Raw genomic sequence first — 131,516 nt, 5'->3', positions numbered from 1 at the left:
TGGTGGAGGTGATATAGGTTTCCCGTTTCCCTCGCCGCATTTTGCCACGGAGAGGCGCCGCGAGAACCGTTACATTTGGATTTAGCTGCTATCCTCTGGTATGCTCGAGCCCTATTTTCGCTCGCTGTGCGGCGTGCAGCGTTTGTATTTACGAATTAGTGAGAGGATTGACAGGAAGTCGTCCGCTGGGGAATCCAACATTACGGAATGTGCTACGTGACGCGCTTCACCAAGGCATGGCTTACAGTTCCGTGAAATTTAGCAAACCCTCAACGCACCTGAATTCAAATGAAACGCCCAAACGCATAACGCACCAGAAAACTTGAGCGTGGCATCGTAGTTGAAAGCTGTATAGAATGTTCTATTCAAACTGCAACATAAGCTGAAATAATATATTCGTGGCCTTCCTCCGGCCTTTGCGGGGCTATCCCCGGGAAGATTTTGTCTAAAATCCTCCGGCCGGCAGGTTAGAGTTGGAGTGCTTGTAAAGGGGCCTACAGGTTCCCCACTTCATGAAAATACACGCTCCGGTCATCAGTGATGGCCAGTAGTTAACTACATGTAGTTCAACTACTAGTTAAACTACCAGACTGTAGTTAAAAAGTAGTTATCAACTACTTGCAGAAATGTAGTGGCAACTACTAGTTAAACTACTATTTAAAGTAGTTAGCCACAGTAGTTAGGTTACTGAAGGCGCAAACTACTTCCGATTTTGCCGCAAGCTTTACGGCACGATTGTGGTTCCGATACCTTGAGCTACTTGTTTGATGAGAACGGAGGTGCAGAGCAATTGTGTCGTGCATGTGTACTAAATCTTCACTTTTAATGCTTGTCCAGCAGTGTTCAATCCGATTTAACGATTTAAATCAAATCCATGTTTTTCGGAACACTGCGAATCAAATCCAAATCAAGTCCGGATTTAAACTTGAGGCGACAAATCAAATCATTTTAAATCCGGATTGGTTTTGGTGTGATAAATCAAGTCCAGTTTTAAATCAGGATTCATCAAATCCGTCAACGAATCCGGGGGCTAAAGTTCCCGAAATAACTCTAGCATGCAGCTACAAGGTCGTACAATAACTGCATGCATTCGCTGGATAGGACCCGTGACATGGTATAAACACCTATAAATCTCACCTGGAGCGAAGAGTATGAACAGCCAACATAGCGATGCGAAGGTTGACACTGACATTTTATTTTCACGTGGATATCGGAGCAACATATTTGTCAAATACGCTTACTCGGCACATATGATAAAGCCAACTGCCGGGAATTATGTTGTGTTAAATGTGATGGCTGCGTGCTGCACACCGCAGTTGTGTTATAACAAACTCAATAGTACATCCGCCCAACACGCGTGAGCAGTCTTATTCTCTTAGGTTCTTGTTTAGAAAGACCAGCTGCTCCAATGTAGCTGGCTGCAGCTTGTTTCTTTTCGCGGTCTTCATCAGGCTGGCTGCAGAGGGCACTCGTTCAACTGCTCCAGAACTTGCAGGTACTGCAAATACATGTTTCGCTACTTCCGAAAGCAGCGGGTAGCGGGCGACTGCGGACATCCAATAGCAGAGAGGGGAAACAACATCATCCTTTACTGTACACTCGCTTAAATAGAGGACTATTCGTGTCGTTCGTTCTTGCGGTACGAGTTCTGCGGTGGCACCAAGTTGACCATAAGCAAGCCACTATGAAAAAGGGCAACCAACATTCCTGTTCCTGGACACAATGACCTCATACGACTGGTTCTCATGTGGACATTTCGGGACTTATTTTTGCAATCTCTGGGACACCAGAACGCGACATCAGTCGCAGTTCAGAACCAATAAAACAGACAAGATACGTGTATGGTAGTCCTTTTCTCGAACGTACATTGCCTGCGCCCAGTGCACCAGTGGTGTGCTTTCTCCAATGCATTCCATTTCTAAGAAATTATAGAAAGCTGTGATACCGTTGTGAATTAGACATCGAACTACCCATGTGATTATGTGTGAGAGTATTGCATGACGTACCTTTAGTGCTCGGAAGGAAAGATGGCTATAGGCCTTAGCTCTTAAACTTGAAGCAGTCTACAAACAGTGTCAGTAGACTGCTTCACGCAATCAAAAAATCGTGGGATTTCTTTTTAAACGAAACAGAACTTTTGGCGGGACATTGGGAACCGAGATGGCGGGATGCAAGGCAAGCCATCTCAAATCCAAACATTTTTTATACCTTCTCCTCATTAAAGGTACTGTAAAGCAGTAGACAAGCAGGATATGCTGGCGACGTGGCTTGAGACTTTCTTGCTTGTAAACCCCATATGCGGAACCATACGACCGACAATGCTCTCTAAATATTTTTAATTGATCATGAAAAATCCGGCGTAGTGCAGCGGCGCGACGCCTGGTGTCGAACAACCCCCTGTGCAGCGGGCAATACTGTCGAATATGTATTATGCATGCAGCACTATTTTGTCGCGTTTTGCTCTTTTGGTGGCTATATTATTTCGTATCATATTTCCATAGGAGTGCAGAGACCCCTGCTTAGCGTTTTTTTCTTTTTTTGTGAAATCAAATCAAAAAGCACACAGCGCTGTTCGGCTGTCGGGCCCAGTGTGATACGCATGCAACATGGTCGCCGCCGTGCGCGGCTGAGAGTACGGATCCCTTCCGAATACTAATACAGTGTTGCCCGTAATCTTTAATTTTAATTTTCTAATTAACTGTACCACCGATTGGAATTAAATTTCCGCCTTTTTTATACTGATGGCTTGGACTATCGAATAGCCACGCTAAATGAAATTCGGCCTCTGCTGCTTTACAGTACCTTTAAGAGTTGCATTGCATCACGTGTAAACATGTGTGAAATGCAATTCAGCCAAATGTATTGTAAAAACGTAATTACACAGACGACCTCAGATACGACTGACAAAGAATCTGCCCGCCCGTCAACGTCAAATTTCGCAGCAGTCAAAATCCAACCATTTTCCTTCAGGAGCTTGACCAAATACACATCCAATTCCGTTGGAAAAAACGTGATTCAATCCAAATCCAAATCATCTGCCAAAATTGTGATTCAATCCAAATCTAAATCATCTGTCAAAAATGGGATTCAATCCAAATCCAAATCGTCGCCATATTTTCCCCGTAAACCAAATCCCAAATCAAATCCACGAGCCCTTTGATGGATTTAAATCAAATCGCCAGATTTAAATCCGCAACACTGTTGTCCAGTGAAGCCTCATTTGCTGTGAAATAATTATGCAACTTAGTTTATCGCGTTTGCACAGAAAGAATCCCGCCGCAAGCGTTGTATTTGACGATCGTAGCAGTGGCTTGGGCCAAAGTTTATCATTGCTTGCGATTCATATTTAGGTGTACAAGAACACTACAAGGGATTGGTGTTGATGGACAACGTTATGTAGTTATAGGTGTAGTTAAACTACATTGCAGTAGTTAAAGAAGTAGTTTTAACTACTCCCCTGAAAAGTAGTTGAACTACTAGTTAAACTACTCCATCACAAAGTAGTTAGTAGTTGTAGTTAAACTACTGTAGAAGTAGTTAGTGGCCATCACTGCCGGTCATAGGTAATTCACTTAAAGCAAAACGGGAGACGTTGAACAAACAGGCTAGAAGAAAATATTCACGAAGGTAGGGTGCCCTCATTGAATTTCTTACGGTGCCACCTGTTACCGCATTGCTTACAGCAGTTCAATCCTGACCCCAGAATTGACCGCTTCCACTTTCGGTCAGTATCGAAAAGTTCAAAGAATGGTCATAATTTGAGGATGTCTTTACTAGCGATGCTCCTTGTCTTTCCAAAGGAATAACATGCACGTCCACCACAGCAGCACTGGGCACGGGGTTTGCCCGCAAAGGAGTCACCCGTCTTGAGCTTCTCGAGGTACACCCATTAACGTACACTCTTAACTCGGTACCCTTTATTGTAACTTTTAGCGGCGTGTAACCTCTATATAGACGTAGATTTCAAAATATCGTAGAGGTTACACACCAGATACCTCTATTTAGAGGTTAAAAACGACTTGTAACCTGACATTGTAGGTGCAATAGAAGTTAGTCCTGAGTTCAACCCAAATCCAATCGTCGTAACCTATAAATGTACCCTTTATAGGGAAGTTTGTAACTTCTGAACGAATTCCGCGTTTGTATTTCCTTCGTTTGTTTGTTTGCAAGGTAACCGCAGTACCTTCATAAAGGTACTGCTCAGAAGTTACTGTCTTCTCGTTCTAGCCGCACATTCAATACGAGAGTTTCGGATCAGTGTGCGTTTCGTTATTGTGTCTGTTTCTGTATGAACTGCGGATCGTGTTCAGAATTCTGAAGAAAGCTCAAGACTGAAGTATTGGAACTTTATCAGGGTATTTGTACCGTATGTTCACTACAAAGTTTCCGTAGTTACATTTTTGCTGGACAGTCTAGCAACACTGATCGCAGCGTCTCTCTGGGCGTTTATGTTTATTCGCTCAGAGGCGCTCGGACTCAGCGAACACACGGCTCGGAGCGCCTTCAAGCGAAAAAAAAAACAAAAACGCCCTCTGTCTCTTGAACGCGGTTCAACACAATGGGCGCGTTAAGTGGCTGCTCCGGAGCGGGAGTGTACTACGAGTTTCGTACGCGAGCGCGCTCTTCACGCCCCGGCTTTTGGAGGGTGCACGAAAAAGGGGTATCGTGCTCCGTCACGTGACCTATAACCTCCTCTCCACGAAAGCGAAGAAAGAGAACGCAGGACGTAGGGCGGCAGCAGAGCAGAGAGTAGGAAAAAGAGAAAGGAAAGAAAGGGAGAAACGGCAGCACTGCGAGCGTTTTCAAGCGTCCAAGTGCCGTTTAATAGATGCTCCAGGTGCACGAAACTCGGAGCGCCCGAGAAGGAGAAAAAGAGCAGCTACTTAACGCGCCCAGTGTGTTACGTGTGTTTGTTGCGTCCCTTGCTTAAGCAATTGTCATCCTTGAGTTCTTCATGTGCCTCAGATTTACCAGTGCACCACAGCTGCAGTGAAAGATGAAAGTCACTGAAAAGGTTATCCAGCTGTAGGACTCGAACCCACATTTTCTGGATTACCGGTCCAGGACTCTACCAATTGAGCTAAGCTAACACGCCTTCTCAGCGACTTCCAGGGTGCGTAATCTGAAGGGACAAACCAGTCACTCTCTCTCACTCATCCTTCTTTCACTCTTACATTTTTGCACACTCATACACACATTCATACGACAGGGATCGACGCAAGCGGCAAATGTTGAACATGAGAGAACTGATGTTCTGAGGCTGGAACAACATAGAAGGGACAATCACATGTGTTGTTCCAGCCTCAGAACATCAGTCCTCTCATGTTCAACATTTGCCACTTGCGTCGATCCCTGTCGTATGAACATGTGTATGAGTGTGCAAAAATGTAAGAGTGAAAGGAGGATGAGTGAGAGAGAGTGACTGGTTTGTCCCTTCAGATGACGCACCCTGGAAGTCGCTGAGAAGGCGTGTTAGCTTAGCTCAATTGGTAGAGCCCTGGACCGGTAATCCAGAAGATGTGGGTTCGAGTCCTACAGCTGGCTAACCTTTTCAGTGACTTTCATCTTTCATCGTTAATTTCTAAGGCAACTTGAGGCCTTGTATGCGATTGTCCCTTCTATGTTGTTCCAGCCTCAGAACATCAGTTCTCTCATGTACAGCTGCAGTGTTTGTATTGTGATGCCCTCGTGCTCCTGCCGCTGCTGTAGTGCCAGGCTTGCCAATTAAATAATGAATATTTTCCTGTTGCAATTACTTCTTCCTTTTATTTGTTGAGCATGTGAATCTGTGCATGTAGTGATCACTCGTTTTTCGCCAAGCACGAGATGCCACTTGATGGATTACGTATGTATGCTAAGCTATATGTTGCAAAAGACAGTTTGTGTTCTGCACTGATGAGAGCTCATTTTCAGTACCATTTGTTATGTAGCGCCTGTGAAGAGGCAGGCGTCTTAGAGGCAGGCGTCTTAGAGGCAGCCATGCCTGGCCAAGCTGCAACTTTTATGTCTGCGTGGCGGGTAGGAGAAAGTAACTTCTATTTATAGGTGATCTGTGTAACGTTTATAGAGGGTATTGTCCATAGGTTACAGGGTAACTTCTGAAATAGAGGGTAAAAATTTTGAATTTTTTTACCCTTTACTAGACGGTATTATAGTCAGTGACAACATAAGTCATACACTTGACACCGCCCCCACACAAGAATTGCGCCGCGCGCGCGAAGTGCGGCGCCGCCAAGTGGGGACTGGGGGAGAGAGAGCGCCGGCACTACATCGCGAAGCGGGGGCGTCGTGCAAAGGCTGGTAGCCAATCGTAGGAGCCTTCCACGGATGAGTGTTAAACGAGTGTTAACGGATGTTAACTTAAAGGTTATCCGACTGGTTCAGCCTTTGCGCTCTGAGGGCCGGCTATTTGAAATGTACATTTTGTACATTTAAGTTGTGCAATGATTTCTTCGTGGGAGCTTTTTGAACCGAGCGCACAAGATGCACTGTGCCCTGTGCCGCGCCCTTCTTGCCAGAGGAAGGAGACGCGTTCGGGACGTTTGGATGACGTCTAGAATAACAACTTTCAGTAACAAGTCGCAGTGTGCTTCTGCACTAACTTTTACTGAACATATCAATTTGGTTAGACTATATCCAATGTCAGGAAGCGCTTACCTCGAATTCTCATTACTCTGTACTACAAGCCCGGTATCGACCCCTAGCAATATCACTTTGCATAAATGTTAGCCACGCTGGTTCAATAATCTAAAAGTATACATTGGATTGTTGGCGAGTATACATTGTTGTTGCTGTTGTTTATACAGCGGAATTTAACGTCATTTGTGTGTTTCTCTAGAAGATAGTGATATTCGTATAGAAAAATGGAAATAACTGCGACTGTGACAGACGCACCAGGAAGGTGCGGAGTAGTCGCTCAAGTTTGGGGACTGCCCAAGCAGAAAACCTAGCAGTGTACCGCACAAACTCCACAGGATCGTTGCTACAGCCTTCCGCCATATTTGGATCTCACTCGGGACACTCAAGGGCTGCTGTAGTGTGCTCCGGCGTGTCCTTGAGTGGAGGGAGCAGTATATGGCACGGCGCTGTTGTCGAGTGCGCATCAAGAATGAAAGGGAGGGTCCCTTGAAGCACAGTGGGCTCTAGGGATCCCTGAGGGTGGAACTAGAATACTGCGGTACCGCTTCTGAGGGCCAACTATATGGGAAATCTCCCCCCCCCCCCCAAATTGTCTCAAAATCAGCTATATCAGTTTTCTCCATAAATCACTAAAGTTACTTAGTTAATTGGTCATCTAGCAGTTGCACGATGTCGCACGAAAAGTCGTGGTCGTGGTAGGACCCACTTGCGAAAGCGCACCTGTGTAGCTTTCATATCCTGTTTATAAAAAAAATCTTAAAATTATAAAAATGAACACCCGGTATGTATTCTTTCTTGTGCGAAAATCATTTCTTCCTGGTTGGTAACTCTGCTGGAAATGGTCAAATACCGCTCCAAGTACTAAGAGTGCGCTGTGGAGAGAAAGTGGAGTGGGACGCATCTGGGTGTATGTAAGGAAGTGACTGGAGTACGAAGAATCACTATTCCTTTTCGCAGTTTCAATTCTGCCAGTGTTCTGGATGCGTAGCTTGGCGATGAGACTGCTTCCAATGATATAAACATTGTTTTGAGGACGTTGCGTTTGCGAGCAATTCTCCGTTTTGTGGTGGATAGGGTGCGCACGTTGGAGAGACATAGGTTGTTCCATGGGAGGAAGGGAAACACGACCAAGGTTCGCTGAAGAAGTTGTTTCATTGTTTTGTGTCAGGGCACGGCTGTTCGTCAGCTTGGATAGTGGCATGCTGGATTAGTAAATATGCATTTTACGTGCAGCCGTTGAACTTCTGCTTATTTTTTTTTTCTGTATATGCACATGTAAAATATTCCACTGCTCAACCAAACACCAAGGAACCCAAGAAAAAGAAACAAGAGAAAGGGTGCAGGCTAGCTGGTATAGATCCATGAAGAAGGCCGAGAGACACGGACACAGAAGACGACACACGTAGGTTCTCAGCCTGAGAACCTACGTGTGTCGTCTTCTGTGTCCGTGTCTCTCGGTCTTCTTCATGAACCCAAGAAACACAGTAAGATTTCGATGAAGACGGACTGCTGGTCATTTTACGCACAGTGGAGTGATGCACAATTCAGAGCGGTAGCACAGACAGTGAAATGTGAATTTTACAGCTCCCTTACAATCGTCTACACAATTTCCAAAGTTCTGAACAGGAATAAAAGGCCAACTATGCGTCCCTATATGGACTTAAGAAGCACGCCGAAATCTATATATTTCCAGCTCTGTAGCGCTATCGGTTTTCTGCCAGAGCCCCTTGCGGTAAAACGTCAATGCGGCTGCTTGAGGGACGGGGCAGAAAAACAATAGAAAGGGCTGTGGCAAATCGACAGGAGCCTTGTTGAGACGAGCGCGCAATCTGCTGCCGATCTGGGAGGAAGGGCAAGCTAGAGTGCCAGCCAACCATTCTCGCGTAGTGGCGTCGATACGACCATTAAGAAAGCTGAGAGGAACTATTTTCCTGGAGCTGCTGTCTCTCTCTGCAATGACAGCCATGCTGAAGGGTACACAAAACAATGGCAAAGTACATATCGCTTGCACAATGTGCTTCAACTTAAATATCTGACATTATCTACTTTATCGTTAACGACATGGAAGTATGCAAATTAATTAAGAACGATACGGTCAGGGCAACGTATCGCAGAATGATCATCGCATAGCAAACTTTTTTTTTTCTGTACCGCCCCACGGTGGTGTGAACAGAGGATTCCGTATAACAATATCCAATAAAGTGCGTGAAAGATGAAAAACAAAAATGACTTACTTGGAATCGGTTCATAGATACTAAACACTACCTAACAATATTCCTGTTTCACATGCCAGTTCTTGGTCCATCTGCCTCTTTGCACGAAGTGTAGGTCCTTCACCAAAATGTCTCAAGTGCACTGGGAGTGCACATGAACACTTCGCCGGGGCAATCATCACGAAGTCAGCAATGGCCACACTGCAAGATAAGATGTCGAAGCTCTCCGAGTTAGATTTCACTGTGAGCTCCCCCATATTGATCGTCTCCTGTTGAAGTTGTTACTGTGCATGTGATGGCACCCGATCGAGTCTATACTGAGCACACAAGAAGCGATCCAAGAGACAAAAACAAAAAGTAACAATGAAAGTGGGAGGGAGCTACAGCGCGTTTCTCGAGCTACACACACACACACACACACATACATGCACACACACACACACACACACACACAGGCATGCATGTATAAACCGTAAAATTGTTTTCGCCAGCCTGCAACACCATGTTTTAAGTGCATTGCCTGCAGTCTACGTTAAGAGAACCGATCAATTCCAACCTCTGTAAGCGAATGAAGCTGCTCCAGTGGGGACGTACCGCCTCAAATGGAACCCCCTCAGTCTCCCCCTTCTGCGACAACGCCATAACCTCTTAGAACCAGCTGATGCCTTCGGAATTAGCCCACTCCCCAGTTTAGAAGTTTTTCTTTGCGACACAACCATTCATCTTGCTACACTGCTTCCCCCATCTCTCCACTGTGTACCACTATACCGCAGGGAACGTGAGCATATATAAATATATACTGTAATATATTGGTGCCTATTGGCATGGCATATTGTTAGTCTTCCACACGAAAAGAGGTGATATTGACTTTCTGTCTTTCCAGAGATGGGGTCGTTGCTAATGTGCACTACTTAATCCTCACTTGCCCCGAACACAAAATTCAATGTGACGACGCTTCTCGTTGCAGGGCATCTGATATTGTTTTAAGTGAAAGCTATGTTTCCATCGTTTTCTTGGGACGCAACGCACTCCTTAGTGCTTAAGAAAACGGCCTTGCACGCCAAGAGTGGATGGTGATACGGGTTCGAATCCCGGCCCCGGCTGCGCTCTCTGTGTGTTTCTTCAGACGCTCTAAGGCAGACATCGGCACAGTTCCCTACGATGTCAGCCCAGAACGCACGATCCCCTCCGTGCAACATGCACCCATATCGACAATAAAACGCCACACCCAACCAAAGAAGTAAAAAAAAAAAAAATCACTGACGTGAAAATGCACCTACAGCTGCGCTATGATGGCATAAGCGCTGCGATTTGGGGTAGTTGGTACATGTACTCGTTAGAAATGCAGCCTAAGGCAACAAATACGAAGAATGCACAGGTACAACGGGACACAAGCCGTTGTACCTGTGTATTCTTCGTGTTTGTTGCCTTAGGCTGCATTTCTAACGATGGTATAAGATTCTGCGTCACGCATGTGGACAGATTGCTCAGTAATAACACGCCACCAACCAATCAACCAACTAAACAAACAGAAATGCCCTTCATTCAAAGAGGGATAGAACTATGGGCTAAGATAGTGGTTCTCAACTGGGGTTCTGCGGGACGCAGGGGGTTTCTCAAGAACTCCAGCTCCCACGAGTGAAACTTCAGTGTTGTACCAAGGCTGGCCGCATGCGAACCCTGGTACACACAGAACTCCGACCGTGCCTGTGCATTCCGACTCTGCCCGACATCTCACTGTTGGCATCGGGACAGGTACGAGATTGCCGGACGCTCACGCTCGTCGTAGAGAGTGGTGCCAGCAGCTATCGTCATCACCGGCTGGCTCCAACCGACAGTCCAACCTGAAAATCAAAAATCAAATAATAATATTATAATAAACAAATCGAAATCAAAAAGTCTGTACTTATATACGACATCTAGCTCGCCTCACCCACTTCTACATAGTTGCCATTGTACAGTAGAAGGTTCCCCGAAGTCTTACTGGCGCCATCGCGATTTCCCTGGAATAACAAAAGTTGGGAATCACTGCGCTAAGACACGAGTGTAACGTTGTAGTGGACGAGGCGGATAAACATAGAGGGAAAAACACAACACAAGCCTCACAGCGCCCAGTTGCATATACTTCAATTGAATGATGGCAGCTGAAGCAAAGGCACCAGCAGTGGGATTCGAACCCACACCCTCTGATTGTCGGTCCGAGATTATACCAAACGTTGAAGAGAGGGTAGCTAGCATGGTGTAATTGGTAGCATCTCTGACTGGCAATCAGAGTGTGTGGGTTCGAATCCCACCGTTGGTGCCTTTCCTTCAACTGCATGTCGTCATTCAACACAAGTGTAATTGCATGTCATATGTCACTTACACAGACAATGCGAACAAGTATATGTGTTATTTCTTGTCCCATTTCGTTTTGCCCTACAATAATTTTTTAAAATCGTTACAATTGGAACATGTTTTCGGAGTAGCAAATTGCGTATATCAGGACGACAGTACGAGAGTTCTCATAGGTTACGAATTGCCCTGAACTAAAACTGGATTTTTATGCAAAGTAGTGTTTCTTCCTGAAGGCACGTCATCATCGTCACCCACACAGTGGGGACCAGGGACCCATCAAGGGACCAAAACAAGAATGCATGACCATTGTGGCAACCTGCTTGCAATCTCCAGAATCCAGCCATCGTATAGTTAATATGCTAGGCCTAGCCTAAAAGAAATTTACCCTCACCGTTGTTGTCAGACAATGCGGGCAGAATCCTATGCAGTTTGCATCAGGAGCATATGTGTTTTTACTTATACGGACGTATCATTAAAAAAGATTCCACTTGTCCAGCTGTGACGTAAGACAGCAATCTCTAGCTGACAAGACCGCTTTTCCACCAACCCTGTCCCCTGCAGTCTATCCATACGCAATACTTTTGACAACTGGATATACCATATCGAGACCAGTGACAGTACCATGGGCTATATGCATTAACACCAAGTCAGGCCTTATGACACACCGCTCGGTTATTGCGATTGGTGTTTTTGCAGACTCTATGCAAGACACCGTCAACGCATACTCCTTTGGGTTACTTGTTGCGGCATCCAGAGCGCATTATGTCATTGCAGGACCGCCTACTGGAATGTAGACATGGGAATGATGACAACGATGTTCTAAGATGAAAAGATATGCGCCCTAATGTGTTAGTTCGGCGTGTGCATCAGAAAGAACTACAAAATAAAAGGTTACTGCGACTAGCGACCGAAACTTTCCCTACCTCACCCAGGCCGACACACAAGCGCCACGCCAAGCACCAGACACCTTCCAACCGTATCCACACGAACCTCACAGACATTCCAGCATGGTCACCAGCCTCAATTTCTACTGCTGCCAACCACATCGCCTTGTCGAGCGTCCTCCAACACCATCTTCCACCACAGTTTTCACCAGCTGTGCTACACTGTCGGCTGAAGTTGGCCACTTTCTACAAGAACAATCTACGTATATTACGCGCGTCTCGAAGTCCCACAGCTGTTCGCTCCCCACGAGGCTGCAGTCCTCGCCGCAGTTAACATCGATGCCAACGCCGGCGTTACCCTGCCTGTTGGTTACGCGCACGCTTTTACCCAGCAGCTACACGTGGTGAGCTACACGATACAGGTCTCAGGGAAACGGACAAACCGACAAAACGGCAAGTGAAGACGGCTAACCTTACCGGTCGTGAACCATTGCAGCGCTCTTCTGTGTCACGGATACTTCTGCAGTTTCTGCAGCTACCCGCTTTCTTACTGATACAGAAGCCTAGGTAGGCTGTATCCCACCCAAATCTTGAACATAAACGGCAAAAAGAACCTCCCAGTCACGTGATGCTAGTAACTGAACAATTCGTAATTTTTGAGATTCATGAACAACGATACATAACTATTTACTCCCAATCTTGACATCCATTTCACGTTTGTCGTTGGGTTTTCGCTATCGCGGATGTCAGACATCGTCGTCGGCATCGACGTTCTTAGCCATATAGGCGTTTGCACCATGACGGTTCGTAACTACCGGCCTACCACTCCAAGCACAGAGGATGCTACTATACCACTTCTTTGTGGGAGTAGCACCCTCTGTGCTCGAAGTTGAGTGCATTGACCACCCTGTGACCGTCAACTCGATACCACCTGCAGCATCAACTTACGAAGCTGTAATGGGTGCATGGATGAAATTCCTATATCCTGTACTAGCAGACTATTCACAGCATCTACGTGCTCTGTTCACCCGGCTAGAAGCTTTTGACATGGCCATTAACGCCGCAGAATAAGAGTTCCTGGGTTGGAACTCGCATGGGTTGGAATGAGTTGGGTTGGGTTATAATCTCTGGGTCAGGAACAAGCCCTTCCCTCCGAAGGTTTCAGCCATACCGAATTTTCCCACGGCAACCTCAGAATGGATGCTGTGCAAGAGTTTTCAGAGCTTTCAGAGCTGGCGAATTTCTTCCGCAGGTTCACTACTTACTGTGCCCAAGCTCCTTCGTCCTCTGATCGGAGTGCTCCGCTGAATACCCAAGTGTTTGGATTTTTCTTCAGATTTGCAGATGAAGCGTTCATCTCGTTATTAAAGAAGCATTAGTTCCTTTATACCCTAGTCAGACGGCAAACCTAAGGCCGTTAGCGGAACGGCGGTCACCTGTTGTCCAACCATAATTTCGAATGACATCGTTCTGCCCTGATTTGTTGAAAACAGGAGGCGTACGCCTTTTTTGTGGCAATTATGAACTGCATAATTACCACAAAAAAAATGTGTACGCCTCCCATTTCCAACAAACCATGGCAGAGAACGATGTCATTCGAAATTATGGTTGGATTCCAAGTTAAGTAACCGCCGCTCCGCTAACGGCCTTAGGTTTGCCGTCTGATTAGGGTATTAGCCTACTACCATAAGCAACACACTCCTACCAACCTGATGGTGAACGCCTCGGATGTCCCCCATAGAGCAACAATATATCGGTGACGACTAGAAATAACTAGCGTCGTCTTTTTTTTTTTTTTTTTTCACAAAAGCCATTCACAGTCCGTAGCGAAACGTAGCGCTTTTGAGCTCGAGCTCTGTGCTACAATCCGCACTCTAAACTTCACCGCATAGCACGCTCTGCGCCAACCATTGCCGCGAATGATAGGGTTATTGCTTCTGATTTGAAGAGAGGGGCGGGCGTACGCCTTTTTGTGTCAATTAACACATATCCAAATTGACACAAAAAGGCGTACGCCACCCTCTGTCCTCGAACCAGAAGCGACAACCGTATCATTCGCGGCAATGGTTGGCGCAGAGCGTGTTATGCGGTGAAGTTCTCTCTTTTTTTTTTTTTTTTGGCTATAGTCGTGACGACGCCCACTTCTGTGTGGCCAACAACGGCGAGCCTATCCTGCCATCACCCCCCCCCCCCCCTCTGTTTTTAGAGTGCGGGGTTTGCCACTTCCGTTACCTCCTGGAAGGTCGCCTGTTCCATATACTAACGCGGCACTTTGGACTTGCGTTCTTCACAGCAATAATTTTGACACAGATTTTGTACGTCATTTTGCATTTCTTAGCCAATTCACAACCGATATTAGGCTTGTAAATGGGGTTGATAATCTTGCAGCCGGATATGGTATATCAGCCGCATTCAAGTTCCCTGCAGCTTTTTCTATATCAAGTTGGCAACATCACACCATCTAGACCCAGAGTTAGTGAATACAGTCAAAGGCATAAGATCTTACGCTTTCAAGGCATCCCCATATCCGGTCGAACAACCACCATGTGAGGTGTCGGCGGGCTCTCCTCGCCCTTTTGTACCCACTTCATTTCTTTCAAAGGTTGTCAACATCATTCACTCTATTGCCCTACTTGGGGTCCGCGCTTCCAGAAAACTCATAACAGTCAGTTTTTCCGGCCTACCATGAAGGGGAACTTTGCTCAATGAATGTGATATTACCCGGTATGTCAAGTTGTCAAGAGTCATAACCACACGGCGACTCCAATAATGCTCTTCAAGCCACTAGCCGTCAGGTTCAGTCACGTCCACATCGCTCTGGGTCCCCACATTTGTCCCGTGGATAGAGGCACATCCTTCCCGTGACCATCAGCCTTTCACACATTGGTCAAAAGCGATTCCCATCCGGAATATGGAAGACTCCGTGGCTAGAGCATTCGTCGCAATATAGGTCGCCCCGTTTGAGTAGGCATTCTTTAATAAACTCCTGCCATTACTAGAAGCAAACAGTGCGCGTACCATTGGGTACCATCTCCAATCGAAAGTAATGGGGGAGCGTTTACACACCTACTGCAAATCTGCATTGTCCTCCATACGAAACTCTAAGTACTATAGGTCAATAGCCTGCTTTTGGCGCAACTGGGGACGCGGTCCACCGTATGGTTTGTATGGTATGGTTTGCACATGTTTGTAAAGACAGCCTCCGCAAGCCTCAACGGCCACGCTAACGAGGGCTCATATAGTGTCCTGAAACGTGACGCTAAGCACCATACCATGCTAAGAAACGCAGTGGAAATTGTCGCATCTCCACGGATCGGTTACAACCTGTACGCATAAAGCCCTGGGGCATCGTGGACCTCCGCTCCCTCAGCCTCAGCGACCTATCATTGAAGTATCCATTACGACGTAAAGCTCTCAGCATTATTCCACACACACTTTTGAGCGACACTCAGCAACTCTTTTCTCTGGGCCGTTTTTCTTTTGTTATTTAGTGGCTACCATAGTCGCTAATAGCTAATGCCAAATATTCTGGAAATGGTGTGTTGCAGCGTCGCAAGCTAGAATGGAGACGGCGATGACGAAGAGATGCCAGACATGAGCCCTGAGGCGTGTGTACGGCATCAGAAAGAAGTGGACAACAGACATTTTTCTACATCACATAACAGTAGATGCGTCGGATACCCGGCACTGAACCTGTGGATGGGCGTCCATTTGGGCGCGCAGCACAGCGCCGTACGTTAAGATGTTGGTATACGTGGTATAGAGAGGGTCAGAACGTTCCTTGAGCTTGGTACACGTGCCTAAGGTTATGGTTAGCTATAGCTGAAGAGACAGCCTTTGATTCTTCAGTGGTGGAGGGTTGATATGCTTCCGCTGCCTTGACTGTCGTCTTGCCTGTGCTCACGAGTCTTGTCGAGGGTTGGAAGTACGTGCTAAGTTGTCCAAGCACTGCTCGGCAGCCTCAGTGGGTGCCAGTGATTAAACCAGCGCGTCGCAATGAGGCCACTAACTTTTCAAAGCACCTTCGCAGATGATACCTAGCCTAGGAGAAACGGTACAAATTGCCTTCGCTTACGACAGCGTTATTTGATCTACAGTTTCTTGATAGTCGACAAGTGTTCAGAAATAATGGTGCAAAACGAAGATTTTTCGAATCAATGCCCGGCGCAAAAGATAGAAACGCGCCAAAGATCCTACGTCTCCAGGCATAAAAACGACAAAGTTTAGACCCTTTTCCCGATGACACACCTCGGCGTTAAAAGTGGAGATTGATGTTCTTCACTTCCCTGGCTGACGTGTGCAGAGCTGTTGCTGATGCGTTGCTCTCCATTGGCAGGGTAATGAAGTTTTTACGACCGCATCAAACCTTTAGGACACAGGCTTAAAGAAATTAGCATAGCTTGAAAAAGCCGGCACTACTTAATTTAGCCAAGGAGAGGCATTAGGATCTTGAACAGCGTCACGAATTTTGTTTGAAGTCTGCCGAGGGCTAGCTTTTCGGAGAGTGCAGGTCTACCAACAACTGACCACGTGGGTCGCCTTCACGACCGCCCAAAGTCGTAAAACCAAGTAACCGCCAAGATCCGCTTTCGTGAGCGGCACTATAGTGTCTTAGAGAAACTCGAGCGGCTCAAAGCCGAAATGGCGGTAGTAGCGATATTCTATCAGCACATCGATACTACTTTCAGGTCGGCACATAGAGCAAGAAAATGAGCGACACGTTAAAAATATCGGATCTGAGAGGAGCTGCTATGAGGTGGAGAAGCGGCATGTATGCAATGTTACACGGAGGTCTCAAGAATATATATATACTACGAGGAAACCTGACTACTGAGGCGATCACACACTGGATTCCCACTGGACATTCGATCGGTGTTGCCGACGTTTTCGAACTGACGATCATTTCGATTGTCGAAACCTGCAATATCAGCCATGGCTCGTACTGTGTGGTCGATCAGTGATCCCGTACTTGACCGCCGATGGGAAAGTGCCCCCATCCGAACCCTTGTGCGCCTTCGCCCCTTTCCGCCTTTCAATCCAGTTCTCTTTTCTTTTGTTTTTTCGCAGTCATTTCGAACACACTACCAAAGTCGCAACAACCAAATTGTAGTAGAAACGCCGTGAAAATCTCTCCCTGTTTCATGACACTCTTTAAGACCTGTGTTATCTACTCGTGTTCGTGGGAGGCACTCTTAATAAAATTAGGCCCTCAACCATGAAAGAAAAGCACATCCAACGTATGCCTTTGAACGAGTATGTTGAGCACTCCCAGTTTACAAGTTTACGGTACAAGCGTTTCTAATTTTCCGCCTACAATAAAAGATCTGAATCTAAGCTAACTGAGTCCACATCCCAGACTTTCTACTCGTGTGTAACATGCAATGAAAAGTTCATATGAACGGCCCAGGGCTAATAATGTTTCAAGCGCACAACTTGCTGGATGGAAACTTTGCGAAACATCCGAAACTATTCAAAACACGAATATTGTTGAACAGCGGCAAGAACTTTCAACGATTGATTGCAATAACAGCATGCCAAATCAGCACAGGAATAAATGTCTGCAAAACACGAGCACCAACATCGCTCGGTACCTCAGGCTTGTGGCAGAGGTTGAATCAATGCTGTAGACTTGTTATTCACCGCGTAGGATGTGTCACCTGTCAGAATCTAGGATTTTTAATTTGAAAGCAGCGATGCATGTGCACAACGCACAGGAAGGCAGATTAGCGTGTGTCGATGAGATTATTGCGTACTGCTCACGTCGCCCTAAGCTTAGCGCTAATCCCCTCATTAGGAAAAGACAGCCGCACGTCACTTTGTACTTCCCACCCGCGTTATGAATGTTAGGCCAGAAATATGATGCGCACTGTTTTACGCATGCAGCTTCCTCACTTGTTCCCAATGTGGCACTGCATCGAGGATTATATAGTCAGTGTGCCAGACTATATTTCAATATGTGATGCACAATAAATTATGCCCCAATGTACATGACGTACAAGGCGCGCTATGGCTCATCGCAATGTCGACCCAGTGAAAAAAAAAAAAAAAAAAAGGAAAAATAAATGCATTTGTAAAACGTGCCGGGGCTGACATCCCAATGGCATGACAAGGAAAAGCGACCAGATCAGAAGCTTATGGCGACAAGTTATTTTTTATGAAGTTGGTTGACCGTTGTAAGTGCACATAATGAATAACTTGGTGCGTCGTGTTGCGTCCATTTATTTTTGCGTACAACGAAATAAACGGGCATACTTTTGTATTGCGGCAATAGACGCACAGACAAATGCTCGCAGTGTGGAGCCTAAACTACACCTCTGTTGCGCAGCGCGGTTGCTATTACGTTCCATTCGATAGAAGCAGAAAAGAAACAGTCGGGTCTTTGAGGACAAAAGCGGAATTTCGCTCCATAAGCAGTTTCCCGAGAAGTCTCGATAGAGCCCGGCAGAAACGACATGACACAGCGAGGCGCCACGAAGCGCGTAATTTGTTTAGAATGCGCGCCCTCTGAGAAAACTCCGCAAAATAGATCGCACGGACAATTCATCCTGCGACAAGAGAACCGAGAGTAGGAAAATCGTGGAACGGTCTCGCTTCACGTACGGCATGGCCCAGACCGTATGCAAAGCAGTCATTCGGTAGGCGCACGCCTATTTGTTTAACATCCACAAAACTACGAATCCAATCCCGTTCGACGATCCGTGAAATTTCAATATTACTAAATCGGGAGTCGCACACTTTTCCAAAACTTTTGTTTGCGCAGGATACAGACAGCGACCATTTCCCGATAATAAAAAAAAAAGGCAAAGAACAGTGAGATGCGCCCCAAAGCAGGAGCGGAACAGGAAAAGAAGCGCTTCTGTGTGGAACAGCGGGTTTCCGCGTAACATTGCTTTTTATCTGCGTGATGGTCTTTTTGGAGAAATGCGTTTAGCACTCAGGAGCGTGATGCATTCTATAACAGACGCCACATGCGTTTGATACGGTCCACTTTGTTTGACAAGCTTCACCCCAAAAGGTCAGGAAACCATTAGAAAGGCGAACCAGGGTAGGTTACAACAAGGAAAAAATTTGCATGATATAAATAACCCTTTTTAAACCAAATTTGAAAGCTACTACAGGGTTTCTTCTTTGTCGTGGGCCTGTAGCGTACAGCACTACAGGGTGTAGTAACGGTGAAGTTTTGTAATACCAATCGAACCAATAACCTGAAAACTGCCTTTAGTATCGAATAATAAGAGTCTACACCAAATCAATAAACAAAGTTACGCATATAATAAGACCGCACAAAAGTCACCTTCACTACTACGAGAGATCACAACTGATCAACCAACGAAACTCGCTAGATCGCGAGTGTTTGTGGCCGCCGCTGTCGGTCTTTTTCGACGACTGCCACATTTCTACTTGTCATAAACAAACTTTCCTCCGTGTCGATCACATGCGCTAAGTTCATTTTCCCCTTGTTTTAAACTTAGGTGCCTGAGAAGAAAGTTTAAATATACGCTACGCAAAGTGCTACAGTAGTTCTAAGACTTTAGTACCTCCCCTTTTATAAAAAAGCGCAGCAACGTTGGTCTTAAGAAGCGATAGAAAGTTAAAGATCTCTAAGTGATACAAGCGGCCGTGATATTCGTATTGAGCAAATACTATTCTAGAAATATATCGCTGGCCATTTTGTGACTCCTCGTACAAATGCTTCATGAACTTTTACTTAAACATGGACTTGCAGTCCAGTTAAAGTGCAAGCATGTAACATGTGTGCTCGAACGGCTAGTATACTAGTGGAACGATAATTACACAGTGGCGCCCTCCACCGGTTGCAACAAGTGCTAACAGCTTTGTTTAGGCGATGAATGCCCGAGTACCTGCGCTTCATGCATCCTAGATTATTCAACGAAAGTTACAGCATGAACTCAAGTAGAACTCAATTTGAGAGAAGGGCTTGCGAACGCCGAAGAGATGGGCAGAAAGCAAATGTAAAAAGAGGAGCAAAAGCACTTGTTCCGCTAGGTGCGCTCTTGCGTAGCCGCATAAACCCCCGCGGCCTAACCTCCAGGGGCTCCCGCATTGAGCCTTCGACACGGAACCGACTCCATTATATGATCATCCCCTAACCCTCATAGAGGAGAACCGGGGCTTGAAATGGACACGGCTCATGGGTACGGCACATGGCCTTTATTGAGTGGGCCGCCGTTTTTACTGTAGCTTCCCTAAGAAGGGGGCGACACAGCGTTGAGCTGACGAGGGATCAGGTCATCTAGGATTGGAGGCTCTAGTGGCCCGGTTAATCTATCGTAAAAATCCCGTTCGCTGGCAGACTTTGGTACCGACCTCGAGCACACTAATCCCGCCTTGTTCAATGTGGCGTGTGTGACTGCTACATGTGTGCGTCTTTGCCCGACGACGGACGACACAGAGACGCGCCCCACGATAATATGGCCGTTTGGGCGCAATGCTGTCTGGGATACTGGGTTCACTTCGGGACTCTGCTCTTCCCTTACGTCATACCGTTGGATCGACGAACATAACGACGCATCGTTGTCAAGTAGATTTATTTTTTCTTCAATGTACCATACGTCACTATTAATGTTCTGCTATAACTAAGCGGCGAAGATATTCGTGTAGCGTAGTCTTGGTAGCCTCACGGTGTTGCCCTTTCTTTTTCCCTTCCCGCACTCGTGTATGTGTCATATTGCCAATGGTATTGCGTAATGCGATACTTCACCTTCAGCCATAAGCAAGGGCTGCCATCCGATCTGAACAAACTTCGAATATTTCCTTGGCAGCTTTGGTTTGGTTGAAAAAGAAAAAGAGAACTGCAGGATTATCGCTCTTGTCCGAGAAAGCTGTCAAAGTACACCCAGCTATATATGGCCATGCTGATACAGAAAGCACTTTTTTTAAATGTTAAGGCAAGAAGCTTTTACGGTCACCCCTGTCGCATGCGATATAATAAGCGATGCGATAGAAACATGAACCGCAGGAGGCGTCAGAATACGCAGCACTCAAGCCATGCTGCACTACTCCCATGCTATTCTCAACCTCAACAACAACCCGAGCACTCCCATTTTCCACAGCCGGCAATGTTATTGGTGAAAATACCCCAGCTGTAAAGAAGGTCGGAATAACTCACCACGCCATCTCATTCCATGAGTTACCGAGCAAAGAATAAAGTTACTAAAACAACTGCAGGACGTGCTATTTAAGCTGCGTTGACACAGACAATGGTCCCTTTTGACTAAATAATAACGCGAGTGAAACGTTGCCATCCCTGTCTGGTTTATGACCAAGCGCACGCCCTATTGCGAAAGCCTCATTGAATCTGCTGCAGAGAGGTCTGTGCACCGTCGCTGGTACAGCAATTCACAACTCTGCGCGTACGTGATCATGACACGCGGGACCTGGCGATGACCTCCATCGCGTTGGGGCCCATGGCGTCGTACGCTCTTTCCTACTCCTGTTTTGTTTGGCACGAACAGCAATTAGCGTTATTAGGTAGTGCGACCAGGCTCAATAGACTCAGCAACACAAGCGTGAACACAGCCTCGTGTCTGCGCGAACGGCTGAAGGATAGCATTCCCTGCCTAGAATGAAAGGGATTGTAAAAGTATTCACTGTACACCATTTGTTGCTGGCTGTCAATGAACACTATAGGACGTGAAATTAATCAATTTCTGCAGTGTGCAGTGAAAGTTTTAGCTCTTAGCTCAGTCGCAGCGTGTCATTGCTTTTCAAATAAACGGGACTTTGTTGTGTGTACTTTTGATTGTTCAATGGATCGGGAATAATTAACGTGTCTGTAAGTGGCACACAAAAAGTGTTGTTTGTAGACACAGAGGAAGAATATACACCTGCACTCAACTTTATGCCTTGCAACACCCTTTCATCTGTAATGGAACAGGCAACGCTGTAATGGATGAGGCAGACAAACACTATACACAAGCCTCACAACGCACAGTTCCATGGAACAGGTGTCAGGTGTTCACGAAAGTAATTCAGCTTAATCACTCATCCCTTCATGAGGTGTACCTTCCTGATGCGTATACAGGCTTGAGACACACAGGACGTCTACGAGTACTTCTAATTATTGCTAGCCTACATCTAGCGCCACACGGCGCTCCCTAGCACGACATAACTTTGAATCACTCTTCTTAACGACACATAAGCAAAGGCAGGCGCGGAACAATTCATAAAAGAGAATGCTATAGGAGTGCGGCAGCTGAATTTTACTTTTTACAACCGCGGGGACATTCCGCCAAAGAGCCTGCTCCTGGCAGCGAAACCTGCAGACAGTTTCGCTTATCTCGGACGTCCCTCACAAAACTACGATCAGACCACCGTGGGTGCGAACCCCAGACAACGAAAAAAACGAAAAAAGAAAGAAAAAAGTAGACTGCAATCTACGTTGGGCATTTTGTTCGTATACAAGCATTGCAAGTATCGTATAGCGCAGGCAAGCCGTATGTCTGAGAAAAAATAATTACATTTCCCCGTCCAAAACACTGGCCAACGCGGCCGAGGGAAGCGAAAGTGTTCGAAGGCCGATAAACATCTCACGTCAACTTCCGCTTGGCTCGTTCGCCAGGAACACGGGAACATAAACGGGCAGAGGGCGCAGCAATAAATGAACAAGAGGGCATGGCTTGTAAATGCTTCTCGCAGGTCATTTAATTTGATTACACGGCGGCGGTGGTGGCAGTGGCCGTACTCTGGAGTCGAGATTAAAAAAACGCTTGATCATTATCTCCTGCTTGAGCATGCAGGGCGCGTTGTTTCGGCCGATGGGGGACAAAAGCCGCTTCGGGGCTGTCATTTCTCAGAACTGGACGCGGTTCGCTAAAAGTTGCAATTATCATTACAATAAAGGGCATAATCATTCACCGGGTTTCAACACGTCTTACTTGTGTTCGTTGATGACGCAGACGTTTGAAGAACGGTGTGACGATCATAATACGCGTATTCGCTGCTTCCAGGTCGCCCCACGACCTGGAATGTGTAGAAGGGTTATGATGACCAGAAAGAGAGTGTCCGAATGCTCAGCATTCTGCAGTTCGTGACCTTCTATTACTGCGAGAAAAAGATAGCAATATAGAAGCAATAGCACTGTAGAGAGAGAGAGAGAGAGAGATACATGATGACGATGATATGGGGATGACTTCCGCTCATCCAACACTATAGAAGTTCCGCTTGTGAAATCGATATCTGTAATACTGATTCTAAAAGATCAGCGGCGCTCCAGTAAAGGCCTATACGCGTCATCCTTAAATCCTTGCAATCTACGATAGACAAGGAACTCATTTTCAGCGCTTTAATTGCCATTGCAAATTATTAGAATCATTAATATCCAGGGCGTTTTTTTTATCATCTACAGAATTTTTATAATGAAGCTCCGAGAGCTACCTATAGATGCGTTTTTCAGATGTGGGTTATGCGGCCAAGGTGGACATCCTCTGGAAGAGAGTATGTAACTAGAAGATGACTAATTACCTAAAATTGATTAATTAACTTATTATTTAGATATTTTCGAGGACATGCGAGATGGCAGAATTAGAGCTATCCATTATTTAAATCCCTCCTCTTTTCTTTTAAATATCCTGAAACGAGCACGTACTTTGAGCTATAAATCGCCGAATTTTGCTACGAAAATGCTCCGAAACTGAAACCACGCACTTCTCGAGCGCAAAAAGAGGGAAAGAGCGTTCGCGTCGGAGGCCCACGTGTTTTGTAGTGATTGAGCTAATTGGAATAAACGCTGATCTGTTGGCCAGACAGACCGCTTTCCTGCCCAGATAAGCCGATGCGATGTCATTTCTGCGCTCGAGAAGTGCGTAGTTCTGGTTTCGGCCCATTTTGTACCAAAGTTTGGCGATTTATAGCTCAAAGTACGTGCTCGTTTCAGGATTTTTGAGAAAGAGGGTGAATTCAAACTCATTCAAGTCGCATTTTCTCGAAAACATCTAATTAAAAAGTTTCGGGGCTTTACGTCGAGAGACAACTGTGATCATGAGCGACGCCACAGTGGTCGGGTGTGTGGATTCATTTTGCCCACCTGAGGGTCCTTTAACGTGCGACGAAAACTCGACCTACAAATACCCCCATAGCGTAACGTAAGGGTTGCGCGCCAGCAGATATCTCAAACACGTGTCCCGAAGACCGTTGACCACAAAGCAGACACAGAGCTGATACCCGCTGTGTTTTCAGCGGGTATCACGCTTAAAACAGAACTCCATCACATAGCACGGTGAAGGCCAACCATTGCACAAAATGATACCGTTATCACACCAGGTGTGTGGGAAGCACGGGGCGTACGCGTTTTTGTGACAATTAACAAAACTGCATAAGTGTCACGCAACGGCAAACGCCTCCCGTTTCTAACCAGTCAGGAGGCAGAACGATGTCAGTCGGGATGGTGGTTCGCTAAGAGCGTGCTATGTGGTGATGTTCTCTTTTAACAGTGATTATTTATTAAGTTATTTATTTATTCATACTGTTAACCATTTGCAGGGTTGTTACAGGAGAGGAAACAATGCAGCACATACCACAAAAATCACAATTTGAAGCAACACGTTGAGCTGCTTAACAGAGTAGCGTAAGAAAGAAGAAAAAAAGAAAACGTATAGATATCAATTCTCATGAGTTAAATCAACTCGCATAGCAAGCTGTAAAACTCACTGGCAGAAGAGTAGTTTACCAGTGTTTATGGGAGACGGTTCCATTCCTCCAGGGTTTGGACAAAGGATGAAAATTTGAAAGTACCAATTTTGCAGGGGAATGGAACTGTGTGCGATGTGTTGCGCGTAGATTCCGGCCTGTCGGGATGTGTTCTCATGTAAGGCGTAGCATCTATTTGACAGTGACCATTATACAACATGTAATATGTGTATAGTCTATTTTTCTGCGGTTTTGTAGTGTTTTTATATTTGCATTTTGTAACAGTTGTGTTAATGTAATTCATGTGGTTAATGGTTGTCATTTCTACTCTGTGTGGCCCTCCACGACGTAGTTCAATGTAAAACCGGCCCGCCCGCGACTCGATTTCAGCTTGAGGCCGCGGTGCACTACAGGAACATCCAGAGTATCCTACCTGAAATAACGTTCCTAGATTTTTGTCCTCCCTATATTTTTCTTACTACACCTTACCTTACGTTCCTGAAAACAGGCGTAGTAATGTAGCTTTAAAGGGATTATCGCATCCGGGAACGTATGTATGAGACGATACGGTAATGTTCGTCGTCGCGCGCTTCACCAGTCAACTTGGCAAAGTTTCTCTTCCGAAAAGAGCTTACATATTCAATAAACGAGTTTTAAAGATTCGCACTCCCTCTGCAACTAACACCGTGATGACGTAAGCCAGGCACACGAATGGGAGCGCAGCGCAGGCGATTGTCTCCGAGGTCGTCTGCTTGGAGTTGACATCGCAATACACTAAGTGAAAAGTCCTCGGTAAGTGCGCCGACTATCGCTTAACAGCGTGAGTTTTGAAGTGACCATGTTGCGTGGAACACGGTGTTACGCTCCTGGCTGTACGAACACGTCCGACGCTAACCAGAAACAACATTCCGCAAAGCTCCCGTGGCGTAGTGGTTAAGATGATCGCTTTCCACGCCGAGACTGGGAGGTGACACGGGTTCGAATCCTGTTACCGGCTGTGCTGTCGGAGGTTTTCCCTGGGTTTTTCGAAGACTTTCCAGACGAATGTCGGCACAGTTCCCCTTAAAGTCGGCCCAGGACGCACACTAACCCCACTGTTTCCTGCTGTCCTCTCTCCATCTGTCCACATCTGTACGCCGCTCATAGCCACAGTTGCTTCGCAGCGCTAACACGGAATAAAAAAAAAGCCGATCACAGAGCAGACGACACGGACGCCGTTCCCGAGCATCCCGGCTCGCCAACACGCCAGTCGGTCGGTCGATCGGTCGCCAAGGCTACCAAGGTCCCCCCAGCCGCTCCCTGAGTGGTCTCGTCAGCGCGCTCAGTGATTGGTCTTGTCCGGGTGACGTTTACAGAGGGGGAATCCTGGAATACTCTCAATGCGTCGTCTGCTCTTGTCATGTGCTACATCAATAACGCAGCAGGAATAACGCCACCAATTCGCGTCCGATTTTCCGCGTTATCATCAGTGATGAAGGCAGAGTAAAACGGCACTATACTGTCAGAATCCACCGCGACGGATGCGATGTTCCCTTTAATATTATTGGTTCAAACCTACTACACATTAGCCGTTCACCTGAGCTGCTCTGGATGCTTGCTTTTGTGCACTGGTGAACGCTACAGCGGGGAAGTGGTCCCCGTTACAGCTTCCGCGACGAAGCAAAATCCCGGAGAAACCTATACGCTTTATGCTATCTCCAGATGCCTATAGGGTACACCTCTACAGGCTCCTGTTCCAACTGCGGCATAGTGTCCTCATCATTCAGCATGTCCTCATCGACTGCTACCTATACAATTCGGAGACAGCAATACTGCAGCCCCAACTGACTCGCACCAATAGCAAGCCGCTCAGCCTTGTGCCGCAATCTTAGGCCCTCGCTCTAACCATGCGCAGCACCGTCAGTGTCTGCAATCGTTTCACCAGTTCTTGGAACTCGCACGCACACCTAATAAATCAATACTGGACATATAACTAAACGAAACCGTGATGTTGCTCAACGGTGCTATACAATTAATACCATGGAAGAAGTTGATAATAAGAATTGATGTCTTTACGTCCCAGGACAACGATGATCATGAGCGACACCGCAGTAGTGTGAGTTATGCCCCCCCCCCCCCACTCCGAGAAGAGTTCCCAAAATCTCAGCACACGGCGCGTCTAAGCATCTTGCACCAGGCCACCAAGTTGCTGGCACTCTCGGCTATAGGTCTGAACTTGCAGCCGTGGGTTCATTGGACGGGTACGTTACCGAATGATCCACCGAGGCTGGTCTTGTTAGAAGACTCCTACATTGTTTGCAAGTCCAGCTAAACCGCAGTGAAGCCTGCAGTAAACAACATGGTAGCGCGCAAAACAGTACACGAGGAACAGGAACGACGCTTGTCCCCTTCTCGTCGTTCCTGTTGCTCCTCGAGCGGGATGGAGCTTAACCGCAAGGGAGATTGGCCAGGACTAATGAGGTGCGGTCATCAGGATGGTAAAAACGAGTTAGAACCCGCTAGAGCTGGAGGTGAATGAGATGATACTATGGAGAATAGCGCGTTCCCTAATGCCGTTATGGGAGGCTCCAAGGGATAGCAGAGATGTCATGGAGAGCGGAGCACCGATGGAGAGAAGAGGGACGTTTGGCGCGCTACCATGTTGATGTTGATGAAAAAAAAAATAATAGGGGGAGATTGAGTTCGTCACACGACAAATTCGGCTACTCCCATAAACAGACCCCCCCCCCCAAAGGGGAAAAAAATAGAAAAGAGAAACCCCCGCTTTCGCGATAACTATCGGCCAAAGGCCAAACCACCGGTTAACGTAGAGCACAATGAATCACACGGTCCTAATACACTGACTCCAACGCACACCTTTGAATAAATGTCACAAACGCTGACAAGGCAGCATCCCTCTTGTCAGGTGGCCAAGGACCCAGCACTTTTACGAGGTCAAAGTTGCGGTTGTCCAGTCGGTCGAGAGCAGATTTCATGGTAGCCCTTTGAGGTGCGTATAGAGAACAGTGCGCGAGAACGTGCTCAGTGTCCTCCACGGTTGCACAAAGTCTACAGTTCGCTGAATCAGCCTTCCCAATTTTATGGAGGAATTGGCGCCCGTATGGCACGTTGAGACGGGACCTGTGCAAGAGCGTCTGGATAGACCGAGGTAATAGACCTGCGGACCTGCATAGACAATAGACGACAGACCTGCAGGGATGATGGCTGGGATGACCCCATACTTCCATGGATTCCTGGACACGCAGGCATACGGGGGAATGAAGCGGCCCATGAAGTAGCGGATCTAGCACATCTGTCCTCATCAAAACATCTATAGTGCCGTACGCCAAAGTCGATGTGCAAGACATATTGAGGTCTCTTACACAGACTATAAGTAGATAGCAATGGCTACAAGGCGACCCGAACTCCTCGTTGGTCCATCTAGTTGACCCGGATCTGAAATTTAGAGTTCCGTCTACGTTGCCTCAGTCTCTCCAGACGTTCTTGCACAGGTTCCGTCTGAACGTGAGTAGTAATAGGTCTTGTCCATTTGACGACATTGCCGCCAGGGCAGCGCCACCGTCGCGTCTGGGCCGACTTCACTCGCGTATTTTTCCCCGTGCGGCGCGTTTGCGGAGGGTTGTCCGCGCGCTTATCGGCGAGGGGAGGGCTGCGTGCGCGTTTACCCTCTCACATTTTTCAGCCTGGGCCAACTTCTTTCGTCATTTTTCAATCTGCGCCGACTTTTTTCGCGACTTTTTCCCGTGCGCGGCAGGCGGCGCTCGGGTGGAGGGCTGCTGCGGTGGGTGGAGCGTGGCCGGAGGGTTGCGTGCGCGCTTACCCGTTCAGCCTGGGCCGACTTCTTTCATCATTTTTCAATCTGCGCCGACTTCAATCGCAATTTTTTTCCCGCTACAGCAGGTGTGCAGTAGGCGATTTACATGCAAAGGATAGCCATACACAAAAGTACGAGTGAAAATATATTTATTAAAGTCATTAGTGTCAGGAATTATGTTATGACTCTGTGTGAAGGAGAAAAACTCAGTCAAAAAATCTGATGCAATAGCATTGAAGGAGTATTTTATTAGTGATAATCACGAAAGTTTTCAATTAAGCAGAAGGAGTAGCACATTTTTAATAAAAGAAGATATTTTTAATCAATACGATTACTATCAAATTAAAAGTTTTATTATAAAAAGTCTAACATGACAACCATAGCGGAGTTTTAATTACATAGTTCTAATATGTAACTTCATGCGCAACAGCTAATATTCCATTATGATACATTTAATTAAAGAATATATTTTTAATCAATATAATTACAATCAAAATTAAAAGTTTTATTATAAAAAGTCTAATATTCCTATACGTGAGAACCATCAGTGCAATAGCGGGAAGTTCTGACAGATGTATGTGAACAGCAGAGAACCTGGAAGACCATGAGACACGAACACAAGAGGAAATAAAATCTATACCAGTACAAAGAAGATATTCCACTTCACCACATAGCACACTACTAGCCAACAAACAGAATAAAGAATGACAAGAACACAAGAGGAAATAAAATCTATACCACTACAAAGAAGATATTCCACTTCACCACATAGCACGCTCCTTGCCAACAACCAGATCTAATGATATCTACCCTGATTTGTTGAAGACGGGTGCCGATAGATGTATGGAAGGCCGCGGAATACGAACGACAAGAACACAGGAGGAAATAAAATCTACACCACTACAAAGAAGTTATTCTTAATCAAAACAACATAGTAATCTATCATTAAAAAATCAGAAGAAAAAATCAAACTCATCAGAAAATTAATATTCCTATATGTGAGAACCATCAGTGCAATAGCGGGAAGTTCTGACAGATGTATGTGAACAGCAGAGAACCTGGAAGACCATGGGACACGAACACAAGAGGAAATAAAATCTATAACAATACATTGGTTAATCAAAACAACAGAGGAGGAGACTATCATTTTAAATATCATAAAATCATCCTCGTGACTTCCCCATACAATTTTCATTCTAAGAGACACTACAAACCTTACTTTGTTTTATGAATTCAACACAGAAAATATATTAAAAAATGAACTTCACTGCCTAGCACGCTCCTAGCCAACAATCAGCTCTAATAATATCTGCACTGATTTGTTGAAGACGGGAGGCGTACACCTGACAATTATGAACATTTTCGAGCGCAATAGGGAAGATTATTCCAACATTACACAATTAATCAATTTCTTATTAAGTAAACAGCATAGACATACGGAAATAATGAGAAAAACGATAAACAGCTAATAAAGAACCAAAACACATCACATAAACAACAGACACATGCAGGAAAATACATGAAAAATAATCTATCAAAACAATCAACATGCACGGATGAATGGCAGAGAAACACTTTGAACGGCACATGATGAATAATTTAATACAGCACAGAGCTAACGCTGAATAGCAGAGAAACAATCTAAACGGCACATCTGCCAACGTGTAAACAACAGACAGGAAAATATTACTGAAACAGATAATAGAGAGCCAAAATCCAACACGTAAACAAGAGGTACACAAAGGATAAATAGTTGAAGAACAATCTAACAAAACAAGAAACATGCACGGATGAATAGCAGAGAAACACTCTAAACGGTGCATCTACCAACGGTAAACAACAGACACATGCAGGAAAATAATTGAAAAAGAATCAATCAAAACGATAAACATGCACGAATGAATAGCAGAGAAAGGCTTTGAACGATGCATCTGCCAACATGTAAACAACAACACAGGAAAATAATAGCAAACATTACAATTTGAAATAATATATCTTTTGAACTATCATAAAATCAACCTTGCGAGCTAACAATATCCTACTCAGGCACTTACCTTGACAGAGGTATCCAAACAAGCACCACAGCTTTACAATAATTACAACCAGACTCGAGACATGGTGGGGTCACTCTCTCCATCTATACAGCCCAAAAAGCGGGGAGCCTGTTGTCAATCTGCGAGGTGGGGAAATCCTCTCTCTTTTTCAAATTCTTTCCTCCAAAAAGGAAATATTCTTAGGACCGGTGTACAGAGGCGAAATTTTTCATTGATTGCAAATAGACATTGGAATTATTCGATTCTAAAGAACACAATAAGAATTCTATCAAAAAAAAATCTAAGAATAGACTTTCTAAACAAATGAGGAATATTATCGACGCAAACAATACCAAATGAGAAACGATGAATTTTATTGTATTTCAGATCAGACAAAACTATTAGGCATACATTATTCTCAACTCACAAATATCATTCGATTGAATATCTGAAGCAAAGAGAGAAAGTCAAATTTATTCAATCATAGAAACAATACTCGTTCGAAAACGAGAATCAAATTTAATTACATCGTTTTATGTTAACTTTGCAATACACGCAGAAGTCGCAAACAACTCATCTGAAATGCAAATTATTGTGTTTGCTATAGCGGAAATCAACGCACACAACTTAAAAATACATTCCCAACTAGTAGAATATTTTTATTAATATCAATAGAGTGATCATCTGAAACAAAGTCAAAAGCAGTAATTAATTTAGGCAAACATTTTTTCATAATCACACAGCGCAAATATACATCACAGAAACATGTCTTTTTTCATTCAGGACCCACTAGTGGAAACGAAGTGAGAGAGTTCCCGTACACATTCGTTAAGGTTACGCCCGCAGGGAGTAGGGGAATCCAAACAATGGTCTAGGTATTCAAAGCCATAAAATCGCTCCTACAAGTCAAGTTAGGGAAGGAGGGTCTCTTGCGCTGTCTTGTACATAGAATCACTGAAAGCAAACGTTTTTCCTTTACACATCACATCTTTTTTGTAAATTGACTTTCATAATTCTAACGCCAGGTGGAAGATCATGAACCTGATAATAAAATTTTAATAAATAAAATTAGCACCAATATGATTTAATTAAATGTCGAGGCGCACTACAAAACAGAAGAGACAATTGCTATACATTGAAGAGATGGACGGATTTTGTACTCGTTACCATACGTCATGGGAGGACCTGATAAAAAGCTGCTTCGAAAAGGAGGAGCCGCGAAACGATTCATTTATCGCTGCATTTCAATACGTCCTAGACATGGTCGTATTCGGAGATATGGCACAAATTATGGAATTCAAGATGCGAGAACTTGTATGCCGAATCTACAATAGTTATAAAAATATTTGCACGTCATCATCGGAAGGACCACTTGGGTTGATGGTGGAGTTTTTGAGGTTTGCTAACGAAGAATTGAAATACACTAGACCAAATGTAATTGTAATCATTGCAATGGGTATTGCATTAATCAAGAAAGCAATCAGATCAAATTATCATATACAAGCAGTCTATATCGCACGATTCATTACGGATTTGTTGAAATTACACCTAACGGTTGAAATGGAAAGTACATAAAGAATCTTATCACGTGATATATTCCACTAGAGCCTCTACACATTTATTTTATTCTACCAGTCAAGGATGTCGAATGAACAGAAGTTCAATATTGTCGTGCAAGGTCTGATGTATCATCACTTATTGAAACTCAACAAACATATCAATTGTGGTGGGCCACCGGACGATTTTCATCTAATACTCTCTTGTACGCCATTCAAGAATCTTCATACAAAGAAAGGAAGCATCAATAAGAGACTGTGCAAATTCGTCGCAACAAAGTGCAAGTTGTTGAAGCAATACAAACACGGCGACAACATATCACCCGTGTTAATCAACGCTGGATTCAAGCGCCCAATAATCAGAGTAAATTACTTGATGTCTTCGGAATTCTTCAATCAAGACAACAAACGAAAACTTCGGAGTTTGGAATAGAATTGTAATTTATCGAAATAAACAAGTGTATAATTGAAATAATAATTGTATTCTTTGTCATAATTCTAATGTATTCTACACAGCGCAACGAAAACAGCTTATGACTAGATTGAAGATTGCTAAGGAGACACTACATACAAGGATCTTCGCATGGAATCAGCGCTGGCAATCAAAGATTTTTTTACACGACCACACTCTATACAACACCGACACCCGAAGGAAAGAATTGTAGAAGAATCGATAATAGAAATTTAGAGGCATGTTACATCAATCTTTGTTTACAAAGAGGATCAATAATATTTTGCGAAAGCTTATTTTACGAATTAAATTGCACAGTGTATGTATTTTCTCAGACTATTGGGCAGTTGACAATACTATATTGAAAGGAATCTATTATCAAATGACGCGAAGGTGGAGTCTACAATTCTAATCATCATGACATGCGGCACACAATTCCAATAATATTTTGGGAGAATCGAATCACGCAACTGTCATCAGAAATGTTTAACTAATGAAGATGAGCACTATGCATAAGATATGTAATTATAATAAGTAAATATTCCTTTTGCAAACATATCCAAAGCAGCACACATAAACGTAGCTTCAATTCACAGAATGTACCCGAGGTTTTTAATTAGCCATACTGAAAAACTATGACTCTATTCGATATGTCACGGCATATGAGGCACTACAAATGGAAGGACATACATTAATTTGAGAAGATTTTAGCTCATAATGAATCAAAACGCAATCTCCAACACCAAAGGTTCGTGTTTAAATTTTCAAAGTCAAAACTGTACACTCTTTCTTACAATTTTTTTTAAGATGTAGATTAAAAAGCTGTCTATATAGTCACACACTGTATACAAGATATTTGTTTGTACATTAATTGATAAAATTTATCAGATCACATTCCGGAGCAGTGGAGACTATCAGTAAGTGTTTAATTAAAACTGCTGCCGCAATTTACGAACTGAGTTGTAGAAAGCGTAATTTCACAGCTTTAGCTGGCTCGCTTTGATACGCGAAGGTTTTAAGAACTCTTTTGCGATGACAAAGAATTTAATCGAGTGTATTGATGTTTTCTATATACTCTATAACGTAATGTGAATTCTCCACGACGTGGATAGTAAAAGTTACGAATATTTTTCGAACAAAATTTACTCAAAAATCGGAGAAAGGGTCACCCGCGTCGACGAACCCGTTTCCGGAAGAAAGCAACACGCTCGCGTGGGATGCCGCGTTAACGCGTTGGGCGCCGAATCGCGTTCGGTTTCGGAAGGGTGTCCGGGAAACGCTGCCCGGCGTGTTGCCGAAACGCATTCGACGACGCGAGTGACCCTTTCTCCGAGTTTTAAGTAAATTTTGTTCGAAAAATATTCGTAACTTTTACTATCCACGTCGTGGAGAATTCACATTACGTTATAGAGTATATAGAAAACATCAATACACTCGATTAAATTCTTTGTCATCGCAAAAGAGTTCTTAAAACCTTCGCGTATCAAAGCGAGCCAGCTAAAGCTGTGAAATTACGCTTTCTACAACTCAGTTCGTAAATTGCGGCAGCAGTTTTAATTAAACACTTACTGATAGTCTCCACTGCTCCGGAATGTGATCTGATAAATTTTATCAATTAATGTACAAACAAATATCTTGTATACAGTGTGTGACTATATAGACAGCTTTTTAATCTACATCTTAAAAAAAATTGTAAGAAAGAGTGTACAGTTTTGACTTTGAAAATTTAAACACGAACCTTTGGTGTTGGAGATTGCGTTTTGATTCATTATGAGCTAAAATCTTCTCAAATTAATGTATGTCCTTCCATTTGTAGTGCCTCATATGCCGTGACATATCGAATAGAGTCATAGTTTTTCAGTATGGCTAATTAAAAACCTCGGGTACATTCTGTGAATTGAAGCTACGTTTATGTGTGCTGCTTTGGATATGTTTGCAAAAGGAATATTTACTTATTATAATTACATATCTTATGCATAGTGCTCATCTTCATTAGTTAAACATTTCTGATGACAGTTGCGTGATTCGATTCTCCCAAAATATTATTGGAATTGTGTGCCGCATGTCATGATGATTAGAATTGTAGACTCCACCTTCGCGTCATTTGATAATAGATTCCTTTCAATATAGTATTGTCAACTGCCCAATAGTCTGAGAAAATACATACACTGTGCAATTTAATTCGTAAAATAAGCTTTCGCAAAATATTATTGATCCTCTTTGTAAACAAAGATTGATGTAACATGCCTCTAAATTTCTATTATCGATTCTTCTACAATTCTTTCCTTCGGGTGTCGGTGTTGTATAGAGTGTGGTCGTGTAAAAAAATCTTTGATTGCCAGCGCTGATTCCATGCGAAGATCCTTGTATGTAGTGTCTCCTTAGCAATCTTCAATCTAGTCATAAGCTGTTTTCGTTGCGCTGTGTAGAATACATTAGAATTATGACAAAGAATACAATTATTATTTCAATTATACACTTGTTTATTTCGATAAATTACAATTCTATTCCAAACTCCGAAGTTTTCGTTTGTTGTCTTGATTGAAGAATTCCGAAGACATCAAGTAATTTACTCTGATTATTGGGCGCTTGAATCCAGCGTTGATTAACACGGGTGATATGTTGTCGCCGTGTTTGTATTGCTTCAACAACTTGCACTTTGTTGCGACGAATTTGCACAGTCTCTTATTGATGCTTCCTTTCTTTGTATGAAGATTCTTGAATGGCGTACAAGAGAGTATTAGATGAAAATCGTCCGGTGGCCCACCACAATTGATATGTTTGTTGAGTTTCAATAAGTGATGATACATCAGACCTTGCACGACAATATTGAACTTCTGTTCATTCGACATCCTTGACTGGTAGAATAAAATAAATGTGTAGAGGCTCTAGTGGAATATATCACGTGATAAGATTCTTTATGTACTTTCCATTTCAACCGTTAGGTGTAATTTCAACAAATCCGTAATGAATCGTGCGATATAGACTGCTTGTATATGATAATTTGATCTGATTGCTTTCTTGATTAATGCAATACCCATTGCAATGATTACAATTACATTTGGTCTAGTGTATTTCAATTCTTCGTTAGCAAACCTCAAAAACTCCACCATCAACCCAAGTGGTCCTTCCGATGATGACGTGCAAATATTTTTATAACTATTGTAGATTCGGCATACAAGTTCTCGCATCTTGAATTCCATAATTTGTGCCATATCTCCGAATACGACCATGTCTAGGACGTATTGAAATGCAGCGATAAATGAATCGTTTCGCGGCTCCTCCTTTTCGAAGCAGCTTTTTATCAGGTCCTCCCATGACGTATGGTAACGAGTACAAAATCCGTCCATCTCTTCAATGTATAGCAATTGTCTCTTCTGTTTTGTAGTGCGCCTCGACATTTAATTAAATCATATTGGTGCTAATTTTATTTATTAAAATTTTATTATCAGGTTCATGATCTTCCACCTGGCGTTAGAATTATGAAAGTCAATTTACAAAAAAGATGTGATGTGTAAAGGAAAAACGTTTGCTTTCAGTGATTCTATGTACAAGACAGCGCAAGAGACCCTCCTTCCCTAACTTGACTTGTAGGAGCGATTTTATGGCTTTGAATACCTAGACCATTGTTTGGATTCCCCTACTCCCTGCGGGCGTAACCTTAACGAATGTGTACGGGAACTCTCTCACTTCGTTTCCACTAGTGGGTCCTGAATGAAAAAAGACATGTTTCTGTGATGTATATTTGCGCTGTGTGATTATGAAAAAATGTTTGCCTAAATTAATTACTGCTTTTGACTTTGTTTCAGATGATCACTCTATTGATATTAATAAAAATATTCTACTAGTTGGGAATGTATTTTTAAGTTGTGTGCGTTGATTTCCGCTATAGCAAACACAATAATTTGCATTTCAGATGAGTTGTTTGCGACTTCTGCGTGTATTGCAAAGTTAACATAAAACGATGTAATTAAATTTGATTCTCGTTTTCGAACGAGTATTGTTTCTATGATTGAATAAATTTGACTTTCTCTCTTTGCTTCAGATATTCAATCGAATGATATTTGTGAGTTGAGAATAATGTATGCCTAATAGTTTTGTCTGATCTGAAATACAATAAAATTCATCGTTTCTCATTTGGTATTGTTTGCGTCGATAATATTCCTCATTTGTTTAGAAAGTCTATTCTTAGATTTTTTTTGATAGAATTCTTATTGTGTTCTTTAGAATCGAATAATTCCAATGTCTATTTGCAATCAATGAAAAATTTCGCCTCTGTACACCGGTCCTAAGAATATTTCCTTTTTGGAGGAAAGAATTTGAAAAAGAGAGAGGATTTCCCCACCTCGCAGATTGACAACAGGCTCCCCGCTTTTTGGGCTGTATAGATGGAGAGAGTGACCCCACCATGTCTCGAGTCTGGTTGTAATTATTGTAAAGCTGTGGTGCTTGTTTGGATACCTCTGTCAAGGTAAGTGCCTGAGTAGGATATTGTTAGCTCGCAAGGTTGATTTTATGATAGTTCAAAAGATATATTATTTCAAATTGTAATGTTTGCTATTATTTTCCTGTGTTGTTGTTTACATGTTGGCAGATGCATCGTTCAAAGCCTTTCTCTGCTATTCATTCGTGCATGTTTATCGTTTTGATTGATTCTTTTTCAATTATTTTCCTGCATGTGTCTGTTGTTTACCGTTGGTAGATGCACCGTTTAGAGTGTTTCTCTGCTATTCATCCGTGCATGTTTCTTGTTTTGTTAGATTGTTCTTCAACTATTTATCCTTTGTGTACCTCTTGTTTACGTGTTGGATTTTGGCTCTCTATTATCTGTTTCAGTAATATTTTCCTGTCTGTTGTTTACACGTTGGCAGATGTGCCGTTTAGATTGTTTCTCTGCTATTCAGCGTTAGCTCTGTGCTGTATTAAATTATTCATCATGTGCCGTTCAAAGTGTTTCTCTGCCATTCATCCGTGCATGTTGATTGTTTTGATAGATTATTTTTCATGTATTTTCCTGCATGTGTCTGTTGTTTATGTGATGTGTTTTGGTTCTTTATTAGCTGTTTATCGTTTTTCTCATTATTTCCGTATGTCTATGCTGTTTACTTAATAAGAAATTGATTAATTGTGTAATGTTGGAATAATCTTCCCTATTGCGCTCGAAAATGTTCATAATTGTCAGGTGTACGCCTCCCGTCTTCAACAAATCAGTGCAGATATTATTAGAGCTGATTGTTGGCTAGGAGCGTGCTAGGCAGTGAAGTTCATTTTTTAATATATTTTCTGTGTTGAATTCATAAAACAAAGTAAGGTTTGTAGTGTCTCTTAGAATGAAAATTGTATGGGGAAGTCACGAGGATGATTTTATGATATTTAAAATGATAGTCTCCTCCTCTGTTGTTTTGATTAACCAATGTATTGTTATAGATTTTATTTCCTCTTGTGTTCGTGTCCCATGGTCTTCCAGGTTCTCTGCTGTTCACATACATCTGTCAGAACTTCCCGCTATTGCACTGATGGTTCTCACATATAGGAATATTAATTTTCTGATGAGTTTGATTTTTTCTTCTGATTTTTTAATGATAGATTACTATGTTGTTTTGATTAAGAATAACTTCTTTGTAGTGGTGTAGATTTTATTTCCTCCTGTGTTCTTGTCGTTCGTATTCCGCGGCCTTCCATACATCTATCGGCACCCGTCTTCAACAAATCAGGGTAGATATCATTAGATCTGGTTGTTGGCAAGGAGCGTGCTATGTGGTGAAGTGGAATATCTTCTTTGTAGTGGTATAGATTTTATTTCCTCTTGTGTTCTTGTCATTCTTTATTCTGTTTGTTGGCTAGTAGTGTGCTATGTGGTGAAGTGGAATATCTTCTTTGTACTGGTATAGATTTTATTTCCTCTTGTGTTCGTGTCTCATGGTCTTCCAGGTTCTCTGCTGTTCACATACATCTGTCAGAACTTCCCGCTATTGCACTGATGGTTCTCACGTATAGGAATATTAGACTTTTTATAATAAAACTTTTAATTTTGATTGTAATTATATTGATTAAAAATATATTCTTTAATTAAATGTATCATAATGGAATATTAGCTGTTGCGCATGAAGTTACATATTAGAACTATGTAATTAAAACTCCGCTATGGTTGTCATGTTAGACTTTTTATAATAAAACTTTTAATTTGATAGTAATCGTATTGATTAAAAATATCTTCTTTTATTAAAAATGTGCTACTCCTTCTGCTTAATTGAAAACTTTCGTGATTATCACTAATAAAATACTCCTTCAATGCTATTGCATCAGATTTTTTGACTGAGTTTTTCTCCTTCACACAGAGTCATAACATAATTCCTGACACTAATGACTTTAATAAATATATTTTCACTCGTACTTTTGTGTATGGCTATCCTTTGCATGTAAATCGCCTACTGCACACCTGCTGTAGCGGGAAAAAAATTGCGATTGAAGTCGGCGCAGATTGAAAAATGATGAAAGAAGTCGGCCCAGGCTGAACGGGTAAGCGCGCACGCAACCCTCCGGCCACGCTCCACCCACCGCAGCAGCCCTCCACCCGAGCGCCGCCTGCCGCGCACGGGAAAAAGTCGCGAAAAAAGTCGGCGCAGATTGAAAAATGACGAAAGAAGTTGGCCCAGGCTGAAAAATGTGAGAGGGTAAACGCGCACGCAGCCCTCCCCTCGCCGATAAGCGCGCGGACAACCCTCCGCAAACGCGCCGCACGGGGAAAAATACGCGAGTGAAGTCGGCCCAGACGCGACGGTGGCGCTGCCCTGGCGGCAATGTCGTCAAATGGACAAGACCTATTACTACTAACGTGCCATACGGGCGCCAATTCCTCCATAAAACTGGGAAGGCTGATTCAGCGAACTGTACACTTTGTGCAACCGTGGAGGACACTGAGCACGTTCTCGCGCACTGTTCTAGATACGACCTCAAAGGGCTACCATGAAATCTGCTCTCGACCGACTGGACAACCGCAACTTTGACCTCGTAAAAGTGCTGGGTCCTTGGCCACCTGACAAGAGGGATGCTGCCTTGTCAGCGCTGGTGACATTTATGCAGAGGTGTGCGTTGGAGTCAGTCTATTAGGACCGTGTGATTCATTGTGCGTCACGTTAACCGGTGATTTCGCCTTTAGCCGATAGTTATCGCGAAAGCGGCGGGTTTCTCTTTTCTATTTTTTCCCCCTTGGGGGGGGGATCTGTTTATGGGAGTAGCCGAATTTGTCGTGTGACGAATTCAATCTCTCCCTATTGCTTTTTGCGTCAACAGCAACATCTATTTAACGAGTCTACAGAGAGCCGATAGTGTTTTCGTGTGTCGCCACACAAATAGGCTGACTAACCTTACGTGTAAATCTATTCCAAATTATTAGTGTTTGCGTGTTCTTTGAGACAAAGCTCGCGACTTTGAATCGATCTCTCGCGTCTGTAATAACCAGGTTGTCTTACGTGATACCTGAATGTACATCCTTCCATCTTCATTGTGAATGTACCGTTGAGACAGAAGAGCGTGGCACCGCGCCAGGTTGAAGCTATAGTTCGACGGCGTTCGCTGGTGACTGTATCAGAGAGTGACCGTAGTGAAGAGTTACCAGCCGTATGAAGTAGAAGACATATTATTGGGTCCTCAAGGCATCAACCTCTTTGGCTCATTATGAAATTGTTGAACGCCCTGAAAAACCGGCTGGCGGCCGACCGGTGTGTCGTTGCAGGAAAGGCCCAAACTACTGCCATGACGTAGCGAGCTCAGTGCGCCGAAGCAGCAGCGAAGCGAGCAGCCGTGAGTGAGCCTCCTGATCGGCTCTTCCATCGGGTCCTGCTACGCCATGAAGTGGCGTCAGCCTCGTGCGCGAATTTAAGCGCTGCGCTGGTAAGATGCTTTCCAGTCACCCCACACCCCTTCCATGCATCCGAACTTTCGGTGCATTGTGCTACAGGACCAAGGAATGATGATGATGATGATGATGATGATGATGATGATGATGATGATGATGATGATGATGATGATGATGATGATGATGATGATGATGATGATGATGATGATGATGATGATGATAAGGACAAAAATATGTGGACGGGAGTAGCGACAAGGTCGGAACGAATGCGCTTGTTAAAAAATTGCAGCTTTTGTCATGCAGAAATTGGTCAATGTCTGTCAGTCGTTTAGGCAGCAAGCAGATGCCACCCTGCTTGACTTCTGCCGTGGCGACGTACAAAAGTAAAAGTGCCACGGGAAGCAGCAGATGGCACTCCAGAAGCTGTAGTGACCGCTATTCTTGTCCCTTAAAGACAGAACGTGGCCTCCTATATAGCATCCGCAATGATAAACCTCACGACACACGCATCCAGGGAGCAAACAGGTTTCGTGGTTGGAAGCTTTGCGACACCCTCATAGGTTGGCACACAATAAAAACGCAAGGAACTCCCCAAAGCATGCACCCGGGAGCATGCGATAGGAGTATACAACCCGCTGGCAACGTTGCGAACACAGCTCACAATCCATTACACATATAGGTTTGTGTTGCGGAAAGCGGAGCCTCCGTCGCAAGCAGTCGCAACTTTGGGGTTGATCTGCATACACAGACAAAACAACCTTTACCGAAGCACTCATCGTCATACAGATATTTTCCTGAATCGCAGGTTATAATATGCGAGGTATCTAAATCCAAAACGCCTGCCTTCCAAAACACTGCATATGCCCTGCGTGCGACCTGCAACTTTTTTTCGGACTGGTGCCTAAAACCGGCGCCTTAGGGACCTGCAACTGACGACCTCGATCTCATCACCGCGTGTCGTGGAAGGATGTACGCCGCCCGCCCTCATCTGCTTCATCACATGTCGTCATTTGGCGTAGTGATCTGTGACGTGAATTGAGATAACTGTGGCGCTTTGCATCCGCCTCCGAAAAATAATCCTCCGTATAATAGGGGTGAGAATATTACTTATTCGACTGACAAAAAGTGCTAAGCACGCAGAACTGGTCACGGTAAGCACTGGTCATTTCGCATGAGGTGAAGCACTGTCCGTTAAAAGAAAGTTTAAGCAGACATTAAAAGTATATGCGTCATTCGTCGCGAATACGGTAATTAACGAGCTAATTAAATGAGCTGCCAAAAATTGTTATGGGGCCATACATACACATGGCGCAGAGATTCTACAACTTTTTGTGAGGGAAGCAAGCAGATTACTTTTTTATGATATACACCTTGTCTTTTGTCTTCGTCTTTTTCGCGCTTTCTAGTGTTATAGTATAGTATATAGCGTTCCATATTTCATTATTCCATGTTATGTGCGCCACCATATCCACCACCAAATAAGGTGACAAGCGTGTCAGTGTTGGAACGATGAGAAAACAAATGGGTGACGATTGTTCACCTGAGTAGTACAACCGTTGCTTTCAGAACGTTCCATTGCCCACCCTACACCGAGCAACATATGTTGCCATCGACCAGTAGGCACTTCGCTCGGACAACGACAATGACGTCAGGTGCAGAAAACGCTGGGGGAAAAGTCACAGACCCCGAAGTCCACCCCGGGTTGAATGACAAATAGTATGATTCCTTACAAATAATAACAAAATTCAATTCAATTCAGTTTTATTGTAAATTAAACATCACAGAACAAAACTGGCCCACGCCTAAGCCTATAGAAAGGCTTGTGTGCTATAGGACGAACAATGGCAAACAATACGACTCAAGACATCACATGAAAAAATACACATAAAATACTGAGATGAATTATACAACAATGATGTTACCAAAAGCAAGAAAGAAGAAAAGCAAAAGCGATACCGAATACAGCATTCGCATTAATTTTGCGTGAGTAATTAATTCGTAAATGATGACAATAGCAAACCGAAACCGAACTGCGAAAAACAGAAAACAGAGCTCCATGCTATACCGTGACGTCACCCAGCATTGTCGTCTGCTTGGCAACCTGCATTCTCCCTTGTCGGATGCCGGATGATGACAGCAGTGTGTTGCTTTCAGTGCCCTCTCGCTTCACAGAGGCGAAGCGCTCGCTTCGTAATAAATTCGTTTGAATAAAATCTGCGCAGTTTTGGAACGGGATATTTCGTACACATGTTCCCGACATCCCAAAGGTTACGTACGACAACCGTTGTGGTGATTTTGTTGCGGAGCCCCACTTTAAGGAATTAGGCGGAAGATTGTTAAATAGTAACGAAAAGTAAAATAATAATAATAAATACTAATAATAACTTATTTTGTGTTATCGTACTCGCTAGGCTGCTGCTACGTATGCTGGTCTCTTTATGTCACGGCAGCAGACCGGACAACACTGTGCCTCGAAGATGACGCCGCTTCGCATGGCTGTTCAGGACGTTTTTGTGAATTTACTTGCGCCGTAATAAAATACCCTTTTTCTGTGGGCTATCCTGATTTTAAGAACTAAGCAGGGTTTCGAGTTATCCTGAGTGTCATTTTACTGCTACTTTTAAAATTTATTTAGCGTACTTTAATTCAGTAAATCTGGAATATTATATCCTTGCTTCGACAAGAAAGTTCTTCCCGTGAAAGATTGCTGAAAAAAGGTTCTCTCTGCTGTTCTCCACCCACTTCCTAACTGTAGCAGTGTAGCCGTTCCGCACTGTCGAAAAGTCGCCACAATAATTTTATCGCTGTCGCTTAAAAACGCCGCAGAGTCGAAAACGTGTTGTTTGGTGCTTTGACAGTCCATTCAACCATTAAACTTTGAAGATCAATGTATAAAGAAAATATGTTTCAATTCTCTTAGCCATCAGGAAATTTTCCCCAGAGATCTTCTTCACAATGCATCGCGAACACGCCTCGAATCTTCAAAATGCGTCAGAATATCATTATCCCGCCTACACTCTGAGAAAAAAGGGAGTCAAGCTGGAGTTAAGCAGGAGTAAAAGTTTATTTTACTCCCACCGGGTCAAGATAACTCCATTGAAAAGTCCCACGCTCGCGGTTACTCCGTCTTGCTGTTATCGTAACTCCTTCGACCCTTTCTGTACTCCGTCATGAGAGTATAATAAACGAGCAGGATCGGCGGCCAATTTCGCCTGGAAGCGTGCTTCCCCTGCAATGCTCCTTAACAACGCGTTTTCGCGAAAAGCGGTTAGAATTTTTGCAAGTGCGCAAGCAGATTCGGTTACCTCGACGTGTAACTTACTTAATAAAATACGGAGCACACACCTACCTCTAATCTCTGTTGTTCCCCTGGCGAATAAAAAATTATACATGGTAGCCTATGAGAAAGAAACCGAAACTGTGCTCTGTCGTGATTTTCAGTGCAGTGCCTTTTAGCAAGGTGCGCAACCTGTTTCACGATTACTGTGTCGCTGTCTTGCATATGACATAAAGGTTTCGATATTACGCCGACGAGATTTTGTCCCCGTTCCCAGAATTCGGGTTGCCGCCAATCCTGAGAATGGACGAGAATGGCGCGAACCAGGTTTGACTTACTGCAAGTACCTCTGCTCTGGCTGTTCAATGTGAAGCTTATTACTTTCCCTGGGACAGGGTTCAAATTGAAAAAATTCAAATGGGAAGTGTGCAAAGGAGAGTAGACGAAAAGAAAATTCCTTGGCTGAACATAATAGCAGCATTTCGTGTTTGTCTCGTACTTCAAACAATTTTCCCAAAATGTGACCTCTTGTCTGTTCTGTGCATCTGTAGCATGCATGAACCAAGTGGAAGGAAAGTAGGTCATTTGATATGTATACCATACGAGTGAGTTTGAGACCTGTATCTGCTGTCTTGTGATATTTTCCTCACGGTGAGGCTACTAAACGTTCTTTCAAAATTAAAGACTGCGGTGGTGCTTTTGAGTGCACTGTAGGGTCATGCTGTGCGTCCTGGAAGAATTTGAGGAAGCTAGTCGTCATTAGAGGTTTATTTTCACCCTGTAATAGACGATATGCATAAATCCCAGATGCCAGTGCAATGCGGTACATCTTGTGAGCCTGTTCGTTCCTTTGGCACCATCCTTCTCTCCCTCATTCCGAACCTGATGCCATCAGGAAGGAGAAGGAAGCGCCAGGGAATGAACAGGCTCCCAAGACACTGCATCGCACTGGCGCCTGGGATTTATGCATATCGTCTATTGGGGGTTAGTTGGACTCCACTATCGGGGTTAACATAACTCCATCATCAGAGCTTACTATACTCCCTCACTGGCATTTCATATACTCCCCCACAAGTGTTTGATAAGCTCCCTCACAGGCTTTTAGTATGCTCTTCCATGGGAGTTAGCCTAACTCCATTGAAGGTGTTTAGTGTACTCCATCACATGGTTTAACCTGAGTCCATCAGAGGTGTTTAATATACTCTGTGACAAGGGTTAACCCAACACCATTGGAGGGGTCCATCATACTCCAGCATATGGATTAACCCAACTCTGTCAGAGGTGTTCAGTATACTCTGTCACAGGTTGAACCCTACACCATGGGGGGTGTTTATTATACTCTGTGACAGGGTTTAGCTCAACTCCCTCAGAGGTGCTTAATATACTCCGCAACAGGGGGTTAACGGAACTCCGCTGTGGGTTTTTAACCTTACTCCCTCTTGTCCTGGAGTTAAGGTAACTCCTCAGAAGCCTAAAATTTTGCACCTGGGAGTTACAGCTTTTTGCCCCGACAAAGGAGTGTTTTTGACTCCCTTTTTTCTCAGAGTGTAGAGTTACGGCGGTTTTCATTTTCAGCTTCGCTAATACTGTAGCTGGTTGCCTAGAGGTGTCACTATATTACGAGACCTTTTATGCCATGCTAATTTTCTGTACCAATCTTACTCGTATAAGCTTCCATGTAGCTTTTTTACGATCGCTAGAATAATGGGAGCGTTATAGTACATTCAAGAAGTAACTGTAATTCAGCTATATTGCATACGTTCTTGTAGATGCAGGGTAATCTTACTCGTCCAATTTAATTACATAGCAAAGCGTCTGAAGAGCGATTGTAAAGCCTCGCCACCAACAGCACAGCCCTGCGTGCAATCTATGGGCCATCCTTTCCTGAGCATGGCGCAAAATTTTTCAATCTTTATGAAACCGACATCATGAAAGGAACTGCGGATCGAAGCACTCCAGCGTTCGTCTTCCGCATGCACACTATTAGAAAAAAAGGGGTGTGAAAAGGTGGTAACTTCTATAGTTACCACCTATAGGTCAACATATCGTCTGATAAAAGGTGTAAAAGGGTGGTAAAAGCAATTATCATGTATCCAAATTGCTACAAAAAGGCGTACGCCCCTCTCGCTCATCGAATCAGAAGCGGTAACCGTATCATTCGTGGCAGTGGTTGACGGACAACGTGCTATGCGGTGAAGTTCTGTTTTTAGAGTGTGGCAATGAACACAAGTCTGATTGAGGATTTGGTTGAACTCCTCATGCGTATCCCTTGAAAAGCACTCCCTCAAGTCATGAACATGAACATACTTTGCCCACTTGACCGCATATGAGGTCGATGTGAGCATCCCATGATAAATCTGACGAAAATAGAACGCCCAATGCGCCGTTTTCCAGCCGGCCTCACACCCAGCGCTTTTGCAGCCAGCACAAGCCAGGAAGGAGGAAAGCGATACCAGGGGGGAAGCACACGGCCCGTGTGCTTTCATTCTCTCTAGCTTGGGCGGTAAACAGTTTTCAACGTGCTCCCCCGGCTTGACGGCGCTGCGCTTTCAATATGGCGGCTTCCATGAGAAAACAGTGTCCAAGCGTCGACTTCCTAGTAGGATTTCTGCAGGACAAACCGGCCTCGGTGGCTCAGTCGGTAGCGTGTTCGCCTTCTAATCCCGAGATCGCGGGTTTGAACCCGGCCGAGGACGCCGGCAAGTTGGTGGCAGGGTACAATTTGCTTAGACACGTCGTCTTCCGCGAGGGGTGACGTGTGGTGAGCTTTCATCGCGCATTAAAGAATCCTCAGGTGGGCAAAAGCAATCCACAGACCGACCGCTGTGGCGTCGCTCATGATCTCAGTTGTCTCCCGACGTAAACACCCAATTATTATTATCTACAGAACACGGCACTGGCTTATTTTTCGCGCGATATAGACGACCTGCGCCCCTACGTCATTGATTACGTAACGCCACCGCGCAAAGCATGCTGACGGGCAGCTTTATCAGCCGACGCGTTTTTCCCGCTTCTTTCCCACCACAGTAAAATATATCCTCGAACCGGTCTTCTTGTGACGTCACATGTTTGTAAACAGAGGGTCGTCTATAGCACTGTCCTGGATTAATGAAGATACGGTTCCTATTTGTCCATTTTTTAATCGAGGAGAGTGCAATGTTGGCATGTTCATGCACCATCTGTAGATTATCGCCCGAGAAATAAATGCAAGTGTCATCTGCATAAACAGAAAACTTTGTAGGGTTTGTAGTGTTTATGGTATCATTATTGTGGACATTAAACAAAAACGGGCCGAGTATACTAACTTGTGGTACGCCAGATGTTTTTCTGTGTGTTATAGAAGTACTGTTACCAATTTTAACATATTGACAACGCTCTGACAGGTAAACAAGGAAAGTGGCACACCGAGGATCACGTATCGCTCAAGTTCTTCAAGGAGTAAAGAGTGATCGATAAACTCGAATGCCTTTGAAAAATCAAGATATACAGCAAGAGTAAGTTTTGGATCAAGAGCGCTTTTTGGGCTAACAGGGCAAGTTCCGTTGACCGAAGTCCACGAAAGCCGAACTGCCGATCAGTTATTACGGCATGTTTTAAAAAGAAGGCTTCAAGACGGTCATGAAGGAGCGCTTCCATAAGTTTAAGAAATTAGAGAGACAAACACGAAATCCCAAAGTAATTATAACTAGTTGCTGTCTATTAGTCGCTTAATTCCCTATTTATCTCCATAATTTCAGAAACTTTTTGCATCTTCGTTCACTTATACCTGTCGCCGACTGATATATTCACCATCAGAGCTGCTCCCTGAGAAAGAGTTCTTATTCATTCATTCATTTACTGTTCTTTCAAAAGGCCTTAGAAGGCCATTACAGAAAGGAGTGGGACGCATTTGCTGTCCAAAATACATATACATAGCAAATACAAAAACACGAAGCAAATAAGAGTGATCACACTACAGGTCAGAGTAATAATCAAAGTAGTTCGTAGTTAGTATGTCGGCATGAAATGTGAAGTGGTAGCGGCTATAACATAACCGCGGATATAATCGCGATCAACTGGCCGGGATAGTAGATATGATGGGGTGTTAATATACCTGACGCGAAGTAGGGGGTGAGTGATAAAAAAGGTGATTATTAATAACAGTTACTGGTTAATTGCTCAGTAAACGATTACTTGTAGCTGAGTTACTTCCGTATGTCAGTCTTACATTTCAGTTTCGCACGCGAAAAATGCGATGCACTTTGATAGATGTGGCTCATTACATAATGCATGTACTGTACTGGGCACCAGAGTATTATGGGAGAAAAAAAAAAAAGAACTGTTCCTACGTGACGTACTTGGCAAGATATAAACCCTTGAACACATGTACCAATCGAGCTCTGACGTCAGAGGAGTGAGAGCAACGGCCATTCTCACTGGTAGTCATCCTCACTGGCGGAGACCGCGCGCAGTGACGTCAGAGCCGGGTCAGTTTTCGGTATTCGCGGTGGGGATTTTTCATGCGTCTGCATTACCGCCTTTGCTGCAGGGAAAAAAAAAAAACTTCTTTGCAACACACATACATATATGTTCAGACAGGTACAAGATACTATAGAAATGTATTTTAATACGATACTAAATACTGAGGGGAAAACGTATTTAAGATACAGTGCAAATATACTTGGAAAATCAAGTAACTATAACTGCAAAAAGTATTTAATATATATTTAAGATACTTCAGCATCATTCGTCACGAAAGTGTTTGCTGTTTTTAATATTATTATTCTTTAGCCATAGATATTATTGGTACGTTGTATGGGAGTTACATTTCACAGTGTTCATTCACTCAACCTTTCTCTCTTTCTTTGAAAAATAATCTGCTTGGTCCATGAGTTGTTGGACTTCTCCGCAATGTATTCAAGCGAAGACGAAAAAGACAATGGAAACAAGGGTAACTTCATGGTGAGCCATAGTACCTTGTTGTGAAACTGAATGTGGTACAAACGAACAAACGAAAAGTAATTGGAGTGTTGAGCAGAAAATACTAAAAAAATGTGTTTCGAAACAGAGTGCAAAGGCCTTTTGCAAAAAGCAAAAATATTTAAAACACAGCATTTTGAGTGCGGTACTCAAGATATGTATAAGTCAACATACATTTATAGCCGCTTTAAAGCAGTTCATTTATGTGACACAAGCCTCACCTTTAGTAATAAGACAGGGATTTATGCAAATGGCAACCAAAAACGGGACAGTGACATCAAGGGAAAGTTGAAGCGCCGCAGTATAAGCCATATACATTTCCTCGGGGTTTCGCTGCGTCGAACGCCAGTGATACAGCCGAGTGAGACGGAGAAAAAAGCGGGCACAATGCGCGTGGACCAGGGTTTATGATTCCGCGCAGAGACAACTTTCGATTCTTCGCGGACACCTCATAGGCTCCATTATTCAATCGCCCCGCCACCACTCCCCCTTCATTAAATCGGTGCTCGCCAAACGTGCTAGCGGACGTGCCCCGAGTGATCAAGTGGCCACGAATTGGGGTTCGAAGAGGTTCCGGCAGAGACATGACACCCATGTCCCAACGCCACCGCTGCATATTAACGCTCGAACAGAATAATCGGTATTCGGGCCAACCTGCCGGTGATTTCGCATTGCTCCGCATTATAGTTTCACACACCGGGAGAATTTTTATGCTTCCCACAATAATGCCATGAGAGTCAAACTAACTAACAACAGGCACTTGTCCTAATTGCAACATGGCCGTTCTATTCAATATGTCCGGATTCCATCTCACAGGAATGGCAACATCACTGAGCAGAAATGCGTGGCGATGCGTGGCCCAGACTTCATTAGCCACATAAACGAAGAGTATTGCGGGCCTGTAATGTATCTGACGAAGCGCGACATCATGTACTGGACGCTCGCTGACATATTAGGCAAGGTCCAAAGTGTGGCCGCAGCAGTTTTGCCTACAAATGCCGTATCCCTATAGCGACCAACGTTGCGTGATGTATGCCAGGTAACTTATTACCTGAGAGGAGGTCGTCGTAGTAATGTAGTCGTAGCAATGTAGCCGTACTGACGTACTAATGTCATACGATATCAGATGCGGTCATATAAAACTTCACTAGCAGACACGTCAGCGCTCCTGCTAGATGAATCGTCCGACAGGGACATTCTGCAGCTCAGTGACATTTGTGACAAAAGATAGATAGATAGATAAATAGCTATATATATCGATTATATATATTCTTATTTATATATTATGTTGCTATATGATTATTATATATATAATACAGATATTCGCAACTTCTCTGGTCTGCCAGCGACAGCCTTTGCTAACACACTATCGTCCTGGATTTACGCGGCAATTATGATATTTGCTCTCTAATTAGATTATTGCAGTATATACGTCAGCGAAAGCGCCCGCACGACCCCGTTGGATACCACGTATAGTTTTGCAGTACTCCCTGTGGCTTTTCGCCGCCAATTTCTCCCTGCACGTTCCCGCCTCCACAAAGTAGATGACAACCACATCGTCACCGTCATTATTGTTCACAATTCTCGGGAGTGTGCTGGCGAATTTCGGCAAGCACCGTAGAGAGAGTCAAGCATCTGGCAGTGCTCCCCATCCGCGTGGAAAAGCAGCTCGCTCGCGCCTCTACATGAAAGCGTTTGACGGTGACAAGTGCTGGTCACCAGGCCACACAATGGACGGTTTCCCTCCCATTGTGAGCGGATGTATACGCCACCCCCAATAGTAACCCCACTCGTAGCTGAATTAAAGGTTAATCATGCTGTCAAACATTCTCCCTCCTCCCCGTTTAGGAGAAGAGCACACACTCCGTAGTTGATGTTAGGGATCCGCTGCTCAGTCCACCGCAGAATTCGACGCAAGGCCCCCCTCATCGGACGTAAACGTTTCTCTACCCTAATTTTCGGAACACCATCTGTGACAATTTTGCGTCACCTCCCCGGGGGGATTATGGCCCCTCTGACGGGGGAGGAACGGGGTGTTGTGAAGCATGTCGTTCACGCGTTGGGGCTGCATGACCACACTCGGCGGATGTCTGTCGCGACACGATGCACCAAATAAATATAGGAAGGCAATTGAGAGAGAGAGAGAGAAAAAGGCAGTGAGTGGCAATGGCACAAACTTTGATTGTTTGATTGATTGGAAAAAGAAAAAAATTGAGATGTTAGTCACAAACTTTTTGAATGTCGGATACCAATTGTGGCACGATTCTCTGGCCAACCACGAAGTGGAACGTGAAGATGGACGAGACAATGCAATCAACTGCTTTGCCTCTTTGATACAATGCGCAATTTTCTGCAGCGGCGCACGAGCCTTCATAAACTACACAACCCTCGCGCTCTGCAGTCATTGGTCATTTTGTATTCTTTCCTCCCGCCGCAGTTGATACATTCGTCAGAAGAAAGGTGGTAGGCATCCAGCTGTGACATCTGAAGGCGACTTCCAACTGGGGCTATTTGTCTTATCTGAGTGTCTTGTCAAATTGGGCGTTTTATAAGCTCAAAGCTTGCTTGGTGATGAAACCCGCATTCACTAAGTAACGTTATTCATTGTTATAAGTCTTCTTTCTTTTCTTCTTTGCGAGTGCTTCCAATTCGCTTCCGTTCCCAAATTCGTGTTGTCCCTATAGGTAGTAATTTGTGCCTTATCTGCGGCCACACTGCAGAATAATATTATTAATAATAATTATATAAGTGTAAATTACATTTATAAAAAATTGACAGACTTGGACCGATTACACAACAGGCCTTTCGCCAGCTATTCTGAACCCCGAGGCGTGAGTAAAGGGGATGCATGTAAAGTATGACGATCAGAAGTTCGTTAGGGAGGTGAAAGCGAATGCCTATAGTTCGGCTACCACTGGGTGTATTGCGCACTGACCCATCCTCCAGTCTTCACTAGAACTATGGCGTGTATGAAAATGAGCAGCCGTTGGTGCGTGCAAGAACACAATAGTATTTCCTGACGCGTACTCCGGTAGTTCGAATCGCAGTGGAAACGAGACTCCTGACGGCAGTAACCGAACTTCTTGGTGGTCGTGATGTTCCGTTGCCCCTAGCACTATGTTCCTCCTTGTGCATTACAGTGGTCTTATCTGAACAGCTCATCTGTTGGACGGGCCACGTGCCGTGACCGAGCTCCCGAGAGCATCAGCTGCATGTTCCTGTATATGTGTGTGGTCAGGAGGCTATCCATCAGAATCCGTCACAGGGCCCCTTCGCCATCTCGAAGCCTTGACGTTTCGTTGAATATTAATGAGAAGGCGGAGCGGATGAGAGGGGCGCAAGCCTCTTGTCCTGTCCAATTAGGCCACCTGTATCGACCTGCATGGGTCTCGTTGTCATATGACAAGCAAGGGGTTAACGAGTTCGGCCTCTAGGTAGCGATTTTTTGGGATAGGTCTGTCGAGCTGTCAGATGGCCTTTCACACATGGGCCACCAAAGCAAGTGGCAGCCAGGTGCCGTCTCTTGTGTGGGTGAGGCCACCAGTGCATTCCGTCAGCACAGGCGGTGGCTGAGGATTCACGTTTGTGTGACGTGGAGAAAAGGAAGCAATGTATGAGACATCTTCAAGATCACCGCCCTAAGGCTTCATGCCAAAGACAAAAATACCAGTGGCTCTGAGTGATTCGAGTGTAGGCGTGCGAAGTAAGGTTATGTACAACTGTTAGATAAACGCCATGAAAACGCCACTTGAAGGATTAGCTGTGATTACTTGAAGGTGAAACGCCAAGATTTCAAACGGGGTACACGACCGAAGTTTCAAGATTATGTTTCTCTCCCTTAGTGGACACTAGAAAAAAAAAAGACATAGGTCTTTATTTAGGACATAGGACATATATAGGACATTATAGGACATAGGTAACGAGAATTTGCCTGTACTCCTTGTCTCGGGTTTATTTCGAAGACATAGGTAGATTTGAAGCTCTCGGAATGATATGAAAGTGAACATTCTGTAAAAACATGAAAATGGGGTAGCTTGCAAATATTCACGCGAATTGTTCTCGGAGGAGCTGTTACTATACGTCGTTTATAAGGAGTTCCGGTAATTATGACTTTTCGGAAGTAGATCAAATATTGGAGCCAGCACCGTGTGGATTACAAAGTGGCTTCCAGTGACACCGTACACGTTACTGCAGCAGTTGTGTTTCTGGCGTTATTTATTCTTACATGTATTGATGATCGCTTTGTATGACGAATTATTCAAGCTCGTTTTACTGGTTTGATTTACTGAACGATCTAGAGCGTCTCGATTGTGACATGAGTGAAGTCCCCAGGAAAGCGCGCAGCGCCACTTTTTGCCGCTGTAAGTTACTAGTTTTGTGCGTCGTCACTTGATCATTCGTCAAATGAAACTCCTAACAGCTCCGTACCTTTCCTCTTACCAACGCCACTCGCTTCTTTCTAGCATTTTGCTTCGTCGGAGTGAACGGTACCCGAAAGTCAACCCATATTCTGTACTGTGGGCAACCAAATTCAGAGAGCCGCACCTTCAAAAACACGGCAGATACCGTAGAAAAGATTGTTTTACCAGCAGGCATGACCGGCTTTGAAGTACACAGCATAAGCTACTCCACATTTTTCCTATAACACCGTCATCCATGCACGCTGTGGAAATGGCATTTAATTAACATCTCTCAATCAATTTGTGCTGCTTGGATACGGATTTTCTTTCTTTTTTTTTCACATATTTATACTGTTATACATCAATTGCATACAGCTTCGGTAACTGGAGCTAACTACTAGAAAAAAATACTCCAATAGTTATTGTCCGGAGAAAGCATGCAATGGTTGCAGCTCCCCGTGAAATCGCTCAGCACACTCCGTTAAAATATACCACATGACGGTAAGCATCTAGTGTTCCAACCAAAGCAACCGCTTGGCTTTGTACTGTTTATTGTTAGTGAGGAAAGTAAAGACTAGGCTAACGCCGTCCTCACCCCAGTCTCCAAGTAGACGACGTCGTCTCTCGAGCACGTGACGCCATCTAGTGTCCCGCATCCAGGCAACGGCAGTGGTGGGGACAGCGGTGCGTTGTCACGAAAGCAATCCGTTCCGGTTCTCTAGGCACCCAGGCCCTATCACCCCGACCCGTTCCTTTTCGTTTTTATCGCGCATATATGTCAATGTCCCCTTACACGTAAAATACAAAGAAGATACAGAGGATATATGCGAGGGAGTGCATATAGAGCATGCATCGAATTAAGCACGCCAAAGTAGCAAAATCCGCCAAGTACGTTTCTCTTTGTTTCGACAGCATGCGTATGATAAGCACGACGCGACAAAAGGACCATCGGTCTCGGACGGCCGCCAATATTTCGTCATAATAGCTCATCCCATAAACGACGCCAACTCGCGAAACTGTGAAAGGTACCCACACCTCCCCTCCCCTCATTTCATAATGGTGACCTCATAAATTGTAGCTCTTTTAGTAATGTCGTTGCTTCGGGACGTACAGTTAAAATAATTTTCACGTATGGATCTGCACTGAAGCGTTGCATGGCGGCACGAATACAGGCTCGAATCGAGCGAGTGTGGGGCAAAAAAAAAAAAAAATCATTTTGATGATTATACAGGTATTTCGTTCCACGAAGCGACAGCAGCATGTCCGAGTTTCTTTGCGACTCAACAAAAACATTTTTCCGCTCTTCCTCGCCTTCACCGAGCCAGTTTAAATCTATCGAAATACTGGGCTAGATATTGACGTGCGGTCAACAGCAGTTCACCATAATACATTTAGCTAATTTAAGAGAGAGCATTAATTCAGTTATTCTGTTAATGAATTCTTGGAGCGTAACTGGAAACTATGCACGAAATGAGCTTCATATTCGTTGTGCGCCGCAGCATAAAACGCTAGCGGTTCCATTCTTTTACATGGAGAAGTCTCAAAACACAGGCTGGTGAAACATGATAGGAACTAACACACAGAGGAACACAGAGGGATGACACCACAGATTCTCGAACACAGCCCATTTGTGTTGGCCCTGTGTGTTCCTCTGTCTCGGAGTTTCCATTCCTAGCGTTTTCGTAGTTAGTCAAAAACTATATAGAAGCATTTATGGAAAAGGAAAGAACAGACTACCACCTATCACTCAGGGAAAAATCTATACCTTTAGAGGTATAGATCGCCTGCTCAATAACTTAGCCCTTCTTAGGTATTATTTTATACCCCGCTTACATGTATAAAAAATAGTCCTCAACAAAGGGCTATATGCCATACCTTTAGGGGTACAGCTCTATACCCCTGTGAGAGTCTGCAAGAGTACCATCATGGTATTAAATCACACCAAGGCATAGGCATTTTTAGAGGAGGAAACTAGAAAAATCACCTTTGGAGGGAAGAAAAGTTTTTGACATACACACACACAAACGTACTACAAACTACTACAAACGTACTACACTGGTTGTGAAGTAGAAAGCAAAGCTCGTGCACATTACTCCCCATGTAAAAAAGAAAAAAAGAAAATATGGAGTTAAAAACTAAAAAAAATTATCAAGGAGCAGGATCGCTCCGCGCAGTCATCAAGTGTGTATCACGATGTATCGCGAGATAGATATTTACAGAGCAACAAATACTGATATACCGGTGTCGACTTGACAACCTGTGGAGCATTTCACTTCACGATTTCATTTCATACGAGTGCTTTTTCAGCGCGATTTTTCTTTTACGTTACGTCAAGTAGGTACCGAGTATATGTGTATCATGGTGTAAGCTAATATCGTAACAATAGATTGCACCCAGATCTCGCTTTTATCTTCGTGGAAGGAAAGGCGGTCCGTTACAGCCGTCACAGCCCCGAAAAAGACCGTTCCTGAAATACAATCAAATTGGCGGTTCGACGAGGCTCGCTTCGAATTGCACTGACGGAGACGCCTCGAGCACATCTTAGTTCTAAGCCTCACACGACCGACATCAGCAGAGGCGCCTGATAAGATGGCAGGAAGGCCTCGAAAATTTATCGAATAGCCTAGTCGTAGTACTTGTTTTACTTGCCCAATCCTGGCGAACTGTACTGTATTACAAGATTCCCCAAGCCCTCATTATAAAGTACAAAGCTCAAGCGTAAGCTTCCTTTCGTGACTAACGCATTCAATGGACAGAGAGACTGGGAAAGAATTTGGAGGTCTTGACACAGCCGACGAACTGTCAACCTGCCAGGGATTGGTGCTTCAAACAATGACTTTTTTCTTCTTTCTTTTCCCTGGATGTGGAATGGGGAAGCGGCATAAGCGTAGCTCCCGCCATGACTGCTATAAAGCAAAGAGGCCCTCGAAGAAGTCGTAGTCTGTATCGAGACCTCGAGGAAATCATATCAGCGGCTTCACTGAAAATGAAATTATTCTATGTTCCGCGAATGGCAGTAACAACTATGGTAAGCACTATAACTTCGTATCTAGCAACCGCTTCCTCCTAAGCAAGTACGGAGGCCAAGTATGAAAGGCTTCCTACACGACTACAATTTTCTCAATTTCAACTTGAATTTAGTCTTTAAATTCCGAAATCAATGCTTAGATATCTGATCTGGTGACTTTCTGAAATTTCCTATGTTCGCACGACACAACGAAAGCATATACTTGTATGCTTGCGCGTTTAATTGAAATATATGTGGGTGGATAGTGGATACTATGATATTTTACATGCAATGCTAGTATTTCATTTATCGATCTGTTAAAATTCTCTTTTCCTTCCGCTGTGACGTATAAAAGGAACGTAGCCCCTAGGAGACACCCTGAGCAGTTGCCGGGACAGCACTTCTTTGTTCTTTAACCTGACCAAAGGTTATAACTTTCAAATAACCAAATATCACTTTCAAATATTGCAGTATTGAGTATCGCCCCTGCTGTATTGAGTATGCAGTAAGTATTGAGTATCGCCCCTGGCGATGAAACTCCCCATTCATCATCCCGAAATAAAGTTGTGGTTGTTGTTGTCAAATATTCAAATAACGGTACACACATTAGCAAACTCACCAATACCTTCCTAGAAGGTGCTATTGCATTCTGAACAATATTACCGTGTGTTTGTGTGCAACACCTTGTACGCGAGACGAGAGCTGCACGAAAAATAGTGAGGATACCTTTCTTTAATATCCGAAATGAAACACCGCAGCTAAGTCAACACGGAGGCGCCCACAAAGGCCCGAACATTAGGGAACGCTACAAAAGAAACGATATGCATGACTGCTGTTACCAAAAAAAGTGAGAGACGCAAAGCGGCTCGCTTTCCCTTCCACGGTGGACCAGATGTGACTAAAAGACGTTGTGCTAACACTCATTTTCATACAAATAACCCATTCATCATGAAGTGAGTCCCACCCCTGCGACGGTGCTTCTTGCTTTTGCACGTGGGGTCAGCAGTAGATCGGAACCGCCTGAGGACGACGCTTGGGGTATAATATACCGTCTCCCCTCACAAGGTTCTGACCACGAGGCGTGACTGACTGCTTTGGTGACTAATATTGTGCCAGGAGTTCAACTCACTTTTGTTCCTTGCAGAATCATGATGTACTGCAAATCTTTATACTGGTGTACTCAATGGGGATTCGCTGCTCTCATTAGGCTTCCCCCACCCGCTAGGGTGCCATCTAAAGCGTGAAATTCAATAATTAGTGCCGCTACGCTTTTGAGAATATATTTGTCTGCATGAATAAGTACCGAGTTATACTTGCGTCTTTATCACTTTTGTGTGTGTGTGTGTGTGTTCACGTACCGAGTGTGATAAGTAAGTAGATTTTTTAAGCGAACTGCGATTTTTTACGAAACTACGAGTGCTTTTTTTAAATAGATTTTGCCATAAGCAACGATTCTGCAATATGATCTCCACTACTTCCTGATAGCTGCTTCCTACTTTCGAAGTTGTTTAGCACAGATCTTACGCCTACCTAGAGATTCCGTCACCCCTTACAGCGCCACATCAGGAAACTGAACATATTGGTAACGACACTTGCCAGTACACGTGTAAACTCGTAATGTAAACTAAGATCCGATCCGATCCAATCCAATCCAATTCAATCCAATGTAAGAGGGGACGAGTCTCGGCGGAGGACCACTGGGAGTATTCCAACACTCTAAATCCGGCACCCGATATGTACCGCATGAAAGAGGATCCGCACCTGGGCCAAGCGGTACACATGAGGTACAGTCCTCAACCAGCAGGTACAGTTCGCGACCACTGCGAAATTCAAACGGTACAAGGGCTCCGGGACACATCCCTATCGGCAAAATACCTTTTAAGCGCGATCTATAGCAGCTGTACCACATATGTACCGCGTGTTTCCGGCGCATGAGTAGGAACGCCTTCTCGCGATATCCATGCGCTGCAAAAATATTTCGTGTGATTCCGAATACCAGTCAATAAATTCCCTTATGCGGCAGTGCCGTATTGGATGAGCACTACCATTCTGTCAAAGAAGTGCAATAACTAGAACCCGTGACCGTGAGGGATCGCACGTTTGGGAAGAATGCGTTTCTTGGAACCGCTGCAAATCAGTTTGTTTTGAAACGTCGGGGAGCGGGGACGAGTCTGCTCGGTCTTCGAGGAAATTCGTTCGACGCTTTCAAGATTGGAGTCATTTAAGGTGCGTATATTATCTCTGAAGTAATTATTCGTCTGCACGACGTATTTTTTTCATCTTCGCTCTGATTCCCAGTGGTCCTGATCACCGGCAGGCTGGACACAACGACTGAGGGACGGAGACAACGAACTTTGTGCTTCATGCACGAACGTTGATGCGCGAATTAGAGGAGCCTAGATTGCACTTTACACCTGGATTACACAAGCCAGTAGGCATGTTTTTCAGGCAAGCTATTTCGGTTGTTGGATTTTTTTTTACATTGTATTTTCCCCTTGGTTACGTCCATATAATTTTCGAATGAAGGTATTTGTTTGTGATATTTATCGTACAGCGTAGCTTCCTGGGGCTGTTAACATATCGTGGAGGAGGGGAACCACCCCGACGGGTAGGCCTAAATCGCTGCGCGCTATCCGTTACATGTACCGCATCTGAGGGCGCATGTACCTCTTAATTTTAAGAGGTACATTTTTAAAAAAATGCACCTCCTGGCCAAGCGGTACTTAACCGTTACATATGCGTTACCTGATTTAGAGTGAAGGAATCTGTGATATGAGGACGTTTAATAGTTTGTCTATACAAGTAGAAAATAAGAAAATTGCAGAAAAATTGAGTTTTTCGTCTTATTTCATATAAAGCCCTGGCAATTCAACACATTTCACTCACTTTTCTTGCAATGAACTACCAGTTTTGAAAATAAGTTATTTTTGTTGACTTCCAGGCCAGGACACCACTGCCCTCTAACTTCATCGCTCGAAAGATGCTGTCCGCGAAGAGATTTCTCCAAATCTCGAAACAAGAAATAATTAGAGGGAGTAAGGTCAGGTGGGAGCCGGGTTAACTGTGGAAACCCACATGTTCGATAGCGGTATTCCCAAGAAATGTACCGGCGCATTATCCTGGAAGAGTAATACCCATATCACACGGGCCGTCTCCAATGATCATTGAAAACGGTGGCCATTGAACATGCGCGTAGCGCCATCAAGCGTGTAATATGTCAACTACTCAAAGAGCATTGAATCCAATGCTCTTTGAGAAGTTGACACATTACACGCTTGGCGGCGCTACTCCCAACAAGTGTACCGGCGCATTGTCCTGGAAGAGTAATACCCTATCACACCGGCAGTCTTCAATGATCATTGAAATCAATGGTCATTGAACATGCAAGCGCCGTCAAGCCTGTAATATGTCAACTACTCAAAGAGCATTGGATCCAATGCTCTTTTAAAGTTGACACGTTACACGATTGGTGGCGCTATTTCCAACAAGTGTTCCGGCGCATTGCCGTAGAAGAGTAATACCTCTATCACACGGGCAGTCTTCAATGATCATTGAACATGCAAGCGCCATCAAGCCTGTAATATGTCAACTATTCAAAGAGCATTGGATCCAATGCTCTTTGAGAAGTTGACACGTTACACTCTTGGTGGCGCTACTCCAAACAAGTGGACCGGCGCATTGTCCTGGAAGAGTAATACCCATATCACACGAGCCGTCTTCAATGACTTGAAACCGGTGGCCATTGAACATGCGCGTAGCGCCATCAAGCGTGTAATATGTCGACTATTCAAAAAGCATTGGATCGAACGCTCTTTGGGAAGTTGACACGTTACACGCTTGGTGGGGCCATGCATATGTTCAATGGCCATTGGTCTCAGTGATCACTGAAGACTGCCCGTGTGACAGGGGTTTTACACACCTGGCGTCAGTTCCCTTTGTTTTTTCCCCTTCCCTTCCTCCGGAAGGTCCCTTCCCGGCTGTCTTGTGTGAACGGCAGAAGCAAAAGTCGATGATTTTTACATATTGCATTTTTTTTAGGATTGGGGAAGACCTAAGCTTCCACTACGCATACAACAATCAACACTCAGAATCTCTGTGATACGCCCGCGTCACGCCGAGTAACCGACCATCTCAGAGTTCTCCTGACAACACTGCAGCCTCGTGTCCTTCTAAAATGGTGCCAGCACTCTCGGAGCGTATCTTGTACTAACTGTCGTCGAGATGCCCATCCCTTTAGCTATTCGAGGAACCGTCATCTGTCTGCACAAACAAATTAAAATTTACTAAGTTAAAACATGTTGCAAGTGTGAGGAGTGCACTACACTGTAAAACTTTTTCACACCTTTAAAGGTGTGCGCTATGCACATTCAACCTGGTTGCCTAACATTGCATCTCCAGGATGATATTTTACAAAATTTGGAAAGCACTACTAAAGATCAAGTGTCAGTGCAAATCTTGCTTTCATTATGTCTTGGATATCGTAGGTACGAGCTAATTCATATAGGCATCGCTATCGATAATCGAGCACGCGCAAGTGTCTACAATACTGTTGAACAATGTTGAGATGTTGCAAGACTGAATTTTTGGAGGACAGACAAGACTCGAGTAAAGAAAATTTGTGCGAAACCGTGCTCCATTATGATGTTACCAAAATTACACCTAAAAAGGCGTGCGCCATGCACGCTATTACACCTTTAAAGGTGTGAAAAGATTTAGAGTGTAAAAGGAAAAAGGAGTAATTTTAGTCCTTTTGGGGACTAAATGCATTGCCACAAAAATTTGTCCCTTTAGGGAGTAAATGCACTGGACTAAATGAATGTCACTGAGTGGGTTCTGCATTTCACGCTCTGTTCTTAGAGTTCCGGGTACATAATTCATGTGCATGAATGAAAATACGTTGAATTAAACCGTCAACCGTGACATGTCGAGTGATATAAAATCTTGCGACATGCATAGGGCACAATTTCGCAAGAAAGAACCTCTAGCTATTTTTTCCTGCGTGTGGGTGGAAAATTGCTACGTTAGCTAAATTATATAGCCTTATTCCATCAAATTTACGAAGAGCACATACGTATTTACGTGGACTGTTGCATTCGGGAGACCACTTGCGAAGTTCAGTGACTATTTGCTGTCCTGGGGAGTAAACTTCGGGGTTAGGGGACTAAAATGGGGAGTAATTGCAGTCTAAGGGACTAGAAATTGCAATTACTCTCCATTGTGCTCCTTTTTTGTCTTAGAATGTCAATTGCCTCAACATTTGGCTGTATAAGATGAAGGTGCAAATTTACCAGAAGCTTCCCTCGTACGTCCATTTACGAGTTCAACGGAGATTTTCGTGCCATCATGTCAATGTGAATGTAAATATCGGGGAAAAAAAAAAAGACAGAGTACGCATGAGGCACCTCAAGGCGGGTCCAGGAAGAAATGTCCCCAGAAAAAATGTCCCCTGAGGAACATTCACTTTTGGTACGCGTGGACTGGTTGACTTCGGACGTTGACTTTTTACTAGGACGGTGTGAATATTCGGATTTTTGGGACACCGAAGAGAGTAATCGTATATCCTATTCCATTCCCAAATCAAAGATGGAATTCAATGTTCGAATTCCGAATCGAATTCATGTTTCTTCTAAACCGAATATATTTGAATTGTCCCGAAGCTGCACACGTAAGGCCGGCACATGGAGGGCATAAAACAGAGTGAGCGCTACACAAGTATATACTACATATCGTCAACATATGCTGTATATGTATCCGATACGGTTATTCAACGAGTCGCGTAATTTATTCGTATTCAATTCCGTTTTAAAATGACTATTCACACATATCATTTCTTTGCCTAGGTGGTCGCTCTGGGTGACGACGGTCAGTTTTGGTGCATTTATTTCGTTGTTTCTTGCACTAAAGCGGCCAGGTATAGTCATGGGGCTCCAGAGACGCAACGCATGACACCGCGAGACATATTGAAATACATTTTTGCCTGTCAATTTTGTTGCTTTTCCCCCGCATTTTATTTTCCTTTTTAATCATCACCCTGCCCGTCGATCCGCTTGACATGCTCCTAGTCATTCTGAATGACATCTCTCCTGATTTGTTGAAACTGGGCGGCGTATGCCTTTCTGTGACACTTTACATTTGTGTTAATTAGCAGAGAAAATGTTTTTCCCGTGTTAGCGCCGCGAAGCAACTGTTGCTGTACGCGGTGTACAGACCTGGACAGAGGACAGCGGGAAGGAGGGTGACAGGGGGTTAGTATGCGTCCAGGGCCGACTTCAGGGCAAGGTGTGCCGACATTCGTCTGGAAAGTCTGCGGGAAGCCCCAGTGAAAACGTCAGACAGCACAGCCGCTACGGGGATTCGAACCCGCGCCACCTCCCAGCCTCGGCGTGAAAGGCGACCATCCTAACCACTACTCCACGCGAGTAGGTACAGAAAAATGTACGCCCAGGATAGCTGCGTCATCAGGCCTAAAATCTACAGTCGCAAAATCCCGGCGTTCTGATTGCACACCAGTCAGTGTGACGTCACGCAGGATATACTTCTTAGTATAAGAAGAAAGAAACAAAATAAGAATATCCCAGCCAAGTGTGCAATGTGTTGTATCAACAAACGTGACAATTGATTGCAGTGTATTGTCTACGCGAAATCATAAGTGAAAGTGGCCCAAGCTTTCCAAGTAAAAACACTTAATAAGTGGTTAGGTATTTTAGTATTTATTTTGAGTCCGTGGACTTCAAGACCGGCAATATCGCAACCGGGGATTTCGCAACAATATTTCTCAGGGGACATTTTTTCCAGGGACATTTCTTCCGGGGACATTTTTTCCGGGAACATTTTTTCCGGTTCCCCGTCAGGGTATGTCCCAACACGCGCAAACACGCTCATAGCTTTCGTTCTGAAAGGAGGCATGGAAGGGATCAAAAACAAAAAACACTCGATAAACTCCAGTGGCGTTTGCACACGTAATTCGTTGTCTGCTTACCTGACGAACTTCCGGTGCCGCACGGTGGCGCATTTATGCGTGCGAAAGCTCCAGAAAAATCGTGGGAGCCATACTCAGCGTAAAAAATAAACAAAGTGACGAAAACATCGGCTTCCGTGTATCTGAATAGGGCAACATGGCGGAATCAGGAGAGTTGTAACGGGTATCGCTAGGGGAGCTATCGGTGCAGAAACCGAAACGGTGTCCAATATATGGATGCTCATCGGTAGTGCCCCGTAGCGGGAGCTGCACACAACTCTCCTGAGACCGCCATGTTCTTGGCTCCAAGTCTGCAACGTCATCTCATCCGCCCAATAGTGAGGCGCGCGCCTTCTTTTTCCTTTCTTTTTGCGGTTGTGCTCGGCACCGTGCGTTCCGCGTCTGACCCAAACAGTCGACGTGGTGGTAGTTGACTGAGTAATTTCTCCTTGCGTAATTGACCTAGCTTGAGCAGGCAACGTCATGACTATCGCAGGATCGAATCAGTGGAGTTGCAGATGAACGTCGGCGGTCTTCGTTTGAGCGAGGACGACCGAGGGAATCCCAACAACAACTACGAAAAAGGCAGTGTTTGGGCTGGAAAAGGGGAGAGGGAAATAGGAAAAGAGAGCCAGTCCAGGAAGCGAGCCATTGACGACAGGCCCCGGTAGAGCGACTCACCAAGACCCGTCACCAACGAACTCCCAACTCGGATTCGAATTCAGTCGACAGGTCGCCTTGCTCCCGCGCTGTAGCAGACGGTTCTCTGCAGCCAATGAAAGTGCTCGGATGAGCTGACGTCACAACACGTCGGAAGGAGCTGGGAGAGTTCACCGCTGCTGTGCGCATTCTTGCAAACTAATTTTCTCGGAAAATACGCGCTTCACAAAGAAAATATTTTACGTGGTTTTCTTGAAGGTAGGATGTTCATATCACGCAGTAAAGAAAAGAAAAGGACATAGATTTTCGGAGGTGCCCTCCATACTCTTAAGGTATTGAACGCACCCCACACCCCATTTAATAAGTATCCTTTAAAGGGACGGTCGCCTCCGGAAATCCATCTATGAAACCGATAGTACTATGTTCGGCATCGGTCGACAATCTACTTGATTAATTTTTTCGTCCGAAAAGTGCTTAGATATTAAATAAGTGATGTATGTATTCCATCGATAATAGTCAAACTACGCCACTCTTTCGCGAGGGATTTTCGATACCCCGGTCATTGGTCAACGAGGAATAAAATGACACTATAGTTTCGAAATCGGATGCGACCGTCCCTTTAGGCGTTCACCTATGGAAAACATCATCTAACGATATGTTATGTAAGGCGCGTACCGACTATTGGACAGACCGCTGAAGGGTCGAGAATAAACGACGCATATCACAATATGTGGAGAGTTACATAAGTCGGAATATATTTCTCGTAGATCCCTCCGGCAATAACGACCTGGGACCACACCATGAAGAGGCTACTCGGGCGTGCGTCAAAGTCGAGGAAGTAAATCTCAGTAAATCCGTTTTACCTTTCGTCAAAGTCAGCGCTTTCGAAGCACCACGTACTTACTCTAATCTTCAGCACAGAAGCCATCCTACATGAAGCTGTGCTGACGCGTTGCGAAGTTTCGAAAAGAATAATAAATTTAGAAGCGCGCAAAAACGTAAGAAAGCTTGGAATGGTGTCTGCTGAAAATCCCACCTTGTCGTAGGTAGCTTACGCTCTCTGAAACTTCACTCTATAGTCACAATAAAGTTTAGGACGCCCTTTACGCTTCAGCGCCGTAAAGGAGAAAATCTCCACTTCCAGGTCAATCTCCACGAGTGTCATTGAATGTCTCGCTACCGGCCAGACTGGCTCGGTTGTTTTGCTCGGGAGCTTCGGTGAAGCGTGACACCAATAACGCTGATGCTTCGATTAATAATCCAGGGAGCAACTCAAACATGCAACTGACGGTGCAGCCGAGCAGACATACAAGCAGTGAGGCATTGTGAGTTGCGCTTAAACTCGTAAGATTACAATCGCTTCATCTTCATCGGATAAGTCTCGCTTTAGTCGCATGGTCGTATTGTGATGACAGAAACATTAACATTACACAAACGTTCTCCCTCTGTGCTCTCGTAAGCGTCTCACTGAAGGGCGCTACCTCATTAATTCCTTTTCCGTGAACAAGTCACGGAAATAACAATAAAAACGTTTGGTATTTGCTACGGAATAGGGTTATGCACAAGCTCTTGCCAAATATTCATGAAGACGCATAAAAGTGCAGGTCAGCAAAATACATATTTTGCAGCATAAATCAGATGTTGCTGCACTATGGAATTTTTTATCGATGGGGAAAAAGTGCAATTTTTGTCGCTTGGAAAGTGGTTGACGCCGGCGTTTTGGCTTCCCTCCTTTGTCCCTACTGGCAGCATGTTTCTTTCTCCCTCTTCCACCACTTGACTCCCCCAGTAGTTCGGTGCTACGCGGTTGCACCCGTGGAAGGACACATTTCCTCGTATCCGCTTAGTAATACATAAACTTCTTTGATTGGACATTGCTTGGTCCCTGGCCAAATCCAACCCACCAACGCTCTGCCCTCAAAGCTCTTTTGACATTTCTGGACACCATAGGACTTCGATCCTTATTGTGAAGGGGCTCATTATTTCATTCCCCACATCAGCAATAGGGTATAGAGTATCCCCCCTGGCGATGAAACTCCCCATTCACCATATTCAAAATAAAGTTGTTGTTGTTCTTTCATTCTACAATGAACTCCAGGTCCGCAGCCCTAGAACGAATGTGGTATAGAAGCCATTACCTTTATACAAGCCTAATAATGACCTACAGCAGAAAAGTTTCAGCACAATGAAAGTGCTGTGCTAACACTTTTTCAATGCGACGCTAAGTATATAGCATCAATATACAACTATATGCTTTTTCACACATGCAAACACGCACATAGAAGTGTATGTACGAGGGGCGTTCAAGTCAAACCGGGACTTTCTGTCTCCTGAGTGTACAAATGGCTTCCGCTACTTCTTTTTCATCATTTTCACCCGCGACAGGCCTCCGCGTTCACCATGTAGTGGTCCAAAGTTTGTGCAAAACAGAAGGCACGTGCTAGACAAGATGGCCTACAACGAGGTGAGCGCGCACATCGAACAGCGAATTGTCAGGCGTAAAGTCATCTGAAATTCACAGAAGACTTCAGGCTCAGTATGGCCACGATACACTTAGCCGCAGCAAAGCGTTTGAATGGTGCAAACGGTTCCGAGACGGCCGTACATCAGTGCAGGACGATCCCGGCCGGGGCGGCTCAGAGCCCAGTGTCAGAGTTCCTGAGAACATCCAACTTGTGGAGCGCCTGATCCTCAAGGGCCGGCGCATAACATGTCTCGAACTGGCTCGAAAGACGGACCTTTCTGCGGGAACGTTGAACACTATCATTCACGAACACCTCCAGTTTCGGAAAGCCGGGCCTCATCACCAAAGGAGTCCTCCTCCAACAGGACAATGCACGCCCGCATACCGCGTATCTCACGACACGCACCTTACAGGAACTTGACTGGGAGTTGCTGCCACATCACCCTTACAGTCCAGACCTTGCCCCCAGCGATTTCCATTCTCGGGCCACTGAAGGCGTTCCTTGGGGGCCGCCACTTCAGCTGCGACGACGAGGTCAAGAATGCGGTCCGATCATGGCTGCTACGCGTCGGTAAGGATTTCTACGCTGCTGGCATCCAAGCCCTCGTGAAACGCTGGGACAAGTGCATTAGTGCAGCTGGAGATTACGTTGAAAAATAAAACTAATTTCTCGCCTGCAAGTTAATTTTACTTTTGCGAAAAATGAAAAGTCCCGGTTTGACTTGAACGCCCCTGGTACATCATTTTGTACACGAAATTAAACGGCGCGGATGTCCGCGAAAGTCAAAATAAATATGTAAAAACTATAGAAACAGGCAAAGAGCCGGCATTTACAAGGAGGGTTTGTTTCGTTAAAACTGGGGTGAGTGGCTCGTCGATCCTTTCGGCAGGTGGCGCTGCCTCCAACAAGACTGAAGGTGCTGTTGAAGGAAGCCCTGCCTCGCCGAATCGTCTAGTTAACAATAATAAGTGCCCCTTGCAAACCATCCTACAGGCTCATCTGTTCCTAGATTATATACATATCAATGACCTTGGACATGCACATAAATGGGCTGGCGAACCTGCCTTTGGAACACACACACATACACAGATGATGACATGGGGCAGTTGGAACCAAATGTGCTGACATCTGCGAAATATGCGTTTACAGTATATGTGGAACTAAATTGGTTTTTCTGAAGGAGAAACGGCATGAACTGAGATAGATGACGAAAGGCGTCTCACGTGCGGATTGTAGCCAAACACTGTAAAATAGCTTGCTTAGCTGTGTGCGTTTGTACCTGTAAGTTCAAGTGGCTGATTTTTGTAAAAATATGCCAATAAGTCGGACACATTACGTACTTTAAACAAATAGAAGGTGAAGCTATACGAACTATTTCGCACCACGGACGAACCACGTTCGTCTTTGTCCCGGTATGGAAGGAGCCGGTGAAAATGCTTCATATTCGTGCGCCAAGGGAAACATATGGCACACGTCTCTTGCAAGGAAATTCAGCAGATACAGTTAGCAGTCAGACGCTTCAAAGTACCTAACGAGCCCCGCTCCCGACGCCTTGTCCGTATTCACAGTGCATTTGCCAGAATCAGCAAACAGAAGGTGTGCAGCTGCACTGCCCTATAATCTAATAATGCACTTGTATCGAAAAATCAAGCCTCCAATTCCTATCGTCCAGGGCATTCGTGGCTCCATTTTTTTTTTCTTCTCACTCTGTGAGAAAAATACGCCGTTCCGCTGGAAAGTCGGGAAGGCAGTTGTCAGCCACTCGCAGCCGACCTTCTCTCACAGATAAAGTGCGCGACTAACGGCGAACGAGGCTGGCATCAGATACGGAGAAGAAAGTATAAAAGCCAAAACATTAAGTGTCAAGAGAAACGGTGACACTGGAAATGCCTGGTCGGGGTGAAGGGGAACTGGCGGGTAACACTCGTCGACATCCAAGAGACAGCGGAGAGTTCAATTTCACGGTTGGGCGGGCTTTCAGCCGTCAGAACACTTGGGCTCTATTCTCTACTAGTCCACAGGGCTTTGCAGAAAGAGAAGCGAATTAGAATACAGCAGACAGTACAGAGGGAATCTATGCCACCCCATCGACTACCCCCACCCAGAGCCATATCTGGCGTTTAGTCACTTTTTCGAAATCCTACAGAGCACGGTCACAGGAACCGTGTCTGTTCCGCCTGCCATGCCCAACGGATGGATAACGATAGGGATTAGTCTTTCGGGAAAGTGATACTACAGTTAATAGAACGGGAGAAGAGCATCGGGTTGTCCTGTCACATTAGCTGTTTTCGACGGCACATATTGCTCGTTCTGTATGAAGAGGGTAATCACTGAAAATTACTCGAAAGAACATCGTTGGAAGTTATAACGAACTATACAGCCGCGAAATGAAAGTTACTTAGACGGCTTTGTATGCGCTAAGAGTTCTAGCTCAAAGTGTAATCTACACTCTGAAATAAAACTCCTTTTTAGGTGTAATTGGGGTGTATTTGGGGTGTATCAATTGCTCTACTCCCCCATTACACCCGAAGGAAAAGAATATACACCGTGTTTTATGTGTGAAATAGGTGCAATATGTATATGTCCCGCACTGCAGGGTGTAATTTCGAGAATTGGTGTGAGAAAGGTGTAGTGGCCATCAAGGTTATAATGCTTCGCTACGACAGGTCTGGCAACAGTGTGCTGTTTACTCTGTGTTCTCCAGCTATGGCGGTTGGAGTTAGTTGTTGTAGTTTTCGTCCTCTTTGGGCAGGCCGTCTGTTGAACTACAGGTCATTTGACCATCTCAGTTTAGTATGACACTGCAAGGATTACTGTTCCGGGCCTCGAACGGAGGCAAGCCACGGCTGCGCCGTGCCCCTCGGATGGAGTAACTTGTCCGAGCGGCTCGCTGCATCGTGCTGTTTGGTATGTGTTGTCGGTGTATTTTGTCTTGTTGATTGAGGCGCCTTTGAAGCGGGTATTTTCAGATTATATTTGAACCTTAAGTGGAATGCACGGATTAGATCAGAGAACAGTGCGCGTCGCGTTGTAACGGTCACATGTGGCCGTTATGCAAAGTCAAGAGGTATACGTAACAAACGCAGTTGGTGCAATTTGTGGTAGAAAGTAAAGCAGCTGGCAAGAGTCAACGACTCAAGAGGCAAGAGGCAGCAGGAAACGAAGCCACAAGGCCAAAACCCTCTGATTTTCGGTCAGATGTGTTGAGTCAATGGCTGTGCGTGTCTTCTGAACAAAGCCCATGGTGGGTTGGTATGTTTGCGATTTCGACATGGTGTAATTGGTAGTACACTTGACAAGAAATCAGAGAGGTATGGGCTCGAGTCTCGTTACCGACACTTCGCTGACTCTTTACCGATTGCCTTACTTTCTATCTTGAGCTGCTTGCGTGTTGACGAGGGCTGTGTTTGTCTGGTCTTAATTCTTCTCTAGCCTCATCCATCTGCGTAACTATCATGTAATCTGTGATTCGCCCTTAACTTGACGAAGGCATTTCACAGTTCATTTTCTTTACTACACAGGCAGGACTTCTCTTGGTCTCACCGTAATACCTTCATCTTCGTCGCTATATTGGTCGACACTTATATATTTTGTACGTGCGGTGACCATGCAATTTTTATTACAGTGCGTGCCGTGTATTATAGGTAATCCAAATAAATATTATGGCTGTTATTTTGCCTGTTGTGTTTCTGTTGCCCTCGGCATAACACCCTTACTGAAGGGTGTTGTCTTCCCTGGGGGTGTAGACATACACCAAAAATGGAGTCAGTTAGGGTACTGCTGGACACTAAAAGAGGTGTTCAGAGGACACCCTTTCTGAGGGGTGTAGTTTTACCAGAGGGTGTGCATATACACCAAAAAGGGAGTCAGGGTATCGTCAAATTACACCCAAAAATTAGTTATATTTTTTAGAGTGTAGAACGATATCTGAAATATGCACGATAGTGTGTTTCGGCAGCTAAGGAGCTACGACTCCGTGAAAACCTGTCTTCGCTTCAGACCAGTGGTTCTCAGCCGATGTCCCGCGGAACCTTGTCGCGAGGTTCCGCAAACATGGCGCTCTCGAGCTCCCGTGAGTGGAACTTGAGTGCGTAGTTGAGAACCACTGCTTTAAAGGGTACAAACCGAAACGTCGTAATTTGCAGTAGAGTGTGTTTATTGCTTTTGTCATGACATTACATCGTATGTGCTACTTACTTGTCTGTGCCCATCCGAGAGTCTATTACTTCATTTATCATTTCTTTTTAGGGCACCTTGCCGCCCTCTCTGGCAGGAAGATCGCCTTTCCTCAAACGACACGACACGATACGATACGATATGATACGTCCCGCACACGATCACAGTTGTCTCGCGACGTAAAGCCACGAATTATATTACGTCCAGCATACGGCATTCGAGAACACTTCTCTATAATTTCACATTCTCAAAAATTGCTGCAAAATTAGAATTCCTCTCTTACTTGAAGAGAGGAATTACTCTCTTGCTTTGCCATAAAAGTATTGAGTCGTTGCAGTTAGGGGATTAAATGTGCACGTGAAATACGTGCACGTCTGGCTTTACGTCTGTTGAGACTAACATTTGAAACGCTTAATAATTGCTTGCCGATTCGCGGACGGGCTTTTGCGAGCAAATTGCAAAATTTGCAAGCAAGCCTGCAAACTTCGCCATGAAATATATTTTAATTTGACCTGGAGATAAGATTGTATCTAATCGTTGACACAAAATCCTACCAGAAGTGTAATGTAGTCGTTGACTGTTAGCATGGTTATCGGAGCACGTTTTCCTCTCTGAACTTCTTCTTCGTCAGAAAATAGATAGTTTTAGCAGACCGTTGATAACGTGGCTTGCGTCGAACCGTATCCACCGGAACCAATCAGTGGATAAGATTCTGAGACACGCACCACTGCGATTGGTTCCGATAGGCACGATAACCTTATCAACGGTATACTAAAACTCACTATTGTTTCTGTCGGTGGCCTTTTATGAGCTACTGCGTACAGAACGATTCCTAGACGCTGTGTGTGTCGCATAATATCTTCCTGCATCGCTGACAATTTGCGTTTCGCCATATTTCTACTGATTTCGACGGCAGATATACGAGGGGCGTTCAAGTCAAACCAGGACTTTTCATTTTTCGCAAAACTAAAATGAACTTACCGGCGAGAAATTAGTTTTATTTTTTGACGTAATCTCTAGCTGGACTAATGCACTTGTCCCAGCGTTTCACGAGGGCTTGGATGCCAGCAGCGTAGAAATCCTTACCGACGCGTAGCAGCCATGATCGGACCGCATTCGTGACGTCGTCGTCGCAGCTGAAGTGGCGGCCCCCAAGGAACGCCTTCAGTGGCCCGAAGAGATGGAAATCGCCTGGGCCGAGGTCTGGACTATAAGGGGGATGTGGCAGCAACTCCCAGCCAAGTTCCTGTAAGGTGCGTGTCGTGAGATGCGCGGTATGCGGGCGTGCATTGTCCTGTAGGAGGAGGACTCCTTTGGTGATGAGGCCCGGCTTTTTGAAACATGGAGGTGTTCATGAATGATAGTGTTAAACGTTCCCATAGAAAGGTCCGTCTTTGAGCCAGTTCGAGACATGTTATCCGTCGGTCCTTGAGGATCAGGCGCTCCACAAGTTGGATGTTCTCAGGAACTCTGACGCTGGGCTCTGAGCCGCCCCGGTCGGGATCGCCTGCACTGATGTACGACCGTCTCGGAACCGTTTGCACCACTCAAACGCTTTGCTGCGGCTAAGTGTATCGTGGCCATACTGAGCCTGAAGACTTCTGTGAATTTCAGATGACTTTACGCCTTCATTCACGAGAAACTTCATGACAATTCGCTGTTCGATGTGCGCGCTCACCTCGTCATCGGCCATCTTGTCTAGCACGTGTCTTCTGTTTTGCACAAACTTTGGACCACTACGTGGTGAACGCGGAGGCCTGTCGCATGTGAAAATGACGAAAAAGAAGTAGCGGGAGCCATTTGTACACTCAGGAGACAGAAAGTCCCGGTTTGACTTGGACGCCCCTCGTACGACGTCGTTGTTGTCGAAACCGAAACCATGCACCCAAGTGGTCCCGCGGTGTGTGTGCTCCCGGTCGTCCACAATACGCCATTTGAGAAAGTTCCAGGGAGCAGCGCGCACCCTGGCAGGGCGTGCTAGGAAATGCTGTGCAAAACGATAGCGATTTGCTATAGTCTCCGATCGTCGTCGTCGTACTGGTGTATGCACCTTCGCTGTCATTCTGCACAGCATTTCCCGTCATGCCCTCCCAGGGCGCGCGCTGCTCCCTGGAACTTTTGCAAATGGCCTATTGGCTGAGAGGACTGGATGGCGATGACGTAAGCCCGCTTCGAAGGGATGTATCTGGCGGTCACACCCCGCTATTTTTGTGTGGTAATTGCGCCCTCGGTGCACAGAATACGGTTAAAATTGGCTGTGTGTATGATAGTGAGTAGAGTCACTAAATAAGCTACGCTTCAGAGTATCGACACTGAGCCGCCATGTTGTTTCGGATGACCTCCAGCGCCATCCATTTAGCACTCTTCGAAGTGTTGTCTTCTTCCACTGCTGAACTTCACCTTCATCTATTTCTACTGACAAAATAGAGGTGGGGCTGGAGGTCATCACGTTTTCCTTGGGTTTTCTGGCAGAGTCTCCAGGCAGATGTCGGCACAGTTCCCCACGAAGTTGTCCGAGGACGCACACTAGCCCTCTCTGTCTCACATTCCTTCCTGCTGCTCGCAGTCCATCTGCCCAAGTCTGAACGCCGCTCGTAGCCACGGTTGCTTCGCGGTGCTATAGCATGGGATAAAAAAGGATCTATGGCTGAGGTGGTGAAAAGGATATCCAAAGTTCTCATAATTAGCTTCAGACGGTTTGCAGTCGGCTAAATCACTCTGAAATGCGCACGGAAGAAAGGAAGGAAGGAGAGGCAACGTATATAAATTAGCTGTCAATGAATTAGATTTTGAAATCGGAGGAGGATCTCGACTGCGAACATCCTCTGTGTATGACGTCACGGCCAGTTCGCATCGCAGGCGGGCCGTAGCAGCCGCCGTTCACGACCGTGGTTAATATAGAATATTTTCGCTATTTGGACGATTTTCAACTTCATATTTCACAGGGTGAATGCTTTGGTACAGAGGAACAAACTGAAAATGATCGTAGACTTGTCAAATATCCTTTCATGGTCCCTTTAAGATTGCTGCGCCACTTGCTATATGCACCAAAGAGGAACGGCGTTCTGTCATTCGTTTCCTGCACAGTGAAGGATCGAAACCCATTTAAATTCACTGACGAATGAGTATTCAGTATGAGGGTGCATGTTTGTCACTGCCACAAGTCTATGAGTGGACGAGAAAGTTCCGAGATGGAGTGCATTCAGTAACAGATTCGCTACGACCGGCACGCCGAGTGGTGACACCAGAACACATTGCAGCAGCTGAGACCATCGTGAAGGAAAATCGCCGCGTAAAAGTGGATGAAATAGCCACACATCTTGGTATGAGTCACGGGTCAGCACACCACGTCGTCCACGATGTCTTTCCGTTTCACAAAGTGTCCACAAGTTGGGTGCCTCGCCAGCTGACAGCAGAACTGAAAGAACGGCCTGTGGACACCTGTCAAGCGCTTTTACAGCGCTTCGAAGCAGAAGGCGACGGCTTTCTGGGAAGAATCGTGACAGGAGATAAAACCTGGGTGTACTACCACCAGCCAGAAACAAAGACAGCGAGCAAGGAATGGCGGCATACCACGTCACCGAAGCCGAAAAAATTCCGCGCTCAACCGTCAGTGTGGAAGGTAATGCCGACAATCTTTTGGGACGCAAATTGTGCGATTTTGGAGCCCTACACCTCCAGGGGCACCAGTGCAACGTACACCGATATTCTCAGAAAGCCTCCGCCTTTCCATCAAAGCCAAACGGCGTGGACTGCTGAGTACGGGCATTCTCTTGCAGCACGAAAATGCTCGGCCCGATACTGCGCGTTCAATTGTCGCAACAATACAAGACCTGCGTTTCGAATGTCTGCCGCACCGGCTATATTCTCCAGACGTCGCCGACTATACAGGGTGTTTGCTCTAACGTGTCCAGAAATGTTATTTAAAGCGAGTGATAAAAGAGAAACGAGCGCTACTTTTCAGCTACTTTACTAAGATACAGGTGCTACTATTGAAGCAGTACCTGTTTCTTACTCAAGTAGCAGAAAAGTACCACTTGCTTTTCTTTTATCGCTCGCTTTAAATATAATGTCTGGACACGTTAGAGCAAACACACTGTATATACCACATCGTTGGAAAGCTCAAAGAATTAAGCGACGTGAGGCAAGAGTTTCACTACCGACGAAGAGGTGCAGCAGGCGATGCACGGTTGGTTGCGCACTCAGCCAAAATATTTTTTTTTTTTTTCTACATCTATCGAGACACTTCTAAAGCATTGGAAGACCTGTATTGAAGACGTATATTTTTGTCGTTTGCAACATATCCCTGAGCTTGATGGAAACACAGACAAAACACAAAGCGAACAGCACAAGACAGCGATTTTCGTATGTCCTTTCTGATTTTACACTTCTGCCTCCTGCCAACATTATGGACCACACATAGTTTTATAAATCTGATAGCGGCACTTCGCCACCGTAAGTGTGCTAGAATAATCGGCTAAATGTTGAGTTCGGCCAACCTCTCCATATATTTTTCTTTCTTACGGCTCTTTAAGCCAAGCCAACCAGCCGTGGCAGACTGATGTCTCGCCGAGACAGATTGATTGTGTCGACCCTAAAGCGTGTCACATCCCCAAGAGCTCCAGTTTGTCATGCCACTTCAAAGTTATATTACATTTGCAATGCACTTTCGCTAATGAAATCTACGCTTACACAAGTGATTGAACCAGAGATTGAAAAAAATAAAAAATAATACTGCTGATAGTTAACTCTGTAGCTCCCAATTGCTTAAGCAGAAAGCGTCCTACCAGTCATAATGCATCAGAGCATATCAGCAGCGACGCGCAATGCGAAAACAAGTTCGTTTCCTTGTTTACGTCGCAGTCAGAGACAGACCAGGTGCTAAGGCGGTACTTAAACTAGCGTGAACAGCTCTCGGACGGTCATTTCCCCAACGAAAACGCAACAGCAGCAGGGAACCTCGGAAGTTCACCTGCGCCCCCTATGGTTGACCGTCCCCAAGGGCAGCAGACGTGCTGAGGGGGATTCAAGATTTGTAATTCAATTGCCGGCAAGACGTACACAAATACGATCATTTATATCTCCAGCTCAGAGTCTGTTCGTCGAAACAAGATTAGGAAGGACTGTGGTTTCATAGAGGTTGCCAGACGGTTGAGACTTCCCGCTGATTTGGAGGTGACACGTCACAAGATTGGTGGGGTGCTGCGGGGATAAAGGTGGTGGGGGGGACAAACGAAACATGGTCGTTAGGGAGCTCTGAAATACACAATGAGGCCTGTTCCGCCTTGTGATAAACGGCAGAACACAAACAACTGGCGCCGTGCCCTGTTCGAGCACCCTGGGCCGTCCAATACTTACAGTGGAACAAGCAACCGTTTTACGTTAAGGCTCTTCAGTAGCTATAGCCGCATGAAGGCTTTGTCAGTATTTAGCAGAAATGTAGCATTGGGACCATGATTATTTAAAAAGAGAGACAGAGAACGCGATAACTGTGAAAATGCTACCATTTTCTGGCAGGGCAACACGGCTTCCTCAACACGAGCAGGAAGCATTAACCTAGAAATTCCTGACAGCCACCGGTCTGCTCCAGACGCTTTAGTCCCAAGTTGTCTGCATTGTTATATTTTGCTACTTCTCTGCTTACGGTTCTGTGTTTTCTAATGAACCTCGGTGCTCCATTTTTACCCCACTTCGTCCTCGTTTTGTCCTGGTCTGCACGGCCAGACACTTTCGTACTGTTCTGTGAACTGCCTCTGCGTAAACACATATGCTCTATATGTGCAGTGCAAGAGGCCAACTGATGTTTCATTCAGGCCAAGTCCTATAGCATGAAATCAGCATGTTACTGTATAAGGCGCTTTTGTCTAAGAAAAATGTAAAAAACAAAACAAAACAAAACAGGAAACATAGACAAGACATGCAAATGGCATAAATTGCAATTGTATTGCATAACCCTAATTCGCAGTGCGGCATATTTTAGACTTTGCAAGTTATGAAGAGAATATTGCTCAAATAAAATCACATCAGGCTTATAGTGTCACGGTTTTATCCAAAACCAATTTTGCAACACCACTGTTGAAAGCTTTGTCTTGGCTATAAACCATAAAAGCACACCTAGAGAATGAAACAAACACAAGGTTCCTGTCGTGCCAGATGACCCAAACGTTTCCAACCTATAGTGTCACCTCACACTTCTGTACATATAATGATACGGCACGTTCTTTTATATATATATATATATATATATATATATATATATTGAGGGGGGCGGAAGCCATTAAAGAAACAAGTAAATGACACTAGACGTGTTTGAAATTCAAAATTACAGATTAAGGTGGCTTCTATGGCTGCACGCAGAGAAACAGATACTATATATATATATATATACATATATACCATACTATATATATACTATATATAAAAGTGAAATAATAAGACTTGGACTACAGATTACAGGAACGTTAACAAAAACTAATTTGTTTAATGGGCAATTTAACACATAGATTAAAAAAAAAGGATGGTCGACGTTTCGACAGTGGCACTGTCTTCGTCAGGACAAAAAAGCTTTTTTTGTCCAAAGTCCTTTTTGTCCTGACGAAGACAGTGCCACTGTCGAAACGTCGACCTTTTTTTTTTTTAATCTATGTGTTAAATTGCCCATTAAACAAATTAGTTTTTGTTAACGTTCCTGTCATCTGTAGTCCAAGTCTTATTATTTCACTTTTATTCAACTTCGTAGCCATCTGATATATTAACCTAATTGTCCTATACTATATATATATACTATATCTAGTCCAAGTACTTCTACTAGTCCAAGTCTTATTATTTCACTTTTATTCAACTTCGTAGCCATCTGATATATTAACCTAATTGTCCTATACTATATATATATACTATATATATATATATATATATATATATATATAAGTGAAATAATAAGACTTGGACTACAGATTACAGGAATGTTAACAAAAACTAATTTATTTAATGGGCAATTTAACACATAGATTAAAAAAAAGGATGGTCGACGTTTCGACAGTGGCGCTGTCTTCGTCAGGACAAAAAAAAAGGGACAAAAAATATATATATAATACTATGTCTCCGCATGTAATTTCCAATTATTATCCACCTCCATCCACTTTCTTGCGCGTCTTTAATCGTTACCAGCTCCAAGTACGTATAAAGACCGAGACCCAAAATAAAAGCGTGCTGTTAAAATAATAAATACGTACAGGCGGATGTAGGCAGAAATAAAAGTACAACGTGGTGACTTTTTGTGCACTTTTCCTGCGATGTCACGGCGAAAACGTGTAATTGGCACATTCGTCTCAAAAACGCAAGACGCACTAAAGTAAAAGAATGGGAGAGCGATATTTCTCTCCTTCCTGCCCGTCGTAACTACGCTTAAGTTTAACGAGACTGCATTGTGCGATGGGGGTCCCGCACTTTCCACCGTGTGCGTGTGGAAGAGATTGTACAAGAAGAAAGAAAATAGCGAAGAGTGAATCTGGTGAATAAGGGGGAGGCAGGCAAAGAAATGGTTGGACATTATTTTAAGAAGATGGTGCCGGCGGTGTGTTCCCCTGATGGTGTCGTCTCCCGATTTATTAGATCGACTTTTTTCACCGTTGTTGGAGCAGTTTTGGTTTGGTTCCCCGTCGTTCCCATAGGCGGAGCGAGATGCAGCCAATGGGAAACGCGAAGAACGTCAGCTGGTACCGAGTACAGGAAGATTGACGCCGGAGAAAGACCGCGACCGGAATGACATTGCACCGTGCCGGCTCTTTGGAATGGCCGCTATGTTTCCAGGGGATTGTTGTTACGCTCCTGTGATTACGTGTCCATAGTACTCAGCTTTTCGGCTCACATCATTCGCTGAGTTGTTTCTACTCGGCTATTGCTGGAGAAATGTTTGCACGCCCAAAGTCTTACATAATAACGTTTCCCGCTCTACTGCAGCCCTCGTGCTGCATCTTTAGCAAATGAAAAAAAAAAAAAAAAAAACATTTTACCCCTTCAGCATTCAGCTATAGTTGTGTGACAAGAAAGGAAAGATGTGTGAGCAAACGGAATATTTATTGCAGCAACATTTATGCATGGTCCCGGTGCGTGATCCCACGTGTATATCCCTGTTGCGTTGTGTAAATTAAAGCTTTTGTTGGTTTGCTTGTGTTGCTGTTCTGCGCTCAGGCTCTTTGTTAGACTCAACGGAGACATTCCTGCTCCGTACGGCTTATTCCAGGCATGACAGGTGTATCCGCGGGATTATGAACAGGTTATAAACGCTATGCTATTCGCCATGCGAAATATGTTTCTGTCCGATATCGAATATAATTTAATATTGCGAGAAACAACGATGACGTACCTCGATAGGTGGCGCCTCCCCTTCTGGCTCTGTGACGTGCAGCATGCTGGGGGAACTTTCCGCACGCGCGCAGCCATGTCAGTGATTCGTGCGATGTTTTCAACGGCGAGCTGCCCCACGGTGTGTGTTTTGTTATTCGGGGGTTTAAGTTGATATTCGGGAGCTGCAAGCCGTGAATAATCGAAAATTAGAGGTTCTATTTGCAATGGCTCTAAGCGTTAAGGTCGAAAAAAAATGTAAACATAATCTTCAGCTCGACTTGAAATCGGGGAACCAGTGTGAAGGAATGCTTCTTTTGATGTAGGTTTAACCGAAGAAGGAAAGCATGCTGTAGTTTGTTGTGTAGTTCGCGATACTTCGATTACAGTGACCGACACTGAAATTTGGTTTTAGCTTGCATTTCTTCTGAACTTAATTTATCGTTTTTTTTTTAAATGCAACAATTGTGGTCAATGCAGAGTAACTGTAAAAGTGCCACATACAGCCTACTTCTGAGTTAGCGACAGGGGCAATAAGCAAAATCCTGCGACCACATAGGGTAAACATTCACACCATGACGCACAGTAAGCACTGTGGCTTGAAAAAACATGGAAAGAATATGATGCACTGAAAGTAAAATATATCGGAAGGAACTTTGCGTCACAGCGCTTTTACAACAAGTTGCAGTTGGACTATTGCGCTATATATATATTGGACTTGTGCTATTGTTCACCTATATATGAACCTTCATATTCAATCAGTGCCTGATCCGCATAATTCTTTCGGTGAAACGTGTTATTAGATTACTTTCAAAATGCTCCTAATATAAAATAACACATTCGGAAATAATTTTAATAATAATAATTGGAATCAAGAGATTGGTTCTGGCTTCAACAATAAGAGGCGACATGCGAACGCTCGCACATGAACTGGTGTAAAAAAGAAGAAGAGGAAAAGAAACGGTCAAGACTTTCTGGACGTTTATTCATTCCTAGATAGCTCGCTTCCCCGGCACGCAATGGAGCGACTACAAGAAGGCGTCAGAAAGCCATGGGAAGGGTGATAATTTGATAAAGTGAGCAACACAACTTACCCCAGGCAAGCAAAGATTTCATTCCTATCGAAGGCAGGAAACTGAGTCGTATATATAGGATCACTCATCCTCGAAATTCTCTCGAGAGATATCGAACTGAACAAGTGAACCATCGCAGTTCTCCGCAAAAGTTCTCTCACCCGAGGGCATAAAGTCTGGAAGGAAAAAAAAAAAAACAGCAATAAATGCTACGAACGTGTGAAACCGGGTTGGGATCTAAATGCGAAGCTGTCAAGAGAAAGCGCGAGAAATCGTGTTTCTCTTTTTCTGCTACCGACGATGGTTTTCTTTTTCGCACCTGTGCTCCTGGGCATCTAGCAGGAGGGGCACTCTATATACTCCAGAACGTCATATTTTACGACAATTATGCAAGCAAGACACGTCTGGGGAAGAATACATATCGCCATGTTTACACGTGCACGTGCGTTTGGATATTATTTTCGCTAAATATCGGATCTCCTCATTCGTAAGGATCACGTAACAACAAAGAGAGAGAACGATGCTGTGTTCGTGCGCCGCCATGGTAGCTGTATACCCTCCTGGAGCCATTGAAAAGGCTGGACACGGCCGTACATCATCCGGTGACACAACGGCATGTCAGCATCTTGTTGCTTGTAGAGGAAGGGCTCTAATTAGTGTGATTGCTCAGCGCACTTCGTTTTATTGTGCTGTGATTTCCGCTTCAGAAGAGGGGTTCATCAGCAGCCTCGTAGCGGTTTAAGCTGCGAGGCACGTTCATTTCACATTTGTACGTGCGCTCAGGATGGGTATGTTTCTGTGTACGGATGATGAGGAAGTCTGCAGATTCACAAATGGGCCACAGTTCGTTGGAGCCCTCGCGTTTGTGCCTAATTAAACTGAAGTTCGCGTGACATGTTCGTTCGCAGCTCGTGGGCAAGTTGACGCTCCAGTCGTTTTCCATCCAACACAACATTTGTAAGCCAGCACTCGTCACTGTGGTCGAGGTAAAGTTCTTATATATACATTGCTTTTCTTTTGGTATCGGTTAATAACTGCATGGAGTAACAGGTTCGACAAACCAGAGTCCTGTCTGGTTAGAAATTTTCTGAATGATGTCGCATTCAAACTTCGTTCATTTCTTGGGTTCTGTTATGCAAACTTTTCTGCATTGCTTATATAAGACGTGGAGCTTTCATTTTCCGCGAGGAGGCGGTGCGTCTCGCGGTTTGTTAACTATACATCACCAATATTTTTGAAACTTTACAAGGTGACTTGACGAGTTACTCCACCAGCGACGCGTGCATTCCCTGGCGATTTCGGCCGCCATTCGCCATTTCAATAAGGGCGATAGCGCTGGAACATCCCAAGGAGATTCCTTGACGGCCAGCTTGTCCCCTAAGTGACGCCTATATTAGACTTGTTAACTTTTTTTTTTTATTTGAGGTCAATTGTTTTTCTGGAAGGGACATGTTTGATATATGTTTCGGTTTTGCTAATAGTAGTTGACAACAAATCGGTTAAGCCGCCATTATTGTTGGGCCAAACCGGGAGCGTACATTAACTGGGAAGAATATAGCACATTGTGCAGCACACAGTGCCGTATCCCGTCTTTGGAAGATACCATATGTAACTAAGGCATAAAGAAGCGAGCCACTTGACAACACAAACAAAACACCCTGCTATAAACATCATGGGTGAACTGTAAACTGAACACAAAAATAAAGAGAGAAAACGAGCAAAAACGGCACAAAAGACATGCATAAACTATTTATTTCTGCTTTTCCCTTCCCTTCCTTTTAGACGCCATTTTCATAATAAGGGCATCGTCATGCACTATCCCGACGGGCTTCTCGAAGCAGAAAGCGAGCAAAAGTTCGCAGTAACACCTGCAAAGGTCTACAACGGCAGCGCCCTCGCCAATTCGCAAGCGGCAGAAGGAATGAAACACATCCAGTGGGTACGTAGGAAGCGAGCAACATCTATATCGTTACCGATTCTATCCACATAGCAGCGAAGCATCCAAGCAAGAAAAAGACTCCTCAACCGACAGCAATTTTCGTTACTGAAACCATTACTCGGGCGCCGTACCCTCCATACGGACGCGTAAAAAAGGCTGGGAGAAGAAACTTTTCCTGTCATTGCCGTTGGTAAACCCAATTACGAGGGGTGCTAGGCTGGCCACATTACAGAACTAGAAGTAGCCACTATTAGCACTTGCGTAATCTGATTTTCTAACCCTAACGGTAAGTCGGCGTGCCATCAGTAGTTCGCAGACGCAAGCACGGGAGAGTGATGGCCATTACAATGCAGTTAGCCTCAGCGCAATGGGGGTCACTGGGATGATTGGTGATGCAGTTCACGATGGATAGAGGGGGCAAGTCAATCAGAATACCACAGCCAACCTCCACATACATCAGATAATGAGTTCGTAAAAGAATCATCTCGTCACCCCCTTCTGGCGTTCGTTCTCCACAACCCAAACCACGATCTTGACCGGTCGGGTGAGGTCACTTTCACCCTAGGCAATACAAAAGATTGCTCTCGTCTCAAGTGGAGTGGTTGTTTACCCTTCGCTTCTCGGGGTAGAAGTAAATAGATGCTTGCGGGACATGAAATGGCACGATGTATGCCGCGCACATACGCAGACGCCAAATATCGATAGCATAAAAGCTTAGAATGATGCTTAACATAGTAAACGCGATTCTTCACCTCGACCTTTTTTCTGTCGATTTTCATTCGTCAGAAACCATTTGGAGTTTTTGACATGTACGGAAGGGTGTCCTACATTATTTACCGAGAGTTCGAAGTTTTTCTTCGTTTATTAATTAACCAATTAATTATTTAATATGAGTTAATGAGGTAATATTATGAGTTAATATCCGACATTCGAAAAAAAAAAGACGACTGTGAAATGACGTACTCATAAAAGGAATGAGAACCTGCCTTCAAAAACGCTTGCTGTTGTGCGGCAGAACTTCTTCCAGACAGTTCCATTACTGGGAAATGACTGAAATGGCTTCAAAGCCTTCAGGCAGGCCCTCATGTCGAGTAGAGTTACCAAATAGGGTGCCCCCATTCAGTGATTCCAATATCGATGTGCCTCTTGGCAAGGATGGAGTTAACCCGTATTACACGGAAAGTGAAAGACTGAATGCACAGTGAATTTGTGTCCAGAGAGCTGCCCTTCCTTGTAGCAGGGGCTGGTAATCGATACGAGGCAGTCTCAACACAAAAGGAAACGAACCCCATCAAACAGTCATCAGGGCATGGCTTTTCTTGCTAAGCTCTCGGTTACTGGAACAGCCAAACCCGGAGGTTTTCGAATAAATCCGAATCACTTTAAATTTTACCAATTTTTCATACTTTCTCGGACAGATCCGAAATCCCGGAGCCCTACCTACACGCTTCTTTGAAATCGAAACATAATTCCTCCCCCACCCCCATTTTATACACACGTTCCATTGTGGTTTAAGTTCCTTGTAAGAAGGGAGGGAGAGGGTGCAGGCAAGCTGGTATACACTCTAAATATTTTCACACCTTTAAAGGTGTAAAATTGGTGTATTCTCATGTATCACACCTATTTTACACCCTAGAACTTTGGCTTGAAAATTTTCGAGGGTGTAACTATTGTGCATTACACCTTTTTATGAGACATTGTCAGGAGGGTGTGATGAGGGTGCAACAAATGGTGTATTTGGAGGTGGGACAGGCTCCATTACACAGGCTAAATGTATTCCTGTTCCTGTGCAGTGTTGGAGTGCTTGTGGTACTCAGAACTTAAGCTTGTGATACAAGTTGTGATGTAAATACCAAATGCTCAGTTACTCAACATTTGGTACACTGCCATATAACCCCTCAAGGTTAGAGGACTATATATATATGTGTGATAAAGCTGTATTAGGTGATACGTTTGAATACCTTCATGCCTACGTAATGTAGGATATGTATGCTGCACGGCATAATGTCAACCTAATGAAAGCATAACTATTCAGTTTCTGTGATTGTGTCTTCTATGTATGATGCCTGCATATACCCACATCAATCACCTATAACATGTGTGTGCTGTGCAACATGTGTCTGCAATGTCGTATTTTTGCTTCACACAGGGTACAGCTGAGTAGTATACCTGGGAAGTATTACAAGTTCAGGGTGAGAAAAGTATATTCTTGGCTTTTTAAAGGGTATTTTGCATGGCTGTGATCGAAGAGTGATGCCAAGATAGCCACAATGGCACTCCAAAGTACCAAGCATCTGCCTTCTGTAAAAACTAGAAACACTATACTTTCGCAGTGAAGCTGTAATAATTTCCAGCTGCCTCTTCTATGGTTTGCAGGTTACATTACACGCTTTCATACAATTACACCCTTGATTTCTTGAGGGTGTTCCGTTACACCTTAAAAGGTGCGCGCCATGCACATGTTCTTTCACACCCTTTAAGGTGTAAAATTATTTAGAGTGTAGATAGACTCATGGTAGGGGACCGAGAGACAGGGAACAAGAAGGACGGACGACAAATTCCTTGTAGAAGAGAGAACTGATGTTCTGAGGCTGGAACAACATAGAAAGGACAGATACATACAAAGCCTCAAATTGCCTAAGAAATTTTTTTTTTTTGATTGGGTGTTAGCGCCGCGAAGCAACTGTGGCTATGAGCGACGTACAGATGTGGACAGACGGAGAGAGGATAGCAGGAAGGAGTGGGGGACAGTGGGGTTAGTATGCGTCCTGGGCCGACTTCAGGGGGAACTGTGCCGACATTCGTCTGGAAAGTCTTCGGAAAACCCAGGGAAAACCTCAGACAGCACAGCCGGCGGTAGGATTCGAACCCACCACCTCCCAGTCTTCAGCACGACCTTGGTTACCACCAACGAGCGGACGCCTTAGCCCACTGCCTAAGAAATTAACGATGAAAGAAGAAAGTCACTGAAAAGGTTAGCCAGCTGTAGGATTCGAACCCACATCTTCTGGATTGCCGGCATCCAGAAGATGTGGGTTCGAGACCTATACAGCTGGCTAACCTTTTCAGTAACTTTCTTCTTTCATCGTTAAATTCCTTGTGTCCAGGACACGGATTCTATAATTTAATCGTAACCTTCCCTCGCGTACATTTGTCCGTGCATGTTTAAGTTTGATTTTATACTTATTTAAAGTATGCGATTATACAAAAACGAAGAAGAAATGTTCCCCAAAAACGCGACGAGAAACTCAACGAAGACTCCGTGCAGAGTGTTTAGAATTTCAATTGCATTGCCCTTACAGCTTCGCACGATTTCTATCGCTGCTCCAAAGAATGCTGTTCACTGCTAATACTCGAGGAGTATAATCAAAATGGCGCAAAAAACGGGTTGTTTTTGCGCACCAGCCTTTGTCAGTTTTCTTATTTGTCGAGTTTAATATTCCTCGCGCAGCAGCCCTCTTCGAATGCCGAGCACGTTCAACAATGAATAATACAAAAAGAGACGCTTCACTGCGAGCTGTTCAACAATTTTACCAATATTTCGGAGTCTCCTCAATGGGGAGCACATTTCACATATTCACAATCAACTCTGAACGTGCTTCTCAAAGCACCGATCCCTACTGATATATTTCATGGGCAGCAATCGGTGGACGTGACGTTTTTAATAAATGGCATCTGTTACAGTATCTCATAAAATGACCCACGTCTTGCAAACTTTCCCTTCGGAGGAGGAAAGCGCCTGACCACCGTCCATCGCAGATTTTTGAAACCTCTAGAGGCACTTCGAGATTGAGACAGGAAGGCACATACTGTGTATGCGCGCGGGCTTCGAAAACGCACATCTGATTGCCTGCTCTAAAATGCCACGAAGTTTGCAAAACGTGATCACGTTCGGCGAAGTGTCGGACCGTTGACCAAAGATTGAACGTTATTGAACTGAGCTCTAGTTTGATACTTAAGATCTGCCTCAATCGCTGCACGTATAACACTGCGAACGTGTTGGCTAGAGGGCATCAGCTGTTTCATATTCGGCCATCTCGGTTGGAGTTCCGCGGAACCGCAGTTACAGCCATTTCTTTCGTATATATAGCGTCATATGCATGTAAATAACTCAACGAAATAAATAAGTGTCATGGCTGTACACTCTAAGGGGGGAGGGGGCAAGGAAGCAATTTCAGTCCCTTTTGGGGTCTAGATGCATTGCCACAACCATTCGTCCCTTTGGGAAGTAAATGCAGGGAAGTTTATACGAAGTTTAGGGACTATTTGCAGTGCTTGGGAGTAAGTTTTAGGGTCAGGGGAGTAAAATGGACAGTAACGGCAATCTAGGGGACTAGAAGCTGTAATTACTCCCCAGCTTATTCTTTTTCTTTTTTCTTGGGCTCCTGCAGGGCGTGGTGCACGAAATTTACTGAATATTGATGAAAACTGTCCAAGGGTTTGCCAGAAGTCGATATTCCGCGAACGTTTTGGCTTCAAAATTGTAAACAAGAAAGAAATTGCTAAGAAATCGAAAGGAATTACTTCCAAAGGCTCCGCCTTTCAAAGCGGACAACTTGCAACTTCCACAACATGTTGGGGATCATTAGTAGAAAGAGAGAAAAAAAATGCGAATAATATTTCGTGTGAGAAAGTGTGGCTCTACAAGAAAAGGATATTCTGAATTGATCCCGGGTAAAGTAAATAGTTTCTTAACAAGTAAAAGAATATAAAAGAGAGAGAGAGAGAGAGAGAGAAAGTAAGGCAGCCAACTTTCAGCGGATCTTGCAGCGCCGCGTAATGGGGCTTCTGGCAGACATCACCCGAATTTTTGCAGTATATAGTGGAGGCCTCGGGTAGAGCTTTGCGTTCCGCCATCATGCTAACGTCTGCTGACGGCAGTTTCAACAGCTCGCATCATAATGCCATTGAAATGATCGGTGGAGTGGAATATTTCAACGCAATTTAATTAAAGCATGTTCTCCGCTTCACGCGTCATCGGACTTTCAAATCGAATTCGCACGCCGAAAGACAGGACGTAAGTGATTTCCTAATCGAATCACAATGGAAGGCAGCTATATCAATTAGCGGCTCATCGTACAAACCAGGGTGTTCGTAGTTGCATACTTAATTAGCGCGTTGAAAGTGGTCATGTGTAGAAAACAGTTGTTCAAGCGAGGGCGCACCTTGTACGTTGGACCAGCAAACTTCCGCATTTCGAACATTCAAGGTGTCATGCCTGGAAGGTAAAAAAATGGTTCAACAGGAAAATTTATTGACATTCGAAAAAACCTACAACATCCGAATTCTACAGACACCACGCGGCTTAGCCGAGGAGTTCACTGGCACTTGGTGCGATTTTAAGGAAAGGTAACCACAGCGAACATCCCCAAGAGTGAAATGCAAATGTAGCAGCCATCCAAGCCGACAAAGAGCTTGTAGGACAACACAACGGGATGGGACTTTATTCACACGAACGGCGAGAGTGTCCATGCTTCGGCAGGACGCTTGCTTGTGACATTTATTGAGAGCAGTGCGTTGGAGTCATTCTATTAGGACTGTGTGATTCATCGTGCGCTCCGTTAACCGATGATTTGGCCTGTGGCCGATATTTATAGCGAAAGCGGCTGGTTTTTCTTTTTTCTGTTTCTCTTGGTTGAGGGGGTCTGTTTATGGGAGTAGCCGAATTTGTCGTGTGACGAATTCAACCTCTCCCTATTTTTTTTTTTTTCGCCAACATCAACATCAACATCGGCAGCACGCGCTCCCTCCAATGGGAGTATCAAACGTTCCGCGTATTCAGAGCTCATTTTTCGGCATATTCGGAGCGGGCGTTTTTCGGATGTTATTGACTTACTACTGACTTGCTATTTACGACCGCATTAATATCCGAAACTCGAAGGAAAAGCGGCACGCACACACACACACAAAAAAAAAACATGAGACGCTGCCTCGCAAAAACGATTATTGATGTACAGGTTGTCTTTTTTAGCTGCACCAGAACACCAGATTAAGAAGAAAAAAAAGCTAGCAGAGCAGCTGAGATACCGTTTTTGCAGGTGGGTTACTCAGCCAGGGGGACATTCTGTCGAAGAGGGTATCAAGATGACGCTAATTATCTAAAACTCATTAACTGGGGCAAACGTGAGGAAGCAGAAGGGGAGACAATCCTCGTTAAAGGTCACTCTATTTTTCTTTAAACCCTAAAACGAACACGTCTACGTTGAAATATCCATCGTCGAATTTTGCTGCGCAATTGAGCCGAAACCAAAACTGCGCAGATCAGGAGCGCAAGGAGGACTGCGCTCCTTTCAGTCCTACCGGTCCACACATTATTTGCACGCCTTACTTCAGTCTTATGACACCGTCCTTGATTTTTTTTCTTTTTCTTTCTTCTTTCTTTTTTGTCGTTCATTTTACACCGCTGAGCAGCAGAAGCACCGAATAATGCACCCAGAGGGTTTTGTAGTAGGTTGCTGAAAAATGCCTGAAGTCGTCCCTCGTATTACAGCATGCACCATGCATGGAGGTGCTTGTTTTGCAGGTAGTGGACACTGCTATGTTATGATATCACGGATACCGTGCGCCACTTCTAATATTCTAACCATAATAGAATCCCGAGAACTTTCGCTCGCTGTGCTGCGGACACAGGAATCAGTGCGTCATTATGCGCGGCTAAGCACGTCACACTACAAACACCCGCTTGCACGGCAATTAGTCCACCGAAAACCGAATTTTTCAAATGCGATCGCTCAACACCACCGAACAATTCCTAAGGAGCAAAGACAGGAAACGGCAATGCATCCTCCATGGACATTTATACCCCCGGTAGTTTGCACGTCCGTACCAGGTCTGCAGAAAAAAGCACATCACCCAACCTTGGCAATCCGACAGTACTGCCTTGCCGCAATGGACAATCACAAGAACAGGACGGCGATTTTCACTGACGGCTCGACGACGACCTCAGGATCTGCATCTGCATTTGTGGTGCCAGAGCATAGTAGGGAAGGGATCGCGAGACTATCGCATCGCACGTCGTCTACCATGGCTCAGTTAGTTGCGATTAAAATGGCAATAGATTATATAGGCACAAGGGAGATACCGGCTCAGTGGGTTATCTACTGTGACTCCAAGGCTGGACTTCAAGCTATACAATCGTTCTTGACTGGCGGACGTATTAATCCAGTTGTTCACGACATACTGAAAGAATATGCAAGATCGTACATCACCGGTCACGACGTCCTCATCCAGTGGATACCTGGGCATATTGGCATACCGGGTAATGAGGCCGCAGACAAATTAGCGGACGTAGCACATCTTTCGTCAACAAAATATGTGGTGCCATTTTTCAAGGCAGACGTGAAATCGCTACTTCAGTCCATTTCAAGAGCAGGTATGGAGGAACAGTGGCAGGAAGCTGATCGCCGATCATCTCTCCTCTTCAAGATCGATCCGGAAGGGAAATGCCGGTTCCCATCCGGTACACGGAGGCCCATTGAGACGCTGCTGCATCGTTTTCGGTTGAATGTCCCGTACGGTCAACAGTTCCTCCACAAGATTGGGCGGGCTGACTCTGCAGACTGTTCAGTGTGTGCGACAGTGGAGGACACTGAGCACATTCTCCTGCATTGTACAAAGTATGCTCCACAAAGGGCTAGGTTGAGGTATACCTTCGACCGCCTGGACAACAGGCGATTCGACGTGGTGAAAGTGCTCGGACTGTGGGACCCAAGAAAGCGAGACACTGCCTTTGCGGCACCTGAGAACTTCCTTGTGAGCTGCGGCATGGAACTCATATTTTAGGATTTTGTGTGAGTGCCTCGTATCAGTGTGTATCTTTGCATTAGTGTGTATCTGTTTCTCTGCATGTTCTAGTGATATTTATTCACTTGCACCTACTGTACTAACACGCTAATTGTTGGGGATGGGGAATGTACTTTTGTTTGTTTTGGGTTGTTTGTTTGTTTGTTGTTTTGTTTTGGGAGTAGCAGAACTAGCCAGGGGACAAGTTCAATTTCTCCCTGGTTTTCTTTTAAATAATCAATCAATCAATCACTGAAATTTGTAAAAAAAATGAATAATAAATAAACAAACCAAACAAACAACCAGTTTTAATTAAAGCAGTGTAGCTCGTCTGAATCAAATGTCTTCTTCACCGTTGCCCCTATTTGATTTGCCATCAATTCTCTGTCTGTCTGCTGCAACCTAAACTATTCGCAGCGCCGACACTTCTCTCTGACAGCGGTAGCAAGATGTATTTGTTTTTCTCGGCGTGCTCTTTCACTATAGGACGTCCATGGACCTAATTTGTACGCAAAGTGTCACCCTATAACAAAACGCGTTTCCAGAAGCATTCCAGACAAAGCGAGGGTAGCAGAGACGGTGATGACGATGACGAGTTGAAGTTTTGTGGCGCATAAGCGACTAAGGCCACGATGCAGCAGAGACGGTTCCGACAGCGCACTGAGCTCGCAAAGTTATGCAAATCCTCCGAGTCGCAGGTCTGGCAAATCTCCGTCTCCCGCGCAAATCCTTTTCCCTCGTCCGCCGTCGGAGAAACCGCAAATAAATTAATTTATTCGCAGGTCGCTAAAGAAAAAAGGGCTTCGTTGGTACAGGACAGGAGAGAGAGCGCCTTTCAGCGTCGTTTCAGCGAAGCCTCGAGGGACGCCGCTGCTGTCACGCCAACTTCCCGCGCTCTAATACTCAATAAACTATCCCGGTGCTGGCCACAAATCCGCTCTGTAATGGAGAAATTTCCCCATTACTGCGGATGCGCTCCCTCTCGGTCTCTCACCCCCCACCCCCGATGCGGAAATCGATATTTAATAAAGTGGAAGCACGAAATAATTCGCTGTCAGGCCGATATACTACCTCAGTTCCACTTCATTTATTTACATCCAAAGACCCTGTGATTATTCTTTCACATGCGGAGCCATCACGGCACACGAAACGCGCAGAAAAACTGACGTAATGCAAATTACGCAAATCAAACTCAAACAAGTACATGATACGGCGTAGTGAAAACGTCATATGCAGAAATTGGTTGCATCTTTGGGCATTGTGCCAAACGCGTTTAAACGTGATAGCTTTGTTGGAGGGTCACGTGGCGACGTCACGTGGTCACGGGGTGCCACGTGGTAGTTGGGCCTAAAGCCACGGACGGACCTACGCAGTTGGCTTACTGTGCATAACTATCGCTTTAATATAACAGAAATAAAGCACAAAGAAAATGACACCACCTATGCAGTTTTTCTTTTCTTTTTCTTTTTATAATATATGTACGAAAGTAACACTAGACTCAAAAACCATTTGTGTGTAACGCAAGCTTAAGCAACTATTTGTAAAATGACAAATACATTCGAATTAATGTTTAAAAGACCAAGTAATCGGCTCGTTGGAGTGGCAGTTCTTCTCATATATGCTGCAACGCCGAGATTAGTTAAAATTCACTGGTGTTATACTTTCGCGTAATGATGTGACAAATTATTTTTGAAAAATATTTACCAGCACTGCACTTTGTAGGCTATTTGAGAGACATTGCAATTTGTCGATACTTTCAGGAATGATAGTGTGGACCATAATAGTGCTAATGTGGATTATTAGTAAGAGAAAACTTAGATTTAGTACTTAGATTTAGACAAGTAGAACGATTTCTTTATACTTCAGCGAGTGCACTGACGTGAGGAATTGCAGCAACAACTCTTCGACTGTAAGCCTGTACCTTTTATTGTTATTTGTTAACGTGTTTGCGATTCATACGAAGCATTGCATAAGCGTTAATAAGCCTAATCATTAATAAAGGAAATGAAATGAAATTGCATAATATGCTTTCCATTAATGAACGAAATAGTTGACCACAGCTTCACCTCCAAGTGCGCTCTGGTCATGGTCATTTTCGTTTGTTTGTTTTTGTTTTGTTTTTCGTTCGTAACATTTGTCCAAAGCTACATTGTATAGCATTCTACTTCTTTGGTGTCCTCACATATCGAATACCTTCAAGGACACCCAGACCACTGGAATCATTACTCCGATGATCATTACTCGAATACAGAGTGCCAAAGGACACCGAACACATACTGCTCAGCTGTGAGTGCCACGCATGCAAGTCGCGAGGTGCCACGGAATACACTGGGCAGATACGTCAACGGTCCTCTTGACGCCAAGAAAGTACTCAGTAGCTGGGCTGCCGCATATCGCCAAATCGTGTTCCACCCCATGGTTTTCCTTCCTTACCCAGAATATTCTCCAGAATATGAGAGAACTGATGTTCTGAGGCTGCAACAACATAGAAGGGACAAATACATACAAAGCCTCCTTTTCAACGACCATCTTTTCAGTGACTTTCATCTTTCATTCTCCAGAATACTCCAGCGGAAGACGCGCGGAACTTCATTGGTTTCTGCTCAGCACACACCGTAACGGCACCCGGATGAGCTGCAACGGATACGGTTCCCTCTCAGAGACGCGAATATACGGGCTGTTTTTTTTTTTCTTCTTTTTTTTTTAAGGTGTGAGCAGAGGACTGATGCCATTTTTGCGGGCGCGTTACGCGGCCAGACGGCGCATGTAACTACTGGACGACTAATTACCTGAAATTCATTAACTCTTTAATTAGGTGTTTTCGGGAAAATGCGTGACAGCGGAATAGGAGGCAATCATTATTTGAATCCACCCTCTATTTTTAAGATCCTGAAACGAACACGTACTTTGAACCATAAATCGCCAAACACTGGTATATGCAAATGAGGCGAAACCAGAACTGCGCTCTTCTCGAGCGCAGAAACGACATAGCTTCGGCTTATCTGGGCCGGAAAGTAGTCTTTCTGGCCAACAGATCAGCGTTTAATCCAGTCAGCTCGACGGCTACAAAACACGTGGCCCTCCGACGCGAATGGCCTTTCGCTTGCCCTCTTTGTGCTCGAGAAGTGCGTGGTTTCAGTTTCGACTGATTTGCGTAGCTGTATTGGCGATTTATAGCTCGAAGTACGCGCTCTTTTCAGCATATTTAAAAAAGAGAGGATGGATTTAAATAATGGCTGGCTACAATTCTGCTAACTCGTATTTCCTGAAATCATCTAATTAATAAGTTAATGAATTTTACGTAATTAGTCGTCCACTAGCTACGTGCTCTTTCCCACTTGATGTCCGCCTGGCGGGATAACCCGCTTCTGAAAACCGCATTTAAATGGCTGTCGTGTCTTTATTATAAAAATTCTGTAAAGGATAATAACAAAAATGCCCTGTATAGCTTACTTTTGTGGGGGAAGCCGACAATCCAATGTGGAGTCCCTATAGGGACTGGCCGGTCTAGATTTGTGATGCACGACGTGTGCGTGGCTGACTGTGTCGTACACGCCTTTATCATACGAGGGCACCGCCACCGTTACATCTCTTAACTTCGTAACGTTAACCAGCCGATGATCCTCCGACCATAAAGTGACAAAAAGCACGAGCTACTTCATGTTCTAAGTCTAAGCTAACATGTTCGTAAGTCGTACTATCAGTACAAAAATAAAAGTTGTAGTAGAGTAGCGCAGAATACACACACGGACACAGAAGAGAACAAACTATAGCGCTTCTTCGAACATTTTGCAAAGTGTTGAAAGATGCGCTAGTTTGTTCTCTTCTGTGTCCGTGTGGCGTTCTACGCTACTCTACTACAAGTATGTTCCCACACGATCAACGTCTCACCTTGCTAAAAATAAAAAATGCCATCCGGTCGGCAAGTCCAACTGTGCCGATAAACAGCACAAGTCCCGGCAAAGGTACCATACAGAATCATTTTTCCCAGGACACGTTTGCACAAGAAAAAGTTCGAGAAAATGTGAGATATGCGAAAAATTATTACAACGTAACGTTTAGGAAAAAACAAAACAAATGAAACTCATCTTCACTCCAGCAGTAAATATATCGTCAACTTTTATCCGCTTTCACAAACAGCGGCGAAAATAAACCGCTGTTAAACGACGGAAACATATCATACCCGGGTTACCAGAGCGGAAGCAGGCAGAGTCGAACAACGCAAGCAGTGAACGAAAGTGGCGCCGAAAACAGGAAATGATTGTGACGCCCCTTCGGATTCAACGAAGCGAGTCAACTGTCATTTCATTTATGGTTCTACACCTCAGTTCACACCACGACACGTCTCTATATAGTCTCGCTTGCGCTGAAAGCTTCAACTTTTATGTTTTATTGCGGCACGCCTTTCGCGTCATCATGCAGGCACACGGCTATGATCGTATTCCAATGACCGGGAGCGACGTCACTTTGGCTCCGATTTCGCTCCGAAGATGCAACCCAGTATATCAGTGTACAGGTGACAAGTGATTGAGTATACGCATTTGAAAGTATCTGGTCTCTACTCTCATGACTGCCACTGGAAGCTCAGTTCCTCCCATATCCATAAGTAACGGCTATTATGTGGAGAACCATTTTGTGGTGGACAATTTTCCTAAAAGTTTCCGCGCAGCAATGCATCCCGAACGAACCCCTCCACTTCGGTTGCTCCACTGACGCGGGAGTATCAATATACCAGAACAGTTGTTGGAGTTTGCGGTAGATATTCCAGACTCGAACCTTTTCCCATTCTCTTCTGTTGTAGGCAGGTAGTGAACCAATACGGGAGACAGACGTTGCAGGATGGGAAACAGGCCGCCCGGTGCAATAATGTGCGCGTATAGAGAGCCCACGAAGCTTGGCCGCACTAAACTGCATCGGTAATGAGATGCAGTACAGCCGCACACGGCCGTTAACTGTTTATTCCGGCGAAACTTTCCAGGTAATCTGGTGCACACGGAGACCTTGAGGGGACCGTGCTTGTTCGAAACGAGGGAAGTTAGCCGAAACATAGCCCCATTTATCTAGTTTAGAGAAGGGATTGAAGTCGAGGAAATTGGGTTTCGATGGCACGCGCAACGATATTAGGCTGCAATTAAACGGAGAAAGCGGGATAATTAAAGCAAGATGTGGAGAGGCTCCCTGCGCGGACGCCTTACCGCTTCGTGGATGCCGTTGCAAGGAATACACAGATAAAGGTGAGCCTCTGAAGGCTTGCAGTCCCGCGTTGGAGTTACGTCTTCAATCGACCGAAAGGAAGTTCGAAAGCTATTACTTGACTGCTTGAAAAGCCAAATAAGAGTCTTAGCTTCGAACAATCCAGGGAACACATGCAGGCGTCCAGAGTTTACACACGCACAGAAGAAAACTGTAAATGTGCTACAAAACAAAGGTGTTACACTGTGCGCGAACACAGTGAATAAGGGTTTCCCTATGCGTGCTGTTAGTAACCTTTCCCCGAGTCTGGGGAGATACGTATCGCTCGTTTGTGCCTGTCCACGTGCGTATCTCCGCAGGGACTCAGGGAAATAACAACAACAACAACGTTTAGTTTGCCGATGGGCGGTCAAAGTACGCACGTGCCCTGGAAAGTTATGTAAAGAGGGACGAGAGTCAAATTCACAAATGTAGTCTGAAAAAGAGGTATACTTGCGAACACCTCCACAGATACTGTTATCTGCTTGCGAAATTGTACAGCGAGAAAAAATAACGCCGCCCACATTATTCCCTTCTGATTGAAAAATTAAGCTCAAGTTGTCTCGCGACGTAAACCCCCAATTATTATTCATTATTTATAGAAAAATTAAGGCAGAGTTACATCAATCGAATTTTGATAAACTCTCGGAATTCATTCGATCAATTTAATTAATAAATTAACATATATTCCAGATGAGCTCGTTATTAGGGCAGTTCCTGGGATATAAAAAAGTGTTATCAACGGACACCACATAAGTTAGCGTTTAAACATTCCAGTTATTAAAAGCAGGTGCGAATATCCGACACTCTGTACTTTGAGCAAGTTACATTTGGTCAAAGAAGAAATGTTCAAGTGACCTTCCAGAAAGCTACAGTTCCACCTCGGTCGCGGGTAAATGCTGCTGACAATAAAGTATGAAAGAGGAAGTCGCAAGTTACCACCAGTGACTCTACATTCCGCGATTCCGTTCCTGCTCTTTCGCTCTCTCTCTCTCTCTCTCTCTCTCTCTTTGTCTCGCATGCGTTATATTGGGGCTTATTTTAAATCACAATAAGCAACTAAAGCAGTATTCGACTGTCCGCACTTCCTCAGCCAACAGCTTCAAACATCGCTGACTAGCGGAACGCGCGCGCCAGTGAGCACCTTGAATGAAGTGGGAATTAGGAGCAGAACAGAGTTGATGGGAAAATTTCTGGCAGGAAGTCATCGCGCACGCGAAATCCTCGTAAAGCAATGCAAATACAAGGCATACATGAGGTACAGCACAGGAAGCAGGGCGTTTGTTTCGCTGTTTCGCTGGCATTAAAAGGACCTGTCGACACTGGGAAGCCTCGGTACCATCCCTTATCTTTGCCGCTCAGGCATCGACCAGGAGCACTTCCTTAGCACGCGAGATCGTAATAATTAAGTTATGGCAGCCGATCTAAAACATTTGGCAGGACAAAAGGCGCTCGAAAGCAACGCCTCGCATGTAGTAAGACACCACGAGTATACGGTGGCGTCTGTACTTTTCTATTAGTTTTAATATGAAGGTTGGGTTGTGAGGCTTCGTTTGAAGTATTACATGTCCCTTGCCCCTCAGCGAGACATCAGTGGAAGAGACCGTGACGCGTGTCTCTATTCCCTGCACTGTGCTGAAGAGCACCAACTAGGGCGAGAAGGAAAGTAACCTGCTTGATAAGGAAAAATATACTTCACGCCCACCTCTTTCCGGATGGAACTCTGATAAGGAAGTTTGGAACAGGGCTAATATGCATCCAGATATTGGTAACGTGTTTATGAACAGATTACCTGTGTACCAGGCACAATGAAACCTCGCGGGACAGCCATGAGTATGAGCAACGCCACGGTATAGTCTGTCTGTGGGTTCATTTTGCCCACCTGACAGTCTTTGAATGTGTGTTTTCAGCACGCGGCACACAATGTTTAATGTTCCTCCCGGAGAACGACGCGTGTCTAAACAATTTGTACCATGCCACCAAATTACTGCCGCCCCTGGCTGAGTTCGAACCCGCAACCTTAGGATGAGTAGGCGGATATGCTAACAACTCGTCCACAAGGGTCGATACTCGATTAAAGATGGTGGTGATAAGGTTCTTCCTTGTAACCGTGAACTTGTAGTGGTATAGTATGCAACAGCTCAGGTCAATTCCATAATGCTTTCTGCAGTCTGTTTATCCAAAATACGCTTGCACTATCTCAGTCTGCATTGATTCTGACATACGTGCGCGTTTCACACCAAACATGTCATTCACAGTGGCTTGGAGTAATCAGCTCTAGGATGTAAGAGTCAGCATCTATGTTTTTGTTTTTCTTGTTATTGCCAAGGAAACTACCAACAGGTGTCCATTTTAGTTGGACATTTGACTGGATAGGTCACCAGTCATCAAAGGGCGACAATGTGTTAGAAATGATTTCGAGATTTTTCACCTTTTCCATTGACAAGCTAGCCCAACTTAGAAACAATCGCTGAATAATACCCGTACGAATAGCCGTCCGTACAGTATTATGACGGTTTTGGCCGCTTGGCTTTCAGCCTCTAACTAACCATGAAGTGTATACTGGATGCCCTTATATCTTCTTTTGTTTGCTTGATAGCTTTTGGGAATAGCAAGCCTACACCGTGGCTAACCTTTCCCTTCCCTTTTTTGTAATTTTGCATGAAACATATGCCCCCCCCCCCCCCCCTTATATCATTTCTTACAGATGTCGTAGCGGACTAAGTATTTATTTTGACTCTATCCGTTTGGGTTGTTCTTTCTATTTCTTTTTTTTTTCCTTTAGTACTTTTTTTTCGGCGCGCTATGGGGTACCCGGCATCTATGTTCACGCAGGGTACAGTTCCATGTTCTTTTTATTTTATTTTTTGTTTTTTTTTTTTTTCCTGTATAGGGTAAGGTGGGGCAAGATGAGACATTTTTGCTCGACGCCGCCTGTCTCAGAGACGTGTAGCTCCATGCGCTTGAAACTTTACTCATAGGTGGCTCTGCATGTCCGCTTTATTGCACGTGAGAATTGTCCGGATTGGTGTTTGCGTTGAAGAGAAAAAAAATCGGTTACTTCTGCCTGGAATGTAAAGCCCCGCAAAAAACACGATTTTCTGTAGTCCTTTTTCTTGTCAGCTGTGCAGCAGCGTGTCGCAGGCTTATTCTGTCAATGTAAGTCCACATCCTATTTGTTTATTCATTCATCTAGATACATGCAAAATATGGGCACTCTTGCTTACCCTGTGTTTAACTGAAAAATTAATGCATTCGATGATATGCACGGGGCAAGACGCGACAAATTAATGTAATTTAAATATAATGCAATTTAGATTTAATGTAATTTAGAAACTGATAAGTCAACTACTATGTGGCTTTGTGCGTGTTAGGATGATCCCTTTCCACGCCGAGACTGGGAGGTGACACGGGTTCGAATCCTGTCACTGGCTGTGCTGTCTGAGGTTTTCCCTGGAATTTCTGAAGACTTTCCAGACGAATGTCGGCAACAAATTGGTAGCGCGCCAAACTGTACACATGGAACAAGAACGACGAGAAGGGGACAAGCGCACAGGGGGTCGGCACAGTTCCCCTTGAAGTCGGCCCAGGACGCATACTAACCCCTCTGTCCCCCACTCCTTCCTGCTGTCCTCTCTCCATCTGTCCACGTCTGTACCGCTCATAGCCACAGTTACTTCGCGGCGCTAACACGGAATGTAAAAAAAAAAAAAAATCTTGTTCCTCAGAGATTCCCATATATTGCATATATATTGCGTATTGCCTAGGATTTTCCAGCAAAGCAGAAGCGCACTCAAAAGCGAGCGACCAGCGACACATCAGACTGGCGGTGCCTTGTTTGCAAAAGACGGTGGAGCAAAATAGCACCGGGTTCTGTGTGGTTTTAGAGCACATCATGCTGGCGGTGGGCTCAAGGGCCCACGGGCCCAGGGTGGGTGTAGGTGCTTGGATTGCAAAAACTAGTTTGTCATAGTTCATTACCGCGGCGTGTCTCATCTTGCCACACGCAATGTCTCGTCTTGCCCCGAGAAGAGTTGGGGCAAGATGAGACAATCTGCATTTTTGAATTTCTTGTTCCGCGTTTATTTTAGAACCGGCTACGTCCGTTCTGATTTACATATAAGAAGTTCTAGACCTCTGAGAATGTGCCTATGACTAGTTTCTTTGAAAAACACTAAAAATAAAAACTCCATATTCCACTGCAAATTTCTGCCTCATCTTGCCCCACCTTCCCCTACATAGCAGCGTTCGCTACTTATACGGCAAAATGGTTGCGCGCTCTTTCGCATCTTCAAATCCTTAAGTGTTACTCAGTGCTCGAGCTTACGCACTTTAACTGTTGCAAATGACATTGCACGTATACGCATGTTCACTGGCCTAAGCATAAAGAAAGAAAAACAGCTGCTATCAATACAGGCAGAACATACTATGAGACAACAAGTAGCAAGTTTATGTGTTCCAGTCTTCATGTCTTCAGCTACTTCGTCAGATTTGCAAGGATGAGTACACTCATTCAGTACATTTACGACCGTAAACTTGGAACACGAAATACAGCATGTAGCACGCCCGATTTACCCATCACGTTTAGGGAAAAAAAGCAAAAGGAAATACACGGCCAATGAAGACCAGGTCCTAAAAATGAAAAATACTGTTGCTGAGATTGCATCCGGCCGAGAAGACTGGGAAAGTATAAAAGTTATTTTCATTGTTGGAAGTCTTCTGCTGATATCGATCTCAGCGGATGTGCCCGCCGATATATATAAAAAGAAGATATGGGATCAGAAACACATTCGAAGAAGAAACTAAACAAGCATTTGCCCATCTTATCCATCTTAAGCCCACTGCAGAGAGGGGACAGAGAAACGAAAACAATATCACTTGCAAAAGCTCAAGCTCCATTTCGAAGGGATCTCAAATTCTGCCTCATGTGCTTCATCACTTCTTATTCCGAGAACGCTAAGAAAAGCAAGTGCGTGTTTGAAACCGAAGGTTCGCAATTTTGCGTCGCCAAAAAGTGCCATTTCAATTAGCTGCTGTTTCAAATGCCGTATAATCGTTGAAGATGGGCTTCCATTGTCTGCGATGTCTCACGTCGCTTTCTTGCCGCTATACTTACGTACCAATTGTTTGTAGCCTATTGTCCTAATTTTCCAACATTTAGCCAGTATTTAGAAATTGACCGTATTACATGCAGATATTCCTCTCAATATGACCTTGCGTCCATAACACAAAGCGGTATACGGGGCTAGGCTCCTCAAACATGTCCTATGCGTTCACTGTCGTGCACACCTTCGCGCGGTAGATTTTGCAGCACTCCCGACTAGCCCTCTCTTTCTTGGAGCATATGTGGGCATTGATCTCCATTTCCACTAATTGTCTCAGCAACAGAATGAAATTCTCTTTCCTTGCCCCCATGTATATGCTTACCAAGTTGTTCCTTGAAAGCCAACCGTGGCCACCGTCTTCACAAGCAACCCGCTCTCTCTCTTCTGTTTTTCGTGTCGCCCACTTGGAACGACACGCGGGAGGCTCATAGGAGGCGACACCTGCCACAGCCGGGGTTGAGGCAGGCGTGGAATGGAGACGCAAATCCTATCTCAAGCAGACGCGTGCGATTCGGCTCGTACGCGCCATTGCACCGTTGTAGCGCTTCCTTACGGCCTCTTTGTGCAGAAGAAGTCCACGAAGCAATGAAGCATAAAACGTGACAACGCACGGAATCTGTGCCGCTTCCCCGCGCCCGTTTCCCTTTTTTTGGGCTCCATAGCACGTGTTCAAAAAGCGTGGCTGCCGTTCGTTGTTTGAACTGCTTTCGGATGATAACATCTGTCGCTCCAGAGCGCGATGCATCGTGAATCAGATGATGCAGGAACGCGCACACACTCTGCACTTTACTGTAGCCGAGCTGTGTTCCTGCTACAAAGCGCTACGTCTTATTTATGATCCAAACATCTGTCAATATCGTTATCAGGTAGTAATGAAAATACAGCCACCTTTTTGAACGGGCCATATCGGGATCATTTCTGCCGTTTTTGCTTCCAATTTCAAAACCCTTTCTGCTCGGCGGCCCAATGCACATAAAGGCGCTGGCCATATTTACGCGACAATAGCATGGTGTTGTTGGTCGTGGGTGAACCCGGTTATTGGCGAGGAAATAATGTCTGCGTTGCGCGTGTCTGTTACGATTCCTGTACAATGAGGCACATCTTTAGTATACCGAAAGTTTTACTTGTTTTTGTTCATTGTTGGTGTTCTATACATACTGTTTGAAAGGTGCGGCTCTGTTTCCCACTTTACTAGAGCAGAAGATGACACGTCCCATCCTCGTCACCTACCCTGCTGCACAAGCTTCACTTGGCAATCCAAGTACTTAATTGGTATACATTCGATCGAATTGGACATGCAAAGCGTTACGTAAGGCTTCATAAGCAATGGACGGCAACTGGATTGTCCTCGCTTTAGTGATCAGCATAGCATCAAATGGCAGGCAGCGTTGTGCCATGAACGTCTGCCGCTATCTGCGGCTTGAGGAAAACATGCGGCGCCAGCGGGAAAGTGCATCGGCGGCAGTCTTATCTTCAACGGCGTCGGTGTCTTCTTCGCTTGTCAGCCCCTAATGCTCCCTGCCTATTAGCCTAAATCGGGGCGCTAAAATATTGCTCCTACAAATTAGTGCTATAGTGCTGGCGACACAGGAACTGCAGCACTATAGCGCTGAGCGACGGTTCTATGAGCGTCGCAAAATAACCACCGTACACGAGCAGGCAATTTTTATTTAAAAAGCCAGACGAATCTGCGCATGAGGGAAATTTAAATAGAAAAAGGATGTAGTCGATTTCACTCAAGTATTTGTACTATTTTGTTATCATGATACAGATACGGCTTAAACAGGGTAGGATACCCGGGGGGGGGGGGGATATAAGTTTATTGCAAAAAAAAAAAAAACAAAGAAAGAGGGGAAAGGTTAGCCTGGCTCCAGAAGCCGACTTGCTACCCGGGGAATCATTTATATTCAGTCGCATTAATGGTTTACGGATAGTTTAATGTCGTTTTTCGTAATAGTAATATAGCGCAGAGATACATACGGAAACAAAACGACCGCTATTTAACAGGTGCACCTAAACATCCAACGATCAAATAATATGTCTGAGTAATTTTACTAAATTAATTTGCCTAAAACAATTCGATAAACTATTTGTCTAAATGTGATGCAAGAAAGGGGGAGCGGCTTTCTCCGCTAACGTTGCCGCAAAAAAGCAATATCAAAAACAAAGGAAAGAGAAAGGAACTGATGCTTGTCTTGTTTTCTTATGTTCACGTTTTTAAACGCTCACGAGAGTTACTATCCCGTCAGGAGGCGAGTGCTGACAATACCACACGGCGTCTGTATAGCAAGGAATGCACGCGAAGCAAGAGCGAACTCGACGGGAATCAGAAGCGCATGGGGTCTTCACCCGATGCACTCAGAAGCCTACAACCCACATGCGCGAAACCGCTGTATCCTTTCACCTCTGATCTGGCATTTCATCTGTCAATTTAACCTGCATGGCGGAGACTAGACTGGCCAGTAGCCTCTACCGGCTAGCAGCAAATTGTCTGCATGCATTTTAGATGAGTAGCGAGCTCTATCCCCATTCCTCAACCCGTTTGGTATGGTGACCACGTGCACCGCGCGCTTTTGCCTTCTTTTTTCCCACCCAGTAGTTGTCTCTGTAACCCAACATGCAATTACGGAGAGTGACTATTAGTCTATTACAGTAGCACCTAATTACTTTCTTTGTTCCGCTCGCTTTCCTTCTCCGACAGCTCGCCCCGAATCCCTGCTCTTTTTAATGTTTCATACGAGTGGGGGCCAAGAAGCGTTAGCCATTTTTAACCGGGCACTTTTTACCTGGCCCACTCCATTCATGTTCAAGTGCACGAAAATTATCTGCAGTAAAGAGCCAAGCGTGTGTCACCGTCGCTCATACAGCTGCTTCATATTGTGAAAGTGCTGGGAGTCTGGGCAACTAGTATAGTATATTTACTACAAGTAGGTGGTGGTGGTGGTGGTGGTGGTGGTGGTGGTGGTGCTGGTGAAAGGGCTCGCCGTTGTCGGCCTCACAGACGTGGGCAACATCACGACTGATGCCCTGGGGAAATGTGCGTCCTATGCCGACTTCTAAGGGAACTGTGCCGACATATATCTGACAGCACTACTACAAGCAGCAATCTGGTAAGGACACCTTGCCACCCTATAGGCGTGCTGGAGCAGCTGGCCCAGTGTAGAGTTCGTATTCTTCTTATTTAAACCAACCGATCACTACAAGCAATTCTCGATGTCATTCGGGAAGCGACTACATGTTATACACATATGCTAACCATGAGTGCTCAATTAAAATCCTTAACTAGCAAGCCCAACAGTAAGTAACCCAGAATCTTCACTGGTAATGGAACTGGAATCATCACTGGACTGGAGTGGCGTACACATTCTCCTCTCCGGCTACCATCCGTACCTTCGATGCCCACCAGTGTTGCCAGCACCCCGAAAAATCACCAGGGCGCCCTGAAGAATTAGCCAAAAGTAGCCATTTCTCTTTGTATTTAACCAATTCTGTAGCCACTGGAGTGCAGGCATCATGTCATGCTGGGTGGTTTACCCAGAATTTCGTCCTTGGGGGAGGGAGGGGGGCTCCGAGGGGGGATTACGTCACAACATGCAGGCTACTCCGGTGTATTTTCATGCTTTCGACAAAATATTGCGCAATTTCACAAAATTTTAGATGGGTGTAGGGGGTCTGGATAAATCTCTGATACGGAATGAGCTCAGCTCCTCTACGGTAATTGAACCACGAATGCGGAACTGTCATTGGAGCTATATACAGCATATGCGATACACAGTGGGGAATTAGTAGCAAAATCTTCGTGTCGAATTCGTGAGGTACGGTATAAGACTACGGTTGTTCATGGGCACTATGAAAATAAAAATTGAATTCAAATGAATTGAATTGTTCTCCGCCGCTGCGGCTTGCCGCTCGACAGTCGCGACGGCCAACCGCTGGAGAAAGGCCTCATGCTTTATTGGGCCTTTAGGCTGCGTTCACACGGGGCAACTTTTTTCAGCAACTCGGACCAACGTCTTATGAGCAATTTCGAGGCTGCGTTCACACGTAGCAACTCAATAGCTCCACCCACAAGCAACCTTCCAGCTATCGGAGAATGTGGGTTCGAATCCAACTGATGGTGTCTTTTCTTTAGCTGCTGTTTATCAAACCTTAGTCAGTTGATTACGCCAGAAGATCAGCATTATATTCAAAAAACGCCTATTGATATGTTTCTGTGGCATTAGAAAAAAAAAAAAGTTATTTTTCAGCTGCACCTTCAGGATTTGAACCCATGAACCCACGAACGATATCACATCACGCCGTCGGGAGTCACGTGGCAATGCCCCACTCGCTGATCGGCCGATGCACGAGCAACTTCTCAAGATTTTGAGCAACTCGACTTGCTGGAGGTTGCCCGTGTCGGCCGACTGCCAGCAACTCTAAAATAGCTCATAGTTGCTGGAGAAAGTTGCCCCGTGTGGACGCTGCCATAGCGTTCAAGCGAAATTTGAGAACGAACGCAACTGGCCTAGTGGCTACTGTCTAACCAAACAGATAATTCGGCACTATGATAAGTCGTGTCTTCACGTCGCGCTTTCCTTTACCACAGCGCTGTGTTGGTGCATCAATTTTACCCACCCGAGGTTTCTTTAATAGTACTGTAAAGCAGCAGGCAAGTTGTTTATATTGGCAGCGGCATTTGAAAGCTTATTCCGAAAAAAACCCAGACGGCAAATTTTATGTGCGACAGAAAACTCTAAATATTTTTAATCACGACGGAAATTGCTGTGAAAAGACGCTGGGCGACGCCTGGTGGGAAACAATCGCCCATTCGTCGAGCAACAGTGTTACATGTCCCCAACCCTCTATCGGCTAAGTCATGGGTCACTTTCTTTGAAACGTTTGTTCAAACGAGATAGTGCCTGACATATATTCTCTAAAAAATTCAAGAACATTGGTATATCGTAGAAATGAGTAACAGAACTGTCAGCAGAATCACCATGAGAGTCTCCGTGCAAAAATGCATCACGTCCTGCAAGCCGGCGTGGTGATGGTAGCGGTCCACAGACGTCACTGTACGCTCCCATTGTTATTGACATATTTATGTTCGCCGCCCTACATGGCGGGAGCTGCAGAGTTCGTGTCGGGTCTTAGACTCAAGGTTGCCCGTAATATTAAATTTGAATTTTCTAAAAACTACGAGCTGGATTTGTATGATATTTGTGGCGATTGTACACTGAGCACCCAGGCTATCAAATGAGCCAGCAGTATAAAATTGTATGCCTGCTGCTTTACAGTACCTTCAAGTGACCCCAGGATACAAAGGGTAGTCAATTTGGATAATACTATACCGAGTGCGACTAGGCCGACCATCAAGGGAAAGAGAAGTGCACACACTGTACTGCGGGGCGCCACGATGAAAACCATCTCGATGCATAAAACCATGTACATAAAAATCTCAACTGCAGCACCAAGAAGTATCCGCAAAGTTGCCAGAAAGTAGCCAAGTCGCCATTGCCCAAATTTCGGCACCACAACAGTCAGAAAGTAGCCAAATCTGTAATGTCGAAATAGACTTGCCGTTGTTGGCCACACACGAGTGGGCATCGTCACAACCATGGCCAAAAGAAAAACAAAAACAGAAGGGTGAAGGTGAGGTGTGTACAGAATGAATGAAACCTCCATGTAGCGCGGCAAGAGCCTCACGAAGAGCGTATTAACTTTTCTGTCTTTCATATGGATCACCATTAAGGAAACAAACGCCGTCGTTCTCATTGTCGCCTCGTATAATTAAAGCTGCAATTTGAAGCATTGCACTTAATTACTGCCTTGGTCTTTACACCGTATCCAGAACTAAACACAAGTCGTTCCAGCACAATTATTCCGCAAACAGGGCCGACATCAACGTGATGGAGACGGATGGGACGGCGCCTACAAAACTACCTCGTAATCGCGTTACCAATTTAAGACCACCACGATGCCCGTCACAGAGCCGTTTCGTTTTTCCCTTAACAAATAGGTGAACACCTATGTACGGCTTCCTGTTGATAATGTGAGCACGACATTTCTCTATCCATCACGCGTTTCCAATGGAAACAGACGTTTTTCGCGCTGCAGTGAAAAAACCGTTTCAATTTTAGAGAGCCATGCATGTGAAAGCGAAGAGGGAAGTGTAATGAAGACAGTTCGTAATCACACTCGCTGTTGCTGTCAAGCTCAACAAGAGGTACGATGCTTAAAGGGAGATCCATAGCACATTCGGCCATCTTTTTGCAGACAGATGGCGTAGCGTGGAATAACGATGAGACATGAAACAGGAAAACGACGCAGAGACGAGAGACAAACTAGAAGCACACAAACCAGGCGTCGACTCACAACTGATTTATTGAAAGAACGTAAAAGCAAATCAGAAACATAGCGCATGTGCAGCCCCGTCATCAAACCCGAAAATTCCTATTCCCCTCCATAGTCTTCTTTCTCTTGTGCCTTTATCCCACACCCCCACAACAGAGAGCTAACAGGAAACAAAGCTGCTATCAATTATCAGGAAATGCGAGTTCTTTTTGAGATAACATGATGGAGGCTGAGATTGTTGTTCACCGGCACGTTGTATAAAATGCCCTTCAATGATTTCACGTGTGGTCTGCCGGTAAGAAGCACCGATGATAGACGTATCACAGAAGTCAGGCCGACAGCCACACCTATCACAATGAACTGCCAGGTTGCCGGACGGCACAGATCTTAAGGCGCATGCGTGCTCAAGAAGCCTCGTGTTCAGGCACCTTCTACTCTGTCCAATATAGACCTTATTGCAGGAGAACGGAATACTGTAAACATCCCCCATCCTGCAGGGTACAAATTTCTTACTATGCGCAATAGTACACTGAGGGCACGCGCTTGTTCTTCTTAATCGCTACACACAGGCGACTAAATTTATTAGGCGCCTACATCACAGTGGGTAGTAACATTCTTGATGTTATGGCACAACCGGTGCACTTAGGGAAGTACAACAGGCCTCCCTGGCAGAAGCGACCTGACCGACCTACTCCCACCAAAACACGCCAGGAGACCCTCCCTAATGCCACTGATTACATCATCCAGATAACCCGCATGAAACAGCCTCTGAATCTGTCCGGAGAAAGATGTCGCCACATTGTGTACACAGGACCTCTGCAAGGCTGATTTTAAGCAGTCCACGCCAATAGCCCTCTTTACAATTCACGGGCCTTCACCAACTTGCCCAAGTCTACACCACTGAACGATGAGACGTCAGATAATGCCACCGCAGAAGACTTGTTTTCTCTTTGCAAGGTACTTGCAAGAGACGTACGTAATTGTTACATACATGCCTTATGTAAATGTTTGCGAGAGATTATAGCCAGTTTCTCATTCTGTATAGCCAGTCCAGTATAACCATTTCTAGTGTAACATAGCAGCGTCTGGCGAAACAGGTCCTAGTATTTTGGTTAGAGTAGTAGAGAGAGTAGAAGTACCTGCGTTGTGGAGCTTGGTGACGCCGGAATATGGGGTCCGCTGCTCGATTTCTTTTAGTTGAGGAATATGTTCCTCTTCTTCGCTTGAATTTCGGCTTGGGGGGGGGGAGGGGGTAGCTGGACTAGGTAGCTTGTTGATGATTAGATTTGTAGATCGCAGGAGGAAAGAGGGTGGGAGTGTCGTTTCGTTTGGGGATATCCTTTGCACTTTGGATCTATCTGCTGATAGTCAACATGCGGAGTTTCTTCTTCAGTGGACCTCGCCTAGTATTTCTGCACAATTTGCGTAACTTGGAGGAAGTCACGCAGCACTTCGAGTGCGATTTTTCTGTCTGAGCTGGTATCCGCGCTGGTGTTGTTACCAAGGGCATATGCTATAGGATACGTACTTCCAGCAGTATAACGCAGACGACAGAGAGCAAACTGGTCTTTCCATTATCTTTCGTCTCAACAACATCTACATGATGACCGTGTATCAATGTAATTTTTGAGAGGGTGTCTCCGTTGGACCATGGGTGGTCGGTGAATTTGTGACTTTAATTTTATTTGTCTTCCACTGCATTATTAGACAACATCATAATTACTACAACTTGTCTACCAACTTCTGCCACACGATATTCACCGTGCTCTGTTTCGCTTCGCCATGCCACTAGTTTACCATTATATCATTTGGCGCGAATAGCTATAGTATAAAGGGGGGAAAAGACGTTTCGTGGAGGTAGTCTACAGTTTCGAACATCTACCCTAGAAAAGGCCTTTTTACATCATGTAGTTACACCGCGTCGTAACCAGACTTGTGCACGTTACTTCAAAAAAGTAATTGATTACCGTTACCGTTACTCTTCTGGCAAAAGTAATTGATTACCGTTACAAATTACCCGACTCAAAATGTAATTGAGTAACGAGTATAAAAGTAACGCGTTACTCGGGCCGTTACTTTCAATTCATGCAAAAATTTCCGCCCTTGTGTACTTCGAAAAAAAAAAAAAAAAAACGCAACTCCCAAATGATTGGGACAGCTGAAATAGCGCGCGTGAGAAGTAACAATAATAGTTTTCCCGCTTACTACAGTGGAATAGCCCAACAAAGACACAGGAAATTTGTCACAGAGCATTGTTATTTGGAGTCACTGTACTTCAAAAGTAACTGATTACTCGGTAATTGATTACTCAAAATTGTAATAGAATTACTTGAAAAATTACGCGTTCAAAAATGTAATTGATTACTCGAAAAATTACTAAAAAAAGTAATTGATTACAAGTAACGCAATTACTTGTAACGCGTTACGTACAAGTCTGGTCGTAACAGTGCAATGCTTGAAGAAGCTGTGAAATGTGTCATCATATAGTTTTCGTTTTTGGCTGCGGTTTGTTGTGCAACAAATAACATGAGCTCTTGCGAAGGAACGCCGACCACCGCTGACCGGTATAGCGCACGCGGGAGGCCTCTGATGTGCGCACCCTGTAAAACCTTCCACTCCTTCAAAGAGCGTGTAAGTGAACGAGGAAAGTCGACGTCACTTGGTGACGTTCGCAGTCCCGATAGGAGGGCTACTCGAGTGACGCGTCGCCCGGCGAAATAAAGGCAATTTGAGTAGATTTACACGTAAGGTGTGTCAGCCTATTTGTGTGGCGGCAAACACATAGCCCGGCGTGGCCGAAGCACCGCAGTGTGACACGAATTCTCGGTGGCCAATGAGAACTTAGGGCTGCTTCCAGGTCTGTTGACGCCTGAGCGTTCTCCGGGCGTTTCTGTAAATTTCATTGCGCGCGGTGACAATACACAGCACAGCGAAAATACTGCGCACGGTGGCTCCGGATGAACTGCTTGATGAATGAAGTAGGATTTCAGGATTTCGAGCCACGTTAAATGCCACTTTTTCTCCTTCAAAGCAGCGCGACGTCCTTCAACCTCTATGAGGATCTCCATACATTTTTAAAATGGCACAGCGCCGCAATGAATTGTTCAATTTGCGTGAAATGTGTCTGGTACCTTTCAGTGACATCTTGGTGTGGGCCTTAGAAACGTTCCTGGAGCGCTCCGAAGATTACAGAAAAAAATCGCATTTCGTGCTTTGTTCGCTCACGAAATAAAGCTGCCTCAAAGGAGATAACCCATTAAGCATCAGCAAAATGTACCTGAAATCAAAACATCCGGCAATATCTCATCTACGTTGTGCCACGTACTTCCTGCACAATTTTTTGTCAGGTGTGGTTAGCCGAGAAGGCTCGCTAATATTTCAGACTCGAGTTATAGGTGCAAGTTGTAACACAGTGACATAACAGGTACATAACACATAACAGGGTCGTAACGACCATTTGTTGTGCGCGTGGTCGGAGAAACAAGGATGGAGGGTGCACGACCACCACAAGGCATATCTGAACGAAGTGCGTGGCTCCGGTTTCGTGCTTCCTATACGGCCAGCAGATCAATTAGACAAAGCTCACTGCCAGGTTGTCGGGGGGGGGGGGGTCACCATGATGCGTGTGCTAGCACAGCTGCGAGTAAGCAGATCGCGTACCCGGCGGGCGTAGTACGTTATCCAATGTCATCGTATAGCGGGGACCGAGTTTGGTTGTCTAAACCTGAAAGCACTAGACAATATACTATACCTGGGGGAATATGTGTAATGCAAAGTAAGAAAAAAGGGAAGGGAAAGGTTAGCCACGGTGTGGGCTTGCTGTTCCCTAATGCTTTCAAGCAAACAAAAGAAAACAGCTGGGATACAGAAAATTATCAAAAAATACAGAAGAAACAGCTCCTTCACTAATTGTGGTCGGCATGCGAAAGCTTCTTAGTGAAGCCAGATGCTTCTTACAGTTTAAACTGCATTTAGACTACCTAACCATAGCCTCCTCAGTATATAGAGGAGGCTATGACCTAACCAACTAGCTGAGATTGCACACGCACACACACACATAAATGGGATGATGATGTGGGGGGTCATTCACCGCCGTTATGGCGGTACACTGCCCCATTGCTCTTGTGGAAGGGATGAGAAAGGGATGATAATGAAAAGCATGAATTGCAGTTGATGCTACATCATGGGCAAAGCCTGAGTCTGGGCAAACGCAGAGACACAAACACACACAAGACTCGTGTGTGTGTCGTGTGTGTCGAGACATGTGTGTGTTTCTGTGCCCGCGTTTTCCCAGACTCGGGCTTTGTCCATGATGGAGTTCGTCCACCAATTGGCCTGCATTTATGCCACCTTATCAGTTAAGACCATTCCAGTTTCTTCTTGTGTTGTCGCTAGTCAAATATGAAACTATCGCTTTGGCTATATCACCTGTGCACTGCCGGTAGAGTGGGCCTCGCTATGACCGAGTGGAGTGGAAGATCTGGCGATCATGCTAATACCATAGTGGTTACCGAAGATAGATGTCGTCTTGATGTCGTATGGTATGGCAAGGGCACATAACAATTCCAACTACAAGTTTAGCCAAAACAACAAACAACAACAATAATAACTACGCAAGAGAATAGAAGAAAAAAACGCATTATTCTTGTACATGTCGTAGTTGGCGAGATAGAAGCCGCCGTACAAACTTCTGCGTCAAGCTCTGCAGACAAGGGAGCGAAAGCCTCTGCCATTCCCACTCATGTCAGAGCCAGATGAGTTTCTGTATTCAGGGTATATAGACTTTCTGCGCGTCTACCCTCTTCGCTGTAAAACTTGGGATGCAGGTTCGCACCGATGCATATAATCGTCTTCACCATTTAGCCAGCATAACGTGGGGCGAAGCGTTACAAAGCCCTTTGATATCCAATGGAATCCGGTTGAATCCCGCCAAACCATTCCAAGGGGACCACACAACACGCCGTGAAGAGATCTCAGAATATGTCCTCCGTGTCCTATGGCACACTACAAAGAGTGTACAGGTGGTGGTGGTGGTGGTGGTGGTGGTGGTGGTGGTGGTGTAACTGCTTGCCGTAGTCGGCCTCGCAAGGCGGGCAACGTCACGACTAACGCAAGTCCGTAAAAAAAAAAAAAGTCGATCCTGTGCTTGACCTATAGGGAACGTTCAGTCTCTCCAGTGGTCTGCAAAGAAACCCGGATATACGTGACGTTTTACCTTGTGCTGTGGTGACATTGGTATCATCGCCTTCATTCATGTACTTTTGGCACGCTACATGTACATTTTCTATATGTAGCATAACTATCATGTCTGGTACTGCGAAATATATTTTCTGCGTGGACGTGCGTTTGTCGGCTTGAAGTATACCACTGGTGCTGCAAGTCAGGGGCCCCTATCGCCGGATAGAAATGTGGCCTAGTGTCCACTAAACTGACATCGTGTGCTTTGTCGACAACTGTGTTGTACACGGCGCTAACATCCGTAGGACATGGAAGGGGAGCGACTGCTTCTTCCTGAAGATGACTCAGGAGTCCCTGGCTGGTACTGTGGCGAGGAGTATTCCATATAATTCAGCTGCCTGTGTATGACAAGCATAGGCAGCTGATGACAGTGACATGGTGTGTACCTATATAAGAGCAAATGAGCTGTGCAAACAGAAGTGAGAGGTCAGGTGTGGCAAAAGGGCAACAGGTTGCGTAGAAGAGTTTGTGTAGCTGACAGGGCTTTCCTGACATGTCATAATGAGTTTCTTTTTTTCTCTCTCTTTTTCTCGGCAGTTTTGCTTTTGCGTTCCTTCCATATTTGACAGAAAACTCGATTGCGGTATTAAGTGCCTGTGTAGCACTGCACAAGTGTGGATACCGTATGGGATCGACGATAGTTACGCGTATTAGTGAGTGTGCCTGGTGCCGTTTGCACGCACCGATAAACTACAGCGAAATGCTTTCAGTATGTAAATGGTCGTCACGTGTATAGCACTCGTTCTTCAGCCATGATCGGTGTACCGGTCGGCACCGGTCTTTCTCAGAATGCCCTGTAGCGCAAATTTTGGGACAGCGCACACAGACCTCTGTGATGTCAGGAGAGATATCGTGCACGCCAAAGGTACGCTCTTTTAGAGTCGCACGACAGCCCATAATCTAGCACGCGACCCTCGTGAAACGTTCCTTAGCATGAACGACCTTTATGATGTGCTAGTTCAAGTCCTTTGCACACTCATAGCTTGGACCATCTTGGACTTGGAGTACGGGTCAACCATCGATCATATACTCGCCTCCTACCCTCATCTCCTGTTATCGTCTCATCTTCCTGCTATACAGTCGTGACGACGCCCATAACTGTAAGGCCAACAATAGCAAGCCGTTCACATCATCACCACCCTAAAGACCTAAAAGCAGCTAAGATAGAAGGGACCGCCATGTACCTTGAACTCTCTCTTGTGGCTCTAGTGTTGCCTAATATAGCACCTGCTCAGACGGTGCAAGCCAGCTAGCCACTAACATCTTGGATCTGAACAAAGACAAAGTGGAAGCCCTTCATGAGGTGTCTCAACAGCACTTTTGCACAATAGCTTTTCAGAGTTTCCTTATACTTTTTCTTACGTCTTTTCGTAACACAATGAACCAGCAAACTTGTTACGCTTCCAATGACACTTTCATGATGTGCCATGTTGGTTGTTGCAGTGACAGTGATCATAAAAGCGCGTCTGCAGATAATATTCAAATACTGTGGTGATACATATCCCAAGCTTTACCAAGACCGATAAAGCTCATTTCATAGGCCACTACTGTGGTCTGCCAGATAGGAAGTGTCCATAAGTGATCACAGCATGAACCTTACTGCATGATTAAAATGATTATGTACATTTAACAACACAAGGCATTTTAAAAGCAAAATTATTAATAACTCCACTAAATGTGCTGTCTGCGATTAAGGAACCACTGCATAAACGTCACCGCGAACACACAGCTCTCTCTCTCTCTCTAACAAGGTGAGAGGGTTGTCCAGTTTCGACTGGCCCCGCCATATAGCGGAAGTGGTTGGCCGCAGAGCAAAACATAACGGCGCACATTGGCATTTCACAATGTCGGTGGCCACGGCAGAAGTTGCGACTGTTGCCCTACCCCGCAATTCCCTTCCAACATGGCATCGGCATGGTAATGACAGGCTGCGGGACCGGCCTCTTTCGAAATAATGGGACGTAATTGTAGAGAGAGACTTCTTCGCCACCAGCGCCTTTTGCAGATGACCTAATGGGGTGGGATGGACGCTCGAAAGTAGATACAGGCCACCGCCTCTCGCTTATGGCTGTCTTGAACGCACTCAGGTGGTCTACTTTGGATCGGCGGGCGTACGACTCACTTGTCGGATTTTCAGCCGCTACACGTTAACGACGCTGGCGGGGACAGCCGGCAATGTCACCGACAGCAGGTTTTCGTGTGCATGAGAGTCTTTTCAGGGGTTGACACACTTCTTACCAAATTATGCCGGATAAATATAAATGACAGAGGTTATTTGCATCCATGTGAACCTAGTTCTCCAGCAAAATGGGTAATTGGCGCATAGAAAATCGGCACCTACTATACAGAAACTCATTCGGCTCGGACATCACTGCAGACATCTCCGCCAATGAGGAAGCGCGGGAGCTGCCACGTGCGTGCGAGAACCAATGGAAATGGCCGTAGCTCTCCCTCCTCTGACGTCAGAGCTTGACCGCCAACGTGTGTTCAAAACTCTATCTCGCAAACTACGGCACGCAGAAAAATAATTCCTTTTCCCTCCATCAGAGGTGGGGAGTAATGTATTACATATCGGTAATGAGTGACACTAGTGCATTACATTTTGGGGACAAGTAATGAATAACACTAATGAATTACATTTTGCGGACAAGTAATGAGTAACGCTAATGCATTACATTTTGTGGACAAGTAATGAATAACGCTGATACATTACATTTTGTGGATAAGTAATGAGTAACGCTAATGCACTGCATTTTGCGGACAAGTACTGAGTAACGCTAATGCATTACATTTTGCGGACAAGTACTGAGTAACGCTAATGCATTACATTTTGTGGACAAGTAATGAGCAACGCTGATACATTACATTTTGTGGATAAGTAATGAGTAACGCTAATGCATTGCATTTTGCGGACAAGTAATGAATAACACTAATGAATTAGATTTTGCGGACAAGTAATGAGTAACGGTAATACATTACATTTTGTGGACAAGTAATGAGTAACGCTAATGCATTGCATTTTGCGGACAAGTAATGAATAACACTAATGAATTAGATTTTGCGGACAAGTAATGAGTAACGGTAATACATTACATTTTGTGGATAAGTAATGAGTAACGCTAATGCATTGCATTTTGCGGACAAGTAATGAATAACACTAATGAATTAGATTTTGCGGACAAGTAATGAGTAACGGTAATACATTACATTTTGTGGACAAGTAATGAGTAACGCTAATGCATTACATTTTGCGGACAAGTAATGAGTAACGCTAATGCATTATATTTTGTGGACAAGTAATGAGCAACGCTGATACGTGACATTTACTGGATAAGTAATGATTAACGCTAATGCATTACATTTTGCGGACAAGTAATGAGTAACGTTAATGCATTACATTTTGCGGACAAAGAATGAGTAACGCTAATGCATTACATTTTGTGGAGAAGTAATGAGTGCGTAATGGTATTACTTGTAACAGTTGCTCTTTATTCTTGGCTATCTGAATCTCAAAAACCTTCCATCTTCGTTCTCTTCTCTATTCTTCTCTCCTCCTCTTCTTCTACCTTACATTACTCCCCCTGCTGATTTTCATCTCTCCTGAGATGATAAGGAATTACGTTGCTTGCCGAAGCGCATTCTTCTTCGCCGCTAAGTCCAGAGTAGACAATATTTTTCAGTATTCCTTGCTTGGTGAGCCGTTCTGATAACCAAGAAGGGACCAAGAATCTGGCGAGATGGCCCAGGCAGTCCTTTCCGTACCAGGACGAAGTCCCCTGCTTGAAGCTTGGGAATTCTCGATGGGTGCCTCTTGTCGTAGGACCGCTTCATAGGCTCCCTGTAAGTGCGTTCTTGTTTGGGAGTGAGCCGTTGTTCTTGGAGTTGAATCCCTTCATCGATGCGGAGGCGCATGTCGGCCGGAAGAAGTGTTTGTTGGCCTGTAGCGGCGAATCGCGGGGAACAGCCCAGGGAAGCTGTTTCAGTCCGATTGTGGTGTTGAACGGCCGCTTCTAAGCAACACTTCCACCCACCCGGGAACGTAGGGTACAACGTGAGATATTGTTTCACATCCCGAATAGCCCTTTCTGCAAGGCCATTACCGGCAGGATGGTACGGTGAAGTATATGTGAGCGTAATGCCCCGCTCTCCAGCCCAGTCCAGTAGCATTTTGCTCTTAAAGGCCATTGCATTATCCGACACTATGGTTTTAGTGTTGAAAAACATGTCTCTGTTCATGAGTGCTATAATAGCATGGCTGCTTTCTTTACCTGGTCGCGCCGCAACCAAGCGTGTACACTGGTCGATGCTCAGGATGAAGGACCGTGTCTGTCTGTTGGTATCCGACTTTTTCTTTATCTCCGCGAAGTCGAGATGAATCTCGAAAGGCACTGACGAGTGCTCGGGCAACGTTAACACATCGGGCTGTGGTTGAAACTTTGCTTTTGCTAGTTGACATGTGTGACACGAACGAACATATACTTTCACACGAGCCTTCATGCCAGGCCAGGTGAAGCGCTGCTTGATCTTGCCGTACGTTCTTGAAAACCCATCATGGCCACCAGAGTGAGGGCTGTCATGATAGAGGGAAAGGACTTGTGTGTGTAGTGACGGCGGAACATAGTATTTGCCATCCTTGAAATCTAGCTCTTCCGACACGTCTAGTACACTGAGGCCAGTTATGGCGTGGTTGTGTGGTAGTCTTGACAGGGCATCGGCATCTTGCAGCTGCTGTCCCGGACGGTGCGTCACGTCGTAATCGTATTGCTGGAGTTCCAGTATCGTAGTAGGCATTTCGTCGCCAAGCGTAGTTAGGCATTTCGTCTTCCTCGCATAGTCCTTTATGAAAGCACGGAAGTGCCCTGCCAAACCGAGGAAAACACGGAGTGAGTGCAGGTTGTGACGTTTCGGAAGCTGCTTGATTCTAGCTACGGACTCAGCTTTTGTTGTCTTCGTATAGCCATCGAATACCCTTCCTAGGAAGGTAACGCGTTCCTTGAAAAATTCGCTTTTCTTGAAGTTGACCTTAAGCGATGCCGCGCGTAGTGCCTCTAACACTTGTCGCAAATGATTACCGTGGTCAGAAAGGCACTTAGAGTACACCAGAATGTCGTCGATGTACACTTGGCAAAACTTCCCAAGAAATGGTTGAAGTACCTCGGTCATCATCTTTTGGAAATATCCTGGAGAATTTTTCCATCCAAACGGCAGTCTGTTGTATTCAAACAAGCCGTTGAATGTTGTGAAAGCAGTACACTGTTTTGTTTCTTCTGTGACAGGAATTCTGAGAGTCGGCTGCGCCAATTGTAACAGTTGCTCTTTATTCTTGGCTATCTCAATCTCAAAAACCTTCCATCATCGTTCTCTTCTCTATTCTTCTCTCCTCCTCTTCTTCTACCTTACATTACTCATTACTTGGGTTGAAAATTCAAGCATTTTCTAAAATCAGCAGTTACGAAATGGGCGTGGTAGGAGAAGAAAAATTCCCAAGCTGTTCTTTTTTTTTTTTTTTTCGGCCACCTGTGTCATCGACCAGGTTACCAAGGAGGAGAACAGAGCCCAAGTCGAGCATTTGCACACCAACTCCTTCTACCTTGAAGTAAACCTTGCAATAATCTTATCTATTATTGTTCATTTAGACTATGCACAGTACTTTCATCCTTCGACGAATTCATTCGTACGTAGCGACTATGCAGAAACTCTAAGTTCTAGCGACGGCAATGTGTAACGAAGTAAAGGTAATCACGTCTCCTTCGTATCGCGCTTCAAACACCACACAGGACTGTGTTGGGGACTTACTGGAAAATGTAATACCAAGGTAATGTCCTTACTTCATGAAAGTAATGGCATTAGTAATGCATTACCAACCATAAAAAAATAATGAGTAACATAATGCAGTACTTTTCAAAACTGTAATGGTAATGCATTTAAAAATAAGAGTAATTCCTCCACCCCTGCCCTCAATACTTTATAATAGATATATAATAGATATAATAGATAGATATACAATATTTTATAATAGATATAGCAGGTTGGATTCCCCGACGGCCATGTGTGGGTGGCGGACTTGAAAACCATTGAGGTCCGGAGTATAAGCGAGAGGCTGAAATTCCTAAACTTGATACTTCATGGTCAAATTCAAGGCAGAATAAAAAACATGGTCAACTTGCAGGAGCATCTAGTGCTTCGTGACCGTCATGCTTTATCCTTAAAAGAACCGAAGTGCAGGACCGACATCTTCAAGTTCTCCTTTATACCTAGAACAGTTTCAAATTGGAATGAATTGCCCGCTGACATATGTCACCTGAAATGCTACAGTGTGTTTTCGAGTTGGCTTGACACCCACATTACAAGTGAATATGGTATCCCAGTGGACCTTGATGCGTAAACGAGTGAGTTTTCGAGTTGGCTTGACACCCACCTTACAAGTGAACCTGGTATCCCAGTGGACCTTGATGCGTAAACGAAATTTTGTTGCTTTGCTTATTGCTATTTATCGTTGTTGCTATTTTTGAAATGTTCTTTCGTGGTACATCAACTGTGGTGTCTCGCCTGTGATACCCTTGACGATTATGATAGGTGAACGGGTTGCAGTTGGTGTTGCCTGATTGTCGGTTTTCTTTTTCTTTTCTTTTTCTTTTTGTCGTGTTAACTGCTATTACTTGAAAATGCTCTTTCGTAGTGCATGTTTCTGCTTTTTCCTGACTTGGGCGTGTGCCCCCACTCCTGTCAAGGCTCGACAGAGCCAACAGTATAGTGAAATAAATAAATAAATAAATACTCCCAGGGTGCAACGCGTGCGCACGCAGCACTGGGATTTCTTGAAATTGTCTATTCAATCGTCCGCTCTGAAGCACATGTAATAAAAATTTAAGATATGTTAGGTTCAAAATAAAGGACGGTAGCTTGTCTTTAGGATATGGTTTTGTAGTTAGACTCTGTACTCTCGCTATCAGACGCGCTGCAGGAAGCCACTCATGTTCACTTTAGTTAGGAATGCGTAAGCCGCGTTCAAAACTGTCACTAGCTAAAGAAGGCGACCTTCTGACGAAAGGAACGAAAGCAGCGGAAGGATATATTTCCCCAATTTTTTCTTTCGCTATCACATCACATCACAAAGTCGCATTCAAAAATGTGTGCATGAAACCTATACACATGTGCTTATGCCCTAGAAATTCTCAAATTACCTCCAATCTTGCATGATATTGCATACACAAGAAAAAAATATGCCGTCGCAAGCAGAGTAATGTGTCCAAACGTATCGCGGAAGTGAACTCCATACACAGTTCTCTCGTATACAGTAAAGCCAATGTGACCACCTCCGAAGTCGCTTCCATTGCCATGGATTTCCTTTTTCCGTCCCTCGTCTCAAGATCAAAAGGGATATTGTATCAGCATGAGTTCTTAAACAGTTGGCAGCGGACACGATGCACAGCAGATCGATGTGGCTAACATACTGTAGTGTTCACTGATGGATCCACTACTCTGGAATGTTCATCGACTGCTTTCATTATCCCGATGGACTCAGTGTCCCATGGATACCGTCTGTCTCATCGTACATCATCAACGTCAGCGGAGCTGTATGTCATCTCGTTCTTTCCGCGGAACGTATCGCATGGGAATCGGTGGGCTTGTGTGATATATACGGAGGCTATGAAGGCTGCTCTGCAATGCATAGCAAACATGGACATTCGTGGCTCACTATAGGCCCCAGTTGCACATATCCTACATCAAATTCAGCGTCTGAGCGACGAAGGACATTGCATATCCCTGCAGTGGGTCACAAGTCACTGTGGGTTTAAGCGGGTATGAACAGGATGACAGAGTGGCAGCGGCTGCCCATCACAGCCGGATGGTCGTACCCTAATACTAACGAAATGTGACAGGAGCAAATTTTTGTTCGCGACGATGCGACCATTGGCCCTGAAGCAATGGTACCTGAACACGAGACAGGTCTTACACGGATTCCGTCGATCCACCTTTGTCATTCGGTGTTCCAACCCGTTTGTCGCTCGATTTCGCCTCCCTGTTACACACACTTCGCCAATGTAGCCTATAATCGATGGAGCGCTATCTAACCACGACCTATACGCAAGGCCGCGACTTATCCGTTCTTGCACCTGTTCAAGAACACTCGATACCCCGTTTTTTTTCCCTTTCGTCAAATAAATATATGCCCCCCCCCCCGATCCAATCCGGTTTGTTTTCATTGATGCTATAGTTGCGTTGTCCTAAGCACGGCACTTCATGTACAGCCGCCGTCAGACTTAACCATAGTACGCGAGCGCATGGCCTGCGCGAACGCCAGCGCCACGAAGTGTCAGCCTCTGGGTTTGAGACAGCCACCGAGATATAGGTTCGGGACTGGACTGAAACATACACCGCTTCCGGACAGCGGCTTAGCACGCTCGGTTGGTCGGTTATCGCACCTACAATAAGTCTCAACTTCGAGCTCACACTCACCACCGGCTCAGCTGCATGTGCGCGCTACGAACCCAGCGGCCAATGCTTCGCGGTGCTGGTGTCTGCGCAGGCCCCGTGCTCGAGCACTACCGTGAAGTCTGACGGTGGCTGTTCATTTCTGCTTCAGTAATTCACATCCCACCCTAGGGTGCGTCAATACTAGCTCCCTCTGCATAGGCTGAAGGCAACCGCGTTGTCCGCTACTAATTTCCACCATATTGACTCCCACGCACAGCTCGCAATACGCTCACAAAAGTGTAACGATACGCTTAGAGACACACTGCATTTTAGAGTTGAGTAAATTCGTAGCAAAGAAGGTTTTAAGAAAGTTGGCCAAATCGGTACACAGCATTCATGCATGGTAAGGGAGTCAAAATGGCGTCAATATGGCGAGTCAATAGGGAGTCAATATGCCGGCTTGGCGGAATTCGCTTCTACAAAGGGTGACTCCACCCTACACAGAGGGAGCTAGTATTCAGGCACCCTATCCCACCCATACCCACCCTGAGCTCTAATGGCGAAGAAAATATATAATACGTAGCAATTATTCGTGTCTGTCTTCCTCATTGAAAGTGTCCTGACAATATTGCATTACAGCAACAACAACTTTATTTCAGGATAGTGGGTGGGGAGTTTAATCGCCGGGGGCAATGCTCTACCCCATAGCTGGAGGTGAAGCAGGGAATGAGGGAATGGGGGGGGGGGGGTCCCATTACATTGAGGATCGAAGTCCTGTGGCGTCCAAAAAGGCGAAGAGAGCCTTGAGGACAGAGCGTTGGTGAGCTGTATGCGGCCAGGGGCCAAGCAATTTGGTGAGGGAGAGGGGACGGGAGTCGAGCTCGTTGAGGGAGGTGGAGAGTACGGAGCGGGAAGGGTGGTAGTGTGGGCAAAGGAGAAGAATGTGCTCGAGATCTTCAACTGAACCGCAGTGACTGCAGTGGGGAGAGTTAACTTGTCGCAAGCGGTAGCGCCACTGTGGTGTGAAGGCCACGTCGAGGCGCATTCGATGAACTAATGCGGCGTCTTGACGAGAGATATGTGCTGGCATGCGGAAAGCGAGCGCTGGGTCAACTCTGCTCAGCATGGCGGGGGGTAGTATGTCGGCGGTCCGTTGGCGGGTAGCCAGAGGAGTCACAAGGCTTCGAAGTATGGACCGCCGATCGCCTCTCAGCAGGGCAATACGATTGCATTACAGGAGCATTGAGGTGACCTTCATACTTGTTTTTGTTTTTGAGAAATCTTCCACTCCTTGATAGAGCGTGTAGAGGATGAGTGAACGATGAGTGAAGGAGGGGGTGCGTCGTGACGTCAGCTATCCCTCTGGCAGAGCCAATCATGTGACTCCTGACGTAGGCCGGCGCAGCTGAAGCGAGTATAAGCGTGTGAGATGAGAAAAAAAAAACAAAGAAACAACATCCAAGCTGCTTTCTCTGTGTTTTTCTAAATTTGATTGCGCAGTTATAATACACCGCAGAGCGAAAATAGTTTGCTTGGTAGCTCCTCATGGACAGCTCGACGAATGAAACAGGGTTTACAGCCACATTAACCATCACCTCACTGCTCCGTTAAGGTGGTTTAGACGATCCCCTTACGTCAGCAGCCGTGCGGTTCGCAAGTTGAACATGACTACGAGCAATCGAAATCGAGATTTTCAGTAGTTTTTGCGTACTTATACGGCGAGCATTTCAAACCTTCAAGCGGCATTTCCACTTATCTCCCTCTGCGTTCACACACTTACTGTACTGTAACGCTGCATTTGCTTCAACTTTTCTCGTTTTTCGACTGTTACCCTGTCATAACTATTTTGCTCCTCTGGCAAGACGACCTAACCCCCACATCAGTTCCCCCCGCCATTACTCCTCCAGTTCTTTATATCTAGCTTTTTCTGTTTTTTGTTTTTGTTTTTCTACTTTGAATGGGGTACTTGTCACCGTAACTCACAGGAGTGTAATATTTACAAAGCGATCAAAAACTGTGTCTGTAAAAAATGGTTGCGACCAAACTGAAACCTGAGCGTAAAAGTAAAATAAAGTTAACGTCAGAACCATCGGGGGCATCGTGTTGTTGCACAACCGATACTACCCGGTACCGCTACATCAGCAAAAGATCCACATTTCGCCCGTTTGCAGCACCATGTCCGAAAAAGGAAAGAAAGAGAAACGGAAGCCTCGTAAAAAATTACCCAGGATCAATGTATTCGAGAAATAGTCTTACAATAACCCATGTCAACTACCTACCAACTAATGACACATGCACGAAGGCATAGGTTAAACGAGCACGCACACGCACAGGTCTTCGCGGCACTTTTGCCATCAGGGAAGACTGATTTTGTCAAATTTCAAGTGCAATAAATTGAATTTTTAAAATTGATCTCGCTAATTTGCGAAGTCAACCTCACGTTTTTCCAACGGAAATGGAAAGCGCGTGTTCGATTTACCCCGAAACATCACTAAAGGCGTCCAGCACCACAGCGGGAACACATGAAAAAAATATGCAAAAAGCGTCGTTTTGGGACTCGCAAGTCGCTTGCGCGAGTATTTCAGCGCTATGCGGGCCGTCGTTGCTCCGCCCCCTTTACATTCCCTCGCCGCACAAAATTTGCTGCCTCTGATAAGATCACCCCTTCATTTTCATCTGACGCTTCCTGTCGTTCCACGCATATCTCTTCTTGCTTTGAACGTGCGTGTTAGCGCGCCCGGCGACTTGCGAGTCCCAAAACGGCGCTTTTAGCATATTTTTTTCGTGTCTTCCCGCTGTGGTGCTGGACGCCTTCAGCGATGTTTCGGGGTAAATCAAACATGCGCTTTCCATTTCCGTTGGAGAAACGTGAGGTTGACTTGGCAAATTAGCGAGATCAATTTTAAAAATTCAATTTATTGCAGTTGAAATTTGACAAAATCAGTCTTCCCTGGTGGTAAAAGTGCCGCGAAGACCAATGCAGTAAGCGGCATCCTTGTACAATGTCTAGATTTTTTAAATATAATTCAGGGACACGTTACAGCAAACACCCTGTAGACAGCAGTAGTTTGTAAAAACCAAAAAAAGCCATGCATATTATATGGCAATCTGAAACGTTGCATTGCCATTCGTTCTCGATGGCAAATCCCCAAAGCAAAACTTTAGTCAATTAACGCAGTTGTATTATTCACTTTCATTAACTACCTTATAGTGGACTACCGCTAATTCATGGAAAGTGACGTTTCCTAGTAGCGTTCAGAGAGAGAGAGATAGAAAAAAAATCAGCAAAATTTCAGATGTCAAAGGAAACAGCTTTTTTCATCACTTGCGAGTTTTGTTTCCGCTGTTTTTACTGAGACTTTGTCATTCTTGAGTCTGTCTCTCCTGTCATTCTGCGTCTAATTTATGCACGCACTTTTTATGTATTCCCTCTTTTCTAACTTTTGGAACACTGTAAGTGAAGTTTTCCCCCAAGATCTTGGGTGCTAAGAACAATCTTGTGTGCTAATGGATAGACATCCTTACCGCCGGACAAAATGCAAGCTGTCGTCTTAGCTCGGCCGAAACTTTACTGCTGATGGTGATTTTCCTTTGGACACAATCTTCCACAAACGCTATTTTCTCGCGAAAAGAAAATATAGCACTTCGCAATCTTACATCATGCACTTCTTCGACATCCTATACCAGCTAAAAGCAGCCGTTTTCCCGTGTTTCTGGTTTACTTCACTGACGCAGGTGGCACTGGCTGGAGAAGCAGGGTGACATGGAAAGACATAAAAAAAAAAAAGAGAGATCGCCATTCAGTTTCGATGGCATCTCAGTTCCTGGTAAAATATCTTAGGCATATTAGATGTTGGTAGATATGCAATTGGAACCGCGACTCAACTGCATATCTTGACCATTTGCGTTCAATGTATCTAAGGGCACCGTCTTGCATACATTTCATTCTCCACGTGACGTCGTACCAGTTTGGTTAAAAGGGCTGTGCTACGAATTCTCACGCTAGCGATTTAAGCGTAACGAGTGACAAGACAAGTCTGTCACGGAAGTCAAGGGAGTAACGTTCGCCCCTTCCGGTTCTCCATCTTGTTTCTCTTTGTTGTAAGTGAATTGTAAACATAGATTTGCTAGGAGATAAAACGATACTACATTTTTATTACGTCCCATGTCAATACCGGCGTCCAAAGAGCCAGAACGCTGTTCTCAGCTCCATCTTCATAGGGGGGAAACGAATACGGCATGCCCGTAAGATGGCGCATTCAGCGCGTATGCAGCAACGACCCGATGGTTGCATCTTCTCCATTGCTACCTCGATGGAAAGGCTTCTGTGTGTTAGCGAGAGGTCGGAATTCAGAGCGTATTAATATGCGAACAATGTGCAGTTGATGGTCTTCTTCAGATGGGAGCAAGTCCAGGGGGCGTTATCTCCGCGATCAGCAATAGCAGCGGCAACCATGTCAATTGCAGTGTGGCCCCATGTCTGCGGCGTTTGCGGTGGCGTCGTTCGACGGCGAGAAATAATCGGAGGTCGAAGACGCCCACCTGGCTGCCAACAGCCGGCGTCATCAAGGGGTGATGCGAACTGCGGCAACATCAAACGCACACTCAAAACAACGGCGGCGTTCTGCTTCTAAGCGTCAATTTGCAACTCGCAAGAAGCTGTCTTGAGCGTTGCCTGAATGGCCTTGCTCCAGGAGCATTAGCTTCATCCAGCGGGTGATTGCCATTGCTTTTGTATTTCGGCATCGATTAGATTCTCACAGGGGGGGGGGGGGGTGAAACAAAAGGCGGCTGCGGTGATGGGAGCACGGGAGACGCGATCAATGCGTTTCTGAACACTCCACGATAATGACAATAATTTAAGAAATGTTTTGTAGCGATTTCTTACGCGAGGTGACAAAGCCAGAGGCTTCTTTGGATAGGCATTAGCCTGCAGAACAAATCTCATTATCACAGCTGCTGACATCCGCAAGCAGTCAGCTTCCGGGATGAGTGTTTCTTTGTCCGAAGGGTGTCGACAATTCGTAGGGGCCAGTCTTGCCCGGAAATTTTTTGAGTACTTAACAACGTACACGTGCAACAGTTCCATTTTTCGGGCCTTTCCTTACCTTTGGCTCACTATGTTAAACAGACGACCCACACTTCACGAGACATCGGTGTTCCATAATGCTGAAAACAGCCATTACAGTTTATCAGTTAAATCACGTTCTGGAACACAGTCTTATGAACCTGGAATATCGAGTATCTTGCAGGTGAGATTAGAAAGTCCCCCCCCCCCAAAAAAAAAAAAAAAAACTACGTCAGCCGGCAAGACCGCACATGCGCTACATAGCGAGCGAATTTGAATGTCGATAAAGTAATGATTCCTCGAACGCCGATGACACACTCTAGGAAAGCAAGCGTTCGGAATCAGCAAGCATGCAACGAATATTGCGGGAGACGAGACCGTCGATCCATTTTGTTAGAGAAAAGCAAGTAGCAATTTTCCAGTGCCTGCGCGATGTTCTGACATTCCTACGACTCGGTTACTAATGCCTGATGCTCTCTCGGCTATCCATCAGCTTCCAAGACATGTGGGGATTAAAATGAAATGGATTATATTATATGTGTTTTAAATTGCCTCACCGTCGCTATAAATCGTAGAGCAGAACTGTCGCGAGGGGAAGCCTTCGTACGAACACCATTTGTTTTCTTGAACTCGTGTCCGTTTGACATCGCTGCGCCTGCGCTGCGAAATTGCGCCCGTTTTTGCTCCGTTTGTTTACTTAGCTCTTTCTAGGTGCCCGTTGAACTCCGAGTTGCATACGGGCATAATCTTACGTTCACAAAGTTTGCTTGGTGCCGTTTTATTTTAATGGTGACACAATTGCAAATATCCGTTTGGAATATGTTTCGTTGGGCTCAATACTTTTTCCTTTGTTTTCCTGAGAAGTGTTGAGGAGGTACCGCGCTTTCGACGTCATCATACACTCGAAGAAGTGGTGGTGGTGGTGGTGGTGACGAGGCCGGCTTGCCGCTGTTGGCCTCACTCATGTGGGCAGAGTCACGAATGTAGCCAGGATGAGATGATATGCTACACTCTTTAAAATGAACTTCACCGCATAGCACGCTCCTAGCCAACCATCGTCTCGAATGATATCGTTATCTGCCCTGATTTGTCGAAAAAGGAAAGCGTACGCCTTTTTTGTGACACTTATGGTGTTCATAACTGTCACAAAAAGGCGTACGCCCCTATTTTCAACAAATCAGGGCAGATAACGATATCATTCGCGACGATGGTTGGCTGGGAGCGGGCTATGCGGTGAAGTTCATTGTTAAGAGTGCACTATTAAAGCCTAACTCCGCCACTTAACACGGTGAAGGCCAACCATTGCACAGAATGATATCGTTATCACTCCGCATTTGTGGAAAGCACGGGGCGTACGCCTTTTTGTGACAACTAACATAACTGCATAAGTGTCATAGCAAGGCATACGCCTGCAGTTTGTATTGTTGACTCTATGAGATGAGCCACAGAAGATTGTGTACTCATCTTCCTAAGCTTTCCCTAACCATTTATCCCGCTTGTTACCCCACTTTACGCCTGCAGTTTTCAACAAATGAGGGGGCAGAACGCTGTCATTCGGAATGATGGTTGGCGCGCTGAAGCGTGCTAGATGGAGCGTGCTATACGGTGAAATTCAGTTTTGAGGGTGTCGGAGCAGATGATATTGCACCGACTACGAAAAAAAAAAATATTCTGGATCCATCCAGCTTAAAATGTGAGGCATGTCTGCAATTAACGTTAATTGCTAGTTAATTCATTATTTAATTCACTAAGAATCCCGCATAATATGCTGGGCAGTCATGTGTTGTGGTGAGTGTGATCTGTGATACAACACAAATCACATTTTTATGTTACATTGTACGTTATAATAACGTTGCCCACTAGCTTTATACGTTGTAACTGGTAGTTCTTAATATATTTGTTTATCTCTGTACGCGACGGCGACAGAATTATAGGACAGAGTGTCTAATGTCGTTTGTTATCTACGATATAACTTATTCTGTGCACTATAGGCATATGATATATCTGGCCCTCCCAGAGCCATGACACACATATACGACACACGAATATCCGTGGCCACCAAGCGTGCCAACGTGCATGGGCGCGGTTTGAACTCAAATATTTGTTTTATTTTAGTTTTTCGTGTCCTCTACATTTTCCCCTGCCGGCTACGGTAATAATACGGGTTTTGTTTCAGAAAACACAGGCCAAGAGCTTGCTGGTTGCCGTGTTGTCCGACTTAGCGTGACTGGATATGCTCTTCCTCAGTGGAAAGTTTTGTCTCGCTAACAACTAACAAGCGATAGTTTTTACACTTCCATGCTGCCCACGTAAGTTTCGCTTACTCACGATTTGTAGAACGTTTTGTTAATAGAGTGAACAAAGAAACGGACAGCCCGACGACAGCTCAGAACTATCGTCCGTTTTATACTTTAACCCACACTCTTAAAAATGAACTTCACCGCATAGCACGATCCTAGCCAACCATCATCTCGAATTATATTGTTATCTGCCCCGATTTGTTGAAAACGGGAGGCGTACGCCTTTTTGTGAGACTTAGGCTGTTCATAATTGTCACAAAAAAGGCGTACGCTTCCCGTTTTCAACAAATCAGGGCAGATAACGATATCATTCGAGATGATGGTTGGCTAGGAGCGTGCTATGCGGTGAAGTTCACTTCTAAGAGTGCACTCCCTTCTTCTCATCACGGAGCTTACCAACTAGCTTGCCTGCAAGGTTATGTCGTTTTATCTATAATTCTCATTGTGTCATCACTGTGAATGCCTGCCATGTTTGCGAACGCATTAGGCACCAGATCTAACGAGGCACTGCTGTACGGAGCCGGGAGAGGCTGGGAAGTCTCCTACGTCCCAAGTGTTGAAGTGCCCGTTTACAGCTCCCGTGGTTGTGGGTTCGAGCCCGTCCGAGGAAGGTTGCAATTTTATGGCAGAGTACAAACGATCAGTCCTTCCACGAGCGAGGTTAATCAGACTGCGCGCGAAGCTTCACTCTGGCAAGATGAATCAACCGTCTGTTCAGGATATTTAATGTGCCAAAGTACATCGTCTTGTTGTCGTTCGCTGCCATATTTGTTCAATCGCGAATTATCCATTAATTATGCTCTTTCATCCACCCGCAAAGGAAAATATTGACAATATGAGGATCAATGCAGGGCTCTGTTCTTACAGAGAGCCAAATTGCATTTTCTGCTCCTCTCCGTAGAGGGAGTCTCTTGACAACAGGATGACTGTTGTCTTCCGTGCAAGGTTTTGATTAGTTTGCTACAAGTTATATAGGCAGTAAGTTACTTTCAAGCAAGCCATAGCCACAACCGTATCTGTGCCCTTCGACTTCTCACCTTTTACGAGACCAATGCGAACGCTTTCTTGTGCAAGGTGGGAAAAGTCGGTCACCGAAGAACTTGACAAAACAGTACAAACATCTTGGACGGGAATGCAAACAGTATTTTTCATTGACTGTCACCATGTCACGCGATGCCTTGCGCAGATAAGGAGCCCGTCGATGCTAAACACAATCCAGGGATACAGATTATCCTTCCGCTGATTTTGAAAGACGTGTATCTATCTCGAATTGGGATCAGTTGCCACCAGCAGAGCCAGCCTTCTAGTTTACCCCCCGATGACTCTGCACATATCGTCTATATACTCTATATACACACATGAAGTGTGCATGGACAGCTCCGCATTGTCCTCCAAAAAGGCACGCACAGCCAACAATGGAACTTGGGGCTTCACGGTTAATCGTAGGGAGGGAACCACGTCTGAGGGGAATAGAATGGCCGAACTGCGCACCACGGTACCACAGGGGTCGCACGGAATTCTCCGGGCCGTTGTTCGAAGCTGCTGGAAAACCAACACCATTCGTCTCGCAGTCACAGGAGTTTTGATGGAAGCAGTTGATAGCAACTGCTGGAGGAGCGATGGCACTCCTGAGAGCTCCCCCGTGTGACTTCGGAGGTGCGAACCTATTGTGAATGTGTTGGCGCCGTCCACTGGACAACGGCCCGCTCATTTTCACAGCATTGTCAATTTACGCACTCGTTGAATGTGTCTCGCGAGAGACACAATACTCTGCAAGACGGCTTTGTCGTTACGCTATAGCTCTGAGCCACAAAATATTCGTCTAACAGAAATTGCTACGGTGATGACTAGGGCCCGGATTTTTAGGCATTTGCCTAGAAATGCCTATAATCGCCTAAATGCGACATTTTCGTGGTTGCCTGCCTTTTTATCGACTCTGTCGAACTGTAGCCTTTTTAAACATTTTTAGACGACATAACAGCCTCTTTTTTTAGAGGTCGAAGTGTGAGTGCGCCTTTCAGGGTTGTGTTGAGTGCTGCTTTTTCTTTCTGCGTGTTTGCGCCTTTTGTTCCTTCTTTGCTTTTGGTTTCCTTCAGTACCTTGGTTTGCTAGAAGGGGTTCATGTACATTTGATCAAAAGATGTGACTTCTCTGAACCTTTCAAGATCTTCCAGGGCAGGGAACTAAAAGTATTCGACATAGCGTGGTTCAAGGCCGCCTCAGCATTCGTGTACCAGACGTCAAAGCTTGTATGGTACAGTAGCCTTGAAACGAGCTAGTTTTCCGTGATGTAGCATTCTGAAACAGCAATAAAGCCAAAGAGCGCACCAGATTAACGCGCCTATTTTGGCATTTTATTGCCTATTTTCGTATATTTGAGAGCCTAAATGCCTGCCTATTTCCACCGTTTTTAGTGCCTAAATTTCCGGGCCCTAGTGATGACGTTAGCGGAAAAATAACAAACTATGCCATCACAGCCCGCGTATTGCACGCTTTGAGTATCGCACGTGTGTTGTATACCTAATGCAGTGTCTGTTCCGGTGCTACATATCGGGTACATTGAAGTCAATAATGTGTGCTCTTATGCCTCACTTACTGAGTCGAATGCGCAAGATTGCGCGATGACGTCTGCAAGTCCCCTTGCGAAGGAAGACCCAAAATGCTCTGAGAAAAAACAATATACAATTACATCAACTGCACACACAGAAAGGCTTATCCATACGTCGGCTAAACTGAGGCGTACGTACCCATACTTCCGTGAATGTCTAACACCCATCACGCTATTGTTTGATAGTGCTGCCATTTACTGAGCGGCGCTAGAAAAATATGTTAGCCCAAATGCATACGAAATGGCCTGCAAATATTAGTGTATAACGCTTTCGGTACCCGGATGAAATGCCCAGAAAGCCGTCGCTGTCATGTACGATTCGGCACCATGCTGCAGTGCACTGTCGCTGAGGATTATCATAGCAGCTTCTCGTTTTCTAACTCTTGGATCGATTATGAAAATGAAATCCCACCGGCACCAGGATTACGCTTGACAACGCCGCTTGTCATGTCATAAGAAAAGGGACAGGGGAGGAGAGGTCTAGTCACGCCCTCGTGTCTTGTTTGTCCTTGTCGCACTTAGTTCCCATTCCCATAGGGGGCCCTGTGTACTACCGAACATGTCTGTTACACACAAGGAAAGGTCCCAGTTGAGCTTCAGATGGCACTATTGAAAATGAAGGATTATAATATTAACGGATAACTCGCATTATTTTGCGCGTTCACACGCGACATTGCCACATCTCGAAGAAGGGGCGGTGGACGCTTTGTGAAGTATCTGGGCCCTGCACGATGTCAATTCGTTTTCGGCCGTCTATTTAATATTTTGACAGTTTTGGGCGCTTGGCCTTGTCCCATAGGAGGCGTTCTCTGGATGCCCTGATATCATTTCTTCAAGATATCGGGGCGGACAATGTATTTTGACTCTTTGGGTTCTCCATTTTTGTCAGTCTTTTGGCAGTCAGTTTCTCTCCAGAGTAACATACATCATTCTTCACTCATTTTTTTTATATTTCTATACTTTATATCCTATTATTTCTACTTTTTATATTATTTTTGGTGCATTACCTTTTATTACGATGCATTAGAATGAGGAAATTTGCCACTTAAGTTGTGGCTCATTGTCCCCAGTGCTCACTGGTCAGTATTTGATATGGCATAGTGAGGTGATGGAGCCTGACATGTTCTTTTTCTTTCTTTTACAATTACAGCAGGATAACGAAGCAGCAGGATAACGACAACACAATTTAATGCATAAGGCTGTCACTTTTACGAACATTCGAGTTTTTAATTATTGCTCTGGACGCGTTTCCGTTTCGTATGCGGTCCTGCAAACATTGCAGCCCTCGCAAATGGCTTCAAACTTCTCCATCGAGCAGCGCAAGCACTGTTATCACAACCACTATTTTACTCTAATAAACGAATAAGCTTTACGTACGAAAGTATGGCGTTTCTGAAGCCGGGAGCTCCATTCTTGTCATGGATGTTAATTCGTTTTGGATGGAACAATCGTTTTTGTTTTGTTTTTTCGTGCAGCACACCATCTCTTTCAGACCATTATTTTTATGGGAACCTAAAATAATTTGCCTTTCGTGCAACACTTTCAGAGCAATCCCCCAGCATGCATTTTTCCACTTGTTTTCCGCTGTAAATGCGAACTAAAAAGACATAAAAACGACGCATTGGCTTTCTGCTCTAATATTAAGTCATCGACAGTTCCAGAGGCCGTCCCATATTTCGCAACAACTGCATCGCATGACTACCGTGAACGACCTCACACCACACGAACGCGAAGGGAGGAGC

At 44.9% G+C, this 131,516-nt stretch overlaps 2 long non-coding RNA genes across 4 annotated transcripts; one reads left to right on the top strand and one right to left on the bottom strand.

The window, feature by feature from the left end:
* Window positions 1-10,786: 10,786 nt before the first annotated feature.
* On the bottom strand, window positions 10,787-100,337 carry LOC135377692 (uncharacterized). 3 transcript variants are annotated; one of them, XR_010418180.1, is made up of 5 exons: window positions 100,132-100,337; window positions 79,773-79,927; window positions 78,701-78,863; window positions 22,972-23,137; window positions 10,787-10,855 (listed from the first exon to the last, which is right to left on the bottom strand). It is a non-coding gene; the product is annotated as an uncharacterized LOC135377692 (long non-coding RNA). The 3 variants fall into 3 exon arrangements; XR_010418182.1 differs by lacking the exon at window positions 22,972-23,137 and having other exon boundaries at window positions 10,801-10,855; XR_010418181.1 differs by lacking the exons at window positions 10,787-10,855; window positions 22,972-23,137 and adding an exon at window positions 75,464-75,537.
* LOC135397756 (uncharacterized) lies at window positions 80,616-83,937 on the top strand. The gene is made up of 3 exons (XR_010423727.1): window positions 80,616-80,737; window positions 81,534-81,690; window positions 83,840-83,937. It is a non-coding gene; the product is annotated as an uncharacterized LOC135397756 (long non-coding RNA).
* Window positions 100,338-131,516: the final 31,179 nt, after the last annotated feature.

This window comes from Ornithodoros turicata, chromosome 1, assembly GCF_037126465.1.
Source record: "Ornithodoros turicata isolate Travis chromosome 1, ASM3712646v1, whole genome shotgun sequence".
Classification (NCBI taxonomy): Eukaryota; Metazoa; Arthropoda; class Arachnida; order Ixodida; family Argasidae; genus Ornithodoros; species Ornithodoros turicata.
This window is presented reverse-complemented; position numbering and strand designations above follow the sequence as displayed.